The sequence below is a fragment of the Schistocerca nitens genome, chromosome 10, assembly GCF_023898315.1.
Source record: "Schistocerca nitens isolate TAMUIC-IGC-003100 chromosome 10, iqSchNite1.1, whole genome shotgun sequence".
NCBI lineage: Eukaryota > Metazoa > Arthropoda > Insecta > Orthoptera > Acrididae > Schistocerca > Schistocerca nitens.
In genome coordinates this window covers 36,139,915-36,284,093 of record NC_064623.1, presented here as the reverse complement: position 1 = coordinate 36,284,093, position 144,179 = coordinate 36,139,915, and the positions used below count along the sequence as shown (strand labels likewise).

The 144,179-nt window shown below is 40.8% G+C and overlaps 2 protein-coding genes across 2 annotated transcripts; one reads left to right on the top strand and one right to left on the bottom strand.

Moving 5' to 3' along the window:
• Positions 1 to 55,407: 55,407 nt before the first annotated feature.
• LOC126210125 (transmembrane protein 50B) lies at positions 55,408 to 80,538 on the bottom strand. Its single transcript, XM_049939268.1, has 4 exons — positions 80,345 to 80,538; positions 76,931 to 77,043; positions 66,819 to 66,982; positions 55,408 to 59,310 (listed from the first exon to the last, which is right to left on the bottom strand). Exons 1-4 carry the CDS (start codon positions 80,441 to 80,443, stop codon positions 59,204 to 59,206), a joined length of 483 nt encoding a protein of 160 aa, XP_049795225.1. The 5' UTR covers positions 80,444 to 80,538; the 3' UTR covers positions 55,408 to 59,203.
• Positions 80,539 to 87,646: 7,108 nt separating this feature from the next.
• LOC126209833 (ATP synthase subunit b, mitochondrial-like) lies at positions 87,647 to 138,774 on the top strand. Its single transcript, XM_049938964.1, has 4 exons — positions 87,647 to 87,716; positions 116,112 to 116,275; positions 131,245 to 131,433; positions 138,466 to 138,774. The coding sequence occupies exons 1-4, from the start codon at positions 87,647 to 87,649 to the stop codon at positions 138,772 to 138,774; spliced, it is 732 nt and encodes a 243-aa protein (XP_049794921.1).
• The last annotated feature ends 5,405 nt before the right edge of the window (positions 138,775 to 144,179 follow it).

Here is a 144,179-nt window from a genome sequence, read left to right as displayed (position 1 = left end):
CATCTGTTTTTGGTCACCAAACAGCTTAAAATAACCATTCCAGCAAATAGTAAGTTCTGTTGGACTACAGGACCCAGTAAATTCCATGTAAACACAGCCCACACATTATGGAGTCACCACTAGCTGCTTGCACAGTGTACTGTTGGCAACTTTGGTCAATGGCTTCATGGGGTTTACACCACACTAACCATCAGCTCTTACCACCTGAAATCTGGCCACCTAGGGTCCAACTGATATGGTCAGAGGCCAACAAGAGGTGCTGCAGGTGATTTCCTGATGTTAGCGAAGGCGTTTGCGTCGTCTGCTGCGATAGTTCATCAGTGCCACATTTCCCTGCACCGTCCTAGCAGACACTCATTGAAAATCCCACATTGATTTCTGTGGTTATTTCACAGTGTTGCTTGTCTGTTACTACTGACAACTATACAAATGCCACTGCCCTGTCATTAAGCGAAGGCCGTTAGCCACTGCATTGTCTCCGATACGAGAAAATGCCTGAAATTCACTGAAACAATCACACCATAAGTATTTATTGGTATCTGCTCTTATGAACATAGAACAGACGACAAAAGCCAATCACCAGGCCCCAATCCTTGCCAGCCTTGAGATGAAGTATCTGGCTGACAGCCAGACACCCAAGATGTTGAGTGGACTAGCTTCATTACAGCATATGCACTGCTGTTTTTGAATGTTTTTGTTAATTGAAGAAAGTTACCACACACATAATCAGACTAGATAATTAGCTCCAGTGAGCAAAACATGACCAATTTTTCCGCAATACATTTTACATTAGCATGAGAGAAAACATTGCCAATTCATACTAACAGTGAAGAAGTCCGCAAATAAATTTTTCAAACAGTGTAGGTGTGTTCCATTTTCAGTCAAAACTGCATTTTCTTTAAAATTGGACAAATAATAGTCCTGCAGAAGATGGGGAAAGTCTAGATGGAGACTAGGAGCATACTTACATCTTTTGTGAATACTCACTGAGTTATGAGAATGAAAGTGGCTATGACAGCCACTTAAATTAGGCAGCTTATGAGATAGAAATGAACAGGCAACAGATTTGGAAATACGATGAAATAGAAGCAAAAGCCACTGTATTTGGAAAAAATGTTCTCACGTCCCACAGTAACAACAACCTCAGGAATAAACATTTGGAAGGAACAGCTGAGTACTTCTGAACCATGGTAAGCTGGAATACATGGCCTTCTTTCTTACCTCATATTAGATGAAACTGTCATCCCAGATAATGTTCCAACAGACACTGATTCGAAAATGTAGTACCAAAGGCAATTGACTGAATGTAAAAAATTTGTTTCTATTTTTGTCTACTTGTATTATGAAACTATAAGTGATCAATAAACAAGCAGTTTATTCTGAACAGATACCTTATGTGAAAAGTTTTTTTTATATTTCGTCACAATACTCCATGTCAATAAAATCTTGTGAAGGAGCTTATTGAGAAAGGATGGTCCTACTCTGATAACACAGCAAGTTTTCTGAAACTGCCTTACAGTTTTAGTTTTTAAAGCAAAAAGTGTTCTACATACGCCACATACTCAATATTTACTTAAAAATCAATTCAATCTTTCAGTTAAGGCGTATTAGCTATATGTAATACAATGAATACATTAAAACTATTGACACAAACAGTAACAGGCACATAAATCATTTGTTTTCTTTATTAACACCTGGGTTTCCTCATCACCACTGGGGTACCAGGCTTGATGCGTTACTCTTTGTTTTACATGGTGAGTTTCCCCAGTAGGCCTATAAACCATGATGTCCACATATGCATGCACAAGAATTTAGTTGATTGTAGGAGCAAGCATGACACTACCATACAGGGTGTATTAGAAAAGAACTTGACGAATTTGAAAATTTAGACCAACTTATACAGGTAACGTACAGACAGGCTTGGTGTCATATTGACAGAAAACTATGTTTTGACTTGTGTGATATGCAAGTACAAAAAGTAGCAGCAGATTGTGTGTGCTTTGGTTTGAAGAGTGTGTGGCACCTACACAATGTAATTTTTGTACAGAATATGGTGAAGATCCTCCTAGTATGCCTATCATTTTTGAATGGTAGAAGTGTTTTCCTGAAAGTATTCAGTATGACATCATGAAGTCATCCCTTGGCACATGACAAACATCAAGTGGGACTAGGCTTCATGTACAGTCCTACAAAAATCAACCCAGCATTCTCTTCTACAGCCCCAGTCCCATGTACAACTGGCACGTGTGAAATAAATATACGCACTTCAAACCGTACAAGACCTAAATAACAGTAGGATTGATTATAGGAGATCTCGTGTGGTAGTGTAACTATTTGGATGAAAGATACAATGGAAAGGCTATCTTTACTGTGTAGTCAACTTCTCATGGAAGTGGTTAAATTAATGAACAGCAGAACTTGCACCAGTAAAAAACCCATAAACATAGCTCGACATCTCTACTGTATTTCCGAGTTAGAATACCCTGCAACTGAACTAGTCATGTGACACACTGGTCGCATTGCCAAGACCTCAGCTTCAGATGGAGTGTGTGCTGTGTAACCAAACAAAGTCGCATTGGGCCTATGGAAGTGTAAGGTAAACATTTCCCTATAAAATGACACCAAATCCATGCCCAAGTTAATGAATAAATCATTGCATTTTCAAAGTTGTGAAGTGCTCATCGATACACCCATTATGTGTGCACAGAACTTACCTGGTGCAGCACTCATTTTCGAAGGTCCATTTCCTTCAAACGTCAGAACCAAGCCTGTAACAGAAATTTTAACATTTACAAATCTTTTTCCTGGCACTGTACATTACTTCATTCACTGCACTATTATACTACACAATGGCCACAAATACTGACAAGAGCTACTACTGCACTTTTCAGCATTCAAAAGTTTCAGTGTACACAGGAATGTTTCTGGAAGCAAATACAAGAGCCATATTAAATTTATAATATGGTTATAAAGGATGAAACTATAATGTACCAGAAAACTTGCTCGTGTTCATAGCCAATTAATGAAACTAAACTCTTACAAATGCATTAAACCCATTATGAAACGTTTCATACATTGTCTTAGTTGGAACACAACCATATCTTTTAATACAGTAAGCAGAAACAAAATGCTTGAAAAGCCAAAGTCACCTTTGCTGCACTTCAGCTCTCATATTTGGCTGAGCTTTATGCACATTTCTGACATGTACATACAGATGTTTACTCAGTGTAAACAGGCTTCAACAGAATACAAAAATCCACCATTATATTTCAAGAACAAGCAGCATTCCAAAACCAAGCAGCAATCCAGATGGAGTGGAGTATGTATTTTATGACATCATGAACATCAATATCCTAGTGCAGTCTCTTTGGAAGGTCAACCTATCTGATGAAGTCTGTGAAATAAAAGTGTCTCAAATTTGAGGGTGTTGAGAGCACTAAATGAAAGATTCAAAGTACTGTCAGTATGCCCCATCAGTTCCAAAGTATTATCTTCCAATAATCCATGAAAACATTCTATCGAAGTTCAAATTGAAAAATTCTGGATAATTTATCAGTTTCCCAGAATAAACCACCTGAGCATCACACTAGTAAAGAAAGAGGACTGAGCAAAGCATCCAATGGATTAAAATAAATTTGTAATTGTATTTTCATGCACACAGGAACCAGCTATCAAATATGGACAGGTTATATACATTCAGTTTCTAGTCCCATCCTAGGTAAGTGCTTTTACTAAAATTGTCAGCCGACACCAGTGCTTGATGATTAATCACCAATCAATTTCCCATGCCCATTCCATACCTCTGAAATTCCGGCGCCTCCGGATTCAGCGTCGACTGGACGACGGTTGCCGAACTAAAAGAAAAAACAGACATTGTTATCAGAAGGTACACACACACACACACACACACACACACACACACACACACACACACACACACACACACACACACACACACACTAACTGGTACAGGAAACTTGGAAAAATTGAGAAAAACATGGTCCATCTCTAGATAACGTTCCGTAACTGACAACTGTAAATTTCAAAGTTCTGCACGAGACTTAATTGGAGTAGTGCAAGTTCTCTGCCAGTCAGATTCCATATTTTTGCTAGAACCGTAACTTCTGCTGACTTTGGACACTTTACACAGTCTGAAGTAAGAGTTACTGGACAGAACTAGAACTAAGAATTGTTTTAACATTGCACTACAAGAAACCTTTGAGACTGTTTTGCACTTATTGTGTCAGCAGGAGGAGGTGGTGGTGGTGGTGGTGGTGGTGGTGGTGGTGGTGGTGTGGAGCAGCCCACACTGGAGGCATGTGGAACAATTCTTAACCTTGTTAAGAGACTGTAGAAATACTATCAAGAGCTGTTCAAAAGAAAGCATTCAGTTATCACTACTTGTGGTGGTTTCACAAAACAATGCCCAAAACACAATTATCAGTAACCAGTCATTAGCTCAATTTACATGGGGCTTTAACATCTGCCCCTGTCCAGACTATGCTCCAAACAAGGTCTACCTGTGCATTCACAATGCATGTGGATTGGCAGCAACATTGACAAACTTTGTGATGCTGTAACAGGCTACATGCAACCTCAGTTGGCAGTAATTTATGCAGGTGCATTTTGTCAGCTTCTTATAAATGCTCACACTTGAACAGGCCCCAAGGAAACAATAAAATATGCAATTTTAGGATTCTTCTAATTAAATTATTTCAATTATACCAGTACTTTATCTGTAACTGGATAGGGGATTATGCACAAAACTCTGTGCTCTGAAGTCTGTTCCATTTCTGAACAATCCCATGAACATACATGTGTAAAACTTCTGATGCAATGTCTTACCATTCATACTACTATAGAAAGACAAGATGTTAAATGTTCCCATGTCTATGTTCTTATCCAGTTTACTTGATTTTACACAATACTCCAATAAACGTTCTGACAGACAATCTCAATAATTTTGAAACAACAATGCACAGTTTACTGTTGAAACTGACTGCACAAAAGAAAATGATGGCTGTGAAAATATGATGTTTAGCTTTTCTTTCTCACTGTCAAACCACAATAACAACATTTAAACCATTAGAGAAATTTCAACTCCCACATACTCTTACTCTCATGTAGTTTTTAAACAAACTGCATACAAAACTGAGTGCTGATTTTTTTCTTCCTCAGTTGATTTTAACAGAAAACAAAATGGCGGCAATAAGGCTTGTAGGCTTATAATCAGAATAATATGTGATACAGAAATCAGAACTTTTGTAATCCTCCCAATTTGCAGACGACATATGACTATACTGTCACTGAAGCTACTGTCCACAGGTCCATCAGCTGAGAGGTCTCTCATAGCCCATACAGCAATGATATTCATTGTCGTACCCATCCATTTATCAACTTCAGTTCCTAACAAATGTTACAATACAGAGAGGGAGGCAATGGAGATTGAGGAACACAGGGGAGAGGATGGGGTGAAGGAGAGGAAAGAGAAAGGGGACAGAGGGAAAGAGGGGGGAAGGAAGAGGTTTACGATTTATATCCAATTACTATACATATTTAGTACATGGGAAGCTTTGCGTATGCGAGTTTTATAGTAAGACAGCAGCCAATCAAATGTGTGCATAAAATGGTTACATGGCTTGACATTCTACCTTGTGTCACATCCTAACTAAGTGCTTTTACACAAAAATTGTAAACTGACACTAGTGCATTAACATTTATCAGTTATGCTGATCCACTGGTTATGTCTATTCCATACCTTTGAAGTTCAGGTGCATCTTGATGTAACGGCGACTGCTGCACCGTCACAGTTGAACTACAAGAAAAGTAAAAATTACTATTAGCGGAAGGTACTTGCAGGAAGCAGAGATAAATAGTTTATCAAATGAACCTGTAATATGGGAACAAAACATAGCAAATTAATACACACACAAACAAAAACACACACACACACACACACACACACACACACACACACACACACACACACACACAAAACACACACAAAAACAAAAAAAAACACACACACACACACACACACACACACACACACACACACACACACAAACAAACAAAAAAAAACACACACACACACACACACACACACACACGTGAGAGAGAGAGAGAGAGAGAGAGAGAGAGAGAGAGAGAGAGAGAGAGAGAGAGAGAGAGAGAGAAATTTTTCAAGACAAACATGAGAATACGATACCTTACAAATTCTGGTGCTTCCGGATTCAATACAGACGTCCATACGCTGAAAAGTAAAATTGAAATACATTAGAAAGAGACATTACAACAGAGTGCCATAAACACGAACAGTAACACATTAAAATGAAGAATTATGCTAAGTAAAGGAAACAGTGTTGTGGGAAGATGAGCAGGAACTGAAAAACTAATGACTTCTCATAGGAAGCTGAGGAAGTAAGCATGGAAACAAAATGAAGTCAGGTAATAATCAGCAGGGAAAACGAGGTTTTTGGTTGTAATAGACAAGTTATTGAAATATGTGTTTTCAAATATCTATGAAGCATGCAAACCAGGACAGGAAACCACACAGAAACAATTTCAGACAGGGCAGAAAAACTACTCACTAATTTGTTATGTATGAGGCAATTAGCTAAAACAAAAATCCTAGTATAACAAAAATCCTAGTATAACAATATACTCTGTACGAAGACAGGAGGCTTTGAAAATTAGCTGCACATGCACAAAAATTTCAGGAAGAACAAGACAGCTAACATGCATTTTACCTGAAATTCTCATGTGCATCAGCACAACTATGACTTCAAAAATTTTTGGTTAACTATAAGAGTAAAATTAGTACCAGCAGTAATGCAGCTATAAATGCTACAAGAAATACTGTACAAACCCCACAATGCTTTCAAAATAGCATTTAGCTACTCTCAACTGATATTCCATTCAAACACTAATCACATTCAGTCCATTATAGGACTAGATTATTCAACAGTTCACCCAATACTACTTTGACACACTAACAGTGACCACCCACAGAACACAGGAAACGTCTGAGGAAAGATCAGCTACTGCACGCTATTGAGCAAGAATATGGAAGCATAGAAGGTAGGTCACCATTTCACAGCACACCACATACACTCCTGCAACATGGGACAAGACTTTACCTTCATTTTCCATACATACCGCAAGTGTCCCAATCTGAGCTGACAGGCAGACAGAAATGGGATGTCCTCATTGTAATGCACTTTGGTTGTATTGCACTGTGGTGTAAAACCTGAAATGAAAACCTCTGTCACCTCCCAAGTGCTCCAAGCTAACTTAAGAGGTAACAGTTGCTACAGCATGAAGCACAAATAGGATAGTCTAATATTTATACCTGGCAAGAAAACTACATTATTATTATTTATTATGTAACAATTGCTTTACGTAAGTATCCGTACATTTTAAGTGCCATTGCAGATTCTTTTTACATGATCTCCAATGACAGTGAGCTTTCCAATTTGGTCCAGTGAGCATATACTGTCTATTCTTTAAACTCACTATACCATAAAGCTGCCTTGGAACTTTTCCTGGCAATAGTCCATGAATGTGAGAACAGAGTTCTTTGCCAATGAATGTGATGTGTTGTGGTTTTGTTTTTCGTGGTTGTCAGTGTTGGTTTTTTCGTATCAGTAGTTATAGTTGACCTATACATGTCAAGGAAAATGACCTATTCCAATTATATTTTTAAATGTAGGTATGTGTGTTTTGGTACCGTCAGCTGTGGTGAAGGGAAATTACCGATTCCAATTTTCATAGTTTTTGTTTTAGGCATTGGTGTTTTTGTACTGTCAGCTGCTGTTAACCTATATAGGTCAAGGGAAGTGTCCAATTCCTGTAGATTTTTTAATTATTTTTTGTTCATCAACTTTTGTGTTTTGGGATCGTGGTGTGTTTTTTTAACTGTTATATTTAGCTTGTCCACTTCTATAACCCCCAATACCCTGCAGTTGTGCCATTAGTTTTATTCTATTTTTCGAGGGAGATGTTATTGTGTTACACGTATTTTCGTGTTTGTTGCCATGTGTATCTAGTGTTATAGGCGCCATATTGGAGATGCTTAGAACAGCAATTTCCACCATATTGATGACATCATGGATCAAAGTAGACAGGTGGAATCTGACACTTCTGTATTCCCAAACCTCACACTGTAAAGCCCGTAAGGAGGACCGCCACAGTTTTGGGACATTTTACGATCCTGAGCTTGTTCGGTGAAGAAAATGTGCCATTCTGCGTTCCAATGTCTCAAAACCAGACGACGTTATGCTGAGCGAAGGTCTATTTCCAGAATGCCAAAAGCAAGAGATTGTATGTTAGTGGCCAATTTAGCCAGGCGATCAGCAAGCTCGTAGTCATGGATCCCAACATGGCCTGGTGTCCAAATGAAAACTGCTGAGCACACACAACCAAGGAGAGGAAGAGAGTCCTGGATAGCTATGAGCAACCGATGGCAAAGGAAGCACTGGCCGATAGCTTGCAAACTGCTCAAGGAGTCACTGCAGATAGTGAAGGACAGTCACGAGCAGAAGATGATATAGTCCAGTGCGTGGAAGATGGCTAACAATTCTGCAGTAAAGGAACTACAGCCATCTGAACCAAATCTAGTATCAGGATAAGAACCATGTACCAAAGTACATTTACTTCCCTATGTGTTTCCCAACAATCACAATAAACCATATTGAAAGGTGGGTTTTGGGAAGATATTGAATGGTATATATATTCTCTTCACTGCACCCTTTGTTTTTTGCATTTTCAGTTCTGAAACAAGGACATTTAACAAGCTGCCTTGTGTTTGATCTGTAATACTTATGAGCTTGCCCAATAATGTTTCCAAATTCAGGGGCCTTGTGCTGTGATTGTGGTTATTGGCTGAATAGTGAATGGTCACAATCAAGCAGTAACAAAAATCTTCATTGTATTTTATTCTCTAGCATGTTCACAGACAAACTCACTCCCAAGAGCATTTGTATACATGTAACATCTATTATAGCACTCATTGTTTGAGTAAGGTGATCTCAAACTCCTAGGAACACTGAGGAGAACAAAAAACAGACAATAGCTAACGAACCCATGACCTTTGACTTGCTCACTCCACATCCGAGGCTGTATCTGTTACACTACCGAAGTCTGAATCTGCCGTGTCATTTTTTATATTCACCAGGGGGTTATTGATAATTTATACTAAGAATGGCCATTTTTGTATCTCATTTAAGCACCATTGCCTTAATAGTGCACACTTTCATAAAAAGCAAGATGCAGACATGACACAGAAGACATCTGACGGCAAAGGCTGAAGTGACAGTCTTCAGGAAACCTGTAAGAGCTGAACTCTGTAGAAGCCACATTTCACAGCACAGTTGTGAGACCAACTACTCCTGTTCAAAAAACATCACTCGCAGTATTTCACTACAAGATCTCATATCCAAATTTACTGGCTTCACACTTGCAAGTCAAATATCTCCTCAACCTATACCTCAAACTACACTTTACATCAGGATCAATACAACCTCCATTCCAAAAGTAATGTCTATGTAAAAATAATACTGCCTAGGTTCTCTTCCCAACTGCGACATCACACTGCTCATATTATGGGATGAAGCAGACATCCAGTAACTTGTTCAGATGACCGTTAAGCACATTTGAGTCCGAAAGGGACTAGGCTAATCGAAGTATCTCAATTTATACCTTCCTCCACTTGAAAACTATCACTTGTGGCAGTTTACGAGTTTTCTATGTAACAAAGTGACAATTACAACATAGTATTACTTTACCTCCATGTAAACCTGACAACCTTTGAGCCACATCAGTGCTAATCATCTTTACAAAAGATGGGCCTAGCATTCATTTAACATAGTTTAACTTTACTATGTTAAACGACTTTATTTATTGGAAAAGCGGTCTTCAATCCTTTGACATAATATTACCATTTGAATAGCTACAATCAAAACATTTAATTCTGTGAAGAGACCTAAAGCTTCTTGGCTTAACCATTTCTGATAAATTTATTGTGCCTCAATCAATAACTGAAATTTACTGATATGCAGTAACACTTGGACCAGCATCAAACATTAAAATACAGCTGCATTTAAATAGTGCTAGCATGAGTACATGTCACACTGCTGTTTAGTGAAAAATAACTCCAAAGCACACAGTGCAATGACAGGCATTAATGACGAACATACTTTCAGCACAACATGTGCTAATACAACATGCAGATACATACCGGTACAACATCTCTATGTCGTCGGAAAACTGCTGACAGCATGGGCACTCTGGAAGGGAAAAAAGCATACATCATTACTTTGTCACAAATATCTGAACAGAGGTTAACTGATTGATCTTATCTCTACTGTTACTAGGGACATGCACACTAGTACAAAACATGCCTACTATTTACTGATCTCCACTGTGTATCCATAACATGTACAGAAAACACTGGATAGGACTTGCGTAACTTCTCACACACAGCAACTTTATAAAGATTAATTTATCTCTACAATAAATCTAGTACCAGCAACTAGTAATTAACACCATTATATTTAAAGTGAGCGCAAAGCAGCAGTTACCTATCTTGCACTGTATCAAAAACATAGTTTACTACTTCAATTTTTGAGTCATTGTTTACAATATTTATATGTGGTGCTTTATTGAATTTGTCCCTGGTAAAGGGAAACTTAAAAGGTTATGTCCATCAGTAAATGCAGTTCCTTATTTATGTCAAGGTCAGTGTGTAAGAACAACATGTACATTTATTGTTGACACCACCCTTTTGACTGAAGGAAAAACTGGCAAGCTCTACTTTCAAAGATGTTCTCTTTGAAATCAACATGGCTCATGAAAAATTAAATGACAATCATGGAAAAATCATATGCAGCTTCAGCAGCACTGGATGCCAGGATCATATGAATGCTGTCAAACTACTGGGTTTCATTATTGTGCTCTTTCCTAGTATTTGTTATCCACGTAAGACAACATCTGTCGAGACTAAACGGAGCATTAACTGCCCAGCAGCTTGTAACAGTGTATTATGCACCATTACATAGCCACATTAGTTATGTCCCACTGTTACGGGGATGCTCCATGTTAATGAAAATAAAGCTGTCAGGGTCATAACATCAAGCAGAAGACTGGAGCACAACTTGTTAGGAAAATGAAAATTTTCAGCCAGAGTGTTTTTATACCTCATCAGCATAAAGGAAAACGGGTCGACAGAAGCGTCCGATCCCATGTGTCTGCTTTGACCCGTGACGTAAGGGAAAACCAAGAGGGCTTTCAGCATGAGGCAATAAATATATATAACGACACAAACTGAACACTGAAATACCCTGTCTGTAACAAGACAGCACTCCAATGGCTGCAGTAAAAATTTCAACATACTTCCCTTAACAGTCAATGCCTACCACCAGGTTTATTTGAAAAGGAAACTGCAAAAGTCTGAAACAGCATCCATTATACTCCATACACGAATTTTGCCAGTAGTGACCCAGGTGACTTGACAAAATGATACTGTTTTTGTCACATACAATAAGGTTGAGGCACCACTTATGCCATGTTAAGGAAAATACAAGAAGCTAGATGATCACTGTAAGGAAAAGTTTACACATTACTTGAAAATCATCTGTTTCGAAGTCTGTACATTACAACCATGTGGGTACAAACCTAAGTTCAATAATGAAACCAAAAAATTAAAAAAAATTGTATATTTGCCTAGTTTTGGCCACAAATTCTAGACATAGTCTTTTCCTCACTTTTGGCCTCTGCATATTATAAAACTGTGGCTTTCGTAACTATATTATGAATTTGCTAGGAAGTAATTTGTTCTTTATACATGCACACAAGAAAATTGTGCATAAAGTAGATAAAACTTACTACAATTCAGTGGAACAATTAAGAAGTATTCTTATCACTGGCTGAGAAAAATCTGCTTTTTCAATACATTTATGGATAGATTCACTAGAGATTTTCCTTACAGTGCAGCACTGAACCAAGTCCATCATCACACCACCCCTGAAAACAGAATGTGGGCCACTGTGCACAGTATATTCTAGGGGATATAGGCACGAATTTTTAATTCTTTATGTTCTTTGAGCACTATAAAACGCTTGGAGTAGCAGTCATTTTGTCAGCAACAACCTCCAGCACAACTTTGCTGCGAAAATACTTTCATCTCTCTGACTCAAACATTTAGCTAAAAAGTGTTATATTTTCGTAACTTATTTGTAATTTTACTATGGTTCAAGGATAAATGAGACATGCTCAGGCAAGAATTATGTTTATCTTGGTATAACAATATGAAAACTATTTTAAATAAGACTACTTAAAACTAGCATAGTTAGAATCTGTATTACCAACACTTTCTACAAATTTTTAAAAGGGGCCAAAACAGAATGTATGCACTTATGGCTACAAGCATGGCTGTAACAGGGAAACAAGACCATGGATCTGCTGACTTTGGCATGTCTTTGGGCACTACCATATTGAATTTTAAGAAATGAAAATACTTAACCAATATATCCCAAAAGATCAAGTTTCTTATGTCTTAGTTAAATCCGTAGAAATTGAAAAACCAAATGTATGTTGCTTAAGGAGAAACCATAAAACCGCACACACAGACCTTTTCACAAAATTATGACACCAAATAGAAAAAAAGAAACAAGTGCTTCCATGTCTAATTGAATAGCACTTCACGTTTTTGTAATAAGCAATTGTAAAATTGATATTCAAAAGAAGCTTAAAATTCACTATGCCTAACTTCATCGAAGTACCAATAAGGGGTTTAGTGACCAAAACTGGAGCCTTGAGCCTATATCCTTAACGTGAACAATCATTTCTAAGTATTAAAAACTATACTCCTACATACAAACTATGCACGTGACTATGACGTAGTCTCTTCAGTAATTACTGGTAAATAACGCAAATCTATTAATACTGACGCAAGCTGCAGCACATTATCTGTACCTATAATTTTCTGCTGAATTTTGCAGTCATGTTCAAAGACTACGCAGCAGCATATGGAGATAAACTATAGTTCGTAACTACCATATACCCTATGTGCACATCTTACATTGTACACCGAAGCATGCGACCAGTATCATTAAAATTAAGTGAAAGATATGTCGCCAGCTTCAGGAGGGTGTACATGTGTAAAGAGGGGAAAATATGGTTGACATTGTGTCACCATATACACACAGTAACTTAGCCACAGTTTATGGATAGTTTCTGTGGAGGACAGCGGAAGCTTCCAGAATGGCACATGAATAGAATCGTGCACATGATTGCACTGTTCAGACTGATAAAAAACCGTTGTCTCATATGGTATTTAGTATATAACGCAAGTTATCTTACACCAACATCCAATGATACCATACAATGACGATTTAAGCCCTATTTTCTATGTGAGGTACGGCTAACGCAATTTAAACAGATGGTAACTGACGAATGGTAAGTTTGCTACGAAGAATTACTTAGAAACCCCGACACCATGAACAAATTGCTGCGCAAGTAGATTCATGCGAAATGATACACGACGCATTCCATTGCATTATTTGACTAGTCTAACAGCTCGTCCTCTATCCATAAAACCTATCTGCAGTTTATGCGACTTACCCATTATGCTTCCGCTACTACACAGCCAAATAACACTGACGACTGCTACACCAAGACTGACGTCTAACTAGAACTGCGCGCTCTGCCTTGGCGGAAATCAGTGACTCATCTTTGCTTCAATGCCGCCAACCTTACAACGGGCATCAGCAGCGCACAACTTTCAACCGTCAAGCGCAGTCGGAAATTACTGAAAAATTTTCGAAATGACCTCAAATGAGATCATTCTTGCTGGTGTTATTCGGTTCGTTCGATTAAAGGTGTTGTGATATATCATGACTGTTTGCAAATGGTCTTACCGCGCATGCGTAATGCAGTGATGGTCCTGACACCTTTCTTGTCTTTCGAAGCAACATTGCCATATTTTACATATAACTTATTATAAGTCCAGCTAAGCATGGTAATAAAATTACATGCTTAGTTGCACTGAAAATTCCACATCGTTGTATGAACGTATTACATTCAGTCTAGTTCTGTCGCTTAATGTGGGAGGCACAAATCCCATCCTTGTACGCATATAATAGACTTAAAATAGTTGCAAAGTTGTACAAGTGAATCTCAGTTTTAACAGGTCTGAACAATATTTAAAAAAGCACCATTTCCCTGTAATACCTTTCTTATGACTCTCGCAATCATTTTTCGAAATGGTATTTACATCTTGATGTACGTAATAGGTGCATTAAGGTATAACGGATGTCACGATAGATAATGGTTTTGTGTGTATTCACTCTCCAGACAACGGTAGCAAAGAAAAACATTGAGATGGTTGCAGACCGTGTAGCTTGCATACAAAAAACATTCTCTCACATCCAATTTGCGTGACTGCCTAGTTTTGCACTTGCTAATTTCGTTTCTCTTTGATCGTGTATGAGAATAAAGATATGTTTTAACAGATAGTTATGAAGCAAACAGACTGTACAATTCTCGGTAAAAAAGGAAAACAAAATGTGTTTCATTTATGTTGACAAGTTGTACATTTGAATTCCTTGTTAGAAAGTTCTCTTTTTTATATAAAAGTTTCTGTTGTGTGAACATGGAGATTCATTTTTTTTTCTTTATTAGGAGTATTCCGTTAATTGCTGTTATTTCCAGACAGGCTTAGATGTTCTTAGTGTATAGGCAGTGCCAAGTAGCTGTCATTGCTCTCGTGGTTGTTTACTAAGATAATGATTATGACGATAAAACACTATATGCTGTCCATCCATAATTTACTAAAGAATGGAATTCTATAAATTTAAGGTGTAAACGACTGTAGTTAACAAGTAACGTGAAGCCTAGAGAAGGTAACACGTATAGGGGGTGCTGATACAACCCGTCGGCTTTGAACAATGACGTCACAAGTCGCCAGAGAGCATGTATTACAGAGATGAAAGAGCTGAGGAGAATGTTGAGAAACAAAGGAATGCGAGAGAGATAAACATTGATCTTGTCAAAAGCATAAGTGTTTTTTGACTTTATAAAAAAAATCTCACGAGATAGAATAAACTGATCCTACTTTATTAAGCAATATCTTGTCAAAAGCCGAGAAGCGATTGTTCTTAATGTTCTAGCTCCCTTCAGTACGTAATAAGTGGTTTTTGACTTTTTTTAAAAAAAATCTCACGAGATAGAATAAACTGATTCTACTTTATTAAGCAGCTCCCTTCAGTACCTAATAACTGTTTTTTGCCTTTAAAAAAAAATCTCACGAGATAGAATAAACTGATCCTACTTTATTAAGCAATATCTTGTCAAAAGCCGAGAAGCGATTCCTGTTAGTGTTCTAGCTCCGGCACTTATGCAGTTTAGCAGGTACGGAAAAAATTTTTCATTTTTTAGTCATCCAAATCGTTTCATACTTGGCATATATAATGTTTACATGCAGTTGCCAACAGTTCAATATTTTCGAATCATAGGCGGCCGCTGCCGCGGCCGCATTCCAAAAAAAAACTCCCAACCTAACCTCAAGTGGGCTACGCTACAGATGTGTAAATATACAGCGGGGGGAGTTTATTAAAAGTTTGTTAATTTTGCACTGGCGTTTGATTGTGGCTAATTAGTAAAAATACGTACCTACCGTTCCGTTAAAACGAACGTATACTGTAATACTTGGCATATATAATGTTTACATGCAGTTGCCAACAGTTCAATATTTTCGAATCATAGGCGGCCGCTGCCGCGGCCGCATTCCAAAAAAAAAACTCCCAACCTAACCTCAAGTGGGCTACGCTACAGATGTGTAAATATACTCAATTTTTTTAATGATAGTGCTTATTAGAACACAGAACTGCTTTATTATCTATGCCTCGAAGTGAAGACATTACGATCTATGACTAAGGAATGACGTCATTGTTCAAAGCCGACGGGTTGTATCCCCTGCTGCACTAGACCCAATTCCGCAATACTGACCAATTTCTACTGCGCAGCCATTTTCAAGTAAGAGTGTTATCAGTGTTCGTGCATAAAGCAGTAACAGATCGTAGAAACATCACATGTCATACATAATTAATATCTAATTTTGTAAACCACACAACAAAAAATTAAAAAAAACATAACAGTAATCATACGGAAATACAGAAGCGTCCGATCTTACCCGTCGGCTTTGACCCATGACGTCACAAATACCGCGGAAACGACTATAAACAATTCCAATATGGCGGATATAAAAACATCGCATACGTATTGTAAACACTGAAATACACAAGTTTCACAAAAAGCGTAATGACTGTAACGGGACAAGCGTGGGAAATTAGGGGTTTTTGGGTGCGGAGAAACTAAATATACAGAAATGTAGCCACCGACCGCCATTCAAAACCACGCAAAACAACGAAATAAATCAACATCACAAAACTGACCAAATACCAAAAAACACATTCCTATCCATAATCGGACACTTCCCTTAACCTATATAGCTCAACAGAACCTACCGATCACATCCCCCAATAGAAAACTAAGAAACGAAAGCTTCCCTTACACCTACATACATCGGCACTTATGCAGTTTAGCAGGTACGGAAAAAATTTTTCATTTTTTTTCAAAATTTGATCATCATGTGTCGTTATGCGGTGGGGGGAGTCTGCAGTGCCCCCCCATCCCCCCACAGGCTTCATTAGTGTCAAATCAATATTTTCGAATCATAGGCGGACGCTGCCGCGGCCGCATTCCAAAAAAAAACTCCCAACCTAACCTCAAGTGGGCTACGCTACAGATCAATATGTTCATCAAATTGCTTCATATTACGTATACATGTTCATTAGTGTCAAATCAATATTTTCAAATCATAGGCGGCCGCTGCCGCGGCCGCATTCCAAAAATGAAAAACTCCCAACCTAACCTCAAGTGGGCTACGCTACAGATCAATATGTTCATCAAATTGCTTCATATTACGTATACATGTTCATTAGTGTCAAATCAATATTTTCGAATCATAGGCAGCGGCCGCATTCCAAAAAAAAACTCCCAACCTAACCTCGTATTCAGGGCTACGCTACAGATCAATGTGTAGGTCCCTTACGTCACGGGTCAAAGCCGACGCGTGACATCGGATGTTTCCAACCTATACCCAATACACAAAACATACATAAATAACCAAAAAAAAAAACGGAACTTACCTCAAAAAAGTTCCAGCTCCACAAACTAGATTGGCCACCACAATCACACACAAATGCACACACGCACGCACGCACACACACACACACACACACACACACACACATACAAAAACACACACACACACACCAACGAAAAAATACTGAACTAAAATAGAAACCCAACCCACCCAAACGTCAACCCCCTCCCCCACAACTCCAAAATACAACACACAAACACTATACAACAAAATAAACCACCCACCCACCTACCCAGCCCACCCTAACTAACCACTTTCGGTCTATACATTTTACCCACAGCCCTTAAAAAAACCCGAAGAATGCAATAGCCCTCTGGGACACTCTTCCGCCAACAGTACTCATCTAAATGAGACTGAAGGTTGGAAGAGCGCCTCTTCCCCCTCCCAAGAACTGACTTAACCGCTCCCCACATCCCCTCAATTGTGTTAGTGCAAGCCCCAGTATCATAATTCTTAAACTCTAGACTGTGGTTCACTACTAAATGATTAAATCCCCTCTCACCCAACCCCCTATATGAAGAAAACGCATCTGAAACTACTGTGGACCCCGGCTCTACATACTCCTCAATTAACCCCACTAATTCAGGCTTCGACCTCCCCTCCACAACCCTAAAAACACATTCAGTACCCCCACCCCCCTGAACAACAGCCCCCCACACCCAAAGACCAGCCACAGACTTCCCCCTCCCATACTTCCTTTTACCAAACTGCGACTCATCCACCTCCACAAGCACCCCATGCCCACCCAACTTACCCCTGTACTTAATAAATTCGGAACACACCTCACGGCAAAAGGAATACCAGTCTAAAACAGTCCTCTCACTCACACCAGTCTCAAACGCGCAAAAACTCTGTCCGCAACTATAACAAAAATAATACGTAATAAGCACAATCTCACGCATGGCCAATCTAGACTTCTCGAACCAGGTACCACGCCTTACAGAACGCCATACGCCATCTTTCCGGCAACACCACATGTATCCGTCCCTGGTCCGAGAGTCCGGAACTTTAACCAATTTCATAGGTTCACGGCACACACCGCACTTCACGACCTCGGCAATTAAGCCAAATAGCTGAAGAAATTTAATCAGCTCTAAAGCTGTCTCCCCCATCATCGCCCTCAACCGAACACTGTTAAGGCGGTCTTTCATATCCATTCCTGAACAAAAAACCACAACCAAATACACTCAATAACAAACTCACCCGACGTACAGCAATGAGCATTAAATTAACCATTAACTCACTAATAGAAATTCCGCTTCAAATCCAACACCTGAGCAACAGAAAACTGACCCCACCACACGAAACAAACGAAACAAACGAAAACCATGAACACACCACCAGAGAGCACGACAAACAAAAACAAGACATCTACAAACACGCCACAATCGCAAATCAAACTCCGCGCCGTAATGACGTCACACACCACAACACGCTTACGTCACGGGTCAAAGCCGACGGGTAAGATCGGACGCTTCTGTTGACCCAATCATACTTACAAAATGCATCCGTAGGCTACGGCCAGATTCATAATGAGGTAGCCCTATTTGGTGTTATGCTTTTCATTGTGATTTTCGGATTCCCAGTTTTCCTAGAGTATTCTCTCGTGAATCATTCTTTATCAAGTATTGTATATGATCTGGTAATGCTGTAAGTGCGATGATACGAAAATGGAGACTCGAGGCTGAATGAACAGTTGAAACTAGATAAAGATGTGAAATGAAACGTTTTGTTTCAAATAGACATGCTCCACGGAAAAGAATGTGCTATTTCAGTTAAATATGTACTTAACCACGGGAAAAATCAGATTTGTAGAAGCACAACTTTTTCAAAAATAACTGCAACGTTCTGCAAGTTATTTATGCTTGCTTTGCTAATAATCAAATCAGAGGATTAAAATAAGTGATTACAACAAATAAAATATGCGAAGTGAATATATTTAAACTCACTCGACAGCTCCCATCCACGGCAACCACATTTGTCTTCGTTTGATGCTTCTTATGCACAGAAGCGAGCAATAAGAATTGTGTGTGGAGTACATCCTAGGGTCTCGTGCAGGAATCTGTTTAGAGCACTACAAATCCTTACAACAGCTGCACAATATATTTTTTCCCTGATGTGCTTTGTTTAAAAAAATAGCAACTTATTCAAAATCAACACCTCATACCACAGTTATAACACCCGAAGGAAACTGGATATCCATTATGAGCTAAAAACGAAAAAGCATGGTCCAGAAGGGGGTTTTAAATAGTGGCACCACGATGTTAAATGCCGTCCCACCGCACATTAAAGAACTGTTTGGAAACATGCCAAAGTTTAAAGAAAATGTGAAGCAGTTCCTTTTAGATGAATCTTGTTACAGTATTGATGAATTTCTTGGCAAAAATGCATAGTCTCTTGTTTGTGCTTAAACCTTACTGTGTGACCTCTACAACTGATCAATCATACTCAGATTTATGTATGTCTGTATATGGTGCCTGTATAACTTAAGAACAATACCCAAGTTTATCTATTACTGCATATTCTTTCAGATATCCTGTATCTTAACTAATATGTAAGGGTATATGCTAAACTTCACAGTTTCTTTAATCTAGTGATAAGATCAATGTATCCGTGCACAAAACAATAATCTGTAAAAACCTTGACTAATTGTATATCCAGGGATATTTTCCCATAATGATCTATGGAACATGAAATAAATAAATAAACACTCAAAGAGAACTGCCTCACTGTAAAGTACATATTAGCTATGTGGCCGTTGCCTTTGGAATCGTCGGCAGAAATTCCTGTTAGCGTCCAGATGGTTCTGAACTCCTGATTATCCACTGGATCTCAGTGGAATAGGCTACGGCTAGTCAGGGTCGACTAGAACTGGGAGAATCTCGTGGCAGAATGCAAATCCGTGTTCTAATCGTTTCTCGAACTACTGTTGTACGGATTTTTAGATTTTTGTTTGAAACGTTAATCCCCACAAGAGCGACGAATAGCACCTATATTTCTCCAGGGACGGCTGTACAATCTCATGATAAATCCAGAAATAGCTTATAGTGGAATAATCTAACCACTGCATAACTTGGTATTTGATTGATCCGTCTTTAAGCATTTTACAAGCACCTGATATTATTTTACACACATTGTGTAGGGGCTTAATAATTCACATTTTAAATATGTTACAGGAATATAAATGGATTATACTAGACATATGTAACAATCAGTAAATATAAATACATTATGCAGAATGAAAAAAGGAGGAGCAATATGTGTGTGGCAATACACATGCTGAGACAATCATTTTAACAGATATAAATGAAATATGATTTAACCATGTTAATCATTCAGTAGAAATTCAGTATGAAAATACAGCACAGAAAAGTATGACATAATAAACATTTTAAGAATAGCTCAAATAATATACTGTTCACATCATCAGCAATTTTAGTGGATTAGATCATTTATATAACATATTTTAAATTCTGTCACATAGGACACATTGTGTGCTGAAGTTTGTGACATATTAAATAATTGTGTACCTGTGTATGTGTAATTATTTTAGGTTTTTTATTTCTTGTGACTGGGATGTAAATCATCTACCATTGGCATGGGTCATACTTATGCACGATCTTTCACAATTCATGGCTGTCTTGGCTTTCCTTGGTACGCACCAAGCAGCTGAGAAAAGAGAGGAATGTGCCAGTATTTTGAGCTCATTTGTAAGTTTTCCATACATGATGCATAGTTTTTTACTCAGCAATGCACGACATGGCATTTTTCTGCCAAATAAATATTATTTTCGCCTCTTAACAGCATTGCATAAATGAGGTGGCTGTGCCAAAAGAATTAAGTGTTCAGCAATAGCTTGTCAGCCACACAAGTTATAAGTTTACTTAGCAAATATGTGACTTGGGCTAACATTGTGTGTACATAGTTAGTGCCAATGAATGCCAAGGAGCTTAAGTGAGGTACTTCAGCTGTCATTGTTACATAGGCTGAAAAGAATATTTAGAGTGGTTAATCTGTAAATTAATTTACTCAGAACCATGTAATGGAAATTCTGATTTATTGTGCACTTTTCTGTCCGAGTCCCTATCAACTGTATCAAAGGTGGTGTCATCTGCATATAAATCATTTATGTAAATCATGAAAAGGAAAGCTGTGTGGAGTGGCTGCGATATCTGAGGTGCCATATCATGTACTGTGTGGCCCCTCCTACCGGTGGTTTGAGTCCTCTCTCAGGCATGGGTGTGTGTCTTGTTCTTAGCATAAGTTAGTTTAAGTGGTGTGTAAGTCTAGGGACCAACGACCTCAGAAGTTTGGTCCCTTAGGAATTCACATATTTTTTATGAAAAGGAAAGGTCCAAGCACAACACTAAGAATGTTGTTAGCAGATAGATACTTATGGATTTGGAGTAGGGGTTGCAAGCAGTACTCTTCTAATGAAATGGCAACAGTTTTCAGAGACTTTACTGATCTCGTACAGATATGATTTCATGTATGAAGACTGAAACGGTGAGGGAAGATACGAACCAAGGCCAGGAATTGAACCTGGGTCTCCTGCTTACCAGGCAAGTATGTACGCCACTAAGCCACAATATATGTCATGTATCCAATGGGTGAAGCTGCTTTGACGTCTTTAGCTTTATATCACTGTTTATACCTCCAAAGATTAGTATTCTATAGTTGCAATATTAGGAAAATGAAAGATTGGTAAAGCAGATACGTTGTTGATGATGATGATGTTTCGGATTGTGATGCGCTCAACTGCACGGTTATCAACACAGGTACAAATTCCCAACCTTTACTCCGTCCAATCTGGCCACTTTCATGAATGATGATGAAACGATGAGGACAACACAAACACCCAGTCATCTCGAGGCAGGTGAAAATCCCTGACCCCACTGGGAATTGAACCCGGGACCCCGTACTTGGGAAGTGAAAATGTGACCGTGACACCATTAACTGCAGACAGATACGTTGTGTCATAGATAGGCACGACAAAAAGACTGTCGAACAACACTCACTCACTCACTCACTCACTCACTCACTCACTCACTCACTCTCTCTCTCACTCACTTAGATGGAGGGCAGAGAAGGATGGGGCAGCAGCAAAGGAGAGAATAAAGACTGTGGGTGTGTCGGTGGAGTATGGGGCTGTGTGCTGATGTGTGAACGGGGAAGGCAGTAGGGGGGTGTAGGACAATGAATAACAAAGACAGAGGATGGGGGGAGGTTACAGGAACATGGGATATATTACAAGGAGAGTTCCCACATGCACAGTTTAGAAAAGCCGGTGTTACTTGGAATGATCCAGATGTAACACGTTGTAAGCAGTCATTAAAATACTCAGCAACTGGGTGATCCAGCTGTTTCTTGGCCACAATCTGTTGGTGGCCATCCATGCTTGTTGGTTGTCATGCCCACATAGAATGTGGCTCAGTGGTTACAGCTTAAATTGTAGAACACATGCCTGGTTTCACAGGTAGCGCTGCCTATGATGGGATAGGTGATGCTAGTGAACGGACTGGAGTAAGTGGTGATGGGAGGATGTATGGGACAGGTCTTGCATCTAGGTCTATTACAGGGGTATGGACCACGATGTAAGGGATTGGGAGGTGGGGTTGTGTAAGGGTTTTCCATTGTTTGATACAATTATATTCTCATATATTATAAGGCGGAATTGTCAGTTCTATTAAAAATAAACACAAATTTAAATAGATAAATACAGCAACAGATGGTAAAAAAAAATTCTCAAAAGTATCATTGAATGGTTTTCTGCAAATGGTCTCACCCTCAATTTCAAAAAAGACACAACATGTTTGGTTCTGCTCATCTAGGGGCACTACGCCAGTGGAAAGTGTAACACGTGGTGAGGGAATAATAAATAGGGAGGGAGCTTCAATATTCTTAGGTGTCCATATTGATGAGAATTTAAATTGGAAAAAGCACATTTTGAAACTTAAAACCACTTAGTTCAGCCACATTTGCATGTTGAATCTTTGCAAATCTTTGGGAGAGCCAAATCAGTAAGATGACATACTTTTGTAAATTTTCATTCAATAATGTCAAATGGAATAATGTTATGGGTTAACTCATCTTCAAGAAAGAGTCTTCTTTCCACAGAAATGCACTGCACAAAGAAGTATGTAGTGCTCACCCACAATCACCTACTAGACATCTCTTTAAGGGCATTCTGACTACTGGTTCACAGTATATTTATTCCGTCATAAAGTTTGTTGTAAATAATCCATTACAGTTCAAAAGGAACAATGATGTTCATAATTACAATACCAGGAGGAAAAATGGCATTTATTATTCCACATTAAGATTGTCTTTAGCACAAAAAGCAATGCACAGTGCTAAAACAAGACTTTTGTTCACTTACACAGTGATATAAAATGTCTTGATAATGTCCTGACAAATGATCATGGTAGTGAGTGTTATATTAAAATGTTTTACCTTTTTTTTTTATGTTACACTTTCTGACATGTTCCACACCCATGAGAATCATTTCGTTTTTTGGGTCTATGGAATGAAAACTGAATCTAGTCTTATCTAATTTAACCACACAGTAAAATTTGAAAATAAACTGAGAAAGTTTCTCTTTGACAACTTCTGTTTCATAGAAGAATTTCTGTTATGGTAATGTGTAAAAAGTGATTGGTAGGAATTACTGCTGACATCTGTATATCTTGTTCCCACTTCCAAACCATAACCAAAAAATTTTTTTTCTTCCGCTACTGCTATAAAATCCACCGTTTCTAGTTCACAAACAGTTCCTTTCAGCTATTAAACAACCTTTTCGGCTAGTTTTAATAACTTTTGCTTTATTTCGATTTCCGTTTTTTCACATCACCGATCATTTTTAGCCGCTTCCCACAGGTTTTAACGTTATTATTTCTCCACCAGACAATTGTTAGCCTCATTTCCATAATCTGCCACCACCATACCACTACTTTTAATACATCCTCACGTAGTTTTTTCGAAATTTTCCCGAATTTCTCCACCCTTTAACGTGTTTTGGCGGCAACACAACCACCTAACCTTTATGCACATCGTTTTCTACCTACACTATTTCACCACAGGATCAACATAACCCAGCTCCAACCAACCCCTTTTCGCCTCTTTTCACACCAGATCTCCATTTGCTTTCTACTTCACCTTTATCTCTCCCCACATATTTTTATATTCATTTTCATTTCAGCCTCACGTTACACTTTCGACCTTCTAGTACCATGTCACCCGCACAACACCCCCACAACGACCCCATTAAGTTTTATTTACATTCCGTCCGCAGACAGGCCTTCGCCCTAGCCAGATTACGCTCCCATATTCTATTTTCTCAGGCTTGTCTGACATTTGGCATTACCCCCAAAGGACTCACACTTAAAGTTCCCATCTCTGGCTGCAACCCTTCCTTCCATCAGTCCCTATACCAGTTCCAAACTGAACAATCCATTGCCCTCACCCACCTAATCCTTCACCTACACATCAACTCAGCCAATGAACACACCCGTCAACTCCTATCCTTAATAAAAGTCCTTAATCTTTCCTCTCCCACATCCACACCGGCTGTTCAGAGCATCCTCCTACAGGCCAACCGTAAATTAGAACAGCATGCCACCCTCCACCTCAAAAAACTATCCAATCTCCTGGTTTCCCACCTCCGGAAAGGCAACTCACTCACCCTTCACAACCTTTCCAGCAAACCTCAACCACCTCTCATTGCACACAAACCCAGTCTCTCCCATCTACTCAATCTCCCACTTCCAGCTCCACTCCCTCCAAAACCTCAAAATTCCTTTCAACACAATCTGGAACCACAACACCCTAATTCAGTAGTTAACCTTTCCTCCAAACCTCTCTCCCAATCCGAAACCTCTGTCCTATCCAAAGGCCTCACCTTCAGCCCCACTCCCAGATTCAACCAAACAGCCCTCGTCAAAGATTTACTGTCCTACACCCGTACTCTCTGCTGGAAATATCACTTTGCCACGAAGAAAAATGATCCTAATCCTACTCCTAATGATCCAACTCCCCAAGACACCATCCAAATTGAACCCTGCCTGGAACAGTTCCGTCCTCCGTCACAGCGGGACCCACCTCCCCTTCCTCAAAATCACCCTCTCCAAACCTTCCAGGAATTTCTGACTTCCAGCCTTGCATCTCAATCCTTCTTAAAAAACCTTAATCCTACACCCAACATCACCACTGCTGAAGCCCAGGCTATTCGTGATCTGAAGGCTGACCGATCCATCGTCATTCTTCCGGCGGACAAGGGTTCCACGACCGTGGTACTTGATCGTCGGGAGTATGTGGCTGAGGGACTGCGTCAGCTTTCAGACAACACCACATACAAAGTTTGCCAAGGTAACCCCATTCCCGATGTCCAGGCGGAGCTTCAAGGAATCCTCAGAACCTTAGGCCCCCTGCAAAACCTTTCACCTGACTCCATCAACCTCCTGACCCCACCGACACCCCGCACCCCAACCTTCTACCTGCTTCCTAAAATCCACAAACCCAATCATCCCGGCCGCCCCATTGTAGCTGGTTACCAAGCCCCCACAGAACGTATCTCTGCCTACGTAGATCAACACCTTCAACCCATTACATGCAGTCTCCCATCCTTCATCAAAGACACCAACCACTTCCTTGAACGCCTGGAATCCTTACCCAATCTGTTACCCCCGGAAACCATCCTTGTAACCATTGATGCCACTTCCTTATACACAAATATTCCGCACGTCCAGGGCCTCGCTGCGATGGAGCATTTCCTTTCACGCCGATCACCTGCCACCCTACCTAAAACCTCTTTCCTCATTACCTTAGCCAGCTTCATCCTGACCCACAACTTCTTCACTTTTGAAGGCCAGACATACCAACAATTAAAGGGAACAGCCATGGGTACCAGGATGGCCCCCTCGTACGCCAACCTATTCATGGGTCGCTTAGAGGAAGCCTTCTTGGTTACCCAGGTCTGCCAACCCAAAGTTTGGTACAGATTTATTGATGACATCTTCATGATCTGGACTCACAGTGAAGAAGAACTCCAGAATTTCCTCTCCAACCTCAACTCCTTTGGTTCCATCAGATTCACCTGGTCCTACTCCAAATCCCATGCCACTTTCCTTGACGTTGACCTCCACCTGTCCAATGGCCAACTTCACACGTCCGTCCACATCAAACCCACCAACAAGCAACAGTACCTCCATTATGACAGCTGCCACCCATTCCACATCAAACGGTCCCTTCCCTACAGCCTAGGTCTTCGTGGCAAACGAATCTGCTCCAGTCCGGAATCCCTGAAACATTACACCAACAACCTGACAACAGCTTTCGCATCCCGCAACTACCCTCCCGGCCTGGTACAGAAGCAAATAACCAGAGCCACTTCCTCATCCCCTCAAACCCAGAATCCCCCACAGAAGAACCACAAAAGTGCCCCACTTGTGACAGGATACTTTCCGGGACTGGACCAGACTCTGAATGTGGCTCTCCAGCAGGGATACGACTTCCTCAAATCCTGCCCTGAAATGAGATCCATCCTTCATGAAATCCTCCCCACTCCGCCAAGAGTGTCTTTCCGCCGTCCACCTAACCTTCGTAACCTGTTAGTTCATCCCTATGAAATCCCCAAACCACCTTCCCTACCCTCTGGCTCCTATCCTTGTAACCGCCCCCGGTGCAAAACCTGTCCCATGCACCCTCCCACCACCACCTACTCCAGTCCTGTAACCCGGAAGGTGTACACGATCAAAGGCAGAGCCACGTGTGAAAGCACCCACGTGATTTACCAACTGACCTGCCTACACTGTGATGCATTCTATGTGGGAATGACCAGCAACAAACTGTCCATTCGCATGAATGGACACAGGCAGACAGTGTTTGTTGGTAATGAGGATCACCCTGTGGCTAAACATGCCTTGGTGCACAGCCAGCACATCTTGGCACAGTGTTACACCGTCCGGGTTATCTGGATACTTCCCACCAACACCAACCTATCCGAACTCCGGAGATGGGAACTTGCCCTTCAGTATATCCTCTCTTCTCGTTATCCGCCAGGCCTCAATCTCCGCTAATTTCAAGTTGCCGCCACTCATACCTCACCTGTCTCTCAACAACTTCTTTGCCTCTACTCTTCCACCTCGACTGACATCTCTGCCCGAACTCTTTGTCTTTAAATATGTCTGCTTGTGTCTGTATGTGTGGATGGATATGTGTGTGTGTGCGAGTGTATACCTGTCCTTTTTTCCCCCGAAGGTAAGTCTTTCCGCTCCCGGGATTGGAATGACTCCTTACCCTCTCCCTTAAAACCCACATCCTTTCGTCTTTCCCTCTCCTTCCCTCTTTCCTGATGAGGCAACAGTTTGTTGCGAAAGCTTGAATTTTGTGTGTATATTTGTGTTTGTTTGTGTGTCTATCGACCTGCCAGCGCTTTTGTTTGGTAAGTCTCATCATCTTTCTTTTTAGATATATTTGTTCCTTTTCATAAGATAGAAATGTTCAGAATGTAATCATACAAACAAATGAGTTTGTGATATGAATGTAAAATGTCTCATTCCACATCATTATGATATATCATGTAAAACGATCCATGGAACATGTAACTGACACAGGTACTCTTAGAACCAGCAGTGAGCAGCATTTTGCAGCTTGTGCCCTAGAAGCAGAAATTAATGACAAGGTCATAGTTTTACGTTTTATTTCATGAAGTGCAAAATGTAAAATTTTTGCCCTTCACAAAATGAAAAGAAAAAAGTACTAAAATATCAATGAGTTATTGTTGAAATCAAATCATACAGATACCTGCGTGTAACACTTTGTAGGGATATGAAATGGAATGATCACGTAGGTTCAGTTATGGATAAAGCAGGTGGCAGACTCCGGTGTATGGTGGAATACTGTATAAGTGCAATATGTCTACCAAAGAGATTGCTTACAAAACACACGTGCAACTGGTATTAGAATATTGCTCAAGAGTGTGGGATCCACACTAGATAGGACTAACAGGGGATACCAAACGTGCACACAGAAGGGCAGCACAAATGGTCACAGGTATTTTAATCCATGGGAGAGTGTCACATAGAAACTGAAGGAACTGAACTGGCAGACTCTTGAAGACAGATGTAAACTACCGCAAGAAAGTCTGTTAACAAAGTTTCTAGAACCGGCTTTAAATGATCACTCTAGAGATATGTTACAACCCACTATGTAATGTTCACATAGGGATTTTGAGGATAAGATTAGAATAATTACTGCACACACACAGAAGCATTCAAACAATCATTCTTCCTGCATCCTGCACTTCACGCATGAATTGAATGTGGATGTACCCTCTGCCATACACAATGGTTTGCAGAGTATAGATATAGATGTAGTTGAACCTCTCATGAGTGACGGCAAAGGGCGCTAATGGTGCAGAAAGCTTGATGGAGGACATACAGACATTCATGATGTAGATGTAGATGTTTGCAAAACATGGTGACATAGGCAAGTTAGTTCTTGAGATTCTTTCATAATATTGCAGTCTGTGCACAGGACAGAAAAAAAAGTTGAGTTGGTGGGAAAAATTAGGACCTTTAAGACATGACTTTCAGTGCTATAAAAGAAATGGAAAGTTTAAGGTAACTAGCAGTTGGAAATGCTAGCAGGAAAGAAAGGCCACAGAAAAAGAACAATATGAGAGAGCCTTCTCACTGGTACTGAAAACAGTTTGTCCTGCTACCTTATCTAGATAAGAATGTAACCATGCATGTAGGTGTGGGCTAATCACAGCAGGCTTTCAGCAGAAAAGCAGCAATTTCAGGAAAAAGTAGCAAAGAGGAGGAAAGTCCTAATAGTTAGTAGTCTGGAAGAGGTGTAGGCCAGTTGTTACGGGAAGAACTAGGGATTGCATGCTAGGTCACAATTTTTTATAACCCAAGTGCCAGTCTTACCCAAGCGATAGAGGATGTAAGTTATTTGCATAAATATTTTGGAGAAAATGAATACAGTGTAATAGTGAGTAGAGCAGGAAGAAGTATTCTCAGGGACAATGGTTATAGTATCAAGAGTGACCTGCTAAATATAGCTTCAGCGACAACCTGTACAAATGCTGAAATCTTTCCTGTTCTGAGGCATTTTTACTGACCACAGTTGACCAGCTCTGTGAGATAGATCAATAACTTCTGTCAGGTGTTGGGTCGAACATAGGTTTGTTTTCTGTTGATGCTATTGACAAGTGGGGTTTTACAAGGCATGGCCTACACTGTCTAGTCACATTAATGTGACCCCCTGCCAAAAGCCTGAATAACCACCTTTTGCAGTGGGGACTGCTGTGAGATGTGCAGGAAATGAGTCAATGAGGGACTGCTGTCAGATGTGCAGGAAATGAGTCAATGAGGGATGTAAAGCAATACCTACTCAAGTTCCGTAGCTAGCTGTGCTAGATTTCTTGGCTGAGGATCCATGGAAGGAAGAGCCCAATTGATGTGATCCCACACTCTCAATTGGGTTTAAATCCAGAGAGTCTGGTGTCCGGGGGAGTACAGGAAACTCGTGCTGATGCCCTACAAACTAAGCACGTACACTATGAGCTGTGTGATGTGTTGCATTGTTCTGCTGGTAGAGGCCACCATGCTAAGGAAAAACAAACTGGATGTAGGGGTGGATATGGTCCCCAAGGATAGACACATGCTTGTTTTGATCCACTATGCCTTCCAGAATGACGAGATCACCAAGGTAATGCCATGAAAACATTCCCTAGACTGTAACACTCCCTCCTGCATCCTGGATCCTTCTGATAATTGTTCCAGGGTGTTTGCTTTCAATTTGATGGAGCATAAAACGTGATTCATCTGAAAGGCCACCTGTTGCCACTCACTCAGTGGGCATCCAGTTGTGGTATTAGTGTGCAAATTCCAGTCATCATTGCTGATAAATAGGAGTTGGTGTAAATGCTTGAACCAGGTGCCTTCTGTGGAGGCTCATATGCAGCAATGTTTGCTGGATGTTCATGAGGAGACACTGTTGGTAGCCGCTTGTTTCATCTTGACAGTCAGTTGCTCAACAGTTGCGCATGTGTTTGCCCACATGCATGTCCGCAGCCATTGTTCACCACTGTCGTGTATGACCCATGATGCATCACAACAGCCTTGGATTGACTTTGGTAACACCATTTTGCCATTGTAATGGGACAAACAGGGTGGATCAACTGAATATTACAGCACTACATATTAGTATACAACCCAAATACCAAATATCTCCCATCTCTGTATATTTTACAAATGCATATTGTCACACACTACATGGCAGAATGCAATGTTAATGAAACCTATGAAGCTTTGAGTAGCTAACGAAGTAACAGAGTAGTATTTAGAAGTAATTTATCAAGAAAAATTGTAAACAAACAGCATGTTTTCATATTTTGATAAAACCTGTATGTTTCACAAAAACAACTTAAGATCAAACTAAGCAATACATTTGGAACTTAACGAAATGTTAGCTACAAAATCCAAATTTTAATTAAGAAGAAAATCAACATTATAGGTTTTGCATTATTTGATCCACCATTAAAATACTTGTTTGTACAGAAAATCATGAAATCCAAGATAATCATTATTATGTGCTAATTTGGTGATTTATTACATGTAAAACCACAGTAATGTAAACATAGGTAATTGGCTTTTTAATTACAAGCTTACAAAATGTGTTGTAAATAGATATTATATTTTCATATTTTGTCAAAATCTGTTAACTTCATCAAAAACAGCTTATTGAGGATATCAAGGAATATGTCTGGAATTCATGAAAATGTCATCCACAAAAGCAAATTTGTAATTAAGAACAGATCAATATTTTGTATGTTTCATTTTTGGATCATATATAAAAGATTATTTTGCACAATAAATTATGAAATTCACAATTACAACAACTATGTATCAATTTGCCAATTCAAAATAAGAATCAAGAAGGTTTAAAGTGGTGTTAGTTTTTAGAAAACCTGGATCCAGCCTGCAAAGACAGGTGTACACCCTGGATTCTAGATGGAGGACTAACAAATGTGAGATTAGTATTACAGTCTACTAAAATTACTTGTAGTGACAAATACTTGTTTGAAGGTTCACTGCTGGTCATATGTAAAGTATAAACATTCATGCTTGATTTGTAGATGGTACATAATGCTATGCACACCATTGACCTGAAAGCCAATGATCATGCCATTTTGTATCAAATAACTTGCCCTGTTTCTGTAGCACGACAATGACTGTACTATTTCCCACATTGTCCCCCCCCCCCCCCCCCCCCCTACGTTGACATTATATACCCTCCACTGCTAGTGCTGCCACATGCTGTCTGTAAGTAGTTATTATACAGTGACGTCAAACATAGGTGACGGTCATATTAATGTGACCTTGTGACCTGACTGTGTATATCTAAACAGTAATAGGAAAAAATAATTTAATAGGATAGATAAATAAAAAATCTACTCACCAAGTTGTGTCAGAACAAACTTAAAAGAAGGTTATAATTAGGCAAGCTTCCATAGCCAGTGGCTCCTTGTTCAGACAGAAGGGTTGAAGGGGAAGAAGAGGGGTTTGAAAGGAAAGGACTGGAGAGGTCTAGGAAAAATGGGTAGATTTTGGGAAAGTCATGCACAACTGCGGTCAGGTCAAACTTACAGCAAGGGATGGGAAGGAAAGTCTTTCCTTCTCATCCCGTTTGGTAAGTCTCGCCTGACCTGCAGTTCTGGGTGACTTTCGTGCAATATATCCATTTTCCTGGACCTCTCCAACCCTTTTCCTTCACCTCTCTTGCTTTCCTTTCAACCCTTTTGCCTGAAGAAGGAGCCACTGGCTTGTAAAGCATGCCTAATTATAACCTTCTTTTATGTGTGTGCCACCACTTGGTAAGTAGATTTTTTATTTATCCATCAAATTATTTTGCCAGTAATAGGAAAAGGATGATAGCAGAATCTTCAAGAGCAGGACACCAAACCTCATGGGCATATTCCTGTAGTCATTGTCATGACAGCAGCACTTTTTTTAGACTAATTCAGATTTAAGGCTATCAGTATTAAAATAATTAAATGTACCTGAAAAATGTGAAGATAAAAGGAAGGTTAAAATACAGATATTGCAACAAAATGTTATAAGGCTAAAACCAATCAACTTCTGATTTCTGTAAATGAACTGTAGCCTACAAGTCATGAAGATATATGTTTTTCTGAATATAATTTGATAGCAGACAGAGGTATGCTGAATATGGATGGATATAATGTAGCATCCAGTTACTGCATATTAGGTGAAGTGAAAGGAGGAGTAGCTATTTAAGTTAGGATGGGATATAAAAACAATGACACTTGTTGATTTTGCAGTGATCAGCATCTTGAAAATTGTGATGTAGAAGTACGTTTTCATGAAATGTCAATAACAATAGTCATAATATACAGAGCTCCATCTGGAAACTTTCAATTATTCATGAAACAACATTGTGCATTATCAAATTTCTTGATTATTAAGCAGAATGAGGTAATATTAAGTGGAGATTTAAATTTAATTTTTTAAGAACATACCTATTCTAGGGTTATAACTGAGTCCCTTGGCATTTCGTATAATCTGGCTCCCCTCATATGATTTGCAACAAGAGTTATGGAAACCAGGAGCACTGCTTTTGACAACATTTTTATAGATGTATCAAGACTGCAAAGTTCTACTGTAATTCCCATAGGTAATGGAATGGCCTCGCAAACCATGCTGCTCAATTGCCGATGTTCACATAAGTAAAAAAACTGGAAAACTACCAGGGGGGTATTTTAACCAGGGAAATGATTAAGCCAATGACTAATAATTGCAGCACTGAGTGAGGTGGCGCAGTGGTTAGCACACTGGACTCGCATTCGGGAGGACGACGGTTCAATCCCGTCTCCAGCCATCCTGATTTAGGTTTTCCGTGATTTCCCTAAATCGTTTCAGGCAAATGCTGGGATGGTTCCTTTAAAAGGGCACGGCCGATTTCCTTCCCAATGCTTCCCTAACCCGAGCTTGCGCTCCGTCTCTAATGACCTCGTTGTCGACGGGACGTTAAACACTAACCACCACCACCACCACCACCACCACCACCACCACTAATAATAGCATGGTTGCAGTTAAAATGCACTTTATTATTTGCAGTGGTACAACCTCATAAAAGTTTAACAGGCCTAAAGCTCAGAGTACACTTCTCTCCTCGCGAGATATTCCACTTGTGTCTGCCGCCACACTGGTCAAAGAATATTATCTCCTCCACTTCTCCTATAGCTGGTGAAGTCTCCACAGCACTTCCCCCCCCCCCCCCCCCCCCCCAAACCTGGGAGTGCAGAGCATTGGGGAAGGAGACAGTCAAGAGCCATCAGTGCTGTTAACCTCTCTGCACTGGTGCGTGTGACCAGCTGTGCCACGGCTGGCTGCAATGCGTGACATGCTTGCACCGTTTCTTTGTGTGTAAGGGGAGAGAGCTCAATGACATTGACCTCACCACATTGAATATAGGTGGTGTTGCCTGAGGTGGGGCAGAGGCAAGCGTGACAGCCACAGTGGGAATGATCTGCGATGGTTTGTGTTGGTGCAGAGCTCATTTGTGCATGCGGCAAGGTGGAGGAACAGCGACATTAGCATCCGTAGGAATGGTAATAGGTGATTGTAGTGTTCTGTGGGGTGTAATTGTGACAAAACCCTTAGTCGATAAACTAGGTGTGATCGTAGCTGAATCTCCATCACCGTGGAGTTTATAACTGTGAGTAAACTGACTGGAGATAAAGCCTTTGTTGACTTTGCATTCCTTGTGCTTCGCTTCAACAATGAGGAAGTTATCTGCAGCTTGAACTGGATATCATCCAGCAGAAACTGCTGTAAATTGAGTTGTACCACAAATGTGGTGCAGGTGTTTGGAGTGGGTGATGCACAGTCCCGTTCTGAAATGACGTGAATGGTGGCATTGGTCTGAACAGCTTCTACTTCATTGGTATGAGCGATGTTGCACAAGATCTACGCATGTTTAAAGTGGTTGACAGCCATAATGGTAAGCTTCATATGGAGCAATATATTGAAGTATTCGTAAACTTATTTGATGACTTTGTGTGAGTTGAAGTAAGGCAGCTGCAGAGCAGGTCGGGTAGTGTAGCCTGTAACATGACACAGTCACACTCTGCCGGAACTTGATGAACGAAAACTTTTGGTGGGCTGTGCGCCTGTGGTGGTGGTATTCTAAGCCACGGGATGTGTTGTTTAACTCATTTTACAAGTGCGAGGATAGTCATAATCAGTATATGTGGAAAGGGCTTTTATTCTCAATAGAAAGTCTTCAATGATGTTGTACGCTCTGTGAAGGTGTCTGACATCTGTTGTGAATTGTGCATTGCAGTCCAGATGCTGGAACTATTGGGGGCAGGAGTCTTTTGATGGGTTGCATATAGAGTCTGCCAAAGGCCAGTAGTCTGTGTAAATGATGAGATGTCTGTCCTCGACATCGTCTTTAAACTGGCAGACTACTTCACATGGTGTGAACAATTCTCTGTCATAGACTGAACACTTGCACTGAAAGTCTGTCAGAAAAATAGTGGTTGTTGTACACCTGCCACTTTCAGCCACAGCACTGCTCCGATGTCAAAAATGCTTGCATTTGACTTTACTGTCAGCTGTGATTTAGATTGTGGGTGGGTTAAGGGTGTGAAAGGTGTCATACAGTCCTGGATTTTGGTGAAAGCATGTTGTATTTATCGAGTCCACTCAATCTTGCATATTCAAGCTGCATTCTTTGCTGTTAGTACATTAGTCTGAGCTGTCAGAGTGGCAGCTGCGTTAGGGGGATGTTGACGAAGGAGTTAATCATCCTGAGAAAACAGCACAATTCGTGGAAGCCTTGAGCCTGAGGTAGTTTCTTAATGATTTCAATTCATTGTGCTGTAGGTCTAAAGAAGGCAGTACTGACCAAATGGCCAAGGATGACTACTTCAGGTTGGCACAGTTGGCATTTATCACCATTGGTGATGATACTGGAATCGTTAAGAGTATTGAGAACTTGCCTGACATGCACTTCATCTCTTTCCATGAAGCAGAGAAAATTAGAATGTCATCCAAATATGCACAGCAGGAGGGAAACATCTCCTCAAAGCCGAGATGTAAAGTGAGAGCTGAGGATCCATAATTTGGAATATTGGCGTCATTTTCCACTTGGAGTTGCATGGTAGATATGTCCACTGTTGCTGGTAATTGTTCAGGAGGTGAGGTACAAGGGTGGTTTGAAAAGTTCTCGGAACGGAATAGAAAAATGTACTTACATTACTGAAACTTTTTTATTTTTCAATGTAGGCTCCTTGTAGAGTAATGCACTTGGTCCAACAATTTTCTAGTGCCTTGATCCCATTTCGAAAATGAGTTTCCTCCAGGCTTGCAAAATAGTTGTCAACTCCAGCTATCAGTTCTTCATTTGAAGTGAATCTTCATCCGAAAAGAAAAATTTTCAGTTTCGGGAAGAGATGGAAGTCTGGCAGAACCCTATCAGGTGGCTAAGGTGGGTGTAGCAACAATTCATACCTCAGTTTGTATAATTTTGCCACGGCGACGGCACGTGTATGCGGGCCGCGCATTAATCCAGCGCCATGAGTTCGTGCCACCCATCTTGCACATAATTTTTTCATTTATAATTCTTCAGTTAAAATGTGATATACCCTCTCAGATGACATCTGGTAAGTGCGAGCAATTTAATGCACTTTCAATCAGTGATCCTCCATGACCATTTTGTTCATTTTTGCAATGATTTCTGGAGTAGTGACACATCTTGGCCGACCATTGCACCGATCATTATCTAAGCTCTTCTAACCAAATTTAAATTCATTTATCCACTTGGCAATAGTTGAATATTAAGGAGCAGAGTCCCCCAGTGTATTCTGGAAATCGGCATGAACGTCCTTTGCTTTCACACCCTTCTTTATGAAGTACTTAATCACTGCTCGAATCTCAATTTTTTTCATCTTTGCAGATCACTACACAGGAACAACAATAGAGCCATGTCACCACCACAGCTCTCTTCCATGAACACTGACTTGACATGTGTTTACAGACAACAGTCAAATGAATATCACATGAACAACTTGTTGCGCTAGCGCTGACCTCTTGTGGTGATTCTGAGAACTTTTCAAACACCCTTGTAGTCACTTCTGAACCCATGTCAGTGAGAAAATATTGGTTTTGAATGTGGTCAAAGATGTATAGTCTGCCAGTAAAGTGAGAAGGAAGCATGCAGAACATTTTGCTGACATGTCATGGAGTTAGGCATCTTGAACTGCTGATACGATCTGATGCTGTTGTGACTCGCCGATTATTCAAAGTGCCACCGCGCAGTTACGTGCATCATCTACATGCGGCGCTGTCTGCCAGTGATGCAGCAGCTGCGCCACCTAAGCGGCCAGCCAGCCAGCGGCCGCTAGACTTGGACTCAGTGCTCGGCTCATTCGAATGTTACCATGTTCACATGTCTTGCTTTGTCAACTTGCTCAGTGACTTATAAGTGTTGTGTCGTTTTGAAATATATGTGTTCTACTTGATTTTATAACAATTGGCGACGAGGATGGGATTTTTCCTTTTCATCATGGACCCACAGTTTTCCATGGCTACTGTGGAGCAACTATTGCAAGGTCTCATTGAACAGCAGACACTTCTAACATCGGCAATTCGCGATTTTGTCGAGGCATCAAATGCAGGGCGTGTCTCATCGTTGTCTATACCTCCTTTTCCTCCTTACGACGAGATGGCGGAAGATTGGTCTGATTACGAAAAACGTCTTCGACAGCACTTCTTGGCATTTCACGTCACGGACGAACAAACATGTAAGTCTCTGTTCCTTTCATGGATTTCACCTCAATTGTATCGGTTATTGTCGCAGTTGGCTCCTTTGAAAGATCATGTGTCTTTGTCCTTTGCTGAAATGTGCTCACTTCTGTCTGTCTATTTTCAAAAGCAAACGCATGTGGTAGCCTCTCGTGTTGCCTTTTATCGTTATCAAAAACAACCGCATCAATCCTATCGCGCTTGGGCTGCTGAACTTCACTGCCTCAGTCGAAAGTGTCAGTTTGTTACTGACATTCACAAAGAATCCTATGCCAATTCCATGGTACGGGATGCTATTATCCGGTCGGCACCCGACAAAGAAGTTCGGCAACGTGCCCTTCAGTTGGCAAATCCGACTCTAGATGAAGTCCTATCCATCGCGCAGCCTTTTGAAATTTCTCACGTCGCTGGGGCTCAAATAGAGGCGGGGGGTGACGTCGGGGAAGTACAACATCTGTGCGCTGTTGACGAAGCGTGCGGCGTGTTCCTGCCAGCCGACATGGCCACAGTACCTTCCCATGCGCAGCATCAGCCGAACCGTAAACAAACCTCTAAGAAACTGCAGTATAACCCACGGCAACTTCCCTCGTGTCCGCGGTGTTTTACGTAACATTCATGAGAAGATTGTCCACAACATTGGGCCGTGTGTTACGAATGCAAAAAAGAAAGGTCATGTGTCATCCGTTTGCAAATCTGACCGCATACCTGACGTTCATGAACGTGACGCTGATTCTGCTTCTGTGTTGCCTGTCAATTATACTTCTTCCCTTTCAGGGAAGTTATTCCTCACTGTCCAAATCCTTGGTCGGGATGTTCGCACGCAGGTGGATACTGGTTCTGCTGCCACTATAATTAATTCTCAGACGTATCTTCATTTGGGTTCTCCAAACCTATCACCTGTCACTCGGCAATTACAGACGCACAATAAACAGAAGATTCCTCTCTTGGGACAATTTAATGCTGAGGTATCTTACAAATCCATCATTCGTACTGTTCCCATATTTGTGGTCGACCAGAGTAGCGCAGAGAATCTTTTGGGTTTCGATGCCTTTCGCGTTTTTGGTTCTCCATAGATGACTCTGTCAATATTGTCTCTCGTGCTATTCCTTATGCTCAATTGGATTCCTTGTCAACGACATTTTCAACCCTTTTTTCTCCTGGGTTAGGCCGTGCAAACGACTTTGAAGCTCATATCTTGCTCAAACCCACTGCTCGGCTTAAGTTTTTATGGGCTCAGCCCATTCCTGTGGCCCTTTGTGATCGGGTACAACGGTAGCTGGATTGTCCACTACTTCTTGTCACTTCCAATGAGTGGTCCTCTCCTGTCGTTGTCGTTGCTAAGCCAAATGGTGATATTCATCTCTGTGGTGATTTTAAAGCTGCTGTTAATGCTCAATGCCTCATCGACACTTACCCTATGCCTTAACCTGAAGAATTGTTCACTAAACTTGCTTGAGGCCAGTATTTTTCTAAAATTGACCTGTCAGAAGCTTATCATCAACTTCCTCTCGACGCTGCTTCCTGGCAGTTTCTGGTCCTTAACACGGCTTTCGGCCTGTATCAATACCAACGATTGCCATTCGGGGTTGCCAGTGCCCCTGCTCTCTTTCAGCGATTCTTGGAACAATTATTGCTCCCTGTCCCTGGGTGTATCAATTACATGGATGACATTGTTGTCACTGGCTCCACCACTGAAGAACCTCTTCAGAATCTCCGCACACTTTTTCATGTCTTAAGTGTAATCTTCAGAAATCACACTTTTTTTCAGGCATCTATCACGTACTTGGGATTTCAACTCTCTCGGAATGGTATTCGTCCGCTTCAGCAAACTGTCGCTGCGATCGATGCCCTTCCTCCCCCTGCATCTGTTAAGGAACTGCAGGCTTTCTTGGGGAAAATAGCATACTATCACAGGGTTTTACCATCCACGGCTTTGATGGCTCAGCCGTTGCATCGCCTGTTGCATAAAAATGTTCCCTTTCACTGGTCCACGTCATGCGATGCTGCTTTCCAAAAATTGAAGACTATGCTGAAACAGGCTCCGTACCTCGCTACTTATCAACCTGGCCAACATCTCGTTCTTGCCACGGACGCCTCTCAATACGGGGTTGGTGCAGTCCTTGCGCACTGCTTTTCTGAAGGTTCTGAACAACCCATTGCTTATGCCTCCAAAACACTCACAGATGCCCAACGAAAATATTCTCAAATTGAAAAAGAAGCTTTGGCCATTATTTATGCTCTTCATAAGTTTGGTGTTTTTCTTTATGGATCCAAATTTCATCTTGTTACGGACCACAAACCACTTGTTTCCTTGTTTCATCCATCAACGTCGCTTCCCGACAAGGCTGCACACCGCTTCCAGCGTTGGGCTCTTTACTTGTCTCGTTTCAATTATGAGATTCATTTCCGGCCGACGGCTCAACATGCGAATGGTAATGCACTATCTCGCCTTCCCATGGGTCCTGATCTGGCATTCGATAGGGATGAACGTTTGTGTTTCCACCTGGATGTTGCTGAGCAGCGGGTTGTGGATGGGTTCCCCATTACCAGGGACCAGCTGCGGCTGCTACAGGTTCTGACCCTACCCCCTCCCGGATTTTACGCTGTATTCAGACGAGTTGGCCAGATTGTCTGTCCACTAAGACTTCTGATCTGTTGCGAAATTACTACGCTTTGCGCTACTGCCTCATGGCTAGGGATGGTGTTATCCTCCTTTCCACCGACAATGCTTCGCCGCGTGTTGTGGTATCTGCGTCTTTGCGTGCTTCGGTCTTGCGCCTCCTTCACCAAGGGCACTGGGGTGTGTCTCGCACAAAATCTCTGGCGCGCCGTCATGTGTACTGCCCAGCATCGACTCTGAAATCGCACACGTGGTTGCTGCCTGCGGCCCTTGTGCGTCACAGGCCGCCGCCCCGAAGTCATCTTTGTCACCGTGGCCTTCGCCTGAGAAGCGCTGGGAGTGTATTCATGTTGACTTTGCGGGACCTTTTTTAGGTACTTATTGGCTACTTGTAATTGACGCCTACTCTAACTTTCCTTTCATTGTCCGTTGCACGTCGCCTACCACCACGGCAACCGCAAATGCTCTAGCTCGCATTTTCTCTTTGGAAGGCCTTCCCTCTACTCTTGTTACTGATAATGGTCCGCAATTTGCCTCTTCCGAATTTGCGGATTTTTGTGTCCGTCACGGCATCATGCATGTCACAGTCCCTCCATTCCATCCACAGTCAAACGGTGAGGCTGAATGACTGGTGCAGACATTTAAGGCTCAGATTAGGAAACTCCTGACATCTTCTGCTGCTGATGATGTGCTTCTCCAATTTCTGGCTTCTTACCATTTCACCCCCGTGGGTGACCACAGCCCGGCTGAGCTCTTACATGGCCGACAGCCCAGCACGCTACTTCATCTTCTGCGGCCTTCTACCTCATTGCCGCAGGTGCCTTCGTTTGGCCGGTTCACTGCTGGCGACCTCATCTGGGTACGGGGATATGGCAGGCAGCCATAATGGAGTCCTGGCCGCATCTTACGACACCATGGCCGACGCCTGTACGAAATCCAGACGGACACGGGTGTTGCAGTGCGTCATTCGGACCAGCTTCGGCCTCGTGTGCCGGCAACGCCTGTTCCGAATGCCGCTACACCACCTTTGGCTCTACCTGACGCTTGGGATCTTGGCATCTCTCATTACTCACAACGCAGCCCTCTCACCGTCATCTCGGTGCCAGCACAAGAACGGATGCCACCAGGAGACGTGCCCATGCAGGAACCGGATGACCTCATCTGTCAGAGCAACTCTACACGCCTCCTTCTCCTATGGACGCCGACACATCGCCCATGTCTCCTGTTATAACAACCGGACTTGCCGCAATGGCCAGATTGGTGCACAGGGCCCCAGCAGATTCGACCCCTACATCTCCTGTCATCTCGACCCGTTATCATCGGGGACACTTCCGTCCGTACGGGAAGCCTCCTCCTTGAGACTTTACGGCCAGTCAAACAACATCTATGGACGTTAGCAATCTACAGGCCACCTCCATCAAGACCAGTGCAAAAAATTCAAAGGGGGGAAAAGTGTTGTGACTCGCCGATCATTCAAAGTGCCGCCGCGCAGTTACGCGCGTCCTGTACATGCGGCGCTGTCTGCCAGGCATGCAGTAGCCGCACCACCTAAGCGGCCAGCGAGCCAGCGGCCACTAGACCTGAACTCAATGCTGATTTGACTGTTACCGTGTACACATGTCTCACTTGCTCTGTGACTTACATGTATTGTGTCGTTTTTGAAATATATGTGTTCAACTTGACGTTATAACAGTTGCCTTCCCTTTGTTCTTGTGGCTTTTCCTTGCTTTCCGTTTTGCGTTATATGTTTCGTTCATTTTATTCTCACACTTGTGTCATTGTTTTATTAGGAACATGGGACCAATGACCTTGTAGTTTGGTCCCTTCTCCTGCCTTTAAATCAACCAACCACTCATTCATTCATTCATTCATTCAATGACAGCCTTCGGGGATGTGGTATGACTCAAGCTATACACTACTTTTGTAAACTACACTAACAACAAATTATGACTAGTGCTAATGTATTCAAAGTGAATGACTTCTAGATTATGTATTTATGTTCGGATAAAAGCATGTAAAATAAGCTACTCACCTATAGCAAACTGATGTGTGGAGCACAGAGCCACATCACTGTAGTTTTCAAACTCTGACTCTTCTTGCTGTTATCTCATACTACTAATGCAGCTTTTACGTAACTTTATGTACACCACCATCAGTTATCTCATATACTGTGAGGTCAGACTCTCTTTAATACAAATGTTAGCACTATGGGGCATCCACATTCTTGAGTCAAAGTCTTCTGATAAATTGTAGGAATTGCTAATGAGGCGTCATTTTCATTTGTTTATAAATATTTTGTGATTTTAAACTTCCTGCCTAATACCCATTGGGAATCAGTCAGAGACTTCTACACCACTGATATCAAACTCGATTTTGAGCCTTAGAGAGGGTTGCGTAGCCTGTATGGGAATTACTTCTAGCACTATGGTTGTGAAATGCTAAGTTCTTTCCAAACTAACTCATGTCATTAACCACAAATATCATTAGTATGTATATGTGTTTTTATGTAAGTGCACGAATCCCTAGATCCGATGTTCAGTTATCAACTTTACACAGTATTCTTATTAAACTCTTCTCAGCAACAAATACTTTTTTCACATTTTATGAACTGAGTCAAAGTATGTAGAATATGCTAGCAATCCTGTCCACATGTTGAGCAGTAAGAGCGGCTTCCAAGTGCGCAGCAGGTAGAATTGAGCTTCTTGGTTAACTTATCCAAGCCTAGAATCTTCACAGCTTCATCAAGTTTATTGCTATTGGTCTCTACTTCTGGTACCCTTATGTCATTTTAATTTGTCTGACTCACATAACAAGTTTTTATAAGACAAAGGGTTAAGCTGTTGGCAGTGAACCAACAGTAAACCTCTTCCATCATTCCCCTGACTGTCTTTGTTATGGCTGTGTTTGGGCCCTTTATCAACATACCTGTGTTATTAGCAAACATTACAGTTAAAGAGTCCTCTAATGTTCCAGGTAATGTTTAAGTAAACCAAGAAGCCAGCCTGAAGTTTAAGCTTTGTCTTTCTGAACAAGACGATATAACACACAGCTGCAAAATACAAAATTTCCAACTGAAAAAAAAAAAAACCTCATAACAATGAGCTCAACTCATTACTGCAGTGAGTGAAATATAACTAATTCTACAGTTAGTAAAATACCCAGAACCATTACAACTTAATCAAAAGATAAAATTAGGAACAAAACATTATTCTTGAAGTACATATATGAAATTCACAACGAGATATCTAGATTCAGAGACTGCAATTGACACATTACATACAACTTTTGCAAACCTGCAACTAAATAAATATTTGCCATAACGACATACTGCTTGGTCTATCTATATAGTGGGCCTGTACTACATGTGGAGAAATTAACCCAGCTCAATGTGCCCATTACGAAATCCAGGCCTATGTTTTTATTGGAAGATAAAGAATCCTAATGATTTTTCTTCCAGTACTGAGATGTTATACCAAGTCATACATATTATTTCCCCATATTAACAAAAATATATGAAGATAGTAACTGTTCTGGAAAGAACAGATACCATTGATGACTGTGCAGCTTCTCTAGAATAAATGATAATTAATTGAAACCCTCAGCTGCCGATAGGTGTTGTTGACATACCTTGATGGGGACAGCTGAATTGTGAACTTAAGAGGGCACGAGTAACGAGTGGATGGGCAAAGTATCTACTAGGAACATTATGTATGTAGATTGTGGACAGTTGGGAATGTGGGTCTCAAAGGAAGCGTGCAAGGGATAAGTCCCTGCAGTCGCACTATTCATCTGTGGCCTCGATGGCTCAGATGTATAGAGCGTCTGCCATGTAAGCAGGAGATCCTGGGTTCGGGTCCCGGTCGGGGCACACATTTTCAGCTGTCCCCATCAAGGTAGGGCAACAACACCTGTCAGCAGCTGAGGGTTTCAATTAATTTTCATTTATAACAAAAATAATCTAGGTGGCAGTAGAATAATGTTCTATGAGAACAATGGTAACTTTAAGCAACTTGACTGTAGCCTTATTTCATGCTAAACTGAATAGTTTGATGAATATCATTATTCATGGAAAACATTCTTCTCATATACACTGACAGCTTAAAATTCACAAGAATGACCAGCTGGTTGTGAGAAAGACCTTACCTACATCTACATCTACACTCTGCAAACCACTGTGAGGTGCCTCGCAGAAGGTACATCACATTGTACCAGTTGTTAGGACTTCTACCTGTTCCATTCACATATGGAGTGTGGGAAGAATGACTATTTGAATCCCTCTGTGTGTACAATAATTATCCTAATCTTATCCTCATGATCTCTGTGTGAGCAATACATAGGGGTTCGTAGTAAATCCCTAGAGGAATCATTTAAAGGCGGTTCTTCAAACTTTGTTAATAGACTTTCACAGCGAAGTTTATGTCTATCTTCAAGACTCTGCCATTTCAGTTCCTTCAGTGTCTGTATGACACTCTCCCACAGATTAAACAAAGCCGTGACCATTAATTTTGTGCTGCCCTTTTCTGTATACGTTCAAGTTAGTTCTATCTGGTATGGATCCCACACACTTCAGCAACATTCTAGGATGGGTTGCACTTGTGATTTGTAGGCAATCTATTTTGTAGACTGACTGCACTTCACCAGTATTCTACCTACAAACCGAAGTCTACCACCTGCGTCACCCACGACTGAACCTATGTGATCATTTCATTTCGTATCCCTGCAAAGTGTTACACCCAGGTGTTTGTAAGAGTTGGCCAGTTCCAACAGTGACTCGTTGATATTATAGTCACAGGATTCTACATTTTTTCATTTTGTGAAGTGCAAAATTTTAGGTTTCTGAACATTTAGAACAAGTTGCTAATCTCTGCATCATGTTTCAATCTTCGTCAATATTTATGCAGATTCTCTCAGTACATCATTACAGATAACTGCATCACCTGCAAAAATCCTCATCTTACTTTTAATACTGTCTGCATAATATTGTCTGCAAGGTCATTAATACACAACATGAAGAGCAAGGGTCCCAACACGCTTCCCTGGGGCAAGGCGATGACTCTCCATCCAAGGTAACATGCTGTGTCCTCCCTATTGAAAAGTCCTTGATCCAGTCACCAATATCACTTGATACCCACGTATGATCCTACTTTTGATAATAAGTGTAGGTGTGGTACAGAGTTAAATGCTTTCCAGAAATCAAGAAACAATGCATCTATCTGGTTGCCTCGATCGAAAGCTTTCAGTATGTCATGTCAGAAAAGTGCAAGTTTGGTTTCACATGACCAATGTTTTTTTGAAAACGTTGCTGCTTGGCATTGAGGAGGTAATTCTGTTCAAGATACCTCATTATGTTTGAGCTTGTAATATTTTCTAAGTTTCTACAACAAATCGATGTCAATGATATTCAATGATAGTATCATGGATCACTTCTTCTACCCTTCTTGTAGACGGGTGTGACTTGGGCTTTTCCCAGGAACTGGGCACAGTTTTTTTGTTTCAGGGATCCATGATAGATTATAGTAAGAAGAGGGGCCAACTCAGCCACAAATTCGGTGTAGAATCTGACAGGGATTCCATCGGCCCCTGGAGCTTTGTTCAGTGTTAACGATTTCAGCTATTTCTCAATGCCACTGACACTAATACTTATTTCATTCATCTTTTCAGTGGCATGAGGATTAAATTGGAGCAATTCTCCTGGGTTTTACTTTGTAAAGGAACATTTGAAAACAGAGTTAAGCATTTCAGCTTTTGCTTTGTTATCCTCTGTTTCAGTTCCTGTCTTATTCGCTAGGGACTGGACACCGACTTCGGTGCCACTAACAGCCTTTACATATGACCAGAATTTCTTTGGATTTTATGAAATGTCTTGAAAATATTCTACTATGGCAGAAATTTAAGGCATCACACATCACTCTCTTGACAGCTAAACGTGTTTCATTCACCATCTATCTATAGCCCTATGCTTTGTTTTACACCTATTATCCAGTAACCTCCGTTTCTTTTGTAGTTTTTTTTTTTTTACAGTGCCTGTATATCATGGAGGTTCTCTCCCATTGTGAACTGTTCTACTGGGTACATACCTATCCAGTGTGTGGTCAACTATTCTTCTGAACTTGAGCCAGAGTTCCTCTGCATGCTCCTGACCTGTGCTGAAAGTGTCAACTTCCTCATTGAGATGACATTACTCATTTTTAAAAATCTAGTTTACTGGACAGATGTACCTGTCTGCTTGTTTTAGTTGTGCTTTGTACTTTGGTATCATTGTTGCCACAACTGCATCATGGTCACTGAAAGCAGTTTCAACATGGACATTCTCAAAGAGGTGAGGTCTATTTGTTGCCATTAGATCCAATAAATTTCCATCAAGTATAGGGTTCCTATCTATCTCTTCTTGGTAGTTTTCAGAGGAGGCATTTAGTAAAGTTTCACAGTATGTCTTATCATGCCCACCACTAACAAAACTGTAATTTTCCCAGTTAATTGTTGGATGATTAAAGTCTCCACTGATGATTACAGCAAGGCTGAAAACTTACGCACAAGTGAACTCTGGTTCTCTCTGAAGTCTTTTGTTACATCAGGAAATGAGTTTGGTAGGGACAATAGAAGGATCCAATTATTTTGTGCCCACCCCTGATACAGAGTTTTGCCCAAACCATCTCACACGCAGCTTCAGTTACTGTATTGATGGATCAGAGTTTTTTTTCTACAGCGACAAATATGCCATCTGCATGCTTTTCACGAGTGCTTCAAATTCTGGTACTTTGTTGCGAATGCTTTGGCAGTTTACCATTAGGATTTTAATACTCTCACTTGTGGAGGACATTTCTTTCAATCTTACACTGATACTTCTGGATTTCCTACCACTATTGTCATCTGGATTGGATGGAGAGTTGCCTAACCTAAAAAACCATTGTGTGCAACCAACACACAGTCAGCTACCTGACTAGCAGCCTCTGATGTGTAGTGCACACCTGACCTAGTAAGGGTGACCCCTACAGTTCTCAACCCTATGCCACAGGTCCAGAAAGTTGCAGCCCAGCTTGTCAGAGCGTTTGAAGTCTCTGGTTCAGTCCTTCCATTCAACTGAGAACCAAACAGCCATGATCAGTTCTGGGGACAATCCTGCAAATTGTGAGCTTCGTTTGAACTCTATGTGCAAGACTGGTCCTCTCAATCTTCTCCGCCAGCCACTGGAATGACCTAAGAATCACTACGAGCCCAGATGAAAGGCATCATTTGTTCCTATGTGCGCCACAATCTGCAGTTGGTTGCACCCCGTTTCATCAACGGCTGCTGGAATAGTCTTTTTCAATATGTTGAGTAAGGTCCTCAGGCATACACACTGAGTGCATCTGGTGTTCCTTCCTGATTCTTGCTGTCAGCTCCTTAAGGTGTATCATCATTCCCATACGTTTGAGCTGCTTGAGATTGTTAGACCCCTACCCTTTTGTGTTTGCCGCCTCCTGACACTGGACAAAACAGGTTTCCCCACAACAGGTGAAGTGAGTCCCACAGGGTCAGTTTCAGTGAAAGACAACACCTCAAACTTGTTGCTTAGGGTCCCCATCAATCCTGTATAGAATGCCTAGATCTACCATTGACGTGCCACTTGCCATCAAGTGGACAGGTAACGATAGATCTAGACTTTCTGCAAAGCAGACAGAATCCACAGAAGTGTATAGTACTTGAGGTACCTCTGGTACAGGTAACACAGGTACACAACTCCCAGGAGCTCTTCCAGCACATTGATTCGTAGCAGCTGTCAATCATTTGACAGTAGTGAGGGTGACTGTCAGCTGCTTACGAGTGTCAACCAACTCATCCCGTGTACGAGAACAGCATTCATAGTGGGGCTGCATTTTGCCTGGTGCAATGTATTACAAGGCAGTGAACAAAGGATTTTAAATTAAACCTGCTGACTACCTTTCAATCTGTAGAGCTAAGAAGTTGCCAATTCCCTATAAGCAGATACACAAAACAAGATTTCTATTAAGGCAACACAAAAATTGGTGGTACAAATTACTAGTTTCCTAAGATGTTTTGGTGTTAATTATAGTTGTTAGAAAATTCAAAAACCCAGTTAATTTAAAATAAATTTACGAAAATTCTCAAAAACACATGTTTACTTGCATTGATGTAGAATGAAATTAAGGGATGATGTACACTTTGGCTGAACTGTGAACCACAAATGCTGATTTGTTACAAATTAAATTGTGTGTCCAAACCACTTGTACCACTAACTTAGGAAAATATATAGTTCATAAGCGCCTGAAACTAACCTATTTCTCATGTAATCGTACAATGAAATTAGAGGTAGATTGTTTTGAATGAGGATAGGCCTACTGTCCTTAAAATTTTGAAAGAGCACAATTTAGTTTAAGCCTACAATTGGCAGTAACAATACTACTTTATTGCAACACCCATGAGTATGGGAAATTTCACAATACAATTGGGTACTGATACAATCAATGAAAGATTAACGCAGAAGTGACACTAACAGTAAAATATGCGAATATAGAACTTTAAATTGACACATCTTGTACAAGTGTTCTCACACAAGGGAAAATTCAGAAGTCTGTTTTTATTTTTTATTTATTGTTCCGTGGGACCACATTTAGGAGAAGTCTCCATGGTCATGGAACGAGTCAATACATGAAATTATAACACGATTGTAGAAACAGATAAAATGAAATATAAGAAACATATTCAGGCGACAAGTCGTTAGTTTAAATAAAGAAAATCAAGAATGTAACACTGGAATTTGCTTAATTTTTTAGCGCTTCCAGGAGCTCCTCGACAGAATAGAAGGAGTGAGCCATGAGGAAACTCTTCAGTTTAGACTTAAAAGTGTTTGGGCTACTGCTAAGATTTTTGAGTTCTTGTGGTAGCTTATTGAAAATGGATGCAGCAGAATACTGCACTCCTTTCTGCACAAGAGTCAAGGAAGTGCATTCCACATGCAGATTTGATTTCTGCCTAGTATTAACTGAGTGAAAGCTGCTAACTCTTGGGAATAAGCTAATATTGCTAACAACAAACGACATTAAAGAAAATACATACTGTGAGGGCAATGTCAAAATTCCCAGACTATTGAATAGGGGTCGACAAGAGGTTTTCGAACTTACACCATACATAGCTCGAACAGCCCGTTTTTGAGCCAAAAATACCCTTTTTGAATCAGAATTACCCCAAAAAATAATACCATATGACATAAGCGTATGAAAATATGTGAAGTATAGTACTTTTCGTGTTGAAATGTCACTTATTTCAGATACTGTTCTAATGGTAAATAAAGCGGCATTTAGTTTCTGAACAAGATCCTGAACATGGGCTTTCCACAACAGCTTACTATCTATCCGTACGCCTAGGAACTTGAACTGTTCCGTCTCGCTTATAACATGCCCATTCTGTCTGATTAAAATGTCAGTTCTTGTTGAATTGTGAGTTAGAAACTGTAAAAACTGAGTCTTACTGTGATTTAGCATCAAATTATTTTCCACAAGCCACGAACTTATATCATGAACTACATTATTTGATAATGTTTCAATATTACACACAAGATCCTTCACTACCAAGGTGGTGTCATCAGCAAACAGAAATATTTTTGAATCACCTGTAATACTAGAAGGCATATCATTTATATAAATAAGAAACAGCAGTGGCCCCAGCACCGACCCTTGGGGTTGTTGTTGTTGTGGTCTTCAGTCCTGAGACTGGTTTGATGCAGCTCTCCATGCTACTCTATCCTGTGCAAGCTTCTTCATCTCCCAGTACCTACTGCAACCTACATCCTTCTGAATCTGCTTAGTGTATTGATCTCTTGGTCTCCCTCTACGATTTTTACCCTCCACGCTGCCCTCCAATGCTAAATTTGTGATCCCTTGATGCCTCAAAACATGTCCTACCAACCGATCCCTTCTTCTAGTCAAGTTGTGCCACAAACTTCTCTTCTCCCCAATCCTATTCAGTACCTCCTCATTAGTTACGTGAACTACCCAACTTATCTTCAGCATTCTTCTGTAGCACCACATTTCGAAAGCTTCTATTCTCTTCCTGTCCAAACTGGTTATCGTCCATGTTTCACTTCCATACATCGCTACACTCCATACAAATACTTTCAGAAACGACTTCCTGACACTTAAATCTATACTCGATGTTAACAAATTTCTCTTCTTCAGAAACGATTTCCTTGCCATTGCCAGTCTACATTTTATATCCTCTCTACTTCGACCATCATCAGTTATTTTACTCCCTAAATAGCAAAACTCCTTTACTACTTTAAGTGTCTCATTTCCTAATCTAATCCCCTCTGCATCACCCGATTTAATTTGACTACATTCCATTATCCTCGTTTTGCTTTTGTTGATGTTCATCTTATATCCTCCTTTCAAGACACTGTCCATTCCGTTCAACTGCTCTTCCAAGTCCTTTGCTGTCTCTGACAGAATTACAATGTCATCGGTGAACCTCAAAGTTTTTACTTCTTCTCCATGAATTTTAATACCGATTCCGAATTTTTCTTTTGTTTCCTTTACTGCTTGCTCAATATACAGATTGAATAACATCGGGGAGAGGCTACAACCCTGTCTCACTCCTTTCCCAACCACTGCTTCCCTTTCATGCCCCTCGACTCTTATAACTGCCATCTGGTTTCTGTACAAATTGTAAATAGCCTTTCGCTCCCTGTATTTTACCCCTGCCACTTTCAGAATTTGAAAGAGAGTATTCCAGTTAACGTTGTCAAAAGCTTTCTCTAAGTCTACAAATGCTAGAAACGTAGGTTTGCCTTTTCTTAATCTTTCTTCTAAGATAAGTCGTAAGGTTAGTATTGCCTCACGTGTTCCAACATTTCTACGGAATCCAAACTGATCTTCCCCGAGGTCCGCTTCTACCAGTTTTTCCATTCGTCTGTAAAGAATTCGCGTTAGTATTTTGCAGCTGTGACTTATTAAACTGATAGTTCGGTAATTTTCGCATCTGTCAACACCTGCTTTCTTTGGTATTGGAATTATTATATTCTTCTTGAAGTCTGTGGGTATTTCACCTGTCTCATACATCTTGCTCACCAGATGGTAGAGTTTTGTCATGACTGGCTCTCCCAAGGCCATCAGTAGTTCTAATGGAATGTTGTCTACTCCCGGGGCCTTGTTTCGACTCAAGTCTTGGGGAACGCCCCATTTAACAGTGCCCCATTGGGACTGAACATCATTACCACTCTCAATATTGCGGAGGATTACCTTCTGCTTTCTGTTCTTAAAGTAGGAGGCGAACTAATTGTAAGCTACTCCCCTTACTCCATAATGTTCCAACTTCTGCAGTAATATTTTGTGGTCAACACAGTCAAAAGCCTTCGTTAAATCAAAGAAAACACCTAACGTTCGCAACCTTTTATTTAATCCGTCCAAAACCTCACAGAGAAAAGAGACTATAGCATTTTCAGTTGTTAAGCCATTTCTAAAACCAAACTGTACATTTGACAGCAAATTATGTGAATTTAAATGCTGCAGTAACCTTGTATATACAACCCTCTCGATAACTTTAGCAAACACCGATGGCATAGAAATAGGTCTATAATTGTCAACATTATCCCTGTCTCCCTTTTTATAAAGTGGCTTCACTACCGAGTACTTTAATCGGTCAGGAAACCGACCACTCCTAAAGGAAAAGTTACAGATATGGCTAAGTACTGAGCTAACATACGTGGAACAATACTTCAGTATTCTGCTAGATACCCCGTCATATCCATGAGAGTTCTTGGTCTTTAGTGATTTAATTATTAACTCAATCTCCCTCTTGTCAGTATCATGGAGGAGCATTTCAGGTAACAGTCTCGGAACACTTTTTTCTAAGAGCGCTAATGATTCCCTGTTGGGACTAGGTTTCTATTTAGTTCACCTGCTATATTCAGAAAGTGATTATTAAGTACTGTACATATATGCGACTTATCAGTAACACGGACATCCCCACTACGCACTGATTCTACATTCTCAACCTGTCTCTGCAGACCAGCCACTTCCTTTACGACTGACCATATGGTTTTAATTTTATCCTGAGACTTAGCTATTCTATCTGCATACCACATACTTTTTGCCTTCCTAATAACTTTTTTAAGCACCTTACAATACTGTTTGTAATGGGCTGCTGCATTTAGATTTTGACTGTTTCTAACGTTTTGATATAATTGCCACTTTGTTCTACAAGATATTCTTATCCCTTTAGTCAGCCACCCAGGCTGCCTGTTTGTGCTAGTACCCTGTTTTGAACGTTCTAATGGAAAGCAACTTTCAAAGAGCACGAGAAAAGTCTTGAGGAAAGCATTATATTTATCGTCTACTGTATCAGCACTATAAACATCTTGCCACTCTTGTTCCTTGATAAGGTTTACAAAAGTCTGTACAGCAACTGGATCAGCTTTCCTAAAAAGTTGGTAACTATATTTAACATGTGTTGCAGCACAAAAATCTTTTAAACTTAAAATTTGTGCATCATGATCGGAAAGGCCATTCACCTTTTTGCTAACAGAATGCCCTTCTAATAATGACGAATGAACAAAAATATTGTCTATGGTTGTTCTACTGTTCCCTTGCACTCTCGTTGGAAAGAATACGGTTTGCATAAGATTATATGAATTAAGGAGGTCTACCAGCATCCTTTTCCTTGCACAATCACTTATACAATTAATATTGAAGTCACCACATATAACTAACTTTTTGTATTTCCTAAAAAGTGAACCAAGAACCTCCTCTAGCTTTAGCAAAAATGTTGTGAAATCGGAGTCTGGGGATCTATAAATAACAACAGTAACAAGTTTAGCTCCACTAAATTTAACCACACCTGCACAACATTCAAACACCTTTTCAGTGCAGTACTTTGAAACATCAATTGACTCAAATGGGGTACCGTTTCTCACATACATGGCTACTCCCCCACACCGCAAAGAGCTCCTAGAAAAGCTGCCAGCCAACCTGTATCCTGGTAAAGGAAGCCTCTGAATTATCTCCTTATTTAAGAAGTGTTCAGATATACCAATAATTTCAGAGTCAACATCTATAAGCAGTTCACTAACTTTATCTCTAATACCTTGTATATTTTGATGAAATATACTAATTCCCTCATTAATCGAATACCCAAGCTTTGTAGAAAGTGGTTTCTTTGTTAGAGAGACTTCCCTTAAGCAGGAATGCCTATCAGCTGACTTCAATCTAAAAAAGGTACAGCTCTAACACCCACAACTACCGGAATTTTCCCATGAGTGATCCCACCACCCCCACCTATGCTGTCACCTATAAGTTTTGCCAACCTCCCCTTCCCATACCTGTTGAGGTGCAGGCCATGTCTAGTGAAACCCGTCCTGCTGATAGACTCCACCGACACCACTGAAATGTGACTCATGCCTTCTGTCATCAGCGCACCCCCAAGCCTCATGTTATTACGCCTGACGGCTGTATTAAGATGAGGCCGATCGTGACGCTGAAACAGTTCCACGAAATGCACATTCGTGTTGCCAGTCTGAGTGGCTATCTTTTCCAGGTCACCATCTATGTCATACTCCCCATCCCTATCAATACTATTACCAGCCCCACCCACAATCACTACCTGATCCTCTTTAGTAAAATCCCTACATAACCCCCCTATGTTAAAAGTCACCTGAGCCAATCCTGCATTAGGTTTCACAATGCTGGTGACCTGGTACTCACTCCCCAAAACTTCCTGCAACTGCTGGCCTACACCTCTACCATGAGAACTACCTAACAGCAGAACCTTCTTCTTTCTCTTAGACTTCGCAACTGTCCTAGCCACCGTAACTGCTGAGGTCTGCTGCATACTTCCTACATCTACAGCTACTAGAGATTCCTCTCCACTAGACTCTGACAGTTGGTCATATCTATTACAAACACCAATAGTAAAACTATCTGAAAATCTCCTTCTCCTAGCAGATCTCTTGCCAACAGCCAGCTCCCATTCCCCAACCCCCTTCTCCCTCCTCATCCTATCTAGCTCCTCCTGTGCGTTTTTCAACTGCACCTGAAGGGCACAGATCTTACGCTCCTGCTCCTCTATCAACTTACTCTTGCTACATAACCTGCAGTTCCAGGAGAGGATCTCACCAGAATGCCCACTGGCTTTCCCACTGCATCCCCCCCCCCCCCCCCCCCCAGTGAAAATACTTCGAACAAGTCTCACACCGCAATCCACTACTCACGAACCTACGGCAAAGCCCACACTTCTCACTCATGGTAAAATTTTACAATTATTGAAACAAGAAAACAACTTTAAGTTCCGCTACTACAATAAGAAGATGTTAAAAACTGACTACAATAATCACAAACTTGCTCTACAAGGGAAGTAACTACTATTATTGACAGTATTAATCAACAACAAATGAGAATATAACAAAATACTAACACAGAAAGAAAATCAAACGTCTAATGACAGTAACGAAACTGAAAGCAGTTCGCAAAAATTTCTTCTGAAGTTATTTCACCGGAAAACACCAAGAACACCGGTTGAAGACTACTAAAGTTCCTAAATAAACTACTATACACAAACAATTAATTAGTACTTAGCTTTCGATGCGCCGCTACAGCTGCAACTGGTCAGCGCGGAATGTAAACACGGGTAAGAGGTTAAGTTGCTCGATACGAAACACTCACAAATATCAGGCCACAACACAAGAAATGCAGAGGTGAATGAAGAAACCACTAATAAGTCACTTATATAGTAAATATCACAAAAACAGTTAAAATATATATCTGAAACCTAAAAATAAATGAAACTTAGAGAGCGATCTCACACGCAGTCACGCGCTTATGACGTCACACCAGTGGAGTCATAAGCAAACTTGCGTACTGCACAGATTTTTTACTTAGCTAATTCAATGCATACTTCTACACTGGTGTGCCAAAAAAGAACACTGCAGCGTAAGTTTATCCCAATCAAAATTGCTAAAATGTGCAACACCGACAAAGTAAGTCTTCTGCCTGTTGCAGCTAACAATGTGATACTGCATATATGAGAGGGGCAAGTCATTTAAATGTGTTCAAAATCATCACCTTAAGTTTTCTTCTTTGCTTGTTATCACCTTGCTGTCACTCAATCTTTGGAACATGTAAAGGACAACTCTGGCAATGGAAGCTTGTAAAATTCAGTTTTAAGCTGAACACCAACTCCACAACCAGATGAGTGATGCAAACAAAATGATAAAAGATCTGGTTTGCTAGCTAGAATTTATGTCTGAAAAGGAGTGAGAGTAAAATATGTGGGAAATTGATTTGACTAATTTATCATTCAAACATACAAGAAAGAAAAAGTACGTAAGAAAGCAATTCAAAAGAAGTCAAGAAAGGGCAAGATGGGACTTACCAGTGAAATGTCAGAACAAGGTTTCCAATAACCTCTATTAAGTTGTAACAGCAGAGTTATCAATGATACATGTCAGATAATGGGAGAAGAATCTTACAGGAGGCAGATATAAACAGAGAATAAAAGAAAAAAAGGATGTAAATGGTGTTTGAGGGAAACAAAAGACGGGAGAGGTAAATATTTCCTGAGGTCTTGCAAGCGACAACAAACTGGCGGGTGCAGCCTCAACAATAATCTATCCTGTTCTTGTGAACTTTACCTGTGATGTAATGCTAACTCTTGTTCAGTTCATAGAAAAAATAAGTATGTGGAGAACAGAGGGGATATATTAAAAGTGTTAGCAAAAGAAGGAATTAACAAGCAACTGAAATAATTAGTTTTATTATTGAATATATTATTCATAACTTTATCACAATATTCTAACAAAATTAACTTTAGAAGATTTGAGAATGTGCAAACTTCTGAAAAACATAATACTTCAAACATTCTGATTAATTTACAACAGAAAGCCATCTTCACTATTACTAATTAATATGTTTTAGACTTATCACAAACTAATTGCTATAAACAGATCTAGAGTAATCATAACCGTCCACGATATGACTTCTCATAATGAAAACCTTCAGCACAATATATATATCCTCTTTCTCCTGTTCCCTACGAAAATCAAGAAGGATGATGAGTGTCTGGTGCCATAATTCAGATATTTCGTAAGCATTTCTAATACACTTGACAAATAGCCTTCTTGTGCATGTGAACAAGCATTAAGTATGTTATACATATAGATCATTATTTTATCTCAATGTTGCATCAAAGAAAAACAATTTACATTATTGCATGTTACATCAATAAAGGCACTACCAGGTGACTATGATTTGATGTATTATTGCCAACATCCAACTGAAGAATCACAAAATAAATAAGAATAAGAGAACACACCATTTTTAGCCCATGAATATTCAAAATAAAAAGTTTTATAGCAACCTTTCCTTTCTATAATGTCATTGGTATTCCAACCTGGGCTTTCCATAGTTTGAGTTCTTAACAAAATTATACCAAAATACCTAAAGCAGAAGTACGTGTTACGATGGTTGGCTATGATATCACTAACTACTTAATCCTTGAGTGGGTGCACTGTTATTACCACATGAGGGGAACATGATGTACTTTGTACACGTAAAGGATAGTGGTTTTCATGTTGCCACAGTAATGAGCAAAGTCAGAGTTTTACCTTAGTTTAACTAAACAACAAAAAAATAAACCTACATTCTATGAGCTAAATCACTGCTTAATTAAACTAAAATAAAAAACTGTCATCATTTCACTCCGCTGCCATGCACAAGTGTTAACAGTAATGACCCACCCAAGTAATTAAAAAACGTAGTTGCATCAGGTCCCAACCAAACACTTATTCGATTACAAATTCCTCAATGCGAGATTGTGCCACCTGCTTTAGAACCTGCTTCATTTTCTTGCATGGATCATAATTTTTTTTTCTCACCTAGCTTGCCGTTTATTGTATATTATAGCTGCTCACTTGGACATATGACAGCATGACTTAGCAGTGTTATCTGAAGCAATAATGAAGGAATAGATAATGGGCTCTCAATTGTAAAACAGCAGTGGAGTAGTACAAGACAATGTTATTGTGAATGGCGCCCCTTATACGTAGAGGGTTAAACCTCAACAACAAAGCAATCTTTTGTTTATATGCAAACTGAGCAGTTGTCAGATACCAGACAGTGTTATTGCACCAGCTTTTGGAATGTACGTCAGTACACATTCCTATTGCATTTATGTATAGTCAACAATGTTTCACCATATACTTCAAAATGTGGTGCATTACAAATTAATATACTAAATTAATATATACATCTTGGCAAAAAGGTATATGAAGAGATTTGTTAAATACAAGACAAAAGTCTTACAAAAATTTGCCATTCGCATATGAAATTATTTTGTATCTCATTCATGACTATTTTCATTGAGAAAATCCACACACTTATTATATCTGATTTAAGAATGGTCAATGTAAACACATAAACAAAGCTAATATGCAGACTTTCACAGATGGTTATGTACACGAAGTTTGAAACAAATATATGGTCAATGATTTCTAATACAAGATCCTCCCAAATAAAGTCTGTGGGCTCCCAAACACATCAAATGTTTACATATTCACTTCTGACATCCATAGACGATAGCAAGACATTTTAAAATACACTGAGTACTGACAGTATTATGTCAGATGGACCTTGCACACAATGGAACAACATGTTTGAACACCAAGTGTTTGTGACTATGCTATCCAGAGAAATTAGCTACCCAGTTGAACACGCATGGACATAAAATTGCATTTAATGACACTTTTAATGAAGCCTAATGGTTTCTGGAAATTGTAACAGAAGAAGTTATTGATATAGAAATATATAACCATCAATAAAGACAATGGTTTGCAGCTGAATACACCATGGACACAGCCACCGTAAGGTTACAACAGGTGTGGCAGGCACAGGATAAAAACAATGCCTTGTATGACGATGAACTGAGTATTTATGATGTGACATCTGATGCGATGGCTATACAAAACAAGGCAAGCAACCTCACAGTCAGCTGCCATTTAACAATGGCCAAGGAGCACTGTTGAAAGCTCGTGGATGTACAGGCACTTGATGCTGCTGGAAGCATGGGAAGATATTGCGGCGAGATTGTGCATTCGTAGAAAATTCTGATAAATGTGTGACCAATTTAACAACACAAACATCACAGATAGCTGTGTATCCCTTTTCCAACACACTAGTAATCATATGAAATGCTGAGAGATTCCAGACTGAGTATGATGTACACAAATATGAACAGCTTGTATTAGCTTGCTAGATACAGCATAAGAAAGAATTTCTTTTCTCTGATGTAATTTTTAAAATTGTTACTGTTCCAAAAACAGGATATTTAGAGGTTCAGGCACAGGTAGACAAAGATGACGACGTAAGTTGGCTTATGAGTTGTTGAAGGGATTTTGATACATCCAAAAACTTTTCAAAGTAAAGAAATAATACCCTTCCCTAAATGTGTGTCCAACATCTCATCCAATGCATCATCTCATCTGGTTTCAATTTTTGAACCAACTGGAGTATGTTAGTACATAAGGCCCATCTAGAACTGGATTTTAAACTAAATGAATACATGTGATTCCATGACATGTTACGATGCATGGATTGTCACAAGAAATGACTGGTAACTTAAGAATTGAAATTTTTGTTCCTCACATACTAGGGCTATAACAAAGTAGTCATCAAAGCTCCCTTAAAAAATGCATACAACAGACCTAATATCAGACAACAGGCAAGTGTTCTGAAGTTTTGTTCATCATACTAAACTTTTGAGAGGCTGCGGCTGAAATTATCAGAAAGACAGAAGCATGTTTCCTGCATCAACTGATTCTATTATAATCTATACAACACACACACACACACACACACACACACACACACACACAAAACAAGGATAAACAGAGTATACTTTAGCCAGCATACCTTATGTACAGAAAAAAACTTTAGCTAATAGCAAGAGTCTATGTTACTTGCTCTTTACTTTCTTGTGGTACTCTAGAAGCAGAGGCACATATTTCATGGGTGTTTACAGAAAAAGTGATACAGTATATCAATATTTAAAACTGAATTATACAAAGCAGACAAAGCAATTTATTTTATCATAAAAAACTTCATTATCAGGGTTAAAGCTTCTATGTATGAAATGTTTACAAACACTTTAGTTTAATTATTGTGAAAATGTTGAACACTGACATGATTGCCTAGACATCAAGAGCAGCAACTCCTAAGTTTTCATAATTGAAATAAAAAAAAAAAAATAATTTCATTCTAACAGATGAAAAATTACACAAACAGGTGCTTAGTTTTAGACACACACTTCCATGTTCAGACAACAGGTTACTGCTTCCATGCTGCTTCTGAAATCTGCCACTGACAATACTCAGAGCCGAATGATGTGATGATGATACAATTTTCCAGTGCTGTACATCAAGGAGATAAATCCTCCAGTCTCTGTGAAAATTTCTTTAAACCACATACCTAACAGCATATAAAAGCGGCAACTTGAAAAATGTCTAGTAAACCTCTAGTTTTATATATCACAGTACACAGTTCAGTTCCAGTGGTCTTCGACTCTACCAAACTTAAATACAAGGGAGCCGATGAAAATAAATGCATTCTGTAGAAAAAGACCAACACCTGGATATGACCTTTCTTGGCCTGAAAATCAAGAAAAAAACATTGTCACAACAAAATAAAAAAATTATACAATTGCTTTATCAATCTTCACAAAAAAAAACTGTCACAAAATATGATCATGAGTCAAAATAAAATTAAAATGTATTTCTATAGGCATAAGTTTGGTTTGAAACTGAAATATAAAAATATATACATATACACTACTGTTGACAAGTTACACTTTCAAGTCACATTAATGAACCACCGACACACAGCAGGTGACAACACCAGCTGTGGATTGTCTATAAAAGGGCACAAAGAAGACAGTGTAGTTGGAAACAGAGTGATTTATCTGACATCCAAAAGGGCACGATCATTGGCATTTGGGCCAAAGGTGGAAGCACTTCTGATATGGCTATGTTTATTCTACATCTACATCTACACTCTGCAAGCCACCTGACGGTGTGTGGCGGAGGGTACCTTGAGTACCTCTACCGGTTCTCCCTTACATTCCAGTCTTGTGTTGTTCGTGGAAGGAAGGATTGTCGGTATGCCTCTGTGTGGGCTCTAATCTCTCTGATTGTATCCTCATGGTCTCTTTGTGAGATATATGTAGGAGGGAGCAATATACTGCTTGACTCCTCGGTGAAGGTATGTTCTCGAAACTTCAACAAAAGCCCGTACCGAGCGTCTCTCCTGCAGAGTCTTCCACTGGAGTTTATCTATCATCTCCGTAACGCTTTTGCGATTACTAAATGATCCTGTAACGAAGTGCGCTGCTCTCCATTGGTTCTTCTCTATCTCTTCTATCAACCCTATCTGGTATGGGTCCCACACTGGTGAGCAGCATTCAAGCACTGGGCGAACAAGTGTACTGTAACCTACTACCTTTGTTTTCGGATTTCATTTCCTTAGGATTCTTCCAATGAATCTCAGTCTGGCATCTGCTTTACCGACGATCAACTTTATATGATCATTCCAATGTAAATCACTCCTAATGCGTACTCCCAGATAATTTATGGAATTAACTGCTTCCAGTTGCTGACCTGCTATATTGTAGCTAAATGATAAGGGATCTTTATTTCTATGTATTCGCAGCACATTACACTTGTCTACATTGAGATTCAATTGCCATTCCCTGCACCATGCGTCAATTCGCTGCAGATCCTCCTGCATTTCAGTACAATTTTCCATTGTTACAACCTCTCGATATACCACAGCATCATCCACAAAAGGCTCAGTGAACTTCCGATGTTATCCACAAGGTCATTTATGTATATTGTGAATAGCAACTGTCCTATGACACTCCCCTGCGGCACACCTGAAATCACTCTTACTTCGGAAGACTTCTCCTCCATTGAGAATGACATGCTGTGTTCTGTTATCTAGGAACTCTTCAATCCAATCACACAATTGGTCTGATAGTCCATATGCTCTTACTTTGTTCATTAAACAACTGTGGGGAACTGTATCGAACGCCTGGCGGAAGTCAAGAAACACGGCATCTACCTGGGAACCCGTGTCCATGGCCCTCTGAGTCTCGTGGATGAATAGCGCGAGCTGGGTTTCACACGATCGTCTTTTTCGAAACCCATGCTGATTCCTCCAGAGTAGATTTCTGGTCTCCAGAAAAGTGATTATACTCAAACATAATACGTGTTCCAAAATTCTACAACTGATCGACGTTAGAGATATAGGTCTATAGTTCTGCACATCTGTTCGACGTCCCTTCTTGAAAACGGGGATGACCTGTGCCCTTTTCCAATCTTTTGGAACGCTACGCTCTTCTAGAGAGCTACGGTACACCGCTGCAAGAAGGGGGGCAAGTTCTTTCACGTACTCTGTGTAAAATCGAACTGGTATCCTATCAGGTCCAGCGGCCTTTTCTCTTTTGAGTGATTTTAATTGTTTGTCTATCCCTCTGTCATCTATTTCGATATCTACCATTTTGTCATCTGTGCGACAATCTACGGAAGGAACTACAGTGCAGTCTTCCTCTGTGAAACAGCTTTGGAAAAAGACATTTAGTATTTCGGCCTTTAGTCTGTCATCCTCTGTTTCAGTACCATTTTGGTCACAGAGTGTATGGACATTTTGTTTTGATCCACCTACCGCTTTGACATAAGACCAAAATTTCTTAGGATTTAACTGTTCTCGTGTCGCTGTAGCTAAATAGCACTGTGGATGGCAAAATGACACTATCCAAAAGTGGCACTGAGGCAGCTACGGTGCACCACGGGCCATAGACAGAGGTGACTATGGCTGCAAAAATGTGTACGAGTGAATAGCATGCAACTGTTGAGCAACTGACCACCCACATGAACCGAGGGGCTACCAACTGTCTCTCCGCACTGACCATTCTGCAAATGTTGATGCATATGAGCATCTGCAGCAAGTGCCTGGTTCTTGCACCCATGCTGACTGCTGTTCATTGACAATGAAGGCTGGATTTTGCATGCCAGTACTGTAACTTAAGTCCACTGAGTGGTAACAGGTGGCCTCGTCAGATGAATCACGTTTTATGCTCCATTGGATGGAAAGCAAATACTCTGCAATGATCATTAGAGCATGGAGCATTATGGTCTGGGAAACATTTTCATGTCATTCCTTGGGTGATATCATCATTCTGAATGGCACACTGGAGCAACACAAGTATGAAATTGTCCACCCATGAAAGTAATTTGTTTTTCCTCGGCACAAGTGCACCTACCAGCAGGACAATTCACGTGTACGTGTGTTGTTCGAAGAGCTCCAGGATGAGTTTACTGTATTCCCCTGGCCACCAAACTTTCCAGATGTAAACCCAACTGAGAATCCATGGGACCACCTTGATGGCTCCACATCCCTGTTAGTACCTTCCAGAACCTCAGACCCCGTTTGCATATCTGGCAGCTGTCTGCACTGCAAAATATGATTATTCAACCTATTGACAGGTGGTCATATTAACGTGCATGGACAACATTTGTTCAAGATGGACTAATTTCACTTGCTTGACATCGCTCCTAATGCAAATGATATTCCTTTCACTTTATTTCTTTTCCTTTACCAATTCATATACCACAAGTACACAAAGTACAAAAATCCTTTTACATTCTGTGCTTTCATAATCCTTATTGATCAGTATGACAGACTTGGCTGACAACAGAAAACTTAATATGTTACACAAAAAAAATTTATTTAACGAAATTTTCAAAATGTAAAATTCTTTTAAACTAGTTGGTCTTAAAAATACAGCTACAGAAGTAAGGATTTGTTTTATGACTGACATACCTATGCCTCATTTGAAAACTATATTTCTCTAACATGCCCTCTTCCAGAATTTCTTAATTCAATAAATTAGTGAAAGAAGTTGTAGCAGTTATTCAAATACTAGAATGTAAATCTTTCAAAAATCAAATTTTACTGTCTTGTAGCCCTAATTTTGTCTATATTCAAATCTATACATTCTTATCAGCAAAAAACATTTTAGTTAAATCTCAAATATAAAATTTTTGTTTCTAGAATGTTCTTGACGAGCTATATCAGAAAATGCAGGAAAAACTGCACACCTCCAAAGACTCCTTACTCCTGAAAACATAACCTAACATCAATACCATTTGATTTGAAGAATACACAGCTGATCACAATAACTTCATTACCGATTGTGAATAACTACCTATCATTCATATCTTTTGTATTGTCACTGAATATGTAATTGGTTTTTATTTCAATATTCCATACACATCGTCTTACAAGATTCTTTCAATAGGCACAATGGGCCATGCCACAGTAAGTCCTTGCTGATCATTCTTTCACAAATGTTGCTAGAGTCACTGTTCTGTCTGATATCTTCAAAAACAGTACTGTCATACTAGAAACAGGCTGCATTTTGTGAAGTCTTTAAAAAATGCTGCATTATTTTGTAAAATTGAAAGATTCTGCTAAAAGAACACTGACCATCAATAGTGCATTTTACAAAAATAAATGCGCATTGACAGTGAAGTTATGTTGTCTTGGTTCTTTATAACAGTTTCAAGTACTTATCTGTTCATAGCCCTCGTAAATGCACCTTTAAGGATACTTCTATCTCCTTGTAAGTCACAAGTCAGTCATGCTCGACACAGCATAAATGCTTTCTTTTTTCTTTTAAACAACAATTTTGACTGACCTTCATGAAATTAATCTCCGACTTTCTAACAAAATTCTGCAAATGAACTGTAACCACATGACTGACAGCCAAGAGTTGAGTGAAATGGTCAGTGGCGTTGTTGTCAAGTTAGTCCTTTTCAAAAATTATAAGAAATCGTCTAATGAAAGAAAATTTCCACGACATTACCAGTTTATCACAACACTGCTACTTTAAACAATCCCAGTGAACAAACTAATCGGTCAATTACTGAGTTGCCAGTTTTAAAAGTAAGAAAGCATTTTAAAATCTTATCTAGATCTGATGGACATTGGTGAAGCTTTGACAGTACTTCAGCTTTCAGCCAAAGCCTTCTTCAGAAAAAGGTGGGCACGCACACCCCCCCCTCCCCCCCCCCCCCACTAAAAAAAGCACACTCACCTCAAGCACATACGACCACCCTCTCTAGCAGTCCTGACTGGAACGTGTTATGGTTGGAGAAGCCAGAGATAGTGACCACATTTGCGTGATGTGTGCTCGCTTAAATGAATGTGTGTGTGTGTGTGTGTGTGTGTGTGTGTGTGGTTGGTTGGCTGTTTGTTTGGGGAAGGAGACCAGACAGCGTGGTCATCGGTCTCATCGGATGAGGAAAGGATGGGGAAGGAAGTCGGCCATGCCCTTTCAGAGGAACCATCCCGGCATTTGCCTGGAGTGATTTAGGGAAATCACTGTGTGTGTGTGTGTGTGTGTGTGTGTTGTCTTTCCTGAAGAAGGCTTTGACCGCAAGCTGAGTGTGTCGTCCTGCAGCTCAACATGTCACCTTTATCGTGAGTTGCAATCTATCCTTTTCTTAATATTTTTTATATTCCAACCTCGACTTTCCATTATTTGACAGTACTTCATTGTAGGTAACTGCACCATCTACGAAAATTCTAAGATTGCTATTAATGATGTGTGGCACATCATTAACATACAATATGAACAGCAATGGATCCAGCATACCTGCCTGTGGCAGAAGGCAAGGAAAGCTGTACTTCAACGACTTAACAGACAGGCTCAGCCATATAAGCAGTTATCCTGTACTGTCACCACTGAATGTACAGTGGGCTGTGCTGGTTGGAGTACATTATCAGGACGTCGAAGAGGATGAAATTAAAACACATTTTGTTGCTGTTCAGAAGCATGTGCTGCTTCCAGACACATGGAATAGTTTTGCTTTGAATCAGGGCTTTCAGGACATTATGAGTAAACCACAAGGTGGGTTTCACATGACAAATGTTTTCAGAAACCGTACTGGCTGTCAGCCATTTTGCTCGAGGTACAACTACTGGGTACAGATTTTTGCTTGAGGGATCTACACTATGGTATGGTTACAGGAGGGGTTAACGTAGCTGCAAATTGAGTATACAATCTGACAAGGATTCCCATGGGCCCTGTTCAGTTTTATATACTTTAGCTGTTTCTCAATGCCATTGACATTAATACCTATTTCACTTATCTTTGCAGTGGAGTGAATATTAAACTGGGCTATTACTCCTGGGTTTTGCTTTGTAAAGGAACATTTTAAAACAGATTTCAGCATTCTACTTTTGCTTTGTTGCCTTCAATTTCTATTTCTGTGTCATCTATGAGTCCTGCACACTAAAATTGGTGCCCCTAACAGCCTTTACATATGTTGTCTCAGTAACCTCCATGTTCCTCTACTCTATTGTGCTTCACTAACTCCTGCCTGTATATCAACATGTGAAAAACCTACTGCCTTGGCTGCACTTGAGAGATATCCCTGACACAATACAGCGTGTATCAAAAAGAATCATCCGAATTAAAAATATAAATATTATGTTATTTGTGATATATGCATGAGAAATGTACTGTTGGAAAGAGCAAACTCTCGAGTTTTACGTGGTTCCCGCTAGGTAGCAACAGTGTGCACCCATTTCAGTTCTGGTAAAAATGGTGTTGGGACAACAGAAAGCGTTTTGTTTTCTACATTTTGCGCATGTAGGTCAGTAATAACTGCTCAGCATAACTTTCATACCAGGTATGTTGTTGACCTTCCTACAGCACAGAGCATTAGACAATGGCATTAACAATTCCGAGAAACAGGTTGTTTGTGTAAAGGCAAATCACCGGGCCATTCCTGAGTGACTGAAACAGACGTCGAATGCATCCGCCATAGTTTCACAAGGAATCTGTAGATATCCATTCACCATACAGCTCGACAGCTCAATATGCCCCTGATGTCCATCTGGCATGTGTTGTGTTGGCGTTAACTCATGAAACCATACAAAATTTGGCTGTTACAAGCTCTTTCTGAAGGAGACAAACAATGAAGTGTGGAGTTCTGTAATTTTGTTCTTGGCAAGATGGAGGAAGACAGTTTTCTTCCACACTTAAGAGTTTAGTGACGAGGCAACACTCCATTTAAATGGAACAGTGAACCATCAATGTGGGAATATGGGGTACGGAACAACCACATGAAGTTGTACGACATGAGAGGGACTCTCCAAAAATTTAATGTGTTTTGTGCAGTTCCACAGGAATGTGTGTATGGACCATTTTTCTTTCCCAAGAACACTTTACAGGAAGCACATATCTCTATATGCTTGAGAACTTTCTTTCCCCACAGCTGGAGACTGATTCGAACGACTTCATTTATGACATGGTGGGCGGCGGCACCACCACACTGGTATCTGAAAGTGCAGGAATTTTTAAATCAAAGAATTACTGAACATTGGATTGGTCGCATTTGACTAAATGATTCAGCCTTACATTACTGGCCTCCAAGGTCACCGGACCTGACTGTATGCGATTATTTCTCGTAGAGATTTATAAAACATTCTGTTTATGAGCTTCCATTACCAACGACAATGAATGAACTGAGACATCATATAACAGCACGTGTGGAAGCGGTAACTCAAGACATGCTCAATCCAGTGTGTGAACAACTTTAATACCGCATCGACATATGCCGTGTATTTCAAGGGGGGCATATTGAACATCTATTGGAGGAGGAGGGGGGGGGGGGGGAGTTTTATGTTTCCTGTTCATAAAAAAGCAAAATTCGTTGTATGTGTTTATTAGTTCCAGAAATATAGATGTCCCAAATCAGATGATTTTTTTTTATACAACCTGTATTTCCTTCCTACACACTTTAAGACAAACCACTGTTCATCTCATCTCATTTGCTCCATCCAACTCAACCTCTACCCCAACCAGGAAGAAATGCCACGACACTACCTCCTCTGAAGCAGAATACAAATCTGTAAGCTAAACTATTACTTTCCAGTTCTTAACTACACACCTGTCCATAACAACACACAATTATACTACATTATATTTCATATCAATGAGCAGTCAAGTTCTTGGCCAGATTACGAACCCTGTGTTAAATATATTAACGCTTATAATATTACTTTGTTTTACAGACGTTCTGTCAACTTACTTTTATTGGTGACGTATTCTGCAAACAGGATCCAGCAAGAGGCAATGACAGCACCGAATCCCATAACAAAGCCAAGGAAGAGCCAGGCGCGTGCTCCTCTTGGACCAAAGCAACCTCCTGAGTAGCCATCTCCACGTACGAGAGCATTTGATACAGAGTTTATCCTGGAATACAAATTGTACACCTCAGTCCTCCTTCACAAGCAATAGAATCTTTAATAGAATTATTATTTTCTTAACGTAACATATAATAACATCCAACACATCATACAAGGGTTGAATGAAAAGTAATGCCTCCACCTTCATTAATTGTGTTTGGATGGAAATATTTTAATAAATAAAATGCAGAAATAATCCTTAGAATGTGGTCTTTAATTACCAATATTCACTTTTCCACATAATCACTAGCTCATTGGCTACATTTCTGCCAATGATGAACAAGTTTTCTAAAGGCGTCATGGAAGAAGTCTACACACTGTTTCCACAACCACGGTCTCCACAGTTCTTTCTCTCAACGTCTTCATCAGAAGCATAATGATGTCACTGCAGATCGTCTTTCATTATCGGAAACAGATGGATGTCAGACAGTCTAAATCTGGACTGTATGGAGGATGCTGTACGGTGGTGAGATTCAGTCTCTGAAGTTCTGCTGTGGTGGCACGTGAAGTGTGTGGTCTGGCATTGTCATGCTGCAGGAAAACATTTCCCTTTTCCTTTCGGACCCGCGTTAGCCGTCATTTCAGAGTTCGCAGTGTTGTGTTGTAACGCTCTGAATTTATTGTTGTTCCACGATCACAGAAATCAACGTGGATAACACCATCTGCATCTCAGAACACTGTGGCCATGATTTTTCCAGCTGAGGGCTGTGTCTTGAATTGCTTTTTCTGGAGGAGTCTGTGTTGATATTCCATAGACTGACGTTTCGTCTCCAGGTCGTAATGGTGTACCCACGTTTCTTCTCCTGTCGCAACTGAATGGAGAAAGTCGTCACTTAATTCTCGTAACGCAAGGGGAGTTCCTTGCAAATTTAAAGTCTGTGCACTTTCATTTCAGGAGTCAGCATCCGGGGTACCCGTCGTGCACAGATCTTCCGATAGCCAAGAAAAGCAATTATGTGACCCACACATTCCTGTGAAATGCTGATGCACTTGCAATTTCTCTTTGATTGATACAACGATTGTCCTGAATAAAAAGGTCAACATTTTGCTTGTTAAACTCTGTGGTTGCTGTCACAGGACGTCAAACTGTCACGCAGGTTTCCCACCTCAACATCTTTAAACGTACTCACCCAACGACGCACAATACTCACATCAACACAATCACCATAAACTGCTTTCATTCTCTGATGAATCTCCTTTGGGATGACACCTTCTGCTATCAAGCATTCAATGACTGCACAATGCTTAAATCGCATTGACCAACTGTCTGTGCAGGATTCCATACTTTACACTGTAACAACACAACCGTTTGACGCTAAGGCTTCCCGCCAACTGGAGCTGTAGAGAAGAGGCTATGGAACAAGACAGTACCTGCTGCATACCAACGCTGCCAACTGTTGAAGAGTTACGAAGGTGGATGCATTTTTTCAGTCAACCCTCGTAAATTAAAACAGAAAAGTGTTTTATCATATTTCTGTTGTATCTGATTTCACAGCAAAACCACTGATAGCTAGTGATTGTTCACTTTTTGTGGTACTCTGCAAAATGGTTATTACTCATGCAGAGTGAAACAGACCATGTCAGACAGCCTTCCTGTACAATGGGTAGCTACACTGTGCTATTCAGGCACACATGCTGTTTTATCTACCCATTTCACTAGTGGAACATTTGGTTTGTTAATAGCTGATGTTTAGTGCTTTATTTTCTGTTTTTGGTGAACAGAATGACACCCCACAAACTCTGAATTTGCAGCAACCCTGAACTACTATCTTCTGAATTAATTTCACTGAAGATTATACTGGCATTGACAACAGTAACATCAATAAACTTGCACACAATGCAGTGCCCTCATTTAATCATCAGAGTTACTATCAAAGCTTACTGAATTCTGATCTCTTGACAATTCAGCCAATAGCTGATACAGCACATCAGCTGTTAGGACAGCAGCACACACACATTCCTGTCGAATACGAGGTCGCAAAAGGCCAATGATGTTTCGGCATTCAATGCTCCATATGACAATTCAGCCAATAGCTGATACAGCACATCAGCTGTCAGGACAGCAGCACACACACATTCCTGTCTAATACGAGGTCGCAAAAGGCCAATGATGTTTACGGCATTCAATGCTCCATATTTCGTCTAACATGCAAGCGTAATATTGGCTGCTAATGCCAACAAAGAGCAGGACTGGAGGTAGCCAATGATGAGCACAGTATGAGGCTAGGGAGCATAGTTGAACTGCTTAGTCGATGAGTAACTTGACACAGCTACAGTGATAGTGAGTGATTATGATACAAAGCACAGAAATGGCAATGATACACAGAGCAAACACTGCATTACATCTACAACAGTAGCAGAAGTTGACATTTCACCAGAAAGGAACACAAGGATTTTCACAGAGTGTGAATGAAGTGGCAGATCATTTCTGCAAGATGAGTCAGCAGAATGCGTGATGTGTATGCTTGACTGTGGAAAATGTAGATGAGGAGTACAGTGACAACGATACGTGCTTAACAAGTGAAAGTGATACTGAAGCAGGTGTTGAGCCATGTAGGTCACCATACTTGTCTGACAGGGAGCCACAAATCCCATGTCCAGTGAAACGTAGTAAAGGGCAATCACTGTCCAAGGAGTGGATACTAAACATAATTACATACGTTGAAGACCATCCGCAGCATAGTAAAAAAACAATTCTAAACAGATTTCAAACAAGTCCGCAGTAATAGGACCATGTAGTGCATAACAATAACCACGGATATTCGAGGGAGGAAAAGGCGCACTTGTTACAAAAACTGGTGTTTGCACATGTCACTGATGCTTGATACAATTTACAGAATGTGCACAATAGTGACCTACTACATTATGCACATCAATTGTGTGTGACAGCTTGCAGCGATTTCAAGGGAAGCAGTGATGGTTGCGTAACTTCAAACAGTGCTACATAGTTTAATGACGTAAGATAATGAAATTTCAAAAAAACCATCAACTTGATAATGCACAGCAAAATGCGGAATCGGCCCAAATATTTGTAAATGGGACAAACGAGTTTATCCCATTGTTCAGTGAGGAATTTGTTTTCAACTCCAACCAATCGGGATTACAAGATGAAATCCATATAAAAGGACGCTCGAAATCAGAGATACCAAGAGATCTGTATCCAGATCGACTAACATCAGTGCCTTAATGCGCTCATATACAATTATGCCAATTGTTAATCTGGATGGCAAGTAGACTGGAAGCTTATTTATTGTGAAGTGAAAAGTTGGAGGTGCTTTGCCCCTAACGATGACCTTGCAAGGGCAGTAGGGAATATTTACGACATAGTATGGAAGATTGGGAAAATGGGTGTAAGAACTACAATTACAGTACGAGTACTACTTTTGGACAATAGCTGGTCAATATAAGATGCTTTTGCTTGATTCCTGGTCTGTGTATAAAAATCATAAACTTGTAGAGCATACTCTCCCTCCTGAAGAGGGTGTGACATTGCAGTTCATACAACATGGAACCACAGGACAAATTCAGCCTCTGGATGTTCATTTTTCTCATTCCTATAAAACATTATTGCACTATATGCAGCTATGCCTTACAGGATAGCCAGTTTCACGATAAGCTCTATGACAGACTGTTTCACATTCCATCAGTTCTCATCACTTTGTTACACTAATATGATTCTATATGCATTCTTTAAGAGTAGATGCCTAGCTGAATGTCCTGCACGATTTGTAACTCCCAGAGTTCGCCTTCAATCTTGATGGCATGAACCTTGGAGATCACTGTGGCATGCAATTTTTCATCCAGTGTTCATGGTGCAAGTCAACACTTTTGTTTTGAACTTTTCTTGAACGTCGATGACATCCATTTTGTGAAGTGCAATACATACATCTCAAAGAAGGCTGATCTCTGCATCCCCCGGACACACGTTTTCTGTCACTCTTCTGGTGCACTGATGAGTCATTAGCAGCTAATATGTTTCCTGTAATAATTGTTGACACAGACTTTCAAATAAGCCTTAATAAAGACTGAATTTGTGTTTTTGCACTTCAGGGGTTCCATATGAGAAAATGGCATGACTTGACACTTACTTGCTAGTGGTTACATACAGAAACCACACATTTACCCTGATTGGTAGTAATGATTTGTGGCACAAAAAATGTAAATTTAAAAACATATCAAAACTGTCAACAGAAACTGACGCTCTCTGAAATGTATAATCATGAACAAATAACTTGCAAGAAAACCACAAGTCACAGCAGTCAAACAATGGAAGGCAGGAAATGTGTGCTATTCCAGAAAAGAGTACTGGAGACAGCCATTAGAGATCAGCAGCTACCACTAAACAATATAGTTCCAATATCACACTTTTTGATAAGCTAGGAAGTATACTTAGATGAGGTGGTTTCACACAATAACTTCTGGCAAATTAAGGGTTAATTTGCTGAGTTAGAAAACATTGTGGATGAATGTAGCAGATGAGAACCACAAGGATTAAACAGATAGACAAACTGAAGAACACCTTTAGGGACAAACAGTTGCAGATAGGAACCTTTTCTTAGAGGAGGAGACAACTCAGCTAGAACATACTGTATTGAAGGCAACATAAATTCTCCCTCTGTACTGGATTATTCAATAGTACAGATAACTCTGTATACTATTGGCAAGAGCTGTGCCGCACTGTCTTCACTTTTTATTGTTGTCATTGCTGAATAAACACAAAATTACACTTGGAAAATAATCTTGCTCATAAAGCAAAGAAAATGTTTTCTACTTGCATTGGGTGCAGTGTCAAACACCTAACGAGCTGTCTGAGTCAACGTACGAAAAAAAAAAAACTTGGAATATCTTTCAAAACAGTGGAGAACAGCTATCTGGCATAAGTAACTCTAGCAGGACACCACTCCCCCCCCCCCCCCCCCCAATACGCTGTACATTGTATAGAATACTTCTCTTTGTAGCTAAGGTTGCTAGAAAAGTAAAACAGCAGACAATAAACTCCCACACACATCAGAAATTTTCCTGTATTTTTAGTCTGGCACAGTTGGCAGTACAGCTGACACCTTTGAATGACACCTCATCGGTAACAACTGTCTGCATCACTGAGCGATTATATTCTCTGCAAGATAAGCCAGTTGCAAAGTTAGCTTTGTGCTAGGATCAATGATTCTTCATCCACTAGAGCTAAATATATAGTACTTAGTGCTGTGCAGTTTTATTTAATATATGAGGCTATCAAAAAAGTTTCTGTTTGAGAGCATTGCTGCTGTGTACATACACAATGCCGTGTGACTTCAATGTGGGTATGTAAGCCCTGACGTGTAGGCACGGGATTAGTGTGGTATTTGTGTCTTCCTCACTTGGTGCGGTGAATGTGGGAATGTGAACTATGGTGATGTTATTACCAAATGCATTCAAAAAGGACCAATGTGCTGTTATTCTTTTCTTTGCTCTGAAAGACAAACGCCAGTTGACATCCACCGGAGAATGAAGAATATGTATGGGGAAGTAAGTCTGTCAAAAATCACCACTGCAGAATGGAGCATCAAGGTGTGCAGCTACTTCATGATAATGCATGCCCATATTGCATATCTCGTAATGCAGACATTATGTCAGTTCAAGTGAGAAATGCTCAAGCACTTCCCCTATAGCCCTGATCACTCCTTCGATTGCATAAAAAAAAGGCCTTAAACAGATGACAATTTTTGCGAGATGAGGATGTGCAGCTGACAGTTTCAGACTCCTACACACAGCAGGACACAATGTTTTATTTTTTTAAAAACACTGAGCTTATATGTAGAATGGAAATCATTACCAGTGTAAGTGCCAAAACTCTGATTCTGAGTTATTCAGCTTTTTTGTGACAAAAGTGTACTGACAAAACCTTAATACTTTTTATGTATTGCCTACAGGGTGTAAATTTTATGTTGACAAACCAGAATAACTCAAAAAAGTAGCTTCACACAAAAAAATGTGTAGAATCCAAAGTTGATTATTTTCGAGGAGGGCAGCTGCTGGTGCTAAAATTAGCAGGAGGGAACTTTAAAATTTCAAATGGTAACCTCCATTTTTTATTGCAGAATCAGATTCTACATAAAGAACCACGTACATTTTGTCTTAAGCATTTATTTTGATTCTTGGTACTTGGCGCTGTAATTCAATAAAATCAATGTTTTCATTTTTGCATGGAAAATGGTTATGGATAAATACAAAATACTTATTTACTTCGTAAATTTTGATTTGCTAAAACTAAAATTCTCCCTCTCTCTATATATGGTGTGGTTTGACAGAGAGGAATTACGAGTTGGTTAAACATTTGTAAAAAATCTCAAATACTGCTTCCTTGCCTATACATGTCAACCAGTGTACACTTTTACTCCTCAAGATGACAGCAATGACAGGTGCCAGAGGTCTAGATTTTATTCAGGCATTTGTTACTGTTGGTGCATGCACTGCTGGCTTGGCAGTTATCTTGTGTGGTGGCACCCAAGCTTGTACTAGTGGTGCACACCATTGAATAAAAGGGGCATGCCATGACAATGGTACTAACGTCACAGAAGACATTCAACGCTTAATTATCTACATCTACATCCATACTCTGCAAACCAAAGTGAAGTGCATGGCACAGGGTACATCCCATTGCACCAATTATTATGGTTTCTTCCTGTTCTAATCACAAATGGAGTGAGAGAAGAATGAGTGACTCGATGCCTGTGCGTATGTTGTAATTATTCTAATCCTGTCATGATCCCTATGTGAGTGACACACAGGGTGTTGTTATAATTCATAGAATCATCATTTAAAACTTTTTCTTGAAACTTTATTAGTAGACTTCCACGGGATAGTTTACACCTGTCTTTTAGACTCTGACAGTTCAGTTTCTTCAGTACCTCTGACACTTTCCCATGGATAAAACAAACCTGTGGCCATTCATACTGCCCTTCTCTGCACACGTTCAATATCCCCACTACTCTTATTTAATATTGGTTCCACACGCTTGAGCAATATTCTAGAGTAGGTTGCACAAGTAATTTGTAGGCCATCTCCTTTGTAAATTGACTGCACTTCCCCAGCATTCTACCAATAAACCTAAGTTCAACACCTGCTTTACCAACATCTGAGCCTATGTGGTCATTCCATTTCATATCCCTACAAAGTGTTAGACTCTCGTATTTGTATGAGTTCGCCGATTCCAATAGTGACTCACTGACATTATACTGGGTGGTCCACTGATCGTGACTGGGCTAAATATCTCACGAAATAAGCGTCAAACAAAAAACAACAAAGAACGAAACTTGTCTAGCTTGAAGGGGGAAACCAGATGATGCTATGGTTGGCCCGCAAGATGGTGCTGCCATAGGTCAAACGGATATCAACTGGTTTTTTTAAAAGTAGGAACACCCATTTTTTACTACATATTCGTGTAGTATGTTAAGAAATATGAATGTTTAGTTGGACCACTTTTTTTGCTTTGTGATAGATGGCACTGTAATAGTCACAAATGTATGGCTAACAATTTTAGATGAACAGTTGGTAACAGGTAGGTTTTTAAATTAAAATACAGAACGTAGGTATGTTTGAATATTTTATTTCGGTTGTTCCAATGTGACATGTACCTTCGTGAACTTATCATTTCTGAGAACGCTTGCTGTTACAGCGCGATTACCTGTAAATACCACATTAATGCAATAAATGCTCAAAATTATGTCTGTCAACCTCAAAGCATTTGGCAATACGTGTAACGACATTCCTCTCAACAGCGAGTAGTCTGCCTTCCGTAACGTTCGCACATGCATTGACAATGCGCTGACGCATGTTGTCAGGTGTTGTAGGTGGATCACAATAGCAAATATCCTTCAACTTTCCCAACAGAAAGAAATCTGGAGACGTCAGATCCGGTGAACGTGTGGGCCATGGTATGGTGCTTCGACGACCAATCCACCTGTCATTAAATATGCTATTCAATACTGCTTCAACCGCACGCGAACTATGTGCCGGACATCCATCATGTTGGAAGTACATTGCCCATTCTGTTATGCAGTGAAACATCTTGTAGTAAGATTGGCAGAACATTACGTAGGAAATCAGCATACACTGCACCATTTAGATTGCCATCGATAAAATGGGGGCCAATTATCCTTCCTCCCATAATGCCACACTATACATTAACCAGTCAAGGTCGCTGATGTTCCACTTGTCGCACCCATCGTGGATTTTCTGTTGCCCAATAGTGTATATTATGCCGGTTTACGTTACCGCTGTTGGTGAATGACGCTTTGTCGCTAAATAGAATGCGTGCAAAAAAATCTGTCATCGTCCTGTAATTTCTCTTGTGCCCAGTGGCAGAACTGTACACAACGTTTAAAGTCGTCGCCATGCAATTCCTGGTGCATAGAAATATGGTACGGGTGCAATCGATGTTTATGAAGCATTCTCAACACCGACATTTTTGAGATTCCCAATTCTTGCGCAATTTGTCTGCTACTGATGTACGGATTAGCTGCAACAGCAGCTAAAACACCTACTTGGGCATCATTTGTTGCAGGTCGTGGTTGACATTTCACATGTGGCTGAACACTTCCCATTTCCTTAAATGACAACTATCTAGGGAACGGTCCGGACACTTGGGACGATGCCATCCAGGATACTGAGCAGCATACATAGCACATGCCCGTTGGGCATTTTGATAACAATAGCCATACATCAACACGATATCGACCTTTTCCGCAAACTGGTAAATGGTCCATTTTAACACAGGTAATGTATCACGAAGCAAATACCGTCCGCACTGGTGGAATGTTACCTGATATCACGTACTTATATGTTTGTAACTATTACAGCGCCACCTATCACAAAGCGGAAAAAGTGGTCCAACTAAAACATTCATATTTCTTTACGTAAAATACGAAAATTAGTAAAAAAATGGGGGTTCTTATTTAAAAAAGCCCAGTTGATATCCTTTTGACCTATGGCAGTGCCATCTAGCGGCCCAACCATAATGCCATCTGGTTTCCCCCTTCAAGCTAGATGAGTTTCATTCCTTGTAGTTTTTTCGTCTGATGCTTATTTTGTGAGATATTTGGCCTGGTCACAATCAATGGACCACCCTGTAGTCATAGGATACTAGGCCTATGTTTTTTCGTTTTGTGAAGTGTGCAATTTTACATTTCTGAACATTTAAAGCAATCTTTTCACCACTTTGAAATCTTACCAAGATATGACTGAATATTTACGCAACCGATTTCAAACAGTACTTCATTACAGATAACTGCACCAGCTGCAAAAAGTCTGAGGTTACTATTAATATTGTCCTCAAGGTCATAATATGCAACATGAACAGCCAGGGTTCAAACACACTTCCCTTCCATCCAAGATAACATCCTATGTTGTTCCTACCAAAAACTGCTCAATCTAGTCACAAATTTCACTTGATATTTCATATGACTGAACTTTTGGCAATAAGTGTTGATGTGGTAGTGGGTTAAATGCTTTTCCTAAATCAAGAAATTCGGCATCTACCTGACTGCCTTGATCAAAAGCTTTCAGTAAGTCATGTGAGGAAAGTAGGAGCTGAGTTCAACATGATCGATGCAATTTGTCAAATTTGTGTAGAACTGTCATTCTTACCGCCAGACATGGTTCATGTAATGTCATGTCACCTGTATGAACAATTGAAGTGTTGAGTAATACAGATGAACTGTAACAGAAATATTGTTATAAATGTTCCACATAAGTGCTTGTTGTAACAGTTCAGAATTAGTACTTTCTATTATTTACTGTATAGTCGAAATTTAGCAAAGTTTCCAGAACGCAGCACACAATTGCAACCATGAAGAAGTCAATAGTAATCTGATCTACACTGTTTGACAGTTATTCAAGTTGCAGCAATTCACAAAGTGCTTTTGTAGCACACTATCAACTGTATGTTTATGATCTGGGGACCATACAAATAACTTACATGAATAATGAAATAGTCCCAAAAACACCACAGACATGGTATGCCTTGTTGAACTGAGCGTTGTCAGGATATGCAGCAGCCACATCAATAATGAACCACCAGCCAGCAAAGAACTGGGAACAAAGAAAAATAACTTTCAGTGTGACAATAGCAAATATATACACTAACGTTATGTCATCCATGTTGGACCATTGTAGGAACAGTGACTATGTATGACAGTAAAAGTCCGGAAATACGGAAGCGTCCGATCCCACCCGTCTGCTTTGACCCATGACGTCACAAATATGGCGGAAACAAAAACAAACACACACACTTTCCACAAGAAACCTAATGACACTAACGGGACAAGCGCGGGAAATGGGGTGTTTTGGGTGGGGGGAAAACTAAATATAAACAAATTTAGACGCCTTGCGTAGCTACAACGTGTAAGTGAAGACAGCCATGCATGAATACCCACCCACCTCCCCAGGGGTCGTAACCCCTGCAACCCATAGAAGATAAAGATGCTTCAGTAGCTGATTTAGTGTTTGTCTTTTTTTAAAAAAAAATCTCACGGGGTAGAATGAACAGATCAGAAAGATAAATATAATAAACTAAAACAGAAATTGGAGGAAACAGATAATTAAAATAAGTAATAAGTGTTTTTAAATTAAAAAAAAAAAAAAAAAAAAAGAATCTCACGAGATAGAACGAACAGATCAGAAAAGTAAATAAAATAAAACAGAACTGGAGACAGCCACACTCAAACCAAACTCCGCACCGTCATGACGTCACACACGACAACACCCTTACGTCACGGGTCAAAGCCGACGCGTGGGATCGGACGCTTCTGTCGACCCAAAAGTCCAAATAAAACATTATCTGTGCCAGTCACACTTCTTATTTCATCCCATGAAGCAGTTCAAATTTACACTCCCATCTTCAGGAGGAACAATAATATGTTACATTTCTGACAGCTTCATAATATTTGGTTTGTTAATGTTATTTGTTTGTGTTCTGCAAGACAAACTAAAAATCTATATTTATGACAAACAACAGAGTTCTGAGCACTGGAATGGATTCAAAATGAATCCACAACAAACAACTGGCTGCTTCCAGCTAGCATATATGTTACATAGTATCACTGTGCCACTTGAAGATATGAGCATGAAGTCTTGAAACACACCGTGGAGAAGTGACTGATGCAGATAATTTCTTTATTTGAACTTTTATAAATCACAAACTCATTTATAAACTAAAATTTTATGGTAGCTGGAAAATAAATTCCCATCACAGTTTATTACTTCATTATTTATGTTGGAATTGTGTGAACAATATATTTCGTATGCGACGGCGCAAAGTGCACTGTGTAAAATAGACCTCTTTGACATTGTCTAACACTCTTTGTGTGCGCTAATTATTCTGTTGTGTTGTGTTGTTGTTGTTGTTGTTGTGGTCTTCAGTCCTGAGACTGGTTTGATGCAGCTCTCCATGCTACTCTATCCTGTGCAAGCTTCTTCATCTCCCAGTATATTCTGTTGTGTTCGCTGTAATTTTTTTTTTCTTGAATGTGCAAATATAGTTATTAGTAAAATAACTTTTTTTCTCCTTAATACTTATTCAGCTGCGCAAATTCCAATAATTTATATGATATTTAAAGAATGATTTGATGCAATGTGTGCTTAATGCAGCACCACAAAAAAGCAATATTAGAGAGTCGAGTAATGTTACATCAACACTCCTTAAAATAAACTTCACAAGCACATAATTGTTTTGTTATATTCCAGCAGTGATTAGTTTAATGAAGCAAATTACAGTTCGGCAAATAACTTATAATGGATAGAAAACAGTCTTGGGTTGGAAAAGAAATGGATAGAGAACAGTATTGGGATGGAAGAGAATGTAAAATGAAACAGGTCTGTAATGTTTACAAGACTACCCCTTCTCTTGTCTCAATCGCCTTGGGGAAATCATATGACACCTATTTGTCTCATCAGAGAGCACTCCACAGTTGCAACTATCATTTCACTATGTGTGAAATGAAGAGACTTGCATGCCAACAAAAATCTGGTCATGTTACCTTGCATTAGTCATATTCCATAGATGTGGAAAGAAGTCAAAGATGCACATACATTTAATTTTTAAGTACAATACAGTGAAATGACTTTACATTGCTGTATTACAGTGCAAACTGTAACTCCATATTAACCTAAAACAAAGTTAGGATTTTCTGTGATGATACTCTTCAATGGAGTAGGAGCAATTACCAAACAAAGTTCTTTAATTCACTTAAACGTCACTAAATTATCTACTTTGCATTCAGTGTGTTCTGGACAGTTGTTGAATGCATGTGAACCCAAGTATCTGACCCCTTTCTGTACTATGTTAATCCCTCAACATCGTTGTAGAGGTTGCATTTGGTCTTTGTGATATGTTCATGCTTTTCACTATTTTTTGTAGAAAGATAAATATTTGTAGTAACAAAAGTCTCCAATGAATACATTTACTGTTACGCAGATGTCAACATAGGATATCTATGTGGGATGTTCCCAAATAATGACACACAATGATGTCTTACAGAATCATTAGAATGGGGGTTAAAGTTGTGACAAAAGTTTTAACTGATATGCCTTTGTGGCTGAGTGAAAACTATGATTTTACTCCCTCTGAGGATGACTGGAAGAAGCCTTTTTGATGTTTCAAAAATTCACAGTTCGACAACAACAATGAACTTTACTTTCTGTAACAGAAAGGATCACGTAACGGCTGTGACTAGCAGGGATTGCATTAACATCTTATTTGAATTTAATAACTGATATAACTGGAAAACAGATACATGCGGTACAAAATCGAGTTTATACAACTGCAATGTGTGTGTGTGTGTGTGTGTGTGTGTGTGTGTGGGCTGGGGGGGGGGGGGGGAGAGAGGAGATAAAAAGACTGAAAATGAATCTGTGGAGCCTATCACATTAGTCCAAAAATCATTGAAATACAAATATTATAAGCATAACACGCAGGAAGCGTAATAATTCTTGTTGATTTACTACGTGTAACGATTTTACCACTCCATATCATACAAATTTCAAAGTGACAGCTGAACTACTTTCGCTGTCACACCAATTCTCATGTGATCTCATTTCGTGGGTATTATTCAGTAAGTTTCTTCCACTGATGAGTTACATTTCTACGCGAATTCTGATGTGGTATACCTCTTATCGGAGCACAACTTTTTAAGTATGAAACTTTGACAGCAGCATGTTAACCAGCACTACAATCGGTCTTGAATCAAATAAATACGATAAACTGTATAATACAACACCTACCTGTAATTTACGTTCTTAATGATATGATGTACACAGGAAATTAAGTCACACTACAGCACACCTGTCAAAAGGTGCATTTTTTTTCCTTCATTTAACACAAAGTGGTACTCACCAGCAAACCAGCTATTATAGACGCCACGGCATTCCGTTTGTCGTCGCCTTCAAACCACACGCAAGGAGGAAGCTGCACATTTTCAAAGCAACCAGCCATTTTCTGCTATCACTGCCCTAAATTTCGTCTTTCGAACCTCGTTACACAACCAACACAATAAAAACACCTTAGCACTAACTTCGGTGACTTACCTGTCAAAGATATTACTAGCAACCAAAGCACTGATACTGCTGTGCACAACGAGTTTCGTTGGCTGTGCATCTGCTATAATAAACTGTTTTTATAACTAATATCTATATAGCTGGTATTGAATATTATAAAAACTGGGATAAAATATTTTGTGTCATATTAGGTCATTCAGTACAAAACTGCTCTTGCGCTCTTTTAATTTATCGCAAATTTCCCGTATATGTTGCAAGAAGTAGTCTGTGTCGTAGGAAGGAAAATGTTAACTTCACTTTTTTTGGTGTTTTTGATTTCATAAAAGCAACGCAAAATAAAAATATATGTGTACGACTTTTTTAATGGGGAAGTCATAATGCAATTTACCGTCTGAGAACGAATGTAATGAGCGCAACTGTATAGCAAATGATGTTCATTGTTGCATCATTAAATTCGCTATACGTGATTTTACATATAGTTCGAGTTTTTTCCGTTTGATTACAGGCGTATTTTCACGATGCTGCCCATGATTAAATTGGAAGCAGGTGATTTCTAGAAATAATATTTGTTATTCGTTATCTTATTTTGTTGCATTGATTTATTTGTTTTGCTGTTAAAGGTATCTTACGTAAAATAATACGGATGCATGTTGAACTTCGGCCGTTATAGTAAATAGATAGTAGTAACTGCAATCAGACTGTATAGAGAAATATTTCGCCTTCCGATTACTGAAAATAAAGTGTCTTTGTGGTTCCGTACCAGAACCAAGTAGATAGCGTAGTCATATCCGAATACAATTCAGACATTAGCTTCTCATCCGCAATTTGCAGTATCTGATATGTTTAATTAGCAGTAGATGTTTAAAACATTAAATAAAAGATAAAACAGTAATGATTTGAAGTGCGTTGGCTGATACCTGCTGCGTCTTCTTGTCCGTTTATTACCTATTGTGAATATGCACAAGCATTCCATCACCATTTCTACCACTAGCAATTTATCTGGTTAATTGTGTTGGTTTTTCTCATATCTCTTTTACATTGATTTGCATTAAATTATTATGCGCTTCTGCAATTATAGTTACAGCATTTGAAGGTATCAGCATGACAAATGCTGACCTTCAGTTTATCGAGGATTAATGTGATCAGTTTCGTTTTTGAATGCACGAAGTGTTGGCAACAGGTAGTTCCTAAATTTTCACTAGAAAGCACTGCGCACTGTTTACATCGTTTTGCGCTATTGTACTTACGTTCTTGTCTATGAATTTAACCAAGCGTATAATATGCAATAACTCAAACTAAAGGTTTTTGGGTTATCAGTTACTTCCATCGATCTTTTTATAGTATCTGCAGTTAGCGGTGCATTTCCGACACTCCTCCGAAAGAATAATGTCTGATAAAGTCAGAGATGTTCCTGACGCAAATGTATACATGACATTCGAGTATGCTGAAAGTAAAGAGGCTTGACATAATTGTATCTTCTCCATATCCTTCATTAATCCTACATCTGGGCACCAAATTCATGAACAATTCTCAAGAATCAGTCAAACAAGAGTTTTGTAAGTCATGACTTTCTTGAATGAGTTGTATTTCGTTAGTGTGTAACAATAATGGAAATTCCTGGATGGAGCAATATGTAAAATAAGGGAAAGATAACTACTCACCTATAGCGCACTGATGCGTTGAGCAGAGACATGTAACAGGAAGCAGAATCCACACCAGATTTCTAGCTCTTGCTCTTTTTGAAGCAAACACACACACACACACACACACACACACACACACACACACACACACGCACTCCCATGGTCTTGCTGAATGCAGTTGCAATACCTGATGGAATTGGGAAAGGGGTATGGAAGGACACAAACAGTGGGTAGCAGGAAATTGACAGGTCTTTGGCAGATGATTCAGCAGCCACACAACTACATGGAAGGAGTACTGAGGGTAGAGAAAAAAGAGATTTAGGAAGAGAGAGAGGGGGGAAAGGGCAGAGGAAAAGGAGAGGACAGTGGACATGAAGAGGAAGAAAGGGGTGGTGAGAGAAGGGAGAGGGGTAGATGGTTCAAATGTCTCTGAGCACTATGGGACTTAACATCTATGGTCATCCGTCCCCTAGAACTTAGAACTACTTAAACCTAACTAACCTAAGGACAGCACACAACACCCAGTCATCACGAGGCAGAGAAAATCCCTGACCCTGCCGGGAATCGAACCCGGGCGTGGGAAGCGAGAACGCTACCGCACGACCACGAGCTGCGGACAGAGGGGTAGAAAAATACCTAATGTGCCCATGGAAGTGCATTGGAATGCTTGCTTTTCATGTTGTACGTTAATGTCCCTCTGCAGACAGTATTAATAGTAACCTTGGACTTCTTGCAGATGATGCCATTATCATTCAGAGTTGGAATCGACCAACTTATACAAACACGTGAGTGTAACACTTGTACATCTGGATGACTCTCCATCCAAGATAACATGCTCCAGCCTCCCTACCAAAAAGTCTTCAATCCAGTCATAAATTTCACTTGATACCCCATATGATCATACTTGGAAATCAAGAAACATTGCATCTACAGGCTGCCTTGATCCAACACTTTCAGTTTGTCGTGTGAGAAAAGTGCTAGTTGAGTTTCACATCATCAATGTTTTTGAAATCTGTGCTGACTAGCATGGATGAGATCATTCTGTTCGAGATACCTCATTATATCTGAGATTGGAATATGTTCTAAGATTGTACAACAGATCAGTGTCAAAGTTATTGGACAATAGTTTTGTGGATCACTTCTGCTACCCTTCTTGTAGACTGGTGTGATGTGTGCTTTTTTTGAAAAACTGGGCATAGTTTTTTGTTTGAGGGATCCATGATAGATTATAGGTAGAAGATGGGCTAACTCAGCCACAAATTAAGTATAGACTCTGATAGGGATACCATCAGGGTGTGGAGCTTTGTTCAGTTTTAATGATTTCAGCTATTTCTCAACACCACTGACACTAATACTTATTTCATTCATCTTTTCAGTGGTAAAGATTTAATTGGGCAAATTGTCTTGAGGGTGTTTTTTTTTTTTTTTTTTTTTTTTTTTTTTTTTTTTTTTTTAAAGGACCATTTGAAAACAGAGTTAAGCATTTCAGCATTTGCTTTGCTCCTCAGTTTCAGTTCCTGTCTCATTTATTAAGGAATGGACACTAACTTTGATGCCACTAACAGCCTTCACATACAACTAGAATTTCTTTTGGTTTTGTGAAAGATCATTTGTCAGTATTCTGCCATGGTAGTCAGGCTTCATGTATTGCTCTCTTGACAGCCAAGCGCATTTCATACAGGATCTCTCTATCTGTAGCTCTGTGCTTTGTTTTACACCTATAATGCAGTGATCTCCATTTCCTTAGAAGTTTCATTACAGTGGCTGTATACTGTGGTGGTTCCCTCCTGTTATGAGCTCTTCTACTGGGTACTTGTCTATACAGTGCATATTTAATTACTCTTTCAAACTTGAGCCATAGTTACTCTGTGTGTTCTTGTCCTGTGCTGTAAGTTTCAAGTTATTGTTGGTGTTGTTTGCTGTCAGTTCTGATGAGAATAATTGTGTCACGGAACTGTCTACCCTCCTTTCCTCTTCATGAGAAATCATACTCCTGTAATGTCATTTTCTGCAGTTTTTGATATTACACTGTTATGACCAAAAGAGCTAATCTTTTTTCCATTTCACTTCAGTGGCTCCCACTGTATCTACACTGAGCCTTTACAACTCTTTTCGGCTTCCGACATTCCACACTCTGACTCGTAGAAAGTTTCTCTTTCATTAGTGGTTCATTCTGTTTCCCATAGTCTTCTCCTGAAGTTACTAACGAGGAATAATCTGGAATATTTTGACAATGGGTATATCATCAACAAGAGGATGCTCCCAACCTCTGGTTACTCTTCTGCCCTCTTTGACATGGCCACTGACAGAATGAGGATGATGTATACCAGCAGTCTTCAGCTGCCATTGTTGGTGCTTCTAGTTGAAACATAAGTAGTATCTGGGATCAAAACCAGATATTTTGATTACTACTAAGAGGCACTATCCCAGGAGCAGAAATACTGAAAGGTAAATACAGTGTTGTGGAACAACGCCAATTTTGAGCAAAGATTATTTGATATTTCTTTGTATGTACATGTTTCAGTAGTATAATTAAATAACTCATATTGTATATTTGTCAGTTAAGACTAGCTACCATTCTCTGTAAATATCAACAGTTACAATCATTTTCTCTTGTTTAGCTTTTTGACACAAGTAATAATAATAAATCCCCCCCATGAACCATAGACCTTAACGTTGGTGGGGAGGCTTGCATGCCTCAGCGATACAGATAGCTGTACCGTAGGTGCAACCACAACGGAGGGCTATCTGTTGAGAGGTCAGACAAACGTGTGGTTTGTGAAGAGGGGCAGCAGCCTTTTCAGTAGTTGCAGGGGCAGCAGTCTGGATGATTGACTGATCTGGCCTTGTAATACTAACCAAAACAACCTTGCTGTGCTGGTACTGCGAACGGCTGAAAGCAAGGGGAAACTACAGCCATAATTTTTCCCGAGGGCATGCAGCTTTACTCTATGGTTAAATGATGATGGTGTCCTCTTGGGTATAATATTGCAGAGGTAAAATAGTCCCCCATTTGGATCTCCGTGTGGGGACTACTCTGGAGGACGTTGTCATCAGGAGAAAGAAAACTGGCGTTCTACGGATCGGAGTGTGGAATGTCAGATCCCTTAATCAGGCAGGTAGGTGAGAAAATTTAAAAAGGGAAATGGATAGGTTAGATATAGTGGGAATAAGTTAGATATAGTGGGAATTAGTGAAGTTAGGTGGCAGGAGGAACAAGACTTTTGGTCAGGTGAATACAGGGTTATAAATACAAAATCAAAGAGGGGTAACGCAGGAGTAGGTTTAATAATGAATAAAAAAAATAGGAGTGCGGGTAAGCTACTACAAACAGCATAGTGAACGCATTATTGTGGCCAAGATAGACACGAAGCCCACGCCTACTACAGTAGTACAAGTTTATATTCCAACTAGCTCTGCAGATGACGAAGAAATTGAAGAAATGTATGATGAGATAAAAGAAATTATTCAGATAGTGAAGGGAGACGAAAATTTAATAGTCATGGGTGACTGAAATTCGATAGTAGGAAAAGGAAGAGAAGGAAACGTAGGTGAATAGGGATTTGGAGGGGGGGGGGGAAGAAATGAAAGAGGAAGCCGCCTGATAGAATTTTGCACAGAGCATAACTTAATCATAGCTAACACTTGATTCAAGAATCATAAAAGAAGATTGTATAGATGGAAGAAGCCTGGAGATACTGACAGGTTTCAGATAGATTATATAATGGTAATACAGAGATTTAGGAACCAGGTTTTAAATTATAAGTCATTTCCAGGGGCAGATGTGGACTCTGGCCACAATCTATTGGTTATGAACTGTAGATTAAAACTGAAGAAACTGCAAAAAGGTCGGAATTTAAGGAGATGGGACCTGGATAAACTGACTAAACCAGAGATTGTATAGAGTTTCAGGGAGAGCATAAGGGAACAATTGACAAGAATGGGGGAAAGAAATACAGTAGAAGAAGAATGGGTAGCTTCGAGGGATGAAGTAGTGAAGGCAGCAGAGGATCAAGTAGGCATAAAGATGAGGGCTAGTAGAAATCCGTAGGTAACAGAAAAAATATTGAATTTAATTGATGAAAGGAGAAAATACAAAAATTCAGTAAATGAACAGGCTAAAAGGAATACAAACATCTCAAAAATGAGATTGACAGGAAGTGCAAAATGGCTAAGCAGGGATGGCTAGAGGACAAATGTAAGGATGTAGAGGCTTATCTCACTAGGGGTAAGATAGATACTGCCTACAGGAAAATTAAAGAGACATTTGGAGAAAAGAGAACCACTTGCATGAATATCAAGAGCTCAGATGGAAACCCAGTGCTAAGCAAAGAAGGGAAAGCAGAAAGGTGGAAGGAGTATATAGAGTGTCTGTACAAGGACAATGTACTTCAGGGCAATATTATGGAAATGGAAGAGGATGTAGATGAAGATGAAATGGGAGATACGATACTGCGTGAAGAGTTTGACAGCAAAGGGCTTGCAAGAGCAGTTGAATGGAATGGACAGTGTCTTGAAAGGAGGGTATAAGATGAACATCAACAAAAGCAAAACGAGGATAAAGGAATGTAGTCGAATTAAATCGGGTGATGCTGAGGGAATTAGATTAGGAAATGAGACACTTAAAGTAGTAAAGGAGTTTTGCTATTTGGGGAGCAAAATAACTGATAAAATGTAGACTGGCAATGGCAAGGAAAGTATTTCTGAAGAATAGAAATTTGTTAACATCGAGTATAGATTTAAGTGTCAGGAAGTTGTTTCTGAAAGTACTTGTATGGAGTGTAGTCATGTATGGAAGTGAAACATGGACGATAAATAGTTTGGACAAGAAGAGAATAGAAGGCTTCAAAATGTGGTGTTACAGAAGAATGCGGAAGATTGTAATGGGTAGATCACATAACTAATGAGGAGGTATTGAATAGAATTGGGGAGAAGAGGAGTTTGTGGCACAACTTGACTAGAAGAAGGGATTGGTTGGTAGGACATCTTCTGAGGCATCAAGGGATCACCAGTTTAGTATTGGAGGGCAGCGTGGAGGATAAAAATCCTAGAGGGAGACCAAGAGATGAATACACTAAGCAGATTCAGAAGGATGTAGGCCGCAGTACATACTGGGAGATGAAGCAGCTTGCACAGGATAGAGTAGCATGGAGAGCTGCATCAAACTAGTCTCAGGACTGAAGACCACAACAACAACAACAATGGTAATAATAATATTAATAGTAATCATACAATAATAACAATAATGTTTTACAATGTAATAAGTTCAGACTAATGGACAACTATTATTATGTTCTAATAAGGTTCTTATTTGTACAGGAAAATTGGTTAAGAGAGTTGTGGAAGAGGCCTCAAAACATGCTGCAGATGTAGCGGAAGTGATTAAACAAATTCCATTGTATAAGAGATTGTTTGTGAGTGGGTATGGAATTACAGTAGATTCCTCTGGAGAGAGAGACACTTTGAATTTCCCTCATCCTGTGAGAAGAGAGTATCCAATGAAAGTCCGCTATGGTTTTGTTCCAGACAACTGGTTTACAGATTTCTACAACAAGACTGGGGTAACAGGTAAAAAAAAAGAACAGGTCTGAAAATATGTCCTTCTTTTGAGAACTTCCATCTGCTACTTGTTTACACTTCTTGGAAATTTACAATGTTCGTTTTCTTCTGCCTCAATAAACTTGAAGACAGACAAAATTACAGCAGCCTGTGTTTTAAAAATGTACTAAATTCAGCACGCATTTTCAAATGAGTCAAAAAACAGAATACACCATAATGAAAGGATGGTTACAACATTAAAGCTATGCAACTGCACTCGATGTAGAGTTTATACAAAATTAGTAATTACCGATAACAAATGTGGATGCATTGTTATAGTCTTGATACAGAAATCATGTGCTATTCATATTTGTGCATAGCATGGTGGTTGAAGTGCATGACCTAAAATATAAAGTGCACAGGATAATAGTGGTTGCCAGAACTTAGCTTTAACACACTATAGTATTTTAGTAGTGTTTTAATGCTGTAGTTCTTGCAACCATTATCTTTACACATACGTTATATTTTAGATCATACTCTTTGATGACTGTGCTATGCACAATTACATGTAACGTGTGATTATTTCGTGATGAAATGGGGATGAGGTATCCTATCAAAATTACCACGTTTGCTTAAGGACTGTATTCAGTGCAGATGTATGGCTTTTATCTTATATCTTTCTTTTTATTATGGTGTGTTACATTTTTAGATGACTTGAAAATGGGTTATGCCTAAAAATAGGTGGGGGAGTGGGGGTGGGGGTGGGGGGGTCCGAATCCATGTACATTTTCAAAATATACCTCAGATGAATTATGTCGTGCCTCAAATTCATAATGTTGTTAAGTGAAACTTAAAAAAAGATAAGACTAATTCAAAATTAACCTGATAAGTATGGACTGTTGTTTACACATATATGATTTATCCATTACAGCACAAGTTCATATATTTCATAGTACTGGTTGTTTTGAAGATACTAATAATTTTAGAAAATTAAAGCTATTATTTGAAAGGGTGAGCTCTGTTTTAAAATGTTCCTTTACAAATGAAAATCTATGAGGACTGTCCCAATTTAATTCTTGTACCAGTGTGAAAATGAGTGATGTGTGTTTTAGTGTAAGTGGAATTGAGGAACAGCTGTCAGTCCCCCATTGTTTGGGCTTCTGTCACAGTTCATTCTAGAGTCTTGAATGAACTGTGACAAAGCCCGAATGTACTAGGACATGTCTTAAAACTATGAGATAGTGCATTAATAATGGCTAGGTACCAGCAAAAATGTTGTTTTGTTTCAATAAAGTCTGAAAGAAAAGGATGACTGGTTGCTGTGTTCCATCATTTTTTAAAGGATCAGAGTTTATAATGAACTTCCAAAGAATTTAAAAAAACTCAAATGGAAGCTGCTTTGTAGTGGTCTTGAAGGAGTTTCGTACCAATAGCTGTCTTAATAGCATTAAGGAATTCCTTTTGGAGGAGTAGAATACTTTCATTTGTGCCAGTAGTATTTATGAAGTGCCAGTAATCAAGATATACAATGTTTTTATTGTTTATGATTGTTCCAACAAAATTGTGACATGAAGTTTAAAATATATCCTCAATCCAAAACAAATTCTGTGTTTGTCTGTGGGGAGTAAATAGATACAAATAAATAAATACACAACAATATGATTTTTCAGGTTGATTTTGTTTTTGGTACAGCTTTTTTGTACAGTTGTTGTAATAAGTGTGTCGCAAAAGTAATGAGAACAATTTTTCCTCTATCACTAGAAAGTCTAGAAGGCAAATGAGACTGCTTTGGTTGACAGTGGGAGAGGTCAGATATAGAACCCAGCTTGAGTCACTTTCCTCCGAGCTCTCACACAGTGCACGTGGTTGCTTGTTAGATAAGCTGCTGTTTCAGTTATGCATCATTATGACAAAATGTAATGTGGTCTCAGACAACCTTACACGATGAAGATTTGTATAAAATTCAGAAAATATGAAAAGGAACTCTTCAGGAACGTTATGGCGACCTCTATACCAGAAAATGAGCTGTCTTCAAGTTTGTGACAGTATACGAAGTGTGGTCAGAAAGTAACAGCAGTTTTTTAATTTCTTGTGATTTATACATTATAAGTGGCTTTACTCGTAATTCGGAACAGCTTCCTTCATATACAGACTTTACACTGAAACCTGTAGAAGATGTTATATTCTCCCTGAAAAACAAAAATTCTGCAGGATGGGATGGTATACCAACAGAAGTAATTAAAATGGTATTTAAAATAATATCACATCCTTTGACAGAAATAATTAACCAATCGTTTGATCAAGGATGCTTCCCAGAGTTACTGAAGTATGCCGAAGATAGGCCAGTACACAAAAAAGGGCCAAAAGAAGAAATGGGAAATTACAGACCTGTTTCTATCCTGTCAATTTTCTCTAAGTTATTTGAAAAGCTTGTTGCAACACAGATACTAAATTTTATCTCAAAATTTAATATCACTGATAAAAATCAATTTTCCAAAAATGAAAAAATACCTTAGATGCAATAAACACATTTGTTGACAGAATTAGCTCCTCATTGGATAACAGCAGCAAAGTTGCAGGTATCTTCTGTGAATTAAGCAAAGCATTTGATTCAGTGAAGCACTCCATGCTGCTCTATAAATTAGGGAGATACGGGATCAGTGGGAGTGACCTCCAGTGGCTGACCTCGTATTTGACAAAGAGGAAGGAAAGAGTTACAAGGTGTACAACTTTGTTTCCAACATTTGAGGTTTTAATGAAACAAATTGGTTACACAAGTATCATTTCAAGTATTTTCCATCGCTGGCCACTACTTTCTCCCATCTTTCGGGCAGTGTACGAAGCCCGCATCGAAAAAATTGTTCATCTTTTGAAGCGATCCACGAATCGATCCAATTTGTGACTTCTTCTACATCTACATGATTACTCTGCAATTCACATTTAAGTGCTTGGCAGAGGGTTCATCGAACCACAGTCATACTATCTCCCTACCATTCCACTCCCGAACAGCGTGAGGGAAAAACGAACACCTAAACCTTTCTGTTCGAGCTCTGATTTCTCTTATTTCATTTTGATGATCATTCCTGCCTATGTAGGTTGGGTTCAACAAAATATTTTCGCATTCGGTAGAGAAAGTTGGTGACTGAAATTTCATAAATAGATCTCGCCGCGACGAAAAAAGTCTTTGCTTTAATGACTTCCCTCCCAACTCGCGTATCATATCTGCTACACTCTCTCCCCTATTACGTGATAATACAAAATGAGCTGCCCTTTTTTGCACCCTTTTGATGTCCTCCGTCAGTCCCACCTGGTAAGGATCCCACACCGCGCAGCAGTATTCTAACAGAGGACGAACGAGTGTAGTGTAAGCTGTCTCTTTAGTGGACTTGTTGCATCTTCTAAGTGTCCTGCCAATGAAACGCAACCCGTGGCTCGCCTTCCCCACAATATTATGTATGTGGTCTTTCCAACTGAAGTTTTTCGTAATTTTTACACCCAGGTACTTAGTTGAATTGACAGCCTTGAGAATTGTACTATGTATCGAGTAATCGAATTCCAACGGGTTTCTTTTGGAACTCATATGGATCACCTCACACTTTTCGTTATTTAGTGTCAACTGCCACCTGCCACACCACACAGCAATCTTTTCTAAATCGCTTTGCAACTGATACTGGTCTTTGGATGACCTTACTAGACGGTAAATTACAGCATCATCTGCGAACAACCTAAGAGAACTGCTCAGATTGTCACTCAGGTCATTTATATAGATCAGGAACAGCAGAGGTCCCAGGACGCTTCCCTGGGGAACACCTGATATCACTTCAGTTTTACTCAATGATTTGCCTTCTATTACTACGAACTGCGACCCTCCTGACAGGAAATCACGAATCCAGTCGCACAACTGAGACGATACCCCATAGGCCTGCAGCTTGATTAGAAGTCGCTTGTGAGGAACGGTGTCAAAAGCCTTCCGGAAATCCAGAAACACGGAAACAACCTGAGATCCCCTGTCGATAGCGGCCATTACTTCGTGCGAATAAAGAGCTAGCTGCATTGCACAAGAACGATGTTTTCTGAAACCATGCTGATTACGTATCAATAGATTGTTCCCTTCGAGGTGATTCATAAGGTTTGAATACAGTATATGCTCCAAAACCCTACTGCAAACTGACGTCAATGATATAGGGCTGTAGTTCGATGGATTACTCCTACTACCCTTCTTAAACACTGGTGCGACCTGCGCAATTTTCCAATCTGTAGGTACAGATCTCTTCATGAGATCGGAAGTGTTGGTCAGCCAGGCCATGCACCATTGATCTAAACAGGTGATAATCAGAGGGGCAATGTCTGGAGAATATGGCGGGTGGGGTAGGACTTACTATTTTAATGTTTCCAAGTACGTTTTGACCTCTATTGCAACATGGGGTTGGGCGTTGTCATGCTGCAAAATCACGTTATCATGCCTCTCGCTGTATTGGGGCTGTTTGTCTTTTAATGCTCTGCTCAAATGCATTAATTGTGTTCGATAACAAGCACCTGTGATTGTTTCACTTGGTTTTAACACCTCATAGTAAATATTGCCGAGCTGGTCCCACCACTTGCAGAGCATAATTGTGGAGCCATGAACATTTGGCTTGGCCGTCAACGTGGAAGTATGGCCGGGATATCCCCATGACTTTTTGCATTTAGGGTTAGCGTAATGAACCCATTTTTCATTCCCGGTCACAATGCGATGCAAAAATCCCTTCCGTTTTTGCCTCTGAAGCAACTGTTCACAAACACACAAATTCTGTTCAATGTCTCTTGGTTTCAGCTCACACGGGACCCAAGTTCCTTCCTTCTGAATCATGCTCATAGCCTTGAGACATTTTGAAATGGCTTGCTGTGTCACTCCCACTAATTGTGCCAATTCTTCTCGAGTTTGACACGAGTCTTCGCTCAGCAATGTCTCCAATTCTGCATGTTCGAAAACATTCTCTCTTCCACCACTGTGCCAGTCTGCAATGTTAAAATCACTGTTCTTGAAGTGTTGAAACCACTCACGACATGTTATTTCACTAATAGTGTCCTTAACATCCGTACTTGAGAGCATTTGATGAGACTCAACTGCTATTTTCTTCATATTGAAACAGAACAACACAAAAACAGAAGAAATTTATTTTAACCTGAAGGTACGGAAAGCAGAGAATCACATTGTCAAATTACTGGGACTAAAAAAGACCAGAGGCTCTCATGGGATGACCATATAAGCTACCTGACAGGCAAACTTGCATGCGTAATATTCCTGCTGCATAAACTAAGAAATTATGTCAGTAAAAGTTTATTGTTGCTTTGCTACTATGCATTCTTTCAGTCACAGCTGCAATATGGGATTCTGTTATGGGGTAATTCATCAGGCACAAACTGTGTATTCGAATGGCAAAAAAAAAGCAATTACAAATTAGATGTTTACAAGGATTGGGTCCAAGAGAAAGCTGTAAGGAGCACTTCAGTATATTAAACATAATGACACTCCCAAGTCTCTATATGTATAACTGCTTAATATACAGGGTGCGTCAAAAAATTGTATACACACTTTGAAGCGCCATAGAAAATTAATTTCTTGTTCTACAATGTTAAATTTCTGGAAATGGAAAGCTTAAAGACCAATTGGAAAAATAAATGTACTTTGCAAATGTGATTAATGTTCAAACTGGTGGCCTTCAGCATCAATACATTTCTGAGTACAAGTCACCACTGATTCCGTACATCGTACCAAAGTGTCCAATGAGATTTCTGTGCACACCGCCTGAATCTCATTCCAAAGTGTGTCCAGGTTACGTGGTTTACATTTGTACACCTCATCTTTTACTGTGCCCCATAAGAAGAAATCCAGTGGTTTGAGGTTTCGAGAGTGTGCAGGAAACTCGATTGGTCCCCTGCATCCTATCCACTGACCGGGCACATTGTGATCTGGGTATGCTCGTACGTCCCTATGATACTGCGGCGGGGTGCCATCTTGTTGGAAATAAAACTCATCATTACCGTATAATGCACGAATGGCAAGGAATATGGAGTCAGCAAGCATTGTTAGGTACGTTTCTCCAGTAACAGTACCCTCAAAGCGGAAAGGCCAAATGAGTACCCTTGCAGACAAACCACACCACACATTTACACCAGGCAAATTCACAGCCTTTTCAACTGTAATGTGGGGATTATCTTCAGCCCAGTATACATGATTGTGCCTATTGACAGTTCCATTGAGTTTGAATATGGCTTCATCCGACCAAATTATGCTACCCATAAATCCCGGTTCACGTCTCACCATCTCCTGAACCCATTCACAAAATTCTAACCTTCGATCTGGATTGTCGTCACTTAGCTGTTGCACCAGCCTTGGAATGTATACACGAAACTTGCCTTTCTTCAGAATGCGTAGCACACTACTAGCACTTACATTACTCTCACGTGCCGCTTGCCTTGAAGATTTTTGAGGTGAGCGCTGAAGCAGTTCCAAGACTGCAGTTGTGGAATCATCACTTGTAGCTGTACAAGGTCGCCCTGATTGACCTTTATGCACATCACACACTGTTCCATGAATTTCGAATTTGTCTCGTAGACGTGTAATTGTTAACCTTGAAGGTTGTTCTGTACCATACTCATTTCTCCACTGTCTTTGAACTGCAGCTACATTCTCAAACTTCCAGTACCACTTAATTATCTGCTTCCGCACTTCAAAGCTCAAACGCATGTCCACCATGTTGCAGTTACTTTCTTGCTACTGCTGCCACCTGTTGAAGAAACATAACATTTCTTTCTCACAGATATTTAACCTTGTAGAATGGGAAATAAATTGTCTATGACAGTTCAAAGTGTGTATACATTTTTTTGATGCACCTTGTATGTAAAAGAAAATATACAACAATTTACACAGAGAAAGAATTTACATTTGCACAGCACTTGAAACAGCTGCATGCTTGATATACTGTATTCTAGGCTGTCGCTGACACACAACAGTCATAAACACCTAAGTCTAAAGTTATATGATAAACTGCCACAATCTGTCAAAACCCTCACCCACTTTAAATTTAAGGAGGTATTAGAGACATGGCTCAAAAATAAAGCATATGAAGAAACAATGGAATAAAGTAACTATCATTAAATAAATGTGTAAAACCATATAATTAATTCTTGAGCATAAACTATATAATGATTATTGCTCAAATTGTCTGAATAGTAAGAAGTTTATGTATTTATATGTATATGTAAAATGATGATGTGAGTAAAATGTACAAATTACTAACTACTAAAAAGGCTACAGCAATGGGCCATGCACAGAAAACCCGCATCTTATTATGGTAAGACACTTTTATTAAGGCTCGTATGATTACAGAAAAGACAAGGAAAACATTGCAGAAATTCACGACACGCGTATCACTCAGTCAAGTAGTAGATGGGACTACCCAAAGAACTCCAGTCTCCAAAGACCCTTTACTCTCCACTTTGTTGGTGAAGTTACTGGCAGTCGACTGTCACCAAAGAGCGGAGCACTGGCTGGGGGCAGGACGTGGGTGTCTTCCTGTGTAGTGGCGTTGTGGGGTGCTCTCTGGTTGATAGCAGTGTGTGCTAAGAGTCCATACTGTCTATGCAGGGTGGACTAGCTCTTGCATAGTCTGCCATCCAGTGGAGGGGGGGGGGGGACTGGCTGACCTGCACGCGTGAACTGGACTGGCACAAGATGTCGTCGTTGCAGTACCGGCGGAGAGGGGGTTGCGAATCTTGAGCATCCCGTCGGTGCTGAACATTGCAGCTATGGCAGCCGTATCGACCCCATTTGCGATAGGGACTGTACACAGGATGGTGATATGTGACGTGGGTGTGGACCCACGTGAAGTGTCCCCTATGCGGAGGACGAAGATGGATCCCTCGTGGAGCTGCAAGGAAAGCACATCGTGTGGGCACTCAGAGGCGTTGATTGCGATGCAAATTTCGTCAACAGCGGATGTAGGGGGCACAAGAGGGGGAAACATCGTAGTTCAGGAGAAACACTGGAACACACTGTGGGGGTATTTGGTGCCAACACTTGGGACGGGGTAATGTCACACGCAACATGTGGTTTAGCCTGAGGTTGTGGATTGTCACACGCAGTGCCTGTGTGAAACGAGGGTAGAGTATTGTCACACGCAACCACTGAGTTGCCCACGGGTGTAGGCTCGGTGGACATACGATCATGGTGGGTCGCAGGGGAGTGGGCAGTCTGTGTGAGATCGGTGTCGTCACCTGATAGAAGAACACTCGACGTGGAGGTGTGTGTTACAGATTCCTCGATTGTCCAGGCTGGTTTCACGCATTGGAGGGAAACTGTCTGCCGGCGGCCACTGACGAGAATGTCCATAGTATTGTCCATGCGAGCCACTACTCGATGCGTGCCAGAGTAAGGTGGCTGTAATGCCGGTTTGACTGTGTCATCCCGTAACATAACGAACTCGCAAGAGTCCAGTGCCAAATGCAGGAACACTGGAGGATGGGTATGTGGTCGTGGAGGAGGCGTGCGGATCGGGGCTATGTGTGTCCGGACACGCTCAGCTAGCGTGGGGAGGTCAGATAGGTCGGCGATTGTTTCGTCATTGACGAACTCTGCAGGGAGAACTAGGGTCTCGCCATACAGCAGCTCTGTGAGTGAAGCTTGGAGGCCTGTCTTGTAAGCCGTGCGTATTCCTAGCATAACCCAGGGAAGGGCGTTGCACCACTCACCACTGTGGCACATGAGTGCCGCTTTAAGAGTTCTGTGCCACCGCTCAACCAGTCCGTTGCTCTGAGGGTGGTAAGCCATAATGCGGAATCTATCCACCCCCACAGACGACGCAGAGTTTGTTAAACAGCAGGTATTCAAACTGTCTTATCTGGTCGTTGGTGATGGATGTAGGGCAGCCAAATCGAGCTATCCAGGAGGATACGAATGCGCGTGCTACGGAATCCGCTGTGATGTCTTGCAGGGGTATTGCCTCCACCCAATGTGTAACACGGTCAATGACGGACAAGATATACCTGGAACCATCAGACGTGGGTAACAGTCCTAAGAGGTCCACATGTACGTGATGGAAGCGGCCTTTCGGGATGTCGAATTTACCTAGACTGGGTTGTGTGTGCCTGCCGACTTTGCTGCGCTGGCACTGTAAACAAGCACGAGCCCAAATGTGACAATAACTCTTCACAGCTGGCCACACAAAGCATTCTGTTACCAGGTGCGTAGTAGCCTTAGCACCAGGATGTGCCAGGTTATGTAAAGTAGTGAACACTTGGCAACGCAGCGCAGGGGGAACAGTAGGCTGGGTGGTGCCCGTGGATGTATCACACCACAGCCTGGTAGGTTGCACGAAACGATCTGAAGGGAAGTATCTGGGTCCTGTCGGAGGTTGTGCAATTCGGTGTCACTGTCCTGTAACTGGGCCCATTCGTCGAAATTAATGGGGGATGAAATTGCAGTGATATGTGATAGGTAGTCAGCCACCACATTTTCTGAATCCCGAATGTAACGGATGTCTGTCGTGTATTGGCAAATTAAGTTCGTTTGCCGAAACCTACGTGGGGGAAGGTCAGCAGCGGGATTACGGATAGCCTCTGCGAGGGGGCGATGGTCTGTGAAAATTGTTATATTCCTTCATTCGATGTCTGTGCAGAAATATTTTACAGCTTCATAAACAGCAAGCAATTCTTTGTCAAATGCTGACCATTTACGTTGAGTTGTAGATAGTTTTTTGGAAAAAAACCGGAGTGGTTGTGTCGTGTCATTGACATGCTGTTGGAGGACTGCACCGATTGCAAAATCACTTGCATCCGCTGTAATAGAGATGCAGGCATCTGGCAAAGGGTGGGCGAGAGTGGCACCATGTGCTAACGCTGATGTAAGGTCTTCAAAAGCTCTCACCATGTTCTCAGACCACTGTACTCGGCGACTGCCAGAGGTTTGTTTCCCGGCCAATGCATCAGTCAAAGGAGCTTGAATTGCTGCCGCCATCGACAGGTTATGACGGTAGAAATTGACAGTTCCTAAAGAGCGGCGTAATTTGTGAAACAACACTGGGAGAGGTAGATTGCGAATGCAGTAAACCCGCTCCTGCGGGGGGCATATTTCATCCGAGGAGACGGTGTACCCCAGAAAAGTGACAGCGGTGCAGCGGAGTTGTGACTTGTCATTATTGATCTCGACTCCGTTACGTGGCAATAAGTCCTGTATCACGGCCAGGTGGAGTTCATGTTGCCTGTCGGAGGGGGAGAAAATTAATTTGTCGTCGAGGTATGTGTAGCAATATGTGCAGTTAAACAGAGGTGAGTCTATAAAATGCTGCCAAGTTTGGGCCGCGTTTTTGAGACCATAAGGCATGTAACAATATTCGTACAGGCCGAAAGGGGTGATCACTGCTGTCTTTGGTATGTTCCATTGGTATCTGTAAATATGCCTTGCAGCAGTCCAAGACACTGAAGATGCATGCTCCGCTAAGTACTTGTGCAAAGTCTTGTATGTGAGGTATGGGATAATTGTCTAATACCGTCCGTGTATTGAGGCGATGATACTCCGGTGTCGGATGGTGGTGGCGGTAACAAGCGTTGTATGAGGCATCGTGCCTCGGTGAGGGCTTGTGTAGCTGACGATACGGCACGGTTCAGTTCGGCATTGTGAGCACGGAGATCGTCGACTGCAGGACGTTCGGGCTGGAGCTGGGCAAAGGAAGTTGTGAGGCTGACCGCCAGTGAAGAGCACTCGATGGGAGCTGTGTCGAAGTCGTCGGGAAGCTGAGGGGGAGGGGGGCCGAAGAGGTGACTGAACATGCAACAAGAGTGGATGAGGCGTGGTGCAATAATGCGGCCGACTGAAGATCTGGAGAAAGTCCGAAGTGGAAAAGGAAGTCAATGCCTAATACTGGGTCTTCGACGTCAGTCATGTAGAAGGACCAAGTGAACTGTTTGCCAGGTATGAGTTCAATAGGTAACTTGGCCAAACCATTGACACGAAGTGGCGACTTATTTGCTGCTCGAAGGGATAGTTTGGTTGGTATCGTGTACTTTACAGAAAATGTGGGAGGTATGGCACTAACGTCGCTCTGGTATCGATGAGAAAATACCGGCGCCTACCTAAATCCAAGGCCTACAGACGTCCTCGTGAGGTGGGGGATCTGACAGAATGCAACATCTGGGGGCACCCCTGCATGTATCCGCGGGCTGTGGCGCCTACTGCGGCCCGCGTGTGGCATTTGGGAATGCGCAGGGCGGGTGGCAGTTGCGAGCGGCGTCCCAGAAAGTGGAGTGGAACTAGCATATGCGTGAGTCAGCTGTATTCGTCCCGTCAGCCACAGCGTCAGGCGAGAGGAAGGCGGAGCGGGCAGGTGCTAGCCCGGTTGGGTTGGGGAGAGGCTGTTGCTGACCTGCTGGCGGTTTCAGGTCTTGACCGCTAGATGGCTGCTGTTCCGTGTGCTGTCCGCGATACGCACGCGTCTGGCCTCTACCGCCTGACGGTGGAAGTATAATCGTAGGATTACCAACCTCTTCGGTATAAGGCACTGTGCAGCGCGGAGGGAGGTGGCTGTGTCAAATAATGGCGTATGCCTGGTCTGCCAGCCGTAGTTTATCCTCGAGTGATGCTGTGGTATGTGGAAGCAAATGTAACTCTAGTTCTTGCAGCAACTTCACCAACCACAATGCCCAGAGCGCTAAGTTCGGCAAGATCTCAGTACTGACCTGCGCACGCAAGCACTGCCACAGCTGTGAGGGTGTTCTGTCGCCTAAAGTCTCGCCGTAAATTATGTTGTGAATCGTATTGGCTGGTGGGCGAGAGAGGCATTCGATAAGTAATGCACGAGCAGAGGCATATTTGCTGCTCTTGGGTGGGTTCAGCAACAAGTCACTGATGAGATCTGGGTGGTCATGTAGGTGGTTCACTAAACACACAAAACGAGTGTTGTCGTCCGCAATACCGTGTATGTCCAACATGTTGTCCACCAAGGTAAACCACGTCACTGGGTTGTCCGGTTGTAACAGCGGCAGCTTCGAAAAACGACCGGGGGCCAGTGCTTGCGAGGCTGTAGGAAAGGCACGAAACATACAGGAATTCTGCACGGTGTTCACTGGTGTGAAATATGCCCCAGTGACGGGAGATGTGTTGCGTTGAACATCCGTTAGCTGTGTAAGTGAGACATAGTATCCAGTCCTTGTAGGCATGGAATCTGTACGGCCACATGACGAACACAGCGTGGCAGGCGCGGAAGGATCTGCCGATGCAGCCGAAATCTGAGCAGAGTGGCAGGGGGGAGGGGGGAGGGGTGTGTGTGTGCAGGATGGATAGGTGTATAAATGGCCCGGCACGGTGAGGAGGGGGCGGCCATATGTTTGGACCCCAAAACTGGACAGCCGTGTGGTCCATGTTGCGCGGTAGAAACTCGGGTGAGGGGTTTCCAGGGTCTTGTGCTGAAGGAGCATTCCGTCGAGTGTAGAATACCGTAGAAGTTGTCTGCGACGATGTGTACTGCGCCAGGTGTGGTATACCGGCAGAGGTTAGAGTCGTTCCATAAAAACACGGGAGAACTGCCGGATATCAATAACGTCCTGCCACAATATTTCGGCACAGACTCTTCTGGCCATCTCCAGGTGAGTGCCACTGTAGTAGTACTACTACAGTAGCACTCACCTGAAGATGGCCATAAGACTCTGCGCCGAAATATCATGGCAGGACGTTACTGTTATCCGGCAGTTCTCCCGTGTTTTTATGGAACAATCAGTACGCTGGGAAAGCTTTAAACATCACAGAGGTTAGAGTCGTCCGGCCAGGCGAGGCAAACACCGGAGATACGAACATTCCTGGTGTATTAGTAGCACATGGAGTAAAGTGTAGCGCTTCACAGTCGAATGTCCATTCTGCGGTCGCGGCGTCCTGCACTGCCGGAAAAATTGGAGGCTGTGACATTGTCTATTGGCGCGAAACCGGTGATACACAGCGAGTGACGGCAACTATTTTCGTGACTCGGGGTCACCAGTGTGGGTTTTTTGGCTATAGCGGCAGGCAACGCATAGAAAACTCCACCTTATTACGATAAGACACTTTTATTATGGCTCGTATGATTACAGAAAAGACAAGGAAAACATTGCAGAAATTCACGACACACGTATCACTCAGTCAAGTAGTAGGCGGGACTACCCGAAGAATTCCAGTCTCCAAAGACCCTTTACTCTGCACTTCGCCAGTGAAGTTACTGGCGGTCGACTGTCGCCACACTTATATCAAATATGTAAAATGTATTTTGATGAAGCCAATTGTGTGGTAAACATGCTGAACAGCTAGTGAATAAACATATGAAACATATGAAACAGTAACACCTGCCACAAATGACAAGAATTAGGCTCGTAAACTGACATTTTCAATCAAGAACAACTTTATGATGCAGACACAAATCGACTAATGTTTGAATGAGGTTATGTTACCCGAGCTCCAAGCTAACTGCCTGATGTCTGCAATCTGTTTCTTTCGACCGCTATGTACCGTTGGCACCACCTATCGGCAAACGGCGAAAGCAAAGTTGTACACCTTGTATAATTACATCTCTGCAAATTACTCATTGAAAAAGGAAACTATCTCATTAGGTGTTCCCCAGGTCTCTGGTTTGGGACCAATTCGCTTCCTGTTTTATATAAATGATTTACCTTTGAATATCAATGCAAAGTCAGTCCTATTTGCAGATGACACTTCAGTACTGATTGAAAAAAATAGCTCTGCAGAAATTGCTGACTGTGTTGTAAACACTTTGGATTCTCTGGAAGCCTGGTTTCAATTAAATGGTTTGAAACTAAACATTACAAAAACACAACTCACACAGTTCAAAACAAAACAATTTAAACCAAGTGAGATCTATGTCCTACATAAAAATGAGAAAATAGAACCAGCAAGCACAGAAAAATTCTTAGGACTAAACCTTGACGAAAACTTAAACTGGCTGGCACACTCAGAATATTTAGTTAACAAACTAAATAGCCTTTCTTTTGCAATGGGAATGTTACATGATGTAATAGACATGGAAAGCCGAAAAATTGCATACCATAGTTACTTCGAATCTGTCATCAGATATGGCATAATTTTTTGGGGTAATTCATTTTATGTGGTACGGATATTAAAACTTCAAAAAAGAATCATTAGGAAGATTTGTGCTGCGCATGCAAGAACCTCATGTCACCCATTGTTTAAAAAACTAAATATATTATCTGTCCCGTCACTATACATTTTTGAAATTCTATTTTTCCTGTACAGTAAACCTGAACTTTTCGAAGAATTTCACTTCAAACACACTTACACAGCTAGGTAAAAACAAAATTTTATGCTCCCTCCACACCAATTAAAGCTATATTCTATGACTCCTCAATACATGAGCATGAAAATATACAATAAATTAAAGGGCTATGATATTGTGAGCATGGAAATTAGTCATCGAATGAGAAAATTACATGAACTCTCAGTGGAAAAATGTTATTATTGAGTGGAGTAGTTTATGAATGATGAGGTGATAATTTAAACAGGGCAACTAACATCTCTGTCAAAAAATAAAAATAAAAAAAATGTTTGTACAAGAATGTAAAAGTATTGTACTGCTAGAAAATTGTTTGATAACTATACTTGTTATTATTTTTAACTCTGTAAACTAAATACCTAAAATTGTATATTGACATGTCTCCAGTACAACAGATCAGAATATTGCATGTTATGAGATGAAATAAATCAAATCAAATCATTTCAAAGAGGATTTAGAAGACTTTGGATATGACGACCACCCTGGACCCCCTAGCACATCAGTTATGGACAGCAGTGTGGAAGAAACAAAGAAATGATTCTGGAAAATCACCAGATCACCATCAGAGAGGCTGCTGATGATGTCCACATATCATTTAGGCATGAAATGTGTAGCAGCAAGGTTTGATTCAAAATTGTTGCATTTTGACCAAAAATGACATTGCGTAGACATCGTTCAGGAATTGCTGAATGAAGTCAACAACAATCCAGAACTTTTCTTATTGCAACAGATGACAAAACATGGGTATGTGGGTATGAGGTTGAAACCAAGGCCCAATAATCCCACTGGTAGCTGCCTCAAGAGCCAAGGCCGAAGAAAATTTGACAAGTTCAATCAAATGTGAAGGTTCTTCTCAGTGTTTTCTTCGATTACATTGGGATAATGCATCATAAGTTCCTGCCGTATGGCTGTACAGCCAACAAGATCACACATTGCCCGTGCAGCCCTGACCTATAGGATGATCTGTTAACATTTGAAAATTCGATACTTCATGGAATAATATAGGTGAGAACTAAAAGTTGATGCACATTTTGAAATGACACAAGGTTTTATTGAAACAAAAATAGATGCACAAAATGACCTACAGATGGAGCTTCATATGATACAAAAGCAATAAGTAGCATAACAGTTGATTTTTAGCAAAGATGTTCCTGATGATAAATCCTCCACATGTCCGCCATCATTCATCAGCAACACCTATAATTGAGGGACAATATTATGAACAGTACTGAATAGTATATCAGTAAGTATGGTGTGAAATTGCCATCGAATGTTGTCTTTTAGCATCCATAATGATGTCAGGTGACCTTAGTGTTATAATGTCAAGTTTAACACATATATTTCAGAACGACACAACACATATAAGTCACAGAGTAAGTTGACAAGCAAGACATGTGTACACGTTAGCATTCGAATGAGCACTGAGTCCCAGTCTAGCGGCCGCTGCTCGGCTGGCCGCTTAGGTGGCGCAGCTGCTGCGTGGCTGGCAGACAGCGCCGCACCTAGAGGACGCGTGTAATTGCGCGGCGGCCCTTTGAATGATTGGCGAGTCACAACACTTTTCCCCCCTTTGAAGTTGTGGCACTGGTCTTGATGGAGGTGTCCTAGAGATGGCTAACGTCCATAGGCGTTGTTTGACTCACCATAAAGTCTCGAGGAGGAGGCTTCCCGTACGGACGGAAGTGTCCCCGATGATAACGGGTCGAGATGACAGGAGACGTAGGGGTCGAATCTGCTGGGGCCCCATGCACCAATCTGGCCATTGCGGTAAGTCCAGTTGATATGACAGGAGACATCGGCGATGTGTCGGCATCCATTGGAGGAGGAGGCGAGTAGATTTGCTCTGACAGAGGATGGTCATCCGGTTCCTGCATGGGCACGTCTCCTGGTGGCGTCCGTTCTTGTGCTGGCATCGCGATGATGGTGAGAGGGCTGTGTTGTGAGTATTGAGAGATGCCAAGATCCCGAGCGTCAGGTAGAGCCGAAGGTGGTGTAGCGGCATTCGGAACAGGCGTTGCTGGCACACGAGGACGAAGCTGGTCTGAATGACGCACTGCAATGCCCGTGTCCATCTGGATTTCATACAGGCGTCTGCCATGGTGTCTTAAGATGCGGCCCGGGCTCCATTTTGGCCGTCTACCATATCCCCGTACCCAAACGAGGTCATTGTCGGTGAACCGGCCAAGTGAAGGCACCCACGGCCGTGAGGTGGAAGGCCGCAGAAGATGAAGTAGCGTGCGGGGCTGTCGGCCATATAAGAGCTCAGCCAGGCTGTGGTCGCCCGTGGGGGTGAAACGGTAAGATGCCAGAAACTGGAGAAGTGCATCATCAGCAGCAGAAGAAGTCAGAAGTTTCCGCATCTGAGCCTTAAATGTGCGAACCAGTCGTTCAGCCTCACCGTTCAATTGTGGATGGAACGGCAGGGCTGTGACATGCATAACGCCGTGACGAGCACAAAAATCCGCAAATTCGGAAGAGGCAAATTGCGGACCATTATCAGTAACAAGAGTAGAGGGGAGGCCTTCCAAAGAAAAAATGCGGGCGAGAGCACTGGTGGTTGCCGCGGTGGTAGGCAACGTGCAACGGACAATGAAAGGAAAGTTAGAGTAGGCGTCAATTACGAGGAGCCAATAAGTACCTAAAAAGGGTCCCGCAAAGTCAGCATGAATGCGCTCCCAGGGCTTCTCAGGCGAAGGCCACAGTGACAAAGATGACTTCGGGACAGCGGCCTGTGACGCACTAGAACCACAGGCAGCGACCATGTGTGTTATTTCAGAGTCGATGCCAGGCCAGTACACATGACGGCGCGCCAGAGATTTTGTGCGAGACACACCCCAGTGCCCTTGGTGAAGGAGGCGCAAGACCGAAGCACGCAAAGACGCAGGTACCACAACACGCGGCGAAGCATTGTCAGTGGAGAGGAGGATAACACCATCCCTAGCCGTGAGGCGGTAGCGCAAAGCGTAGTAGTTCCGCAACGGATCAGAAGTCTTAGCAGACGGACGATCTGGCCAACCCATCTGAATACAGCGTAAAACCCAGGAGAGGGTAGGGTCAGAACCAGTAGCAGCCGCCAGCCTGTCCCCAGTGATGGGGAACCCGTCCACAACTCGCTGCTCGGCAACATCCAGGTGGAAACAAAAAAGTTTGTCCCTATCGAATGCCTGATCAGGACCCATGGGAAGGCGAGACAGAGCATCAGCATTTGCATGTTGAGCCATTGGCCGGAAATGAATCTCATAATTGAAACGAGACAAGTAAAGAGCCCAACGCTGGAGGCGGTGTGCAGCCTTATCGGGAAGTGACGTTGATGGATGAAACAAGGAAACAAGTGGTTTGTGATCCGTAACAAGATGAAATTTTGAGCCATAGAGAAAAACACCAAACTTATGAAGAGCATAAATAATGGCCAAAGCTTTTTTCTCAATTTGAGAATACTTTTGTTGGGCATCCGTGAGCGTTTTGGAGGCATAAGCAATGGGTTGTTCCGAACCGTCCGAAAAACGGTGCGCAAGGACTGCACCAACCCCATATTGAGAGGCGTCTGTGGCAAGAACAAGATGTTGGCCAGGTCGATAAGTAGCCAGGCACGGGGCCTGTTTCAGCATAGTCTTCAATTTCTGGAAAGCCGCATCGCATGACGTGGACCAGTGAAAAGGCACATTTTTATGTAACAGGCGATGCAACGGCTGAGCCACCGAAGCCGCAGACGGTAATAACTTGTGATAGTATGCTACTTACCCAAAGAAGGCCTGCAGTTCCTTAACAGACGTAGGGCGAGGAAGGGCATCGATCGCAGCGCCGGTTTGCTGAAACGGACGAATACCATCCCGAGAGAGTTGAAACCTCAAGTACGTGATAGATTCCTGAAAAAATTGTGATTTCTGAAGATTACACTTAAGACCGGCAGTCTGTAAGACATGAAAAAATGTGCGGAGATTTTGCAGATGTTCTTCAGTGGTGGAGCCAGTGACAACAATGTCGTCCATGTAATTGATACACCCAGGACAGGGAGCAATAATTGTTCCAAGAATAGCTGAAAGAGAGCAGGGGCGCTAGCAATCCCGAATGGCAAGCGTTGGTATTGATAGAGGCCGAAAGGCGTGTTAAGGACCAGAAACTGCCGGGAAGCAGCGTCGAGAGGAAGTTGATGATAAGCTTCTGACAGGTCAATTTTAGAAAAAATACTGGCCTCCAGCAAGTTTAGTGATCAGTTCTTCAGGACGGGGCATAGGGTAACTGTCGATGAGGCATTGAGCATTTACAGTGGCTTTGAAATCGCCACAGAGACGAATATCACCATTTGGCTTAGCAACGACAACGACAGGCGAGGACCACTCACTGGAAGTGACAGGAAGCAAGACCTCTGAGGTAGTGAGACGATCCAACTCCCGTTTTACCCTATCACGAAGGGCCACAGGAATGGGCCGAGCCTGAAAAAACTTAGGCCGAGCAGTGGGTTTGAGCGTGGTATGAGCTTCAAAGTCGTTTGCAGGGCCTAACCCAGGAGAAAAAAGGGACGAAAATGTCGTCGACAAGGAATCCAGTTGAGCATAAGGAATAGCATCAGAGACAATTGACAGAGTCATCTATGGAGAACCCAAAAACGCGAAAGGCATCGAAACCAAAAAGATTTTCTGCGTTGCTCTGGTCGACCACAAACATGGGAACAGTGCGAACAACGGATTTGTAAGATACCTCAGCATTAAACTGTCCCAAGAGAGAAATCTTCTGTTTATTGTATGTCCGTAATTGCCAAGTGACAGGTGACAGGAGTGGACAACCCAACTGAAGATACGTCTGAGAATTAATTATAGTGGCAGCAGAACCGGTATCCACTTGAATGTGAACATCTCGACCAAGGATTTGGACAGTGAGGAATAACTTCCCTGAAAGGGAAGAAGTGCAATTGACAGACAACACAGAATCTGAATCAGCGTCATGTTCATGAACATCATGTATGCGGTCGGATTTGCAAACGGAAGACACATTACCTTTCTTTTTGCAATTGTGACACACAGCCCAACGTTGGGGACAATCCTCGCGTGAATGTTTTGTAAAACACCGCGGACATGAAGGAAGTTGCCGGGGGTTTTCCTGCAGTTTCTTAGCGGGTTGTTTACGGCTAGGCCGAGGCTGCGCGAGGGAGCGCACTGCGGCCACGTCGACCGGCGGGGATGCGCCGCACGCGTCGTCAACAGCGCACAGAGGCTGTATTTCCCCGACATCACCCCACGCCTTTATTTGCGCCCAAGCGGCGCGAGAAATTTCAAAAGACTGTGCAATGGAGAAAACTTCATCTAGAGTCGGATTCGCCAACTGAAGGGCACGTTGCCGAACTTCTTTGTCGGGCGCCGACCGGGTAATAGCTTCACATACCATGGAATCGGCATAGGATTCTTTGTGAACGTCAGTAACAAATTGACACTTTTGACTGAGACCGTGAAGTTCAGCAGCCCAAGCGCGATAGGATTGATGTGGCTGTTTTTGACAACGATAAAAGGCAACACGAGAGGCTACCACATGCGTTTGCTTTTGAAAATAGACAGACAGAAGTGAGCACATTTCAGCAAAGGACAAAGATGCAGGATCCTTCAAAGGAGCCAATTGCGACAACAACCGATACATTTGAGGTGAAATCCAGGAAAGGAACAGACACTTACATGGTTGTTCGTCCATGACATGAAAAATTCCAAGAAGTGCTGTCGAAGACGTTTTTCATAATCAGACCAGTCTTCCGCCGTCTCGTCGTAAGGAGAAAAAGGAGGTATAGCCAACGGCGAGAAATGCCCCGCATTTGACGCCGCGACGAAATTGCGAATCGCCACTGTTAGAAGCGTTTGCTGTTCAAGGAGATTTTGCAATAGTTGCTCGACAGTAGCCATGGAACCCTGTGGGTCAACGGTGAAAAGGAAAAATCCATTACCTTGTCGCCAATTGTTATAACGTCAAGTTAAACACATATATTTCAGAACGACACAACACATATAAGTCACAGAGTAAGTTGACAAGCAAGACATGTGTACACGTTAGCATTCGAATGAGCACTGAGTCCCAGTCTAGCGGCCGCTGCTCGGCTGGCCGCTTAGGTGGCGCAGCTGCTGCATGGCTGGCAGACAGCGCCGCACGTAGAGGATGCGCGTAATTGCGCGGCGGCGCTTTGAATGATCGGCGAGTCACAACACATAGTATACTTAAGACTTCAGGTAACCCCACAACCAGTAATCATGCGGATTTAGGTCTGGGGACCAGGGATGTCAAGTATGACAGAAATGGGAGCTCGGTACATGATCCTCACCAAATGATGAGCACAAGAGATTTTTCACACCTGTAGCAATATTGGGTGGAGCGCCATCCTGCATAAAAGTTGTACCTTCCAGCAGGTTTTTATTAGCTAGGCTAGGGATAATGCGATTCTGTAACATATCGGCATACCTCACAGCCATTATGCTCACTGTTGGGAAACCAGTGCCACGCTTTTCCTCAAAGAAAAATGGTCAGATCATGATTGTTGTGGTAAATCACACCCGTTGTGACTTTCTTGTTATGCAGTGGGAGTACCATGACAGTTCTAGCACTTGCAGTAGCTATTCCTGCATTTGTGGGTGTTGACAGACCCTCAGTGTGTGAAATGGGCTTCGTTGGTCCACAGCATGTTAGACAAGCAATTGTCAGCTTCCCCAATTTTTTGAAGTGCCCACACCACAAATGCTCTGCATGTCACAAAATTCATGATGATGCTGAATTTTTTATGGATAACATTGGAGGGTATTCTTTAGTGCTCTCCAAACAGAAATGCATGAAATGCCAGTGTGAAATGCGACTCCAGAAGTGCTGACTTTATCGTGCGGAGATGAACCTGCTGAAGTCTTCATTTCTTCCTGAACTCTCTGAGCAGCAGTAGCACTTGTGCGTAGTCACCCACTACAGAGCCAATTGTCTAAACAACCCATGGCGACATTTGTCACAGGACTTTATTTTGAACCGGTCTTGAAAGCCCAACAGTACTGTCCGGCCACCGTGTCATCTTCAGCTCTCAGGCGTCACCAGATGCGGGCACGGTGGGGTATGTGGTTAGTGCTTGTCAGTTTTTGTGAATGGTGTCACTACTTCTCAATCGAGCAGCTCTTCAATTGGCCACACAAGGGCTGAGCGTACTCTGCTAGCGAACAGCACTCGGCAGACCTGGACAGTAACCCATCCGAGTGCTAGCCAAGCCCAATAGCACTTAACTTCAGCAGTCTATGGGAACAGGTGTTACAACTATGGCAAGATCATTGGCTCACATGACCTTTACCTATTCACATACCCTTCTTATAGTGATAGGATCCTAAAGCTGTAGTAGCAGGTTCTCCATTCTGATTGTAAAGCTTCACTAACAATACCTTTTTTGGTAAAGTCTACATGACACCATTGCTGGTGCATCAGACTGCCTCTCTCACTGCAGCTCGTTTCATACGTGATTCTCATACAGTGTCACTGATGTGCTGCTTGCCAGTTCCATGTGTTGGCCAGTTTTTGTACTTGTTTTTGGTTTCAATAAAACCTCATGTCATTCCAGGCATGTGTGTCAAGTTTTACCTCTCTACCACATTATTCCATTAATTAGTGTATTTTCGAATGTTAACAGACTTTTGGGTTACCTGCACTTCCACACAGAGAGAGCTTGACTGTTGCCCTGGCTGGCATATCCTCCAGATCTGTCACCCACTGAAAACATCAGCTTGGGGGGTTGCCGACAAGCTGGCACACCGGCATTCGTCAGCCACCACGATACATGAATTGTAACATGGAGGTGAATTAGTATGGAATAACTTGGCCATATCTGTCATCTCTGCTGTTTGACTTGATGCTGAGCTGGTTGGAGCTGTTGTTGCTGTTGATGTTGGTAGCTCTGTGTTCTAAATATTGCTTTGTGTACACCATTCTAAATATTGCTTTGTGTACACCCACAAATCATCTGCAAATTTTTATTTTTTGAAGTTAGTGCCCCACAGGTCATAAGCATTTGAAAAATGTCATATTTCAACAGCTGAGAACTTCTCATAAATACAAACAATCTTGAAACTTTCTGGCAGATTAAAACTGTGTGCCGGACCGAGACTCGAACTCGGGACCTTTGCCTTTCGCGGGCAAGTGCTCTACCAACTGAGCTACCCAAGCACGACTCATACACCGTCCTCACAGTTTTACTTCTGCCAGTGCATCGTCTCCTACCTTCCAAACTTTACAGAAGCTCTCCTGCAAACCTTCTGTAAAGTTCACTCTGCAGTCTCAAAAAATGATTCACATGAAATCTAGTAAAGTTTTCAGTCTTGCATATATGCCTGTTGATGACTCAATGTTTCTACTGTTCGGAGGGTTGTTACCTTTACTTCTGAATTATTTGTATTCTAATACATTGTGAGACAAAATTTCTGTACTGCCAATAGGCACACACATTAGTACATACGCTATTCTAGCTTTCAGGACTAATAATTTCTTGTGCTGGGGATGAGAGAAGTGACATTAGTCCACTCTACAGTTGGGCCTTTCTCATCCTGAGGTCCGAGTGACCTGCCTTCCTTTTCAATCTTTCCCAAGCTACCTCTCTCTCCTACTTAAGCTACTCAGACAAACAGGGCTATGTGGTGACATCATGCATCTAACAGTTCTTGTATCATTTTGTATAAATCATTGATTAATCATAGGAGTCGCTGGCTCCAAAAGCTTGTGTAAGTAAAACATTTTTTGTATATGTGTTCTCCTGCTGCTGCTTTGTGAGTAGATGTCTTATCTATCCAATTACATTATATTGTCATAAATTGATTATCATGTTTAGTGTTGTTACCAGACCCGTTAGCGTATATAATGGGTGTGAACAGTAACAGACGTTGAGTTACTGATGAGAAGCAGTTCAGATGCCGTGTATTCATCTGAGGCAGCATTATCAGTACTCAACAGATTCCAAAAGGGGTATCACTGTGGGTTTCCATTTGGCCAGCTGGTCAAATCACGCAATATTGAGTGGCCTTATGCTGGAACGCAAGGGAACATGTAGGCTAGCATACTCATCATCAAGGTTCTGGTCAATCACATCTGACCACTACAGGGAGAAATCGCTTAAAACTTGAGGGCTATTAGGCCGTAGTCAATGTCTAAGACTTTCTCCTAATATTACCTAATATTTATCTTCAGAGGTAAAACACCAGTTTGCCATTTTACATCTGAGTCTCCTGCAGCCGAAGAGGAAACATTAGGAGAAAGTTTTATACACTGACCACGGCCTAATAGCCCGGAAGTTTCGACGGATGTCAGTACCGGCTGTAAAAGCTTACACTGTATGACCATGAGGAGGATCACTGAATTGTGCACCAAGCACATCATAACACCCTCCCATCTGCACCTGCCACCTGAGAACAAGTAATGGACCCCCTGCAAAGTTTTCGTCCCAAAAGAGTCAGCATAACCTTCCCTGCTGATGGTTCTGTTCGAAACTTCTTTGGTTTTGGTGATGAGGAATGGTGCCAATCCTTGCTCACTCTCTTCGTTTCCGGTTGGTGGAAGTGAACCCAGGTTTGTCCCCAGTAACGATTCTTGCAAGGAAGCCACCACCTTCTCGTTCAAAGCGCCAAAGAAGTTCTTCACAAGCATCAACACATCGTTCTCTCATTTCAGGAGTCAGCTACTGTGTCACCCATCTTGCAGACACTTTGTGAAACTGGAGCACATCATGCACAATGTGGTTGGCTTCAACTACTGCAATGTTCTGTGGAGTCACAACTCGTGCCTGACCTGGACGAGGAGCATCTTCAACTGAAGTCACACCATTTGCAAACTTCCTACTCCATTGATAGACTTGCTGCTGTGACAAACATGCATCACTGTACTGGACCTTCATTCGTTAATGAATTTCATATGTTTCACACCTCTGCTACGCAAAAACCGAATAACAGAACGCTGTTCTTCCCTGGTGCAAGTCGCAGGTGGGGCGGCCATTTTTATACTGATACTGCGACGGTATGTGTGCATCCGGACTATGCTGCCACCTACAGGCCATTCTGCATGCTGTTTGTAGTACACTTACCAACTTACAGGATAATGACGTGAAATTTCGATTTGTTATTACAAATTTAAGGTTTCTATTTGACTCGCCCTCGTACATACTCTTGAAACCACTGTTAAGTTCATGACAGAGAGCACTTAGCAGTATACTATATGCTAGAATTTCTTCTCAGTCCAACTGTGTTGGGAGTTCTTGAAGAATGACTGCAGAAATGGCTTTGCTCATGCTGTAAGTAGTCTAATCTGGTCTTCCCTGTCCCTGTGGGAGTGATACTAGGGATCTTCAATGTATTTCTATATTATTCTCCCAATACTGCTTCTTGAAATTATGTGAATGGTTTCTGTAGAATAACTGCAGCCTATTTTGAGGCATGTGTCAGTTCAGATTTTTCAGCATTTCCAAGGTGTCCTCCTATGAGTCTAGAAAACCCGTGAGAATTTGTGCTGCCCCTCCTGATATACATGGGGATAATGTTTAAAAACCCTCGAAGTTATGTAAATTATGCTGAGACAAGTAATTTGAGACACATGTCAGGAAATATACCAAAAGTGGATGACAAATGTTGAACGTGTTATGTCACTACATGATGTACCTCACCATAAGCAGCAGTTGAGCCTGTCAATCAGTCGCACCTGATCATCCTGACCCAAGTCAAGTACTCACTTTGGGGTGGCTCCTTGCCTACATGTGTGACTTTAGCACGTGGGGCTGAGGGTTCAAGTCTTTCATCTGGCAGGCAGTATTTCATTTTCTTTGCATTAGGCAATTATGTGTTTACATCAAGGTAAGATTTATTGTTTTATTAATCAGTCTTACAGTCTCCACTGGTTTATTGCAAAGTGCAGTACAACAAAAACATACTGTGTTGCATCACAAGTAAATGAGTACAAGCTTCCAAATTGTGTTGTTACCAGTCAATGACCTGCATTTTCTTTACTAAAAAGACTATGTAAACATAAAATAATGGACAAGAGCAAAGAAACACAGAATAGTAAGAGCTTTTGCTTGGTTACATCTTGCGATGTCTCATGTTCAACATTTGTCATCCACTTTTGGGGCATTTCCTGACATTTTAGGCCCCATGTGCCTTGTATTAAATTAGTTGTCTTAGTGTTGTCTATGTTGCTTTGGAGGTTTTTAAATGTTAATAATAATCACCTTGTATATTTAATGTCCGCTGCTAGTTGTATTTGGTATGGATCCCACTTGAGCAATATTGTTCCATGGTACGCATAAGTGATTTGTAGTGAACAAACAACAACATTGTCTGTCATAGAAAACAGGTTGCCAAATTACATCCATATTTACACAGAGGGCTCCAAGGCACTTGAAGGAAAAGGATATGATTTCTACTGCACATTAAAAAAGACTATGGGGTGGTATGCTATATCTAATGAAGCATCCATTTATGGTGCTGAAAATTAATAATTCGCAGAGCAGTTGCCTATGGAATAAGGAAAGAATTTCAGAAAGTTTAAGTGGCTCTAAAAGCGCTTTCCATAGGATAGAAACGACCATCCCAGATTATATACAAGATGTACAGATGTCATCTTGTAGATCAGAGGACATACAGCCATCATTGAAAATAAAATAGCTGGCATGTATGCTACAGAATGTTTAGCTATAGCACATTCCAAGGAATTAGACTTCCCTGTAGTGATTTTATATGGAAAATATACCGACAAACACAGGAAGAATGGAGCAGTGAGGCAACAATTACTCAAAGGAACTAGGAAGGTTTTATATGCGTTTTCAATAGGAACTGCTGAGGAAATTGTGGTTTAATTGAATCAGCGTGAGTGAATGGCACTAGAGCTCACCTTTATAAAGTTATTGATTCAACAACATGCAGCCATGACAATGATGAAGAAGCTGACTTAAATAACACAGTATTGGCAAGTACCAGATATCGGACACAGCAAATGTAACTGTGTAGGTTGGAACTTAAATAGTGGCAACGCTGCTGTGGAGACACTATGCAGTGGAATCCACTATTGTTACTGATAGCACACGTTGTCGACATACCTATCTTACCTCTGAGCAAATGGATTCGCCCATCCCATGTCACTGGCATGTGCACAATCGAAGGAAACATTGTCACTTGTGAGCGAGCGGTCTGACATAACGATGTCACTATGTTTTCGAAACAGGAACAGTGGAGTTGGATCAAGGTTGAATGTGCCAGAGGTTGTACAGCATGACAGTGTCATCATGGTCTTCAAGAGGCGTGCAGGGAATTGGTATTGCTGCACAGAACAGTGGCACATTGCGTAAAAGCCTTCAACGAAGGCCGGCAAACTGTGGCAGACATGCATTGGGCAGGTCATCTTAGCATCTCTGAAGAAGACGTGCATGCTGTTGCCGCATTACTGGACAGTGATCGATGCCATATGATTCGTGATCTTGCCAACGAAACCGAATTAGCGCATATGACTGTGCTTTACGTCGTGAAGGAATGCCTGGGCATGCGAAAAATTGCGTCACGATGGGTTCTGCATGACTTGACGGGAATGCATAAATAGATGCGTTACGACGCTGCTCAGACGCACTTGGAGTGCTACGAGCGCAATGGAGAGGCTTTCTTATGCCATATCATAACACTGGATGAGACATGGTTCACATCGTACAAGCCAAAACTGAAACGCCAGTCCAACAAATGGCATCATTATGAGTCGCCGTGAAAGTTGAAAGTGCGTTAGAGCCCCAGTGTGGTGAAAGTTATGGTGATTCTCATGTACGACTGTGATGGTGTTATCCTAATGCATTACGTTCCTCCACAGTAGACCATCAGTGCACAGTATTACTGTTCATTTTTGGAACATCGCCTTTGACCAGCTTTTTGAAAGAAGTGGCGACACTTTCTGCGCAACCCACCCATCATTTTGCACAACAATGCGCTGGCGCATACAGCACAAGCTGTGGCTGCTCTGTTTAGTCAATGGGACTGGGAAGTACTGTACCATCCACCATACTCCCCTGACTTAAGTCTTTGGTTTGATTCTGAAGATGAAGGAACTACTTCATGGCATTCGCTTCAGAACTGTTCCAGAGATTCGACAGGCTGTAGACTGCTTCATTCGCACCATCAACGGAACAGGCTCTGCTGACAGTGTACTACGCCTTCCACATCGCTGGCAACGGGTTAAACACAATGCTGGTGACTACTTTGAAGGACAGTAACAGAAGCAAACATGTAACTCTTTTGTATTGGTTGTGAATAAATAGCTGCCACTATTTAAGTTCCAACCCTCGTACATTGAAAGTTGAACCAGCTGCAGGTTTCATTGCTGACGTCCGTTACTATCCTATTTCGTACAAATGATATAAGGATTTACCACATTACAGGAATATATGTGAAGTCACAGACATCAATATTTAGATACATTTGTCTCAAATGGTTATGTATGGGTGTCACATTAATATATAACTTCAGTTTTTTTAATGGATAGAGTATATCAGAATATGTAACCAGTAAACTATGAAAATGTACCTGATGTTTAAACAAATTAAACACAGTAGCTGGTTAGCCTAATTGGTGAATATCACGTAAGATCAAATAAATAAATAAAAAGTGATGTTTAAGAAGTCTTCCTACTAGACTGACTGCAATTTCCCAGTATACTACCAACGAACTGATGTCTATCACCTACTTTACGTGTGACTCAGCCTGAGCCTATGTGATCCTTTCATTTTTTATCCCCACAGTTTGTTACAACCATCTATGTGTATGAGTGGGCTGCTTTCAATTCTGACTTACTAACACTGCAGCCACAGGGTACTGCTTTTCTGCACTTTGTAAGGGACACAAATGAGAAGAATTTAATATTCTTCTCCTCACAACATAATATAAAATCTGTGGAAAATAGTTTAAAATGTTTGATTAGACTGCATCATAATTCTGTTGAGTATAGTTTACATTATGTGATGTTCTCCCCTGTGTGTCGCTTTTTCCTATGCTTCGTATGATAAGATATCTGTGTACCTATGTTAAAAGTGTGTTTTGTAGCATACAAAATACCTGACTTTAGTTTAATTCTGGCTGTGTTGCTAATGAATATGTCTTTGTGGCAGGACCGTATGTGTTCGGAACAACTGTGTCATCGTATCTTCTCTCCAAGGAAATATATGTTCTTGAGCACAACTATTACAATGGAATTTCAGTGGCAATTCTTTGTGTGATGGGAGTGAAGAAGCTTGGGCCCAGTCTGTCTGTTTATCTGGACGAACAAGTAGATGTAAGTGAGTGCTGGCTGCCTACTGTCCCTTTCCTTCTCTTCTCTTCTCTCTCTCTCTCTGTCTCTCTATGTAAAGTGAAGTTCCCTGCTCACATCTGTCTGTATGTTTTGGGTAACCTCAGGAACTGCTGTTATAGGGATTTTGATCTGGTTTTGACTAACTAGAGGAAGATCGTGTATATAATTTCATAAATATTTTGTGGAAATTGACTGAATTGTGATGAAATGAAGTTCACCCAGCTATGAAAATGATGGGAGTGCCATCTAGCAATAAAACTGCCACAATTCAACACAACAGCAAAGCCTGAGCACTGAACGGGTAGCGCAGTGGTTAGCACACTGGACTCACATTCAAGAAGATGGCAGTTCAAACCTGTGTCTGGCAGTCCTGTTTTAGATTTTCCTTGAGTTTTGAAAATCGCTTCAGGCAAATGCCGGGATGTTTCCTTTGAAAGGGCATGGCCGATTTCCTTCCCCATTCTTCCCTAATCTGAACTTGTGCTCCATCTCAAATGACCTCGTTGTCAGCGGGATGTTAAATGCTAATCTTCTCCTCCTTGTCCTCCTCAGACCTTGAACAGAATCCGAGTCGGGACTGGTGGTCTTCCTGTACAGCATGTGCCTGGAAACCAAAAGGTCTTGGGATTGAATCCTGGTGGACCACAGATGATTCACTGTCTTTTAACCTAGCATTAGCCCTCATTGATGTGGACATTCTTCAGAAGCAGAATGTGGTTTGTATTCCAAGTTAAACTGTAGGTGTCAAGGTGTCAATTTCAAGAGTAGAATCATAGTCAGGCTTGGTGGTGTAGTGGTAAAACGTGTGCACGGTAATGGGAACATTGTGGGGCCACAAATTTTTTTATCTTTCTTTTTAACCTGGCACTCAGCTCTCAGTGATATGGAGATTTGCCACAAATGAAACATGTTTTGGGTTTCACGTTAAACTGTAGGTTTTCCTGATTGAATAACTGGCTAGGGAGATGCATTTTGCCAAAGTGATGTCCAGTTGAAACACCTAGAACAAGACACTAAGTCACACATTTTTCTGTCTGATGTGTTAAGGCTGCTCTCAGGAACAGGAACTACCGTACAGTGTTTGATACTCGCGGAGCAGTGGTGCGACCACTCCATCGAAAAATGAGCAGCTGCGGAGCCTTTGTAGTAAGGCTTACATTGTTGACAGGTTGCAGTTGGGTAGTCTGCTCATGCTTTTAGATGCTGCAGTACACCAGCAAATGGGATGTGCTGCCTGAATCATTTAATTTATGTGAAAGTGATGCTATTCAGTTATCTAATATGTTCTCTGTTTTTTAATCATAACTCTACGCCATGCCCCTTAAACAAAATTACCACTATGCCAGGCAAGTCATCCAGTCATAGATACTTAGTGCTATCTGTACGGAGATTTGGGGGGGGGGGGGGTGTCACTGGTAACTTCTAAAGATAAGAAAATTATACATTTTATACATTATGAAATCCTCTGCGGTTGATTACATGTTCAGTAAAATACCTCTGAGTTGTTCTCAGTAACATGTACTTCCATCATAAAAAATGTAATTTAGCATGAAGTTAGGGCAATTTTCTAGAGAGATTGATACAAGTCTTTTATAAATCTCTTAATTGAGAAAGGTCACAGAAGAGGCATCAACAAATACAACCCCTTCTATTAAATGTATTGTTTTCTGTTATTTGTTTATGTATTTATTTTTCTTGAGAAAAGTAGAGTTCTGTCTTGGTAAGAATACACTCAGTATATTACACTTTCAATTTCAGTTGTTGTGGTCTTCAGTCCAAAGACAGATTTGATGCAGCTCTTTGCAGTAGTCTTTTCTGAACAAGCAGCTTCCTCTCTGCATAACTACCTCAACCTATAGTCATATGTATATAATAGAGGGAAACATTCCACGTGGGAAAAATATATCTAAAAACAAAGATGATGTAACTTACCAAACGAAAACGTAGGCATGTTGATAGACACACAACAAACACAAACACACACACACACAAAATTCAGGCTTTTGCAACCAGCGGTTGCTTCATCAGGAAATTTTGTGTGTGTGTTTGTGTTTGTTTGTGTGTCTATCAACATGCCAACGCTTTCATTTGGTATGTTACATCATCTTTGTTTTTAGATATATTCAACCTATAGTCAAGATGATGTAAGAAAATCTGTGACAGCTCACAGCACTGTTGCCAGCTTTCAGCTGTGAACCATTCACAGCTGCAGATGAAACCAGTAGCTGCCTACAGAGCTGTGACAACACTGACACATTACCGTAGGGGGGTTTACAGAATTGCGTTACATTGTTGGGTGAAATAGTTGCTTGAAGGCGTCATGCCTAGCCCACTGCAACAGTTAGGGATCACTCATTTTACTAAGATTTTAGCTCCTCTTTTCATTCTTCTGTGTTTGCGATTTAAAGACTGGGTTGTTTTGGAAATCAGCCTTATGCAAACACAATTAGTTATTTTTATATTTACCCAGACATGTTTCGACACCAGTGTGTCATCTTCTGTGGGTCATTTTTTTATTTCTGTAAAGTACAATATCACATCTGTAATAATTTAACTGCTGTAGGCCTAAGAAATACAATATTTGGAATTTGCTTCATTTTGTTCAAACAGTCAACTTAAAATTACATTGCTAACTGTACTGTATTATTATCCATCAGTTTAAGTGCTCGTTTTCGTCATTTTTTTTGACAGCATTTCATCTGCAAAGTAGCCATAAAGAAAATTATTGCATATTTGTGGAGAGCTGTTTCGAGGGTAACCCCTACCACTTGAATCTGCTTACTGTACTCAAGACTTGATATCTCTCTACAATTTTTAGTGGCCTGTAGACATCCCTTGGACCTTCACAGCCTAACGTGGAGCTCACATTTGTACTCTAGCTCATCAAAGAATTTCTTCTGAAAGCTATCAAAGTGTTCATTTAGTTTTGTGTGTTTCTGTTGCTGACACTGTGTTTCATTTGAGCTCCTCGCCAGACTGTGAAGGCTCAAGAGCTATCAGGCACCATGTCATCCTCTTTTTTGTGGCACCATCCACATGCGGTATGGAGGGGAATGTGGTCAGCGCACTTCTCTCTTGGCTGTTTGGCATACTTTCCAGACCATGGAGCTGATACTATTTAGTCAAGTAGCTCCTCAGTTGGCATCACGAGGCTGAGTTCACCCTGTAGCAGTCCTCCCACCGAGGAAAGATCCTTGGCAGTATTGGGAATCGAACCTGGGTCCTCTGCATGACAGCCATCCACACTGAACATGCAGCTACGGAAGTGGAATATTAAACTGATAGTTCAGTTATATTCATACCTGTCAAAATCTGTCTTCTTTGGAATTGGAATTATTACATTCATCTAGAATTCTGTGGGTATGTTGCCTGTTTCACGAGGTGGAATAATTTTGTTGGTGGTGGCTCTCCCGAGGGTCTCCATAATTCTGAGAGGATGTTGTCTATTGCAGGAGCCTTGTTTTGGCTTAGGTCTTTCAGTACTCTGTCCAATTCTTTTTGCAGTATTCTATCTCTCATCTTATCTTTATCTACTTCTGCTCTTTCTATGATTTTCTCTTCAGGGTTGTTTCCCTTTATAGACCATTTAGACATTCCTTACATCTCCCAGCATTCCCTTCTTTGCTTAGTACAGGCTTGTCATCTGACCTGTTAATATTTGTGCACGCACTTCTGTTTTCTCATAAGACCTTTTAAATTTTTCTATAGGTGGCATCTATCTGTCCCTTATTTATCCATGCTGCAAGGTTACAGTGTGAAAAATATCGAGTTGTACCATGATTCGGAATCCACGTTAAACTGTGTAAACTCCTATAACTGGCTGGTAAGTCAGTTCAAAGACAAGAGGAAGGCAATGACATACCACCTCCAACTGGACCATATCTAATAAAGCATTGTGGGGTTTAAAACAGTTTTCGGATTGATGACTGCTTTACTAAGGTTACAATCTACACAATTGATGTCAGATGCTTCCTTTCATTTTTTCTTGTATATCCGTTTTCTTCTGCATTTTACTATCGATCTTATATGGGTGCTGCTTGACTGTCAAAAACATGCACATCAAAGATTTACTTTTGGTAGTATAATAAGAACTTTAAATGTGGGAGTGGAGCTGTAAGAGCATATATTGATGCAGTCATATTTTTCTCCTTTTCATGCAATGAGAGCATATGCAAACCGATGATGGCCCATCCTTGCACCACTGCCAAGAAGCAACCAGTCCATTTTTCTAACTACAGATGACTGGTGGGTAACGTAGACAGCCGAAAGCCACAATGTTTAGAAAGAATTGAATCACCAAAAGCTTGACCACTATCTGTGATTGACACCTAATTAACCTTTGCACAGACTGTGTAATTTTATTTAATATAAGATTGTTACTCACTATAAAGTTGACACATTGAGTTGCAGACAGGCACAATGAAAAGACTGTTACACATTTAGCTTTTGGCCGAAGCCTGAGTCAGAAAGGAAACACAAACATATTCACACAAGCAAGCACGCCTCATGCGCACATGACTGCTGTCTCCGCCTGCTCCATATGGCATCTGATTCTAAACAGGGCAGGCAGAGGTAGTGGTTGTGTGTGCATAAGGTTTGCTGGCTTTTGTGAATGTATCTGTGTGTGTGTGTGTGTGTGTTTGTTTCCTTTCTCAAGAAAGCTGTGGCCAAAAGCTCAGTGTGTAACAGTCCTTTCTTTGTAACTGTCTGCAGCTCAGTGTGCCATCTTTATGGTGAGTAGCAATGTGTCCTTTTCATAACATTTTTGATATTCTATTTGATATCAGATATGTTGTAACTAGTTCTCTCTTGTTTGTATGCTGTACCTGTTAAGAGATCTCTTTATTGTATTTATTGACTGAACTTAATCCTTATAAAATTGTATACAGTGAAATTTGCAAGAGAAAAAAATCTCTAGTGTTTATTAGAAACTAATTTTCATTGTAATGAATACGGGAGAAGAACATGTAAATGAGGAGTTTCATTATAGGGGTTATGCAAGTTAGCATATTAGGACCAGAACATGTAAATGAGGAGTTTCATTATAGGGGTTATGCAAGGTAGCATATTAGGACCAATACTTTCCTGATATACATTAATGACTTTCCCAGTAGCATTACTCATGGTGATAAATTTTCGTCGCTGATGACAGCAGTATTATAGTCACTGAGAAAACAGTAGAACTCCTTGCAGAGAAAGCAAATGAAACTCTCAAGGAAGTTTATGATTTGTCAATAAGCAATAAAGTGACATTGAACGCAGAGAAAACTAATGCCATGGATTTCAGTTTGAAGAGGGAAAATGACAATGTTAAATTAAATGTTGATGGCACCTCTATAGACTGTGTAACAAATGCAAAATTTCTAAGAATGAATACTGAATTCTCAGTTGAAGTGGTGTGAATACCCAAAGGTACTTGCAAACAGTATGTCATCAGCATATTATGCCCTTAGAATCCTATCATCAGTGTGTAACAAGCAGTGTCTTTTAGTTACATACTATTCATATGTACACTCAGTTCTTAGCTACAGCATTCTTTTTTGGGGAACAAACTCACAAAATATGAACACAATTTTCAAACTCCAGAAAAGAACCATAAGAATAATAACCAAAAATAATAATCGAGCTCATTGTAAAGATCTGTTCAAAACGCTGGGGTTTTTAACTGCTCCGTGTGAACATATTTACCAGTCAGTTGTACACATCAAAAATAACATTGGTTATTACTGTACAAACAGCTCTGTCCATGACCATAGAACAAGAGCTAGAGTCAACTTACATTTAGCAAGAAAAAATAAACATAAAACTCAAAACATCATTTTATACCAAGGAATAAAACTTTACAATAAATTACCAAAAGTGGTTAAAGAAATTGCAAAAATACACTTACTTAAAATGACAGCTAAAAAGTACCTGTTATGCAATACATTTTATATGTTGAAGGATTACTTAGATAAAACAGAGCAGGGATTTGGTAAAAAAAAGTTATACAAATTAATAATAATAATGATTATAAAACATCCAATATTCCACATAATACCTTCACACTATGCTTTTTTCCTTTTTTTTTCCTTTTCTGGAAAAACTTACCCCCAAGCTATGCATAGCACAATACTAACACCTCTTCCTCTTTCTGAGCTCACCATCTCACTCAGTTTTTCAGGATAACAAATGGGAAGTTGCAGTACAGAAAATGGCCCAGAGATCACCAGTGCAGGTGTCTTTGTGTGTGTAGCGAGAGAAGTGTTATGAAACAATGTGTGTATAGTGTGTGCAGCGACTGATAGTGAGATATGAGTGAACAGTGTGGCATTGCATTCTCTAATAAGTTATTTGTAAAAGAAGTGTTGTATACCAGGAGTAAATGTAATGACTGTCTCTAACTGGAAGTCTGTAAATGTATGTCTGTACGAATTAGCTTATTTTAAATCGGTCTAAACTTGTAAATACTTTGACATGTCCTGTATCCTTGTAAAAAGAGATATACGGACGAATGAAGAAGCTACTACTACTACTACAACTACTATTATAGTTACCTTAATTGTAATTAAAACTATTTTCATTTTTACTTGGAGTAGAAATTCATTTATTCTTTGAGACCATTAACTTGTTGCAAGTAATTATTCATGCATTAATGTGACTAAATCACTCTGCACATGTTTGTTATTGACATACAGAAAGATGAAAAAACAGTTCAAAGATATCAACAAGTTGCTGTAGCCAACATGATGAAAGCCAGGTCTGCTGATATTTTCTGTTAATTTCAGTGATGTTTTGACAAACTAAGCTGGTGAACTTCTGCATCAAGACAAAAGGTATACAAACTTTTTTTTTTCTTTTCACTCTCTTACCATTGTGGTGTACGAGTATCCATCTAAGACTCAGTGTTGGTATGTCTTATGCACGCTAAGCACTTGATTTAAGGTGCTCACTACATTATTGTATTGAGGCATTTATAAGAATGTGTTCATTACAATATGTTTGCACATTTGTAAGTTGGTTGCCATGGCAACAAGTATCAGTACAGACATTTCTGTTAATTTCTTCATAACACTAAATAGTGGAAAATCCTGGGTGGACTAACAGCAATATGGAAAAAAATCAAACAATGGAAAATCCAGGATGGAATGTAACAATGTTGTGAAACGGAAAGTTGCTACTCACCATATAGCGGAGATGCTGAGTCACAGATAGGCACAACAAAAAGACTGTCACAAATATAGCTTTCATGCAGTAAGGCCTTCATCAAAATTGACAACAAACACACACGTACACACTCACGCAAACACAACTCACACAGGACTGCATTCTCAGGCAACTTGGCCACACTGTGAGTAGCAGCACCAGTGTATGAAGGGAGTGGCGACTGGGTGGAGGTTGGGGCAGGGAGGGGGAGGGATAGTAGGGTAAGGGTGGTGGATAGTGACGTGCTATTGGGGACGAGGTGAAAAGAGGGAGGGCAGCTATGTGCAGTCGGGAGGTTAGACGATGGCCAGTGGGGAGGGGGGGGGGGGGCGGTGAATAGTGGAAATGAGGAGTAGTAGTAGTAGTATGGTATTCTGCCTTACGGCAGGTCTTGTCATGGTTAAGCCTCTTCCACTTTTGTCTGTCCATAGCCAGTCTTTTTGCTTCTGAATATTTGTCTCTTTTGATATTGTCCAGCATTTGATATCTTCTTTTTCATCTTTCCCCTTTTCCCCCCACCATTCCTTCTATTCTTTCCTTCAGTAAACAGTCCCTCCTCAATGCCCAATCCAGTTCTGTTTTCTCTTTCTCATGACTTTCTCCGATTCTTCGTAAAACTTCTTCAGTCCTTACTCGGTTTACCCATTTCACTTTTTCCATTCTTATCCATATCCACATCTCTAGTGCCTCCATTCATCTTTCATCTTCCTTCCTCAACATCCAGGTCACCGCACCATACAGTGCAATGCTCCAGATGTAACATTTGGGGGGTCTTTTCCTCAGATCTTTGTTTAGTGGTCCACAAAATAATTTCTGTTTCCTTTTGAATCTTTCTTTTGCCATTGCAATTCTTTTCCTAATTTCTGTTGAGCAATACATTCATCCATTATTACACTTCCCAAGTAATTGAAGTTATTCACTTGCTCTATTTCAACTCCCTCTATTTTCATATGGCATTTTCTCCCCTTTCCTCCAATTACCATGCTTTTCATTTTCTTCTTGTTAATCTTCATTCCATATTCTTCTAATTTTGTGTTTAGATTATTTAACATTTGTTTCATCTCTCTTGCACTCTCTGCCATCACAACCACGTCATCTGCAGATCTTATACACTCCATCTCTGCCCCACTGTACAAACTCCTCTCCTTCCATCAAAACTTTCATTAATAATTTCCTGCAGATAGATATTGAACAGTGTTGGTGATAAACAACAACCTTGTCTTACACCTCTTCCCAGTTCAGTTTCTTCACTCATCACACCTCCTATTCTTACTTTTGCTCTCTGGTTTAAATATAAATTTCTAATTAGCCATCTATCCCTCCAGTCAACTCCATGTTTTCTTAAGATTTCCATCAGTTTGTCCCATCTGACACAGTCAAAAGCCTTCTCAGGATCAATGAACACAGTATACACCTTCCTTTTCTTCTCCATGCACCTCTCCCCTATGCCCAATGGCATCTCTAGTTCCCACTCCTCACCTGAAACCAAATTGTTCATCTCTTATCACGGACTTCAGCTCTCTATATAGCCTTCTGTTGAGTGTCCTCAGCAAGACTTTGGCTGGATGCGATATCAGGCTCACTGTTCTATGTTCCTCACACTTTTACTGTTCTTTTTCTTTTCTGTAGGTATTAAGATACTTTCTGTAAAGTACTTTTGCCATTTTCCTGTCATGTATATTTGATTACACAATTCAATCCATTCCCTTTTCCCTTCTTTCTCCAATGACTTCAACAGTTTTGCAGGAATCTCATCAATTCCCATTGCCTTTCCATTTTTCATCTCCTTCATAGATGCTTCAATCTCATTTGTTAGTATTGCATTTCCTTTGTCATCATCTGCAACTTTATCTTCTTCTTCTATCCCAAGCTCTTCTTCACTTGGTCAGCTGTCTGCAGCGTATAGCCATTCCATATATTCTTCCCATCTTCTCATTATTTCTTTGGGGTTCACTCACCATTTTACCACCCGCTGCCTCTACTACCTTTAGTCTATTGTTGTTTCTCTTTTCTCTGAATGTCAAATCCATTGCTTCTTTGTACATTAAATCATATTTTCCTTCTTTTTCTAATTTCTCTATCTTGTTACACTTTTCTGTCAGCCATTTCTCCTTTGCTTTTTCTGTCTCCCTTCTTAATTCATTATTTAACCTCCTGTAGTTGCGCTTTCCTTCTGTGTTTACAGTTTTCCATTTCCTGCGGTCATCCATCTTGGTTATCATATCTGGTGTTACCCACTCTTTCTTTACTTTTTTCCTCTCCTTGACTCTGAGCATTTCCTTAGTTCTCTTTTTGATCCCATTTTTAAAATGATCCCATCTTCCTTCTGAGCACATTCTGTTTCCTGTCCTTGCATCATGATTACACAATATGTATTCTCTAATTTTTCAAAATTGCCTTTGTCTTTCAGTTTCTCAAAGTTAATGTGCTCTCTCTTCTGTCCTTTCCATGTTCTTTTCAATTTAACTAGAACTGCAGCTACTACTAATCTATGATCTGAATAAATATCTGGCCCTGGATAACTTTTGACACTCTTTAGGCAAGCATTCCAATCACCTATTATAACAATACACCCATTTATTTTCTCTCTCTCTGCTAAGTTTTCTATCTTCTCATAACATTCTTGTACCTCTTCATCTGAATGATTACTTGTTGGCATATAGACCTGGACGACAACTAAGTCTTTCTTTCTCTCTTTCACTGTCATCATCATTTTTCTTCCACTAAGATATGCAACCTTGATAACCTTGTCTTTCAGTCTTTTACCTATCAAAATTCCAATCCCATACATTCCATTTTTATCTTCACCTGAATAGTACAATCAGAAGTCTGCACTTTCTAGTTCTCCACATCCACCCCATCTCACCTCACACATTCTGAGTACATCCAATTTGTTTCTTGTCATTTCACGTTTGGCGTTTGGCATTCTAATTTCCCTTCCTGGATAAGGGTTAAAACATTCCAAGTCCGAATCATCAATAAGTCTTCCTTCTTCTTCTCCTTCCTTCCTTTTCCCTAATCTCTGGAGTCCTCATTGTATTCCCCTCCTCGAGATCCAATTGAGGGGAAGCTTCACCTCCAGAATATTGTACAAAGAGGTCCATCCCATGAACGACTAAGGAAGTAATTCCAGTGGTGGTTTCCCATTGCCTTCGACTGTCCTCCACATCCTATTGGCTACTGACCCAGTTTCCCACTGGGGTTGGTTACCCAACCTTCCACTGGGTTGCTCAGCTTAACAAGGACACCACATGTAGGTAGGATTGTGGAGAATTGAGGTGAGAGAGGCTAAGAGGACTCTCTTGTTGAGTTCATATATTCACATCTCACCTCCATTTTCAGCCAGAGTCGCAAGGTTGTAGCAGCAAATCCCCCAGGTCATCTCTTGGGGAAAGAAGAGAAGTAAAAGACTGGGTGTGATGGAGGAATGAGGGCTGTGGAGTGCTGGAATGGGAACAGAGAAGGGGTGGGAGAGGACAGTGACCAGCAAAGGTTGAGGCCATGAGCGTTATGGGAACATAGAATATATTGCAGGGGAAGTTCTCACCTTCACAATTCAGAAAAGCTGGGGTTAGTGGGAAGGATTCATATGGTACAGGCTGTGAAGCAGTCATTGAAATGAAGGATGCCATGATTGTCAGTGTGCTCAGCAACAGGGTGCAAGCCCCCTCCATGAAAAATACGATCACATCATAACACCACCGCCTTCAAATTTTACTGTTGGTGCTACACACGCTGGCAGATGACGTACACCAGGCATTCGCCATACCCACACCCTGCCATCAGATCGCCACATTGTGTACCATGATTTGTCACTCCACACAACATTTTTCCACTGTTCAGTCGTCCAATGTTTACGCTCCTTACACCAACCGAGGTGTCATTTGGCATCTACTGTCATGATGTGTGGCTTACGAACAGCCGTTTGACCATGAAATCCAAGTTTTCTCACCTCCTGCCTAACTGTCATAGTACTTGCAGTGGATACTGATGCAGTTTGGAATTCCTGTGTGATGGTCTGGATAGATGTCTGCCTATTACACATTACGACACTCTTTAACTGTCAGCAGTCAGTCAACAGACGAGATCGGCCTGTACGTTCTTGTGCTGTATGTGCCCCTTCACGTTTCCACTTCACTATCACATTGGAAACAGTGGACCTAGGGATGTTTAGGAGTGTGGAAATCTCACGTACAGATGTATGACACAAGTGACACCCAATCACCTGACCACATTTGAAGTCCGTGAGTTCTGTGGAGTGCCCCATTCTGCTCTCTCAGAAGGTCTAATGACTACTGAGGTTGCTGATATGGAGTACCTGGCAGTAGGTGGCAGCACAATGCACCTAATATGAAAAATGTATGTTTTTCAGGGTGTCCGGATACTTTTGATCACAAGTGGCAGTAGAGTCATCCTGCAGTCTTGGAAAATGCTGGTCCTCTAAACTTTCTTAATAGCATTACAGGGAGAGAATGTCTCCTACCCTTCAAGGATTCCCATTTGAGCGCACAGTATTTCCGTACTACTCATGTAGATTGAACCTACTGGGAACAAACCTAGCAGCATGCCTCTGAATTGTTTTGATGTCTTCCTTTAATTCAACCTGGTGGAGATCCGAAACACTGATATCAGCAATCTAATCAGCCAACTACATTGAACTTTCTGATGGTGCTTTTATTACATTGAGCGAAAACAGTCAATAAAAATATTGATTGTGATGTGTGGCTATCCTACAAACTTAATTCCTGAGAATGAGTCACACAAGTCTTCTGTATGCAGTCTCCTTTATAGATGAACTACACTTTCCTAGTACCGCCTCAGCAAACCAGAGTCGACCATTTGCTTTCCCTATTACCAACTTTACTTGGTCATTCTATTTCATGACCCTTTGCAGTGTTACATCTAGATATTTAATCACCGTAATTGTGTCAAACAGAACGTCACTAATACTGAATTTGAACTTTATAAGGTTGTTTTTCATACTCATCTGGGTTAATCTACATCTGTCCACATTTAGAACAAGCTGCCGTTCATGACATCAAGTAGAAATTCGGTCCATGTCGTCCTGCATCCTTCTAAGTCACTCAGTGATGACGCTTTCCTGTACACTACAGTTTCTCAGCAAACCTTAGCAAATTCCTGTTTACCCTATCCATCAGATAGTTTATGTTTACAAAAACAAGACTGGTCCTTCTGTCTTTTCTGGGGCACTCCTGACAATATCCCTGCCTCTGTCCAGGAAAATTCACTGGCTTCTGGTAGTTAAAAAATCTTCAAGCAACTCACATATCTGAAATCCAGTTCCATATGCTCAGACCTACATTAACAGTCTGCAGTGTGGTCTGTGTCGGGCACTTCCCAGAAATCAAGTAATGTCTAATCTGTTGGTTGCCCTTCACCCATAGTCATCGTGGCATTGTGTGAGAAAAAAGAAAATTGAGTTTTGCTCAAGTGGTGCTTCCTAAATCCGTGCTGATTTGTAGGCAGAAGCTTCTCTGTCTCATGGAAATTTGTTGATTTTGAACTTAGAATTTGCTCAAGAATACTGCTGCAAAGCAATGTTAAGGATATTGTTCTGTAATTTTGCGGGGCTGTTGTCTTACCCTTCTTATTTATGGGAGACACCTGCACTTCTTTCAGTCGTTTGTGACTTTGGCTGGATGATAGATTTATGGTACATGCAAGCCAAATAAGGGGCCAATACTCTTTGTAAAACCGAATTGAGGTTCTTTCCAGGCTTGAAGACTTATTTGTCTTCAGATCATTCAGTTACTTCTCACCACTGGGATTGCATAATTCTGTGTTCTTCATAAGGGCCGAACGTCAGTACAGTCAACTTAAACACGGTTCTCTCACTAACAATATTTCATCAATGAGTTGCAGTAATTGTCCGATGCATGTGCAGTTACCAACCACAGTATTGCAGAAGCTATCTTTAAAAAAAAAATCATATTTAGCTTTTATGGCACAACTAAAAGTATAATTCATATTTGACCGATAATTATTGTAATTTGTGCAGACAATTTTGAACAGTGGCTCCAAATCATAGTGTATTTTACAATGTGTTTTCCATCAGTAGAAATTCCTCTTGATGAGGCATGTTCAGAAAGTAAACTACTGTGACTAACAGCCGGTTTTTTGCTTTTTGAGGGTTGGCAACACTGAGTGGTAGAAGGGGACCCCTGACTAGATCAGCTGTTGAAGGAACACAGTGATACGTAAACTCATATTGTAGTGTGCAGTTGAGTGAAAGATACTGGTAAGCAATCCTCCCAAGTGCAAGGCGCTCACTGTGGTCCACTTCCTACTCGCAGAAGAAATAATACCTACCAAATTCTTTTTGCAAATTAAAATCATTTATGTGGAAGGTATTATGAACAGAAAGAGTGTTTTTAAGTGGTGTAAGGGGATCTGGCGGAGGCAGAACAAATGTTCACGATGAACAGAGGTGTGGAAGACTTTCTGTTTTGACTGATGAGCTGGTGCAAAAAATCGCGGAAACATGGTGAGTTGGTGCAAAACATTGAGGAAACTGTCCGCAGCTCGTGGTCTTGCGGTAGCGTTCTCGCTTCCTGCGCACGAGGTCCCGGGTTCGATTCCCGGCGGGGTCAGGGATTTTCTCTACCTCGTGATGACTGGGTGTTGTGTGTTCATCATCATCATTTCATCATCATTGACGTGCAAGTCGCCGAAGTGGCGTCAACTAAAAAGGACTTGCAATACGGCGGCCGAACTTCCCCGCAAGGGGCCTCCCGGCCAACAATGCCATACGATCATTTCATTTCATTGAGGAAACTGTTCAAGAAGAGTGCCAATTGACAGTAGATGAAATTTCTGCAATGTTTCCACAACTGTCCAGAATTCTCTTACGTGAGACGCTCACAGGGATACTCAAAACTATGCATAAGATGGGTCACAAAACAGCTGACAGAGCAGCACAAGAAAAATTTGGTCAGCAGTGCCTGCAAGTTTCTTGAGCAACTTGCATTGGAAGATGAGGATTTTCTGAGCTCTATTGTATCTGGAGGTGAAACATGGGTGGTTCATTATGTGTCTGAGACAATAATACAGCCGTCACACCAGCAATTTCCCATCTGCCAAAAAATTCAGAGCCACAATTTCGGGCAAAAAAATCGAGGCCTCTGTGTTTTGGGACTGAAAAGGCATTATTTTGGTCGAATTCCTGCCTCATGGAGGGGCCATCAGTGCATAAAGGTATTGTGAGATCCTAAAAACTCGAAAGGAACATTCAGAACTTAAGGATGGGAATGTTGATGAGAGGAGTGTGCATACTGCACAACAGTGCCCATTCTCGCACTCTTAGCCATGGAGACACTCTTGAATTCATTTGGTTGGGATGTTTTGAACCACACCTCATATTCCCCTGATTTGACACCTTCATATAATCATCTTTTCACCTCTCTGAAGGCACAAATGAGTGTAATTAAATTTTCAACCAACAAGCGGGTGAAGAAAGAGGTTCTGAAGTGGAGGAAGGAGCTGGTGAGAGAGTTCTTCAAGGAGGACCTAAAGAAGCTTGTGTCACGGCTCACCGTGTACATTGAACAGAGTGGCAAATTATGTGGAAAAGTAGCCAATAAGTGTTTCAACAATATCCCGTACCTTTTTTTTTAAATGCATTTTTTCTACAAAGTATGAAAATATTGTACACTTAGTTCCTTAAATGCCTCATATAACGTGTAATTTTGTCATGTTTTATCATTTGTTGATGTCAGTTTCATTAACATCTCTTTTTATCTTACTAGGAGGAAACAGGCCAGTGGAACAAGTACAGAGAAGACCAGTTTCGTTTCTATAATCAAGCTGTAGAATTGGAAAAGAAGGCGCAACTATCTGCCCAAGCACAGACCATGCTGCCCGATGCAAAGTACCAGATGGTCGCACTTCAGAGAGAGGCCGCATTTAGAGAGCGCCAGATGGAAGTTCATAGGGAGGTGCGTTTTTCAAAAATTGTGTGCTGACCCTGAGTGTTTTTATTGTTGCGTTTGTTGCAAATTGGAGTGAATGTCTAAAAAGACTGTTGTTGTTGTTGTTGTTGTTGTATTTCCTTCAAAGACTGGTTTGATGCAACTCTTAGCACGAGTCTGTCCAGTGCAAGCCTCTTCATTGCTGTGTAACTACTTCAGCCTGTTGCATGCATTTGGACATGTTTACTGCTGTGCCTGCAGTAGCAGAGACAAAATGTGAACAATATTCCTCAATCTGTTTTTACTGGGAAAAACCAATAAACAAGAACATTGCTGATGTTGACAAAGTAGCTGAAACAAGACACAATTCAAACAAGAAACAAAATATGGATCCCACTTCAGATTTTATAGCAGAAGAACAACAAAATAAAATGTTTTCCTCACAAGTCACTCGCTCGAGAAAGTTCACCAAAGAAGAAACAGAAACAAAATCATTACAGAGCCTCTGAATGTCCATCTTTTCAGAGATGGTTGTGGGACTTGGCTGTTCGCTATGGGTTGTCAAATCAAACACCTTTCAGCCATCTAATTTCCAAACTTATTTTATTTGGTTGCCAGTTCGGTGATTTACTGTGCTATCTTCAAGCCCTTTGTACAGACGACAATGATACCATTATGAAATAGATAACCAAAAGAGGGGGGGGGGGGGGGGGAGGATGGTGCAAGTCTTACATACAGTGATAATATGTAATAACATAACAATACCAACCAGTACAGAAAGTTACATGAAGTTAAAAATAAATTAAGTAATAAATTAAGAGAACATTTACACACTGTATTAACTAAATTAGTGAGCAAAGTATATACGTCAAATAATCGTAATAAAGGAACCTACTAATTGGAGGTCAATATTTCATGTTATGAATAGATAATCACAGTATATTTCTAATGCAATGCCTGTGAATGAAACAACTGGAGTAAAACAATATAGTCATATACTGACGAGTACAGACTGAACGTAAAACATTTGATTACATGCTGTCATATAGTAGTAGAACATATACCACTTACTGGAGGTCACCCCATAACTGTCTGTATCATCATGTTCCATATGCTACTAATGACTTATAAAAGGAGAATATAAAAATACATCAGTGCAATTTATCGATCACAAACTCATAAGATGCAATTTACTCAATAAAACATCACTAGTGAGCCAAACTACGAATCTGATGTAATATACCATAATGAATTCCCACTGAGCAGTAAGTATTGAAATACACTCCTGGAAATTGAAATAAGAACACCGTGAATTCATTGTCCCAGGAAGGGGAAACTTTATTGACACATTCCTGGGGTCAGATACATCACATGATCACACTGACAGGACTACAGGCACATAGACACAGGCAACAGAGCATGCACAATGTCGGCACTAGTACAGTGTATATCCACCTTTCGCAGCAATGCAGGCTGCTATTCTCCCATGGAGACGATCGTAGAGATGCTGGATGTAGTCCTGTGGAACGGCTTGCCATGCCATTTCCACCTGGCACCTCAGTTGGACCAGCGTTCGTGCTGGACGTGCAGACCGCGTGAGACGACGCTTCATCCAGTCCAAAACATGCTCAATAGGGGACAGATCCGGAGATCTTGCTGGCCAGGGTAGTTGACTTACACCTTCTAGAGCACGTTGGGTGGCACGGGATACATGCGGACGTGCATTGTCCTGTTGGAACAGCAAGTTCCCTTGCCGGTCTAGGAATGGTAGAACGATGGGTTCGATGACGGTTTGGATGTACCGTGCACTATTCAGTGTCCCCTCGACGATCACCAGTGGTGTACGGCCAGTGTAGGAGATCGCTCCCCACACCATGATGCCGGGTGTTGGCCCTGTGTGCCTCGGTCGTATGCAGTCCTGATTGTGGCGCTCACCTGCACGGCGCCAAACACGCATACGACCATCATTGGCACCAAGGCAGAAGTGACTCTCATCGCTGAAGACGACACGTCTCCATTCGTCCCTCCATTCACACCTGTCGCGACACCACTGGAGGCGGGCTGCACGATGTTGGGGCGTGAGCGGAAGACAGCCTAACGGTGTGCGGGACCGTAGCCCAGCTTCATGGAGACGGTTGCGAATGGTCCTCGCCGATACCCCAGGAGCAACAGTGTCCCTAATTTGCTGGGAAGTGGCGGTGCGGTCCCCTACGGCACGGCGTAGGATCCTACGGTCTTGGCGTGAATCCGTGCGTCGCTGTGGTCCGGTCCCAGGTCGACGGGCACGTGCACCTTCCGCCGACCACTGGCGACAACAACGATGTACTGTGGAGACCTCACGCCCCACGTGTTGAGCAACATCTGCGGTACGTCCACCCGGCCTCCCGCATGCCCACTATACGCCCTCGCTCAAAGTCCGTCAACTGCACATACGGTTCACGTCCATGCTGTCGCGGCATGCTACCAGTGTTGAAGACTGCGATGGAGCTCCGTATGCCACGGCAAACTGGCTGACACTGACGGCGGCGGTGCACAAATGCTGCGCAGCTAGCGCCATTCGACGGCCAACACCGCGGTTCCTGGTGTGTCCGCTGTGCCGTGCGTGTGATCATTGCTTGTACAGCCCTCTCGCAGTGTCCGGAGCATGTATGGTGGGTCTGACACACCGGTGTCAATGTGTTCTTTTTTCCATTTCCAGGAGTGTATATGAAACAGGCAAATCCAATGTTATCACGAAAGTGATAAGTGCCCTGGTAAGCAGGCATGTGGCTAGCTGAGATACCAAGTCTTAAGATATGAAGTAAGCCTAAAGAAAGGTACTGTGATACATATGCAGTATATTAGAAAGACACTCATTACAATCAGAGCAACCAAGGACACATATCTCTACATGTCATGTAGCATGTAACCCTTAAGCAAGTGAAGAGAAAGGATAATGTGACATAGGACAGAAAAACCACAAGAATACAAGTGTCAGGGTATACCATACAGTGTGTAATAATCATTTAGTACCTTTGAGATTAGATGGTTAATTGAGAAAGTGTCTTTCGAGTAATAGACCATAACCCTGTGTTGGATGTTATCAAAGCATTCGAGGTTCAGGTGTGCAATCTACTAGAGTATGGTTGGCACAGCATTACCAACAAGCTCTCCAGGGAGGACGGAACACCATTACATGACACTCTTGAGTTGCTGTTCGGAGCTACCACTACTGATAATTCGGGACCACCAGCAAATGAGGCACATGAGTGTTGCGGCTGGACTGGCAGATCCCTACAAGTTTGGGAAGCATGTTTAACTGCCTTCTGGCCGGCAGTGCTCCGGCTTATAAGGGTGGTTGGTGGATGGATTTTCTGGTACTATTTTCAATCACATGAATGCTATCGGATCCACTGTGCTCGGGTAATGGGCTCTTGCTGTTGTTGTATGAGACACGAGGCTGTGCTTTCGTCTCCAGCAGCAACCTCAGTTGTACCGTAAACATCTGCTGTGGTTACACGTGCTGTGATAAAGGCATCCCGCATCTCTGTTCTGTCATGTGGTATGCTGATGTTGCAGGCAGACGGGATGTATGCTGCACTTCGTGTACTCAATTTCTACCTACCAAACTATCCTCCATTATCAAACTGACAATTGTTTGATGCCTTAATGTTCCCCAATTTGATTCAGTACATCTTTGTGTTATCCAGTCTACCCATCCGATCCTCAGTATTATTCTGCAGCACTGCATTTCAAAACTTTCTGTCTGCCCCTTGCCTGTGCTGTTTGTTGTCTATTTTTTACTTCCATAGTAGGCTACACTACAGACAGCTACTGCTGAAAAAGAGTTTCTGACTCTTAAATTTCTGTTAAATGTAAAAATATTTATCCTTTTCTTCTCTTCATGTCTCTACATTTCTCTCTTTTACATAAACACTTATCAGATAAATACTTTAAAAAAAAATTAAAAAAGAAAAACAGTTTATCTTTTTTAGAAACACTTTTTTTCCTGTTGTCAGTCTATATTTTATGTCCTCTTGATCTCAGCCAGTGTACGTCATTTTGCTGTCCCAGTAGCAAAATCCATCTTTTACTTCCAGTGTCTCATTTCATAACCTATTTCCCCCAGCATCATCTGATTTCATTCAGCTACTGTCCAGGTTCAGAATACTGAAGTTAAAAACTCCTTTATGAAAAACTCCTACAGAATTGTATTTTACTGGTTTCGGTACTTGTGTGTCACATGCCATACTGTTGCATGTTTTTGTAACAAAAACCTGATGCAAGATGAGGTCTCTTTGGCATAATCACCTACAAAACTAATATATAATCAATTCTCCTTCAGTACCAACTTCCTACATGGAGTATTTGCTAGGTCCTGCCTACAGTCACTTAACTTTGACACCTCACCATACACCACAGCATCATCAGCAAACAAGTGCAGATTGCTGCTCACCCTAGCTTCCAAATCATTTATGCATGTAGAGAGTAATAGTAGCCCTATCACATGTCTCTGGGGCACTCCTGATGGTACCCTTGTCTGTAATGAACAACTGCCGGTGCGGAAAACATACTGTGTTCTATAACTTAAGAAGTATTTGAGCTACTCACATATCTGGGAATCTGTTCCATATGCTTGTACCTTCTTTAACAGCCTGCAATGGAGCACTGTGTCAAATGCTTCCTGGAAGCTTAGAACTATGGAATCTACCTGTTGCCCTTCATCCATTTTTCACCATGTATCATGTGAGAAAAGGGCAGGCTGAGTATTGCATGAGTGATGCTTTCTAAAAACATGCTGATTTGTGGACATAAGAATCTCAGTCTCAAGAAAATTTATTACATTCAAACTGAAAATATTTTCAAGGAATCTCCAGCAAATCGATGTTAGGCATATTTGTCTGTAATTTTGTGGATCCGTTCTTTTGCCCTTCTTATACAGGGATCACCTGCACTTTTTCCAGTAGCTTGGAGCATTGTGTTGGGCGAGAGATTCACAATAAATGCAAGTTAGGTAAGGAGCTAATGTTGTAGAGTACTCTTTTAAAAACTGTTGTTGAGATTCAGTGTGGACCTGGTGGTTTGTTTTCAACTCTTTCAGTTGTTTCTCTATGCCAGGGATGCTTATTACTATGTAGTCCATGTGGGATTCTGTTTGATGGTCAAACAACAGTATGTTTGTATGATTCTGCCGTGTGAACGATTTGTTAAATATGAAATTTAAAACTTTGGCTTTTGTTTTGCTGTCTTCAACTGCCACACGAGACTGGTCAACAAGTGAGTGGATGGAAGGCTTAGACCCACTTAGCAATTTTACATAGGGCTAGAATTTTCTTGGGTTTTGTGCCAGATCTTTTGCTAAGGTATGATGATGTTAGTAGCTGTATGCGTTGTTTGTAGATCTTTTCACAGACGCACAAATCTCTATACCCATCTCAAAGGGTTGTGCAATAGAGAAATCCCCTGACATCAAGATGAAAGGTAGGTGGCACCCCCCTCCCCCCCCCCCCCCCCCCCCCTGTTGACAGTAACAATCTTCGTTCTCAAAAATGCCATTAAGATCTGGGGTTATCGTGTACAATGCAACTTTGTAAGAGATACCTGTGACAGTTCCTTCAAAGAAGTATGGCTTGTTCAATGCTTTGGATGCCAGATCACATCAGAATGTTACTCCTGGTAGACGGATTTTCATTAGCCCAATTATAAGCAATTAATTGTTCTGTTAAGTTTAAATGTCTTTTCATCCAACCAAATAATTAGATCTTGGAAACATTCATCTTCTTATTACACATGTTGATGAAACACTGTCACAAAATTCAATTCGCCTATCAAGTCATCTATGTACAGAGTATGGAATCCAAAAAAATTCTGTGAAAACTAGCTTTTCTGATTGCAGTCTCCTGAGAACATTGTCTCACAGACTTTCTCAGGAGTTCCTTGTATGGTGGAATCACCACAACACCACTTTCTTGTCTGATGGATGTTTCTTTCTTCTGCTACGTTCCTTCATTGTATTATATATTGTCACATCGACATTAAATTTGCTTCAGATTCTTGTAATTGTTAACTGTGAGGGTAGTGGTGTTCTAAATTCAACTCTCCAAACTCATCAAACCCTATTCATATTCTCCGTTTTCCAGTAACACTTTAGCACACACTGCTGTTCTCCAAATGATGATGTCATCTGCCTGAGCCCCACATTTTATCTGACATGTTCACTGAATGATCGTGAAGTGCATTGCTTGTATTTGGATGTAAAGAAGCTATATTTTATCATTAATAATATTAAGATTATACTTTTATATGTGACACTCAGGAATATATTTGCACTGCTTGGCAACACCATTCCACATCGCAACACCATGCCACATCGCCTGGACATGCCCCATATTTTACATCCAGCATGATCATGAATTTTTTTTGGATTATTTTCAGATGTAAAACTATTGTTCTTTCTTTCTCCATTTTTGATATGGCAATTGTACTTTTGTAAAAAGTAATTGTGTTTCTTTACGTTATACACCCCTTCCCCAACCCCCCCCCCCCCCCCCCCCCACTATACACCCTTCTTGTCAGTAAGATGTTATATATATTTACTCATTCTTAGATGTATACATGAGGTTTTTTACAATAATATTTATGGCTGTTCCTTTATACCTGCCACACGATAATGTATTTGCTCTGTTTAATGTCTTTGTGGCATGATATCTGCCTGAGCCCCACAAGTTATCTGACATGTTAATTGCATGATCATGAAGTGTGCTGCTTCTATTTGGTTGTGAAGATAATGCCATGTTTATTTCCAGTACTGCAACACATGGAAGTTTTTCTAAGTGTTTCACTGCCTTCTGAATTATTACTCGCAAAATGTTATTTCTATATGCCTTAATTAAAGAGAGATTCAGTTTTAATACATTACTTTGGAACATCCTATAATACAGAAAATAAAAGGCATTTTGTATTTCTAAAAAAAATGGAGAACTTAATTTTGGGATTACCCTCTTGTGAAATACATTTAATGGAGTATTTTTAGGTGTGGAACATTGTAAGCGTTGACAGAGGGTACACTATTTCTGGCAGGTGGTCCGCCGCCTGGACTACATGGTGGAGGCATCCCGTGTTAACACCAACTTCATCCTGCGGCACATGGCATCCTGGGTGAGGGACCAAGTCTCGAAGGAGCTGGAGAAGGACCCAGAGCTGCCACGGCGTGTACTCAACCACTGCATTGCGCAGCTGCGATCCTTGATACCGCAGCACGAGGACCGCCACGAGGGCACGCCAGCGCCTGATGACGACGACGGTCCAGAAGCTGCCAATCCGGGCACAGATGAAGAGCCAGCCGCAGCTGCAACTGTCAACATGTGGGGCGTGCCCATGCTGGTCTGAAGGGGGCACCACCTTGCAGAAACACCTTGCTGTTGATCTCATTATAATACAAAGAGTGTTCCTAGAATATTGCTAGCTCTATATAACCATTGAGGTGGCAGTCACTGTAAATCTCGAAATTTTCCTGGCACTCTGAATATTCAGTCATCTTTCAGAGAACATTTGGTTGCCATTTGCAACCTCACATGAGCAGCTGCCAGACACCTGAAGGTGAACTGTCAAAAACTGACATTGGCTACCCATGTCACACTATTTAGTAGTGCTCTGTATGTGTTTCATGCATGTATCACAATCATAATTGAAAAACTGACAACACTGCCAGCAGGCATCAGCCTCAGTGACAGAAATGCAAAACTCGTATGTGTGGTAAGTTACTGCTCATTATAGCCATTGACATGCTCTGTTGTCTTCATTGAGGTAAAATTGAAGAAACAATGGAATCATGTGTTATGGCCAATTGATAGCCACTGTCCTGGTTAACATGGTCTTCTGTGTTTTGTATTTCCACTTACTCTTTAATAATGGAATCCAGAAGTGAGTTAGCAACAGACAGAATTCTTCTTTTGTTGTATTGCACTATTTTCCCAATGGACATGCCAAGTCTAGTAATGATGCAGAAGGCAAGTACAGTACTGATTTTCTTTGCAACATTGTTCCACAGAGCATAGGATGTGATCTATATAGGCCAACAATATTCGCAAAGTATTTTGTACACTTGAGTGTTCAGTCATAATAAGTCATACTTCATCCATCCCAGAAGGTCTGTAATTTTATATGGTGCACACAAGACCAGTTTAACAAGAATTTTTCAGAGGATCCTATCTATCTTGTGCAATACATTTCCAACCAATGGAGAAAAAAGGCTAAGGATTTTGCTGGTGAGCTATCCTGATTCTCTTGTTGGTTTTTGCCTTTAACTGGTAATTCCCTGTTGATCTGCTGGATGGGATTGCCATTTCCCATGAAGAGTGCTTGTAGTTGTGTGATCACCTTAGGCAAACTCTCAGAATTGGAAACTGAATGTGCCCTATATGCAGGTGTCTCGCAGTTTGTGGCAGGTGATGACAGTTTGAAGACTGTAAATATAAATCTCTGTGAGTGGGCTTGTGGTAAACTGCATGACTCGGAGAGCCGTCATCCTTCCTTCTAACAAGAACATCCAAGAATGGCAATCATCTTTTCGTGTTTTCATGGTATACTGGATGTTATAAACAGAGTTAAGATTGTGCGAAAACTCCATTCATTTTTCATCTCCATGGGTCCAGACCATGGCAGTGCCATCAACGTACCTCCAAAAAACAGTTGGATAAAGGGCTTGTTCTTCAAACTCTTACATTAACAAATTTTACCACCATGGGAGAAAGAGGCCTTTCCAAGGTGACCCCATCAATCTGTTCAAGTATTCTTAGTTAAACCTAAAATACTTTGAGGTAAAATCATGCCAGAATAAGGCTGTGATGACTGCCTAAAATTTATTGCCGATCAGTGGCAGGGGCTCTGCAGGTGGGTTATCAATGCTGCAGTGACCTATTGCAGTTGAGGAAGTCTGCCATTGCTGAACATTATATATCTACCAGGCATACAATGGAACAACAATTTTGACCTCTACTAATTTGGAATCCATTATTAAAGAGTCTGTGGAGATATGCCTGGCAGGAAACCGTGTTAACTGAATAACTATCAATTGGGAAATACATTATTTCCACGATTTGCTCTCAGCGAAGACGATAGAGCATTCTCATGGCCTCAGCAATTGGCAACCCAATACACGTGTGAGGTTTTCATTTCTGCCATCAAGGGCACTGCCTGCCAGCACTGTGGTAAGGCTTGCAAACAATCATGGTGTGTGCACACATACAACATGCTAATAAACTGTGTGATGTGGATAGCCAATGTCAGTCTTAACAATCTCAGTCCATTCAGCTGATATGCAAAAATCTCTTAGTTATTGAAATGCTGGTTTTGACCAGAAAAGTAAGTTTGTGTGCTGAAATAAGCTTTCAGCTTGAAGAGTTTGGTGTAGACTCTGTCACTGATCATTTTCTCTTCAGTTTTCTCTTTCTTTTGTTTCTCAGGATTGTCATTTTGTGCACCAGTTTTGTGAAGCACCTTTGAAAATATTTGTGACAAGTAGGGTGAGTGTCCCAAATAACACCTACCTTAACTTCTTTTGTTATTTCTTTGTCCTGTGATGACAGATGAAGCTAGACATTAAATAAATATTACAAACAGCTATTCTACTTTTGTTTTCATGAATCATTTTTCTCCCAACCCTTTCCTAGCTGAAGTTAACCACGGGAATTTGAGAAATTGGAAACGGAAAGTCATCAAAATGTGTTCCTCATTCTGCCGGCCTATGTTCCTTATATTGCCTATAGGCAAACTTCAAAACCAAAGGATTGCAGTTTGTAAGCAGTGAACAGTGTGTTGTGGCAAGTGCAAGAACGCGCATGTGCAAGCGAGCTCACAAATGCACACACACACACACACACACACACACACACACACACACACACATTCTGTAAGTGTTCTATAATATATGAATAGTTACCATGTAAAAATTAAAATCAGTGGATCTTCGTCTAATGAAAGGAAGAAAAAAGTTTCATTCACTGACAGAATGGCATACACTCGATCCATTTCGATTAATTAAGGCCTGCAATAGTTCCAGGAGGTTTAGGTTCATATCATTTTCTTTCTAGAGTAAGTGATCATGGCAAGTAAGAGACACTGACATATTGCTGACAATTTCATTGAATTTTCCCCTTTTGCCTGATGAAATTTTTGAATCACATATTTGTTCTTTAAAGAAATGTGTGAAATTAATCAGATTTTACTCTGTGAACTCTCATACACTACCTCTAGTTGGAAAGCCCTTTGCTTTACAGCTATTATGAATAATGTTAGAAAAATTATTCTTAGCATCAGTGCAGTAATTAACAATCTCTGTTTATAAAACTATTTTCAGCAGTAGTTTTTTTGTATCTCACTTTCCACTAGAATTACTTAATTTTATTATTCCTTTTTTGATTATTCCCAGTTTTTCATTTTGAACAGCGCAACATGCAGCCTGAAGACTTTATGTGAACCAGGTCTGCCTTTCATTCTGATCTTAGAAGCCATACTTATTGGGGGGTAAATGCAGTAATAATGTATTAAACTGATAAAAGTGGAGTAAATAAAAAATTGATAGTTCATTATATAAATGATCTGTGTGGATGTTCTTAACATTGCCTCTGGAAGATACTGGGTGGTTTTAAGCATGCTGCTACACTCACTCAGTTAAGTTCAGAAAAAGTTGCTTTCCAAAATCCTGCACTGTTGGGCTCTCCATTTTATGCTATTTTAAACATATCAAAAGAGATTGCACCACGCTCACCTGTTCCATCTACAGCTGGAATGTGTTTCAAAAGAGTGAGGAATGAGCTTAGAAAATGTGGAACTCCATCAGTGTCTTGTCAGTCGCTGATAAGAGGGTCTTTGTTTACACAGTGGGTAATGGCACCCCAGAACTCAAAGCTGGCTCACACATTGTCTTCAGAACAGGTGTGTGAGGTATTATCACAGGGATAATATTTAGGACACTCGCTGTCAATAAATTCCAAAAATAACTCACAACATTGTTTTATTATTTAAATATTTTTTTTATTTTGTTTTATATTACATAATTTATAGACTTGATTTGCAAATCAAATGCATAATATAAATTTTACATTTAAATATCTGTTAGCAGGGGCACAACGCATAAATGAATTTTTAATTTTTATACTATCATTTGTAATTGATGTGGCATTTGCTGGTCAGTGACAGAGAAAGCATAACCTGATGTTGTCATTGTTAAGTTTTCTTGGTTTCAGACGCATTAGCCTTTAGTTGTATTGAAACAGTGTTGTGAATTTTATTTCCAAGATGCAATGATACATATACATGCACAGAGATGAAAAGAGATACGGACATAGTTTTGTGATGAGTGCTATACAAAGTGCTACAATGCCATGATAATTTTTGTTGCTTCTAGGGTACTACTACATTAGCTCAAACCTAGCTTGGGTTTATATTTAGTGTATCATTTAATTAAAAAATATTAAACAAAATAACAACTTAAGGAATCTTGCAAGACTTTTTGTCCTCCAATTTCATGTGAAATTTCTCTGGATCTGATATAATGATATTAATTTAAAGTCTTACAGATGTTCAATTTTTATGTTTGCTGGGTTGTTCATTCTCAGTTTTTAAGATGCAGAAAAGTATCACTGGGGGTAGTTAGTAAAATGTTACAAGCAGGATCATTTACAACATTATTCTCACTTTTTTTTAAGACCACAATCTGCATTATTGAGGAAAAGATTTCTCTCAGGTTCTGGATTAGTGGTCTAGTAGTTGTGATAATTGTATGAAATGTTGTTACATATTCAGAGTATTGTGCCATGAGACTTATTTTTTAAACATACTTCCAGGGTCACTTTAAATGTCTCATGTTGTCTGTTCACACTTAACTGTTTCTACATTTGTGTATTAAATATCTTCTCTTGCATATCTGTAGCAATAAAATAATTCTGTAGATTTATTCTTCATTATCATTAGATGAGAAATGCATGAATCCTTATGTACCATTCATGTATTCATTTGGATGTTGTAACTTTGTCATGTTGTATTTCTTTCGAAATGTGTTTCTTTTGTTGTTTTATGTTAGTCCTGAACAATTTTGTTGATGTTACATAATACAATTAAAATAGACATTGTAAGTTGGTAATGATATGTGGTTTGTAACATTTTTGTTTCGTAAAGTGGTAGGTGGAAGTCTAACAATTTGTATCACCTATAATTGAGCCGATGTGATTGTTCCATTTTCTGTCTGCAACAGGTTATTACTAGCATTTGTATGATACAAGTGATTTCAGTTGCTCCTGTGAGTTATTATGGATAGAGATTATGTATGTCAAGCAGAATAAATTAGTAGTTGGTTCCGTTTACTGATACAGTTGCTCAAAGATTCAATGAAAACTTGTCTCATTTCAAATACGTACCCTCCTGTTAGTGAAAATACATTTTTGAAGTCAATGGTATGCATAAAACATCCTCTGAAATTATACTAAATGCTTTCTGTGAATATTAAACAGTGGAAACTCCAGGTAGGAATATCAACAATGTAGGAAAAGATAGATTTCTACTTACCATAAAGAAGACATGTCAAGTTGCAGACAGGCACGGTGGGCGAAAGTTATGAGCTATTTGTGAGTGTCTTTTAATTGTGCCTGTCTGCAGCTTGCCATGTCTTCTTTGCGATGAGTAAAAATCTGTCTTTTTTCCTACATTGTTGATATTTTCTGAAAATTATTTTGAGCAGTTAGTTGGAGCCCACTCAAAGTGGAAGTAGTTGTGAAAGCATGTTTGAACTAAAATAA

Coding starts and splice junctions, on each gene's coding strand:
- LOC126210125 (XM_049939268.1), bottom strand. CDS start 80,443: ATGGCTGGTTGCTTTGAAAATGTGCAGCTTCCTCCTTGCGTGTGGTTT. Junction 66,983..76,930: donor GGGACTATTTCATTATTCAT/GTAAGTTATTTG, acceptor TTTGTATTCCAG/GATAAACTCTGTATCAAATG. Junction 59,311..66,818: donor AGAATACGTCACCAATAAAA/GTAAGTTGACAG, acceptor CTTGATTTTCAG/GCCAAGAAAGGTCATATCCA.
- LOC126209833 (XM_049938964.1), top strand. CDS start 87,647: ATGAAAGTCCGCTATGGTTTTGTTCCAGACAACTGGTTTACAGATTTC. Junction 87,717..116,111: donor CAACAAGACTGGGGTAACAG/GTAAAAAAAAAG, acceptor TCTTTGTGGCAG/GACCGTATGTGTTCGGAACA. Junction 116,276..131,244: donor ATCTGGACGAACAAGTAGAT/GTAAGTGAGTGC, acceptor TTATCTTACTAG/GAGGAAACAGGCCAGTGGAA.